Source organism: Setaria viridis, chromosome 2 (genome assembly GCF_005286985.2).
Source record: "Setaria viridis chromosome 2, Setaria_viridis_v4.0, whole genome shotgun sequence".
NCBI lineage: Eukaryota > Viridiplantae > Streptophyta > Magnoliopsida > Poales > Poaceae > Setaria > Setaria viridis.
Window position 1 is genome coordinate 11,166,137 of NC_048264.2, and position 107,095 is coordinate 11,273,231.

Genomic DNA, 107,095 nt, shown 5'->3' on the forward strand with positions numbered 1-107,095 from the left:
TGCACCAAACTCAGGCACTATTTGCTATCGGCAGAGTGTGTAGTCGTATGCAAAGACGACGTGGTAAAATACATGCTGTCATTGCCGATTTTGAAAGGACGAATCGGAAAATGGATCTTGGCTTTATCGGAATTCGATCTTCGATATGAATCGGCAAAGGCCGTCAAGGGTTAGGTCATGGCCGATTTCGTTGCCCAGCACTGCGGACCAGAGGCTACCTTCGTGGAACTAGTGCCGTGGACCTTATACTTTGATGGTTCGTCATGTGGGGCCGGATCAGGAATCGGCATCGTCCTCATATCGCCTCGGGGGGCAAGCTATAATTTTTCTCTGCCGATAGAAGCATCCGCCACTAACAATCAAGCAGAGTACCGAGCTGTGTTGAAGGGGTTACAATTATTGAGGGAAGTCAAGGCTGATGCTGTCGAGATTTTTGGGGATTCCATGCTTATCGTGGACCAATTAACGGGAAGGTCCGAATGCAAGGATGATGTGTTAAGGGTTTATTACGAGGATTGCCTGCAGCTTCTGAAAGAATTCAAGTCCGCGATTATTGAGCACATCCCTAGGAATCACAACGAGGATGCCAACAAGCTCGCCCAACATGCATTCGGATATCGGCCGATTCAAGGCGCTATGGCTCTAGAACTCGCGGCCGATGACTGGCGAAAAGAGATCACCGATTACCTGAAAGATCCATCTAAAAAAGTGGATCGGCGGATACGATTTCAGGCTACAAAATATGTGTTACTAGAAGACGACTTGTTCTACCGAACGATTGATGGCGTCCTACTCAAGTGTCTAGGAACAGAAGAGGCGAAGACTCTGATGGGAGAAATCCACGAAGGAGTGTGTGGAGCCCACCAATCGGCACATAAGATGAAATTGATGATTAGGAATAATGGGTACTACTGGCCGACAATCCTCGAAGACTGCTTCAAATATTATAAAGGATGCCAGGATTGTCAGAAATACGGGAATGTTCAACGTGCGCCCGCATCGGCCATGAATCCTATTATCAAACTGTGGCCGTTTAGAGGTTGGGGAATAGACCTCATCGGGCAAGTTTATCCTCCATCAAGCAAAGGACAAAAATTCATTCTAGTAACCACAAATTATTTCACCAAATGGGTGGAAGTGATTCTGCTAAAGGCTGTAAAATCGGCCGCCATGGTTGATTTCGTGAGGGACCATATCGTCTACCGATTCGGCATTCCCCAGACTATCACGACCGATCAAGGAACCATGTTTACATCAGGAGAATTCGAAGAGTTCACGGCCGATATGGGAATCAAACTGCTAAACTCCTCTCCGTACTATGCCCAAGCTAATGGTCAGGCCGAATCTTCCAACAAAGGGATAATTAAGTTAATCAAAAGGAAGATAGAAGAACAGCCTAAAAAATGGCATTTGTGTCTGATCGAAGCTCTATGGGCATACAGGATGGCTTGCCACGGGGCCACCAAGATGTCTCCTTATCAGTTAGTGTACGGTCACAAGGCAGTATTGCCGTGGGAATTGAGGACAGGATCGAGACGCACGTCACTCCAAAATCAGCTGACGGCCGATGATTACTCCTCGCTCATGAAAAGGGAACTTGATGACTTGGCAGGCCAACGATTGAGAGCTTTGATCAGTATTAAGGAGAACAAGAAGAAAGTGGCCAGATGGTATGACAAGAAGGTCAAGGTCAAGCAGTTCTCTCCGGGGGACCTGGTATGGAAGTTAGTGCTGCCGATTGGATCAAAGGATCCTAAATTCGGTAAGTGGTCTCCCACGTGGGAAGGGCCGTATAAAATCGGCCAGTGTGCTCCGGGAAACACTTACCACCTGGAAACGATCGAAGAAGAAGAATTTACTAGGGCTTTGAATGGTAGATACTTAAAAAGGTATTACCCTAGTATATGGGTCGGAGCGTAAAGATCGATCGCAGAATATAATAAACAAACATACAGCCGATACAAGAGAACATCGCCTAAAGGGAAAATATAATCATCCAAATCGGCCGATTTATCTTTCGGTACGGACGATGGGTTACACGGTCGACGCAGAACAAGTCGCCCTTAGAACAAAAATGATTAACCACGCTTCTTCTTAAGTTCTCTCTCAACCCGGCCTAGTTCTATCAGAAGATGGATGTGCCGTTCTTCTATGTCTTTCATCGCGGCTTCCGCTTCAACTTGACGGGGAAGAGGATGACTCCAGTCCACTGCTGGGCGTGATGTCCCCGCCACCGCGTCTTCAAGAGCAACTTGACGAGGAAGCGGGTGGCTCCTGTCAGCTCAAGGTTGCCTGTGGTCGTTACCGTCGAGGAAGTCCCAGATCCGTTGGACATCGGCAGGGACGTGTTCCTTAAGTTCTTCACGGTGAGCCCAAATTAGATCCTTGTCTTCTTGCGACAATGGTTCATCAGAATACACGAGCCCGATGGCTCGTTCGAGTTCGGGACTAAGACGTCGCGGCTGGAAAAGAGACAATATATGACCGCCAAAGATCAATTGTTTCAGAAGAATCGAACTGAGAGGCAGGTCTTTTACCTGGTTAACATAGGAAAAAGAAGAGGACGAAGAAGACATGACCGTAGAACGCACCGACGGAAACAAGTCAGGGAAAGAGAGAACCGAGTTAAACGGGTGCTCTCAAAAGCGGAACCAAGGCCTGTATTTATAAGGGGAGGAAGCGTGGATGTTTGGTAAGACGCGTCCCATCAGAAGTAAAAAGGGCAATAAATAAGAGAGCGCCGCGAAGGACGGTTAAAGGAGGCATTTATGTTCGAACAAAACTACCAGTACTTTTACAGATCGCCCAGAAGAGCGTCGATGGCCGCGATCGCTCGACGCCGGATCTGATCGGTCAAGTCCAGGACCCGTTGGTCGTCCTCTGCCGATCCTGGGACTTCTGACATATGGCGGTGGAGTCTAAGGGCTTCGTGAGCCAGATGCTGCTTCTCCCGCTTCAAATCGGCGATGACTGAAGGGAGTTCCAGAAGCCTCTTCTCTTCGGTGGCTATTTCCTTGGTCACTTGCTCGATCTCCTTGGCGAGTTCTGCTCGTCGGCGTTTGAGGCGGTCTATCGTGCCGACGATTCCAGGGTGGGAGTCCTCCAGAAAATGGATCCGTTGATGCACCTCTTGAGCCTGACGCTTGTACGAATCTTCTTCTTCACGAGTTTTTGTCAGTTTGGCGCGATCGGCCATGTGACGCAGAGCCCTGAAGACCGGAATCTGCATTGACTCAATGTAAGCGGCCGGCGCCAAAGCTTCTTCTGCTTCCTCTGGGACTCGCCCGCTAACGTCACTAAAGAGCTGCCGAATCGGCGAAGCGTCCCCTACCAATCGGCCGACGTCCTCTTGAAGAAGGGATCGTATGCTTTCAAGCTTGGCATGGATGTCGTCAGGGACGGAGCTCAAGGCGACTTGACGGGAAGCAACTTCCTCGTCATCGGAAAGTGCGACCGCGAATGAGAAGAGGCTGTTATTAGGGGTCTCCTGTTCCTGTAAAGTAGCAAATGAAAAGAGAACAAGTCAGCCGATGGTAGTAACAAATCGGCCAATCAAGGGTGGAAGATCTCTTACCTCTGTAAAACGGATTTCTTCCATCTGCGTTTGTGAGACCGCCACCCTCGACTCTGGATCTGGCACCAGTGGCTCGTCAGGAGAAGAAGACTCAACGATAATCAGCGTTCTGCTCGGGCTAGCTTCTTGAAGGGTGGCCAATGGTTGATCAGGCAATGCTCTTAGCGTACCGGTAACCTGTGTCAAAGTTAGTAAGAGCGTTACCAAATACTAGAAGGTCGGGTTGAAGAATCGTATACCTCAGTAGCAGGGGGCGCTGGCATCTCAGTAGCTGCTGGGATTACTGCCGATTGCTGAGGGTTCACAAGGGTAGTCTGTGCAGCCTAATATAAGAGGAGTCGGTATGGAAATAGCAATCGGGAAGAATGGACAGTGAGTTTACCTGCATAGCCTCCACCAATAATGATGCGGCGGCTGCTCCGGCTTCTGTGGCAATTTGAATGTCTACCTCTTCAGCAGTCGGAAGGGTCGGCACGGTCGAAGTTTCGGCCAATGTAATCATGGGTGGATCGGCCGATTCTGTACGAGCACGCACTCTGCGACTGGTTTTCTTGACAATTTTCTTCTGTGCCTGTTTCGCTCGACCGGCGATGACGTCCACAGAAGGGGCATGATAGCCGATGAGGGGGAATGTGGTGTATGGATAACGGTCCTCTATTGGCCGACCACTCCGGCTGCGTTTTGGGGGAGCGTGGCTTTCAGACTGGATCAACAGCAAGAGTCAGTATATATGTGTAAAAATAAGGGAAAATGAAAATCGGCTGAGCAAAAGAAGAATACCTCGGCATTCGGATCGATGTTGGCTGGATCCAGGAGATTGCAGTATACTGATGCAGAGGCGCAGAAGAGGTATTGTTTCCATTCGGCCCACCATAGCTTAAATTGCTGAACAGCGAAAGGGGCTACTATCCAACCATTCAGATCTATGGTACTAGAGTTTGGAATCCGATCTGGCAGCCGATTATAGTCAAGACCCTTGGTGAGTTCATCTCTGAACTTTGCTCGGCCGGCGAAGTATGCATAAATCGGCAATTGACCCATGCCGAATTGCCGTGCTGCGACGGAAGGGTTGTAGAACTCATAATTAGGGGCATCTTTCCCTGAGAAAAAGTTTGCCGGTAAGATCCCCGGTTTGATCAATTCATCTGTAAGGTCTTCATCGAATTGGCCGGTGGTTGATTCAAAACAAGAAGGGACCTCAAAGATCGGGTCATCCCTCTGATAAGGGAACCAACTAGTTGCGTCTTCGCTGAAGCCGTTATAAAAGCACCTGAAGTATTCGGCCACCTTGGTAACAGAATATGGGCAACCGGAAAAGGCCGATGCCGCTTCGCCGAAGGACGTACATCGGCGTCGGACGGTGGGATTTTCTGCCGATTCGATGTTGGGGAATGTCATGTGCTCCACTCGCTGCTGAGAAATCTTGCTCATATACAGATTAAGCCACAAGTTGATAAACCACCAAGGTCCACCAGGGTTTCCAATCGGCTCCCCTTGGGATAGTTTAACGCCGATTTGGTGCAGCATGTGATAGGCTGCTCCCAGTAGGTGTTTTCCAAGAGGAACGGAGGCCCCTGTCGATAACGCCTCGGCCAGAGCCTGTGTGTTGGTGGATGGACCGGCTGCTCTCCCACAGAAAAAATGTTTCTCTAGCCACATCATCAGGAAGGCCGTGTGCTCTCTGTTCTCGACTGATCCGGCCCTTTTGTTGCATCTGATGAATCCCTTCCATCCGCCAATTCCCCTTGTGTCCAGCCGATGGGATGTCGTGGCCAAAAGGTGAAAAGGGGTGTCTGGAGAAGAAATGTCAAGGCCGGTCAACAGGACCACATCGGCCAAAGTGGGAGTCATAGGTCCGTGTCCGAAGAGGAATGCATTGAGAGCATCGGACCAGAAGTAAGAGGCTGCTATCACTAATGGCTCGTTCCTTTCCATTTGGGACAAAGATAGATCGATGCACTGACCGATTTTGCGCTCATCCCATTGGACCCTCTTAGAAGCGGCTATCCGCTGGTACCATTCCCTCCAGCCGGGGGTTTCATTCGGCCATGACCTGAAGGTACCCGACCAATGATCTAGGTCCATAGTTGATTGTTTAAAAGGGATCCTATGGGTTTCCAAATTGATTAAGTCGGTTGGATCTGGGTTTCCCATGGGACCAAGGCAGATAAGGTCGGGAGTTTCTGTAAGGCGAATGGTAATCTGATGCCTAACCGCCTAAAAAAGGAAAAAGGGGGTGCAGAAGTAAGAATAGATCTAAAGTAAATGCATTACTGTTAAGGAAAGTTTCGGTAATGACCTTCGGGATGAAGCTCATCGTAGTCGGCGGGATCGCCGGTGGAGCTGCAGATGATGAAGCCGCCAATGGTATTTCGGTTGAAGCCCCAACTCCTGCTGATGGAGTTCCTTCTCCCGTCAATGGAGTCACTGCCGTTGCTGCTGGAACCTCCGCCGGTAGGGCCATCTCCGGAGCTTCGGGCGTTGGTGAAGTGCCTGAAGGTGCCGCCATTGGAGAAGTAGGGGGAAATGTGGATGGAAAGAGACGCCGGGGAAAAAGCTGGAAGCTAAGGAAGGCGCCGGAGGAAGAAGAAGGCCCGTGCGCTAAAGAAGGAAGACGTGAGCTCGTAAGGGGAGTACGGGACGTGCTGATATTTAAAGGTGGTCTGAGAAGGGGTAAAAGCGGCATTTTTACCGCGCCGGCGTTTCGATTTTTTCGAGAGGAGAGGTTGTCGTGGGCGCCCGTTTCGAAAAGATTGCAACCATCAGGTTGGAGACCGCGAAACGGAAGGATATTTTCAATGCGTTTGTTTCGGAAGGGAAGTTGAAAAGAATTTCGAAGTAAAGACTATGTTTTACTCCGAAACTGGGGGGCATGTGTTGACGCCAGATTTTGACACATGTAAAATCAGCGTTAGGGAAGGAAGAAATCAGAAGATGCGGCGAGACACAGGGGTGATGGTTGGAAATCGGCCGAATTGGTGCTACAGTCGAGGATCGGCCGATTGACCTTTGGAGTTCCGCCTCGCCCGACCCCTGAGTCCTGGAATCGGATGTGCCCGACCCTCCGAGGGAAGATCTCCACCTCGCGCGACCCCGAGTCCTGGGATCGGATGCGCCCGACCCTCCGAGGGAGGATCTCCGCCTCGCCCGACCCCGAGTCCTGGGATCGGATGCGCCCGACCCTCCGAGGGAGGATCTCCGCCTCGCCCGACCCCGAGTCCTGGGATCGGATGCGCCCGACCCTCCGAGGGAGGATCTCCGCCTCACCCGACCCCGAGTCCTGGGATCGGATGCGCCCGACCCTCCGAGGGAGGATCTCCGCCTCGCCCGACCTTAGGTCCCAGGGTCGGAGTAGTCAGAGCCCCCGACATGTGGGCCCTAATCGGCTCTCCCTTGCCGATGGAGTGGGTAGAAATCGGCCGATTAGGAGGCTGGAGCGATTTGGCCGGTATGGGCTTAAAGAGGATTATGAAGATGAAGAGGGAATCAGCCCATAAAGAGCGCGATAATCGACCTAGTACGAGTCGTACTTGTAAATATTCGTTTTTCGTTTAAAATTAGAGATAGAGTTCTAGTCGGATAGGAAGTCGTTTGTAACAGGCTATAAATAGCCACCCTTGTAGATCTGTAATCATCATCAACTCAATACAACAAACTACTATTTTCTCGTACTTACTTTCAAGCAGGCGACTTCGCCAATACTTTTCTTCTTTCTCACGAGTTCGTACGGGTTGGCGGGGCTGCATCAACTTGACCTCCGGCCGATCTTGTAAGTTCCGTTTATCGAATAGTGTCCAAGCTTTAACTTCGGGCGCATCACTGTCGTTTTGTTTAGATTTATTCATCAGTTATCGATATTCACTAGAATTCTAGGTTTTACCTGTTGTTCTAGTTTTATCACCAGTTATCCAGCTAGGAATCGGAACTTTCGGCTTTCTTGTGCTTTATTGTTAAATCTATTTGTTTTATGCATAGCCGATTTAGATCTATTCCTAGTGTTGTTACTGTAGCGTTGTTCAGATTATTCCAGCAGTCTTGTTTATTAACGCTGCCCGGTAATCGGCCGCATTATAGCCGATTTCTTTATTACAGCAAATCGGCCGATTCGCTGATAAGCTATCTCGAGATCGGAACTTTAGCCGATCGCAAACTCTGGGATCTGACATGTTTCTTTCCTTGCCAATCAACAGGTCAGATTGGCTGGCACGTCGCGCGAACCGCACCAGGGCGATCACCCGAACAGGAGTTAAGCAGATTCTCCCGGGTCGTGTGTCCGACGCTGGGATTTCGATCAGCCGATTTCTAGCGCCAACAAAAGGTAATCATGAAAAAATTCTAATACATTTTTCTAATGTCAAGCATTATGTTATAACTCAACTAACAAAATATGAAATTAAAACTTAACTTTTACGCGAAGAAACAGAAAAAGATAAATCTAATTAGGGGTAGATTGAATCAAATGAAATAGTTTAGGAAGTAAAGTGAGCCTAAATTTTATTCAGGAAGTTAAGCGGACAAAGTAAATAGGTGAGGGGAGTAAAATGGATTTTTTCCTATTTTTAGATGCAAAATCTTACAAATCTGGTCGCAAATAAATTCAGACATTAAGATTACTAGCATAGAACGTACTTCTTTTTTCTCAAAACAAGTATATTTTTGCTATGAACCCGAACAAGTCCTTGTCCAGGTGCATAGTCAAGGAATGTATTTATTTTAGAACGGAGGGGGTAAGCAAAATAGCGAAGAAGTGATGTTTTAGATCTATTTTTAATGTAAATCTAGTCATACTATTTTTAGAAATTCAAACCACATATTCCAAAAAATATCGTTGTTAAAGTAAAAATATATATTTTGATCGCGCGCAACCTAATTATTTGCAATCGAGTGCACACAATGTTCCTTCGTTTTGCCTAACAAATTCCTATTTACAAGTTGGTCCAAGAGGACGAATAACTTGCTGAATTGTAACTTAAGATAGACCTAGATAAACACTTCCTACACAAAGATATAAGAGTAAATTCTATAGCCGGTTCCTAAACTATTAGGTGATTCTCATCCGGATCCTCGTACTATAAAATTGCATTTTAGGTCCCTAAAATATTGAAGTGGGTCATCTAAGTCTAAAGTCAGCCACATCACACCCATAAGCTGACATAGCATGTTGACTTCACATCCTCTCCTCCCCTCTCTCTTGCCGGTTGTGGCGCATGGTCCCATCCGACCGCACGAGCTTACCTAGCGGAGCTCGAGCGTGCCCTACTCAAGCTCGTCCCCTCCATGTGGCCGCGTCGAAGGCTTCCTCGCTCGAGCACGTCGAAGGCAATCGCTCCTAGTGGCGGCTACTCACATGCTTGGGCGATGACGGTGCTGGCCTTGGGGAAGGTGGGGTGCAGCTCGGTTGCAGCTTTCTGCGGATGGGGGCGGCGGCTGGCAGTTAGTTCGGTTGGCGGATGGCGAGGTAGAGATGTAGGCCGATAGCGCCACGGAGGGAGGATGGAGGGGGGATAGAGAGATCTGCGGAACGGAAGGAGAGGGAGAGGGAGGGGGAGGGACTGACATGTGGTTCTTACATACCAGGATCCACGTCATTGCGCAGTCAGCATGCCATTCAACTTATGGGGTGTGGTGTGGCTGGTTTTGGACCTAGATGACCCACTTTAATAGTTTAGGGATCTAAAATGCAATTTCATAGTATGGGGAATCGCTCAATAGTCTAAGGATCGTCCATGAAATTTACTCTAGATATAATATAGCAAATATAATGTAAAACTATTGCTAAGGATGTCTTGACTTGTATGAAATATCATATGTGGAACGATATTGTAAATAGTTCATAGGTCATAGCCAGTAGCTTTATTCCTACTTTATTATATTATTAGAGCTTTTAATTTGGTTTTTATCGATTGTTGAATGTTGATAGTCTCTAGCCATCTTAGCGAGCAATGTAATATCATCTGCCTTGCAATATATTAGTTTACCTCTAGGATTTATTGTAGTGTATACTCGAGGAGCAACCCTACCTCTACGCTGTCTGTGCTTGCGCGCATCAAATATATACCTGAACGAAACATAATCCTTACTAATTTCAATAATTTTTTTGTTAATTTTTTTAGAAAGATTGTTTCAACAAAATGTTCCATCTCAAATTAGAAATAAGCTTTTAAAACATTGTGGGGACTATCCATCCGCACAACGGGTAAAAAGTACTCCTACTACACATTCCATTCCTAAAAAATAATTATATGATAAAGTTGGCAAGTGTAACCACTATACATTAGTGTTAGCTGATTGAGGAAACTGAAATATTAAACTTCAAAACGCCTCATTAGACGATACGCATCCGGAAAGGGTCCAGCTTCCAGCTCTACATCACATCTGGAGTTTAAAATAATATAGAAATCCTTATCTATAAGATAGAAATAAAATTCTTAGCGCAGCATCTCTGCCAAACTAGTGCGATACTGCTGTTCCAATATGCCTTTTGTCATTTTGCATTCCGAAAATTTATGAAACCTGTCTGAATTGCTAGGCCACCCTCTCATTTTGCTACAACCTCTCTTGATTTTATGGAACGTTATATTTAAATGGCATACATGTATACAAAGTTATGATCACAAGCAGGTTGGGTGGCATGTATTACCCTTTTGATATGCACACTGAGTACTGACAGTGAATTTCATTATGTAGCAAATCACCCTCAAATCAAGAAACCAAAATAGCAACCTCATCAGAACTTCGGTGGGAATCCAAGGAGTAGCAATAAAAAATAAACTAAAAGCAAAACATGAATTGTGCACCTAGTTTCAAATGCTTCCAGTTGCAAGAGTACAGCTAATTGGTTTGAAACCTTTGGACAAATGTCTCTGGAATAGTTTACCGAGGTCCAACTAGCTAGAAACTGGCTGTTTCAGCTTTAATTAAACCACACAACTACTCAACTCCTCAAGCTCATGCTGGAGAGCGTGCCAAGAATATTACAAGGACAAAGTTCTTCAGCCTCGTGCTAACTGAGGGACTGACAAGGACCGACTTACAACTTCACATAACATTACATGGATGATAATGAGCGCCCTTGTGATGATTGCTTATGAGCAAAGAATTAACTCCCCTTTTGTAGCGCTTCTTACCTCTGCATTCGTCATGCCAATTCTGATTTCCATTTGCCCCAGCTCAGTGATAGTTACATCAATGCCATTGCTTGTCACGTCTCTTTTTCCGACAATTGTGTCACTACCTTCCGCAATGCTTTCAGAGGAGCTCGGCTGCTCTGCCCCTTTCTTGGAGGGAGGACAATTGCTACTGTTGTCTTCAGCAACACATTCTCTCAAAGATTTCCATTCTAGCCTTCTTAAGAAACATTCTTCGATATCATCCAGTGATGTGCCTTCATTGTCGTTGCCATATCCAATGTAAGGCAAATGGCAATCAATTGATGTGTGCCTCCTGGACACACCAATTAACTGTTCATTGTCTACTCTTAATGCGCTTGCTTTGTCAACATCTTTTGGGCTTCCATTATCTTCGCAGTTACAGTTCTCACTGCCACTGTCATTTTCATCATCTTGTTGGTCATGACCCTCCTCATCGAGTTCTTCAGATAAAGATGATGAAGATGAAAATGAAGAATAGGCTCCTGCATCATCATCATCATCACGTTCTCGAAGTGTTTTGAGGATCAAGGTCTTGAGCAAGTTCATGACTTGAACAGCATGCATCAGAGCAGTCAGAGGATCAGACATCTGATTGGAGGAAAAATTCAGTTTTCTTGTTAGCACTTGTGTCAACAAACAAGGTTGATGCATTGGAGGACTATCACGAGAAATACCTGTGTCATGTTGGGTGCAAAAACCATGGCAACATTTCTTGCATTCATCTTATTGGACTCCTCTTCTTCAACAACATCAGCCATGAGCTCTACGACCCAATGAAGAAGTGCAGCTTGGGTCGGTGGAAGAAGCTCCACGAGCTCAATGCATTGTTCCTCTGTGTTGCAGTGAAGGACTTGCTCAGGTGAGAGGCTGTCAAGCACCCCCTCAGGAAGTTCTCTGAACCAGGCCTGTTTCACATGCCCAGTACATAATGTAAAAGATCAGACCACAGGAGATCAATGCCATTGCTCCATTCACGGTTTCAGCATTACTCTAGTGGCAAATTTCCTCAAAGAAACATATATATTCTAACAACATTATAAAGTGTACTAAAATTATTCCCATACAGAAGGCATGTATTGTTGATTAGCGTTTTTTCAAGAAAAAAGGGCATGTGCAATGGAAAAGGGGAAAAAGTATGCAAATAAGATGACTTGTAGACCAGAAATCTGGATATATACGGGGTTGAATTAAACTAACAAGGGCATCATCAGATTTTTCTTTTCTGATAACAAGCACACATCATATCTGGAGAGCCCAACTTCATCTTCAGAATCAGAAAAGGTTAAATTGAGAGTTAAAGACTCTCAGTTCACACATATGTCGATAATATTAGATAAATGGCATTCATTCTGTACTAGTCCATGTGCCTAAAATGTATGCAGTTTCGACTTTCGAATGAGCGTGCAGTCTACAATGCAAGATATCTTCTGTCAAAACATGTTGGTTAAAGCTCTGAAAGTTTAGGCTAAAAGTTTTTTCAAGGAAAAAAGCACAAGAACTGTCAACACCTTACCCCAGCATTTGGAACCTTTGAGCACAGATTCTAAAATGCCACACATTTGTGTGTTGAATAGCATTACAGTAAACAAATATTAGTTCTACTACCAATCTTAGGTGCTTGAATTGAGAAACATCTAACAAATTTGGTTTGGCTCCTTCCAATAAAATACCAACAAGACTGAACAGGTATGGCTTATATCACGTCAATGACCCAATAGCCCTCGTTTCTATAAAAAAGGTAAGCTGCCTTCTTGAACTGGAAAATGAAATGATCATTCTGTGAGATTAATACTGCTTACTCTAAGGCCAGTAGGCCACTAAGATGCAGAATGTTGTTCCATGTCTCAACACTAACACAAAATCAGGTTCACATTCCAACTTGACAGGACATTATCAAACAGCTTTAGTTTCAGTGTTCCTCTTTGAGATAAGTTTGAGAATATTAAGGCAAAAGTGCTTGCCAATTGCAAGAGCAAATCTCTCCTAATAACCATCGTTTGTTTGATTTATTTGACAATTCAAACAAATATTGGATGTTGGATGCCAGCGCATCAGTTTTCAACTGTTTAATTGCTCAGACACACCAACTTGACATAGCCGCTTACCTTGATCAAACTAGCCAGACAATGCACGTCGATGTCGTCAGGCACGATGCCGCTGTTGAGCTGCTCCCTGACATGCTCCTCCTGGCTGTTCTCCGGGGTGATCCGGAAGATCCCCTCTGACTGAAATTGCAAAAATAGTTGAGAAAAAAATATTCAGTTCTACTGCGTCCGGACACCTTTTGCAGCTCCCAAACCACAATTGAAAAGGCTGAACCGCTGAACAACCGAAATACTCCTACCTTGAGTCCATCCTGCGCGTACAGCCGCTCTTGCATGAGCAGGAGGATCTTGGGCACCGAGTTCCCCTTGTCGTCATAGCCGCACTGCATCGACTCCGGCGACACCCCGAACACGCTCGCGCTGCACGAATTCAAAAAGGGAAACGTTGGCAATCGAGGCAGCTTGAGATCGAACATGCGTGCCTCAGCTGGACGCACGAGGCATGAACAGAGCTGGGTTCCCAGACCCCCAACTGACCTGGCGCTGGGGACCTGGCCGGGGATCTCGAGCTCGAACTCGACGGGGAGGCCGAGGAAGCCATGGAGGCGGTCGAAAGTGACGTGCGCGACGTGGCGGACGTCGGTGGGCCAGCCGATCTCCATCCCCCAGGCGGCCCCCGCGGGGTCGTCGGCGTCCGCCATCTGGCACGGCAGCACCACCGACTTGCGGAGCGCGGCCAGCACCAGCGCCAGCACCTGCCCCTGCCCCTGCGCCTGCTGCCCCTCCTCCGCCTTCCCCTCGCCTCCTCCACCACCGCAGCCGTTGGAGCCGGGCACCATCACCACCTCAACCATGGCCACTCGCTGCGGCCGTGGCTCCTCACGGGCGCTCGATTGGGCTGAGATGAGCTGAGCAGAGGTGAGTGATGCAGGGTGAGTGAGGGCAGCCTCGATTTGGGGAAAGAGGTGGCCTTTTAAATGTAGTCAGGCGAGATGACGATGCTTTTGGCTTTGTGTCGTTGCGGTTGCGATCCGCGAATTTGAATCAGGGGGAAAGCTCGTGGGGCCCAGGGCCCAGACGAGAGGAGGGCTCCAAGCCTCCAACGGCCGTGAAATTCAAATGTCCGGTCGGCTAGTTTTGCATCTGGGTACCTTGGTTTTAACCATATCACGAGATAACTGCCTGTAGGGAACTTGTTGAAACAATTATTGGAAAAAATACTTCCAAAGATAAGAGATATTGGTTATAGGGGGTCTTTGGCAGCACTTCACTCCAGGAAAAATTGCTCAACTCCACCAACTCTAAAAAATTCGCAGCCAAACGCGTCTAGCTCCAGCAACTCCGGCTCCAGGAAAAAGGTGGAGCAGGGGTCAGATCCACGTTTTTGGTGGAGTACCTCAAGGTGTGCTCCAAAAATTCCCTTTTTAGACCTTCTCATGGAGTTGGGGGTTCTTTACCCACCGTTTCCACTGGTTACACAACTTACCTCTTTGTTTCTATTTTGCTGAGCCTCACAAGGACCTATCTTCTTCCTCGCGCCGCCCCCGTCCGCCATGACCGCATCACCGCACCACCCCTACCCCCTGCGGGGCTGCGTCGCCCCAATCCCCTGCAGCGCCATGGCCGGCCCGCGCTGCCCCCGCCCACCATGGCCGCACCGCCACGCCACCCCTGCCCCCTACGGAGCTACGCAGCCCCAGCTAGCTGCGACACCGCCACCCCTGCCCGTCGGGCCATAGCCTTCGGGGCGATTGGAGTCCGGCCCCAGATCGGCGGAGACCGAGCGCCTCCTGGGCTCCTGGTCGACGGCCTCCTCCCCGACGATCGCTCCGGCCCGGCCAACGAGCTGGTCGCGATCGACGACTCCAACGTCGCCTCGAACTGCTCGTTGATGGTGAGGGAGAGCGACACGTAGCTCCCGAGGTCGCTCATCGTGGCATCGGCGCTGTACTCCTGCTCCTTGGCCTTCTTCACTCCTCGCTCCTCCGTGGCGGGGGTGACATTGGCGACGGGCTTGGGCTTGGCCCTCGGCTTAGTGCTCAGCGTCTCAGAGAGTACCTCCTTGACAGTCTCCTTCTCCGGCGACATCGCCGTCGCGGTCCTCGGGCTTGCACTATTGCCTGTTGCCTGCGGGGCGATTGGAAAGAAGAAGGGACTGACATGTAGGTCCCACTCACGAGAAAGGAGAGAGGAGAGAAATGAAAGGAGACTGACACACTGGTCCCATTTTCAAGGGTATAATAGACTTTTCACAACAAGACATCCTATTTTTGAAGCTGGATCCGTGCTTCTTGCCAAACATGTGGATAACTCCAATATTTTTTTGGAGTTGGTGGAGTGGAGCTGAGGTAAAGTGGAGTTGGTGGAGTGGAGCTAAAAAATTTAAAGTGGAGTGCTACCAAACACCTCCATAATATCTTCTTAACGAACATAAAGGGGGTTGGGGGTTTGTTCGATTTTCCTCACGTCTAAAAGCGCACTTCTTTGACAAATCTTCTAGAAATTATATAATTAAATGCAAAAATTTAGCTTTTATCCAATTAGATGAAGAATGTGGATAAAATTAAAATACAAACACAACATATAGCCCCTACTTGATCGTGCTAAGCCAATAAACCTTGCTATAAGTAGATATAGCCTACTGGTAGCTGCAGGCTGCAGCTGCATCCAGTACAGTCAAGAAAGCCAGAAAGCCCTAACAAATGGATTTCTGTACACAACACATGCTAGGGTATATTCAATTTGTATTTTGCACCATGATTAACTAAGTTTTTTTTCCTATCCATGTCTTCGTTTACGTTTGTACCTTTTCTTTGTAGGTTTCACATTAGCCTATGTCGTAAATCCATCGAATAAAGTTCAGGAGCAAATTGGGTCCAATTTGGAACGAGAAAAGAGACACGTATAACAATTTTTAGTTTAAATTAAGTTTTTAAACTAAAACACATCCGGGCACCATGCTTCGTTTGTACAATTCGATAAACTTGCCTGCCATTCTTATTCACCTTACTCAGGACTCAAAGGCCTGTTCGCTTCAGCTTATAAGCTGGCTGAAAAGCTGAAACGGCTGATTTGTTGTGAGAGAAAAACACTGTTTGGTGGCTGATAAGCCGGCTGAATAAGCTAAAGCGAACAGGCCAAAACTTTGCAAACCGTTGGATTTATTTAGCAAAGCCCTGACTTGTCCTTGACCTGTGCGATTCCGGACGTCACACTCACATCCATGTTCATAGACATGGACCTGTCAAGGGGAGGCAGGTGAGCCATACGGTTCGTCGTTGAATTAGGCTCTATTTAGATTGACTAAAAGTGAGGGACTAAAGCTTACTTCTAAGTGTGATAATAAACTAAATATGAAGTAATGAGGAACAAATTGTATCTTTTTTTTAACCGAAGCTAGCAGGTTAACTGCCGGTCATTGTATTGGTAGAGAAGGTAAAAACACGAAATAAAAAAGACAAATCTTAGGACTAAACTTTAGTTGTGTATCCAAACGGAGCTTTAGCCGCTATTTCCACAACATGTATTCCTCCTCCTTTTCCATTTCAAAGAAGTGCAACATGTCTTTAACACTCTTCATTTTTTACGGAGGATGCTTGGAGCCAACCAAGAGATGTGGAAATAGAGAATTTAGGTTGAACCTAAGAGTAGCCACAAAGTTGCAGAAAAACGATGCTTGGTTAAGGAAAGAACATCGAAGCATTGGTTTGCACATTGCAAGGGCGGATCAAGGAAACATTACAGCCACATGTGCAGACACTTTGCATTTGCTAGACCAAAATTTTATTAAAAAAATGCTCCCTGGCTCACAAGGCAAAGATAGACACGAAGCATAAAAAAGAAACGCATGCTTTGCTTTGGTAGACCTAAGGCATGTTTGTAGGGAAAAGTGAAGAAATGCGATGCCACCAGGAGGAAGGATCACGCAATCCGATGGAACAACCAACCGGATGTGCCGTTATCTTGCGCAAATGAAGAAAAAAATGCGCACGGGATATGCGCGGGCCCTACGTCCAGTTTTAGGCTCCTCTGCTTTTGGTAGAGGTGGAATGCAGGATCACGCAGCCGCCGTGAGCTTTTTTTATAGTGTTCACCAACCAACGAGCTACGGTGGGGCCGCCGCACGCGAGTTGCGCCCACTGCCAGGTGGGCCTTCGTCGGCAGTGTGCCGGCCTGTCACGTGGGGACCAGAAAGAGGCTGGGCCCCGCCTCTTCCCGTGCCCCGACCGCATTCGCGTGGCGTGCAGGCGCAGGCCGCCCTGCCGGTTTGGGCGCGCGGCGCGGCTGGGCCTGGGCGGCTGGGCCTGGCTGCTCCGAGCTGCGGCGGTTTCGAATTCCTCAGGAGGGAAGCTGGGAAGCTTCCGCTTTCAAGTTTCAAGTTCCTGTTCCGGTCCGGTGATTGGTCCACTGGATACGGTGAGGCTGTATTGGCGCGTGCGCGGCCACTTGAGGGCGTGATCGGTAGGCGGGATGGTAGCGTTCGGAGGACCATCCGGCATTATCCTGTGCACTTGGACGTGATTGGTTGCTCTCCCCGCTCATATGGCTGCACCCTCTCGTTCACTCCACCCCTCCCATCCCGCATCCCTCCGTTCGTCTAAAAACGACCTTCCCTCGCGAGCCGGGATGGCACGGTGTAGGTGAGCGCGCAGGGCCCATGTGACATATACCCAAAACTCTTATCCATACATGCAACCAAACACGATTCCGTCTCATACTGGATCAACAACAAAGACAACCAAACACAGCTCGGTGCACGATTTCAGCCTGCCTCCCGTGAGCCTGGACCGATCCTCCATACCGGCTCCCCATGCCTGGAGCAACCAATCACGCCCTGAGCTTCGAGCCTTTGACAGCGCTCAGCCCGCATGGCTCCTTGAGCAGGCTGGCTCCTTGTTTGCTTTGGGCATGGTTGGAGCTGCCTGGCTCATGCAGTGCTCCCAGGCGTCCGATTTTGATCGCCTGGCTGAGATCATTGCCTGGCCGGCAAGCTGTCTGCTAGGTCTCGATCCAAACAAGCTCTACATATATCCCATCTGCAGGCCGTATCGATTACGTTTTGTTCTGTTCAAATTTACCTGATGATGGTAAAGTTAGCGATGCTTGTATGTTCGTGGTGCTGGAAAATAGACTGATACAGCCAAATTATTGTGGTAGGCGATGAGAATGATTAAGAATGCAATTAAGCCGGTCAGTAGGTTATATATGCACGCGGGCCATCAATATAGTGTGTACAATTTCGGACAAGTTATATATGTACAACTTTTGCCGATAGTCTTTTGTTTTCTACTCGATCCTTCATTGGCTAATTAACTTGTGTGCTATCATTATTACACTTTGGGCTGCAGTCCAATATATACTCCTATATTAGTCATTAAGCTGCTTTTGTTTGCATAATCAAGTACTATATTACTTTATGGGAGGAGTTTGAGTGTGAATTCAGGGTCAACACCACCCAGGAAGCAGTAGTCCTCACCTAGAGGGTCCAGGGGTGAAGCTGGGAGGCATATGTGGGGCAACCTTTCCTATGGTGCCAACAATTTGGCACTTTCTAACCTGTTCAACGAGCAAGGGGAGATCCTGGAAGCAAGATTCATCTATATGGCAAAGGAGAGTGGGAGGTCAAGGGGGTTAGGTTTTTGCCACATATTCCTCCGATGAAGTAGTTGAGGACGCGATATCAAACCTTGATGGCGTTGTGAGTTCTCAATTCATTTGTTCTAGCTGTTTTCTCACACTTGTCTCTTTTAGGACTGATTTCTCACATTGCCAGAAATCCATCTATCTAATCGTATGCAGTTTTTTTTGTGAGGTGTAAAGTTCATGCTAGTTATGCCCTGTTTGGTAGGACTTATTTCGGTTTCGGCTCCACTAGTTTTGTACAAATCGAGGAACTATAGCATGAAGCTGTCTTGTAAGCTGGGATTAAAATGAACTAGAAGATAGTGAAACCATTTTGGGAGAAGTCCTCCCAGATGACCCCTTAGTTCAACACAGGATTTTTCTTTTTATGAAGCCATACCATCTTCACGAAATAACTGAAAGGCTGCACGCTATGCCACGGGCAGTTTGTCACGTTTGTGTTGGTGAGCGCACTCTAACCTCTAAACTCTAGAGCCCGATTCCTTTCACTTGTCTCCTTAGAATTTGGAATCGATTTTGCCCAACCTATGATCCGTCTGGTCCCACACCTTTGGATTTTCAAGGACAAAAGTAAGGAACAATATGAAGTTGTTAAATGAAAATTTCTCATTTTGATGTTTTACGAATCATCTTATGATGGAAAAAAATATTGCAAGATAGTCATTTCTCTACTTATCTTATCGTAGTCTGTGTGCAATGTGCCCCTTCAGTGCTTTGGCAATATGAACTGTCATGTGTTCGATTTCGATGACAAAATGGAGATATGCTCGTAGCTGAAGTAAAAAAAAGTTGGAAACTAGATTTAACTTGTTCATATTGTACCGTGAAGTTTTTGAAAGGAGAAAAAATTAAGGCACCAAGTACGAGGGCAGGAGATTGCCACAACGGCAGCAATTACTTTTTTTTTACCATGATCTCCATTTTACCTTTGCTTTGCACTGAAGAAAAAGTGTACTTCAAAATATTTAGCATGTTGGATACCTTTTATTTCTATCCTCTATACACTGTATATTTTTGTTAAAATATGTGGCTTAGATAACCGTTAGTGTTAGAAACATAGGCAGGATGGAAGGCTTGGGACTCATCTCTCCTCCCCTCCCCCCCCCCGGACCCCACACCCAAACCCACACCCATCTTCTTCTCCCTGCTCCTTCCCTCTTCTTTCAATGGAGTTCCAAGGGTATGGAGCCATGAGCCCCCAGCCCTCATGATGGATCCATCCTTGTTAGTTTGCATGTTATTTTTGTTCCAATCACAATTTTTAGACATACTCTACCACCAATATATAGTTGTCTTGAATGGCATGGAATATATAATGGCTAAACAACTCTTTGATTTTGATTCCGTATTAATGGGGTTTAATTCAAGGCACAATATGTCTTAGTAGGTACATCTTGTGCAAGTTCGACTAGTTTTTGCTTGGCACAAATTTAGCCTTATAAGCCAACATCACAGTAGAAAATTGCAGACATTGAATATTTTTGCACCATTGTTGGAGGATCTGCAGTGTGGTCGAGATTAGGAACACCATTTCACCGACACATTCATATGATACTTCAATTTGTTTTCTACCACAATACAGAACATCAATGGCAAAAACAATTTGCAACCCATCTATGAATAAAACACAATAGATATGTGATGCTTCAATAGGTTTGCATGCCATCATGCTAGAGGATTTGACCAATGGCTATATGTGATTATGTGACTTTTGAGATGAATATGGTAGTTTGGGGTGGTGGGGTGGGGGCTGGGGGCATATGCTCCGCCATGCTTCATTTGTTGATCATAACTCTTACTTATATATATTATTGCTAATGAGTTTTCTACAAATAAAAATTTCATGCACCAATTGCGTGTTAGCTAGCCAACGGCTGATAGGGCATATCGATGAGCAAAGCAAACCGATGATGCGGAAATCATCTAAACTTCTTATCTGCTCTCCACTAGTCGATAATTGCATGTCAGCCATAGAAAGGCTAGCTCCTCCGTCAAGCTGCTAGAATCGAATAGCCAACTGCGTTTACAATTTTTCATTAAAATAAAATTATTTTCAAACGAAATTAGTTTTATAATCACATTGTATGAAAAAAATGACATTTGCATTGGCAACGCAAATCAAAGAAATAAATTGTGATATATGATTTGGTAATCTAAATCAAGGCTGCAATGAGATTGGCATTTGTTTTAGATAATGCAGATTGACATAAGGTTCACTCAAAAAAAGATTTAGGAATCACATAAAAAGAAATGATACATGAAGTCATTATATTGTTTCTTAAATTACTCATTATATTGCTGAATACATCGCCACGTGAGTAAATAACATCGTAGCTTTTGTATCTCTTGAAACAATCTAAATCCTGACGCGCATAACAAATTCATGTATAACTTGAGAAATGCCGTCTTTATTTTCGTTGCCATTGCACTTCAATACGTGTGTATTCCCACCTCGTATATGCATTTTCCCCGTATATTATCAGCGAACCACGCACCGTCTACTGAAACACGCTACCTCAAGCGTGGCCAATTGTGGCGCATGGGTCACGAACCAAAGATAGCCATAGTCCTTGCTGGCTGCAATTGCAATCAGATTTGGTCTGCCCAGAGATGGCAATGCCCTTACAACATCCTTTAAATCTCACTGTTACAACTGATGCTTGCAGTAAACAAATGCTGCAGGCATTGGGTTTCTGGCAAAAAAAAAGGAAAGGCGTGTGGCCCCACATGTCATCCACACGTGACGGAATTTCGGATCCGCTGTGGAAAGGGTAGAGAGGCTTCTACCAAACGAAATCCGCTGTGGACCAGACAGCACGAGAACGGCGTGGAGCCGTGGCCAACTCAGCATGCAAACTTGTCTCTACAAACTACCAGACTTCTCCGGATAGGTTTCCCTCCAAAAGCCGCACAGCACCGGCCTCCATCGGCAGAGCAGAGCAAGCACGCAAGAGAAGAACCAGGAGCATCGCCATCGAGGTGTCTCGTATGAGGAACTGGGTGTGGGCGGCGCTGGGCGCCGCCGAGCTGCTCGTCAGCGCGGTCGTCCACCTGGGCTACGCCTTCTACATCTTCGGCACCGCCGTCGCCGCCGACGTCACGGCCTCCCTCGTAAAGGGCCTGGTTGCCGGTGGCAGCGGCGGCGGCGTGGCCAAGGACGCTGCCGTGGACGGCGAGGCCGAGGCCGCGGCCGTGCTCGACGGCGCCGTGCCGCCGATCGTCCTGGTGCACGGCATCTTCGGCTTCGGCAAAGGCGTGCGTCCTTCTCTGCTGCTCGGATGCTCTGCTCTCCACTTCTCCTCTCGGCTCTCGCTCAACACTCTTGCCGTTAATTGCAGAGGCTGGGAGGGCTGTCGTACTTCGCCGGCGCTGAGGAGAAGGACGACCGGGTGCTGGTGCCGGACCTGGGCTCGCTGACCAGCGTCCACGACAGGGCCCGGGAGCTCTTCTACTACCTCAAAGGCGGCCAGGTCGACTACGGCGAGGAGCACAGCAAGGAATACGGCCATGCCCGGTTCGGCCGGACCTACGAGCGCGGCCACTACCCGGTCTGGGACGAGGACCACCCGGTGCACTTCGTCGGCCACTCCGCCGGCGCGCAGGTGATCCGCCTTCTCCAGCAGATGCTCCACGACGGGGCGTTCGAGGGTTACGGCGGCGCCACCTCGGAGCGCTGGGTGCTCAGCGTCACCTCCCTCTCCGGCGCGCTCAACGGCAGCACGCGGGCCTACATCGACGGCATGCGGCCCGAGGACGGCGGCCGGACCATGCGCCCCGCCTGCCTCCTCCAGATCTGCCGCGTCGGCAGCGTCCTCTACCACTGGCTCGACCTCCCCTGGCTCAAGCGCTACTACGACTTCGGCTTCGACCACTTCGGCATGTCGCGCCGCCTCGTCGGCGCCGCCGGCCTCGCCGACGTCCTCCTCCGGAACAAGCGGGGGCCGTTCGCGACGGGGGACTGGATCCTGCCGGACCTGACGATCCAGGGCGCGGCGAGGATCAACGCCGGGGTCCGCACGTTCCCGTGCACCTTCTACTTCAGCTACGCCAGCCGGCGCACCGCCCGGACACGCAGCGGCGCCGCCGTCCCCTCCAGGCCGCTGCGGATCCACCCGCTGCTCTTCCTCCGCGCCCTGCAGATGTGCCGCTGGCGCTACCCCGCCGCGCCGCCGCCTTACGAGGGGTACCGGGACGAGGACTGGGAGGACAACGACGGCGCGCTCAACACCTTCTCCATGACGCACCCGCGGATCCCCGTCGAGCACCCGAGCGTCCCCGTGGAGGAGGAGGGCGACGGCGGCGCCGACCGATGCCGCGCGCTGCGGCCGGGCGTCTGGTACTACAGGATCGTGGAAGCGGACCACATGGACTTCGTCATCAACCGCCGCCGGGGCGGCGTGCAGTTCGACCTCGTCTACGACAGCATCTTCCACAACTGCCGGAGGCATGTCGTCCGGAACGCACCGCCGCCGACGCAGACGCTTCCCGATCAGAGCTGACTGCATTGTACCTGTACGGACAAAGATCTCGTCGCAACAGATTGATGGAATGAAATCCGTCCATTCTTTCAGTGACTATTGTTCTTTCAGTCAAAATTGGTCTTCGTATGAAGCCAGGTCGATCTCTGAACGATTGGTAGAGGCCAGGTCATTGTAATCATATCTGCTGAACTCGGCTTGGTGGAGTTGGTGGAGACGATTCGGTTCCAGAATGTTTCAGTACAACGCTTTCAGGCAACACAGCAGTTTGGAATAAGCGGTAAACCCCAACATCATCATCAGAGTCTCTGTTGGCACAACACATCCCTCCGTCGCTATGTTCAGTAGCACAAATACCACCAGCGGTCGAGCACCAAGAGCATTTCTTAACTGACAAAGGCCGCAGGCGTCGCCGCCCATGAGCTCGGTCCCGTCGCTCTCCGGTGTGGTCGCCGTCGGCGTGCTGCTGCGATACAGAGAAGCCATGAACGGGGCCGCGGGCACCGTCGCCCGTCGGCAGCCGCGGCGCCATGGCCACGAAGATGGCGAATGCCGTGCCATCCAGTACCTGCACTCACATACGCCCACCGCACAGGTATGTTAACCAAACTGTGAACGCACACGTTCACGATTGGCTGCCACCATTACATATAACTAGCGCGTACCTTCCTCTCCTTGCCGATGTTGAGCAGGATGAGTTGGACGAGCCCCTTGGGCCTTGGCACTCGCGCCTGCCCTGGCCATGCCGGTCCAGACTACGGCCACCGCGAACGTGCCACCGAACTTCCCGGGGAGGCCGCCGCGCCCACGGACGGTGTCGACGTTGTCGTGCAGCCCTGGGTAAGTAGAGTAGAGCGCGCGGAGCCATCCGTCGTCTCACCTTCTTCCACACGCGAGCCCAAGGCGGGGGCGCGCCACCGCGGCACCTGCCGGATCGTCGCCATCATGCTTCTCCTGTTCTCCAGGCCAGCTCGGCTCAGCTATAAAAGAAATCCTTCGTCAAATTAGATTTTAATGACAAAAATTTAGTGATATTATACATACAAACACATATACATATATATATTTAAATATATATATTTAAAGGCATTGCACATACAAACATATATATATTTAAAGGCATTGCACATACAGCTAAACATGCCTAAACGTGCCTTCATCGTGCCCTGACGAGCCAGCCGTTAATTGTGCCACGCCGAGCCAGCCCACGGGCTGACACAGCAGCCCAGGCCCGGCACTAAGGACGGGTCGAGCCAGCACGAGCACGGCTAAGATCGTGCTGGGCCGAACTGGTACCCAGCCAAATTTTCGAGCCGTGGGCCGGCCCATGAACCTCGTGTCTTATGAGCAACTATACCGCTGCCATGGCCACGGTGCACGCCGCCATGTGGCAGCTGGCAGCTGCCCATGGGCGCAAAGCACGACGGCCACGTTGTTCACTGTGACACGTCAAGCCCCAGAACACACCTGTCGGTATGAGCCGGCACGCTACCGGAACTGGACATGCCACTGCGCAACCTTCTGCTGCACAAGACGAATCTGTCCATGAAGGATTCGAGGTTCTTAGCTGAAATGATCCGAATCCCCATTTGTGAGAATTTAAGTCTACGCATCTCCATGATAATCCTAGGAAGGCTATCACGTGCGAATTCCTATCTCAGATAGTACAAATCCATACCAACATAGAAAAATAGAGTAGCAACAAAGTAATAATATCATAAATATCGAGTACAACACTTCGGCACATGCCGGTACAAGTCCATCAGGACTGAATCATGAAAGGTAAAACATCTACCAGCGGAAACATGTAGCGTGACGAACACCATCTCCAAAGGCGACTTGAGCGAGGGACCATCCCTAGTCTTCCCATTCGTTTTTGTCGAAGTCATAGTCGGGCTTCGACCCTGAAAAGCCACCATCTACCCAAGAAGCGGGTAGGCCATGTCAACTCCCAAAAGCAGCAAGCCAAGGAAAACGAGGGAATAATACTATATGCATGAGTAAACCTATATATGACTATAGAGATTTACACAGTAACAACAGCAATCAAGGATGCATCAAAGCAATACCATCTCCGAGGTCAATACCTCACATCAAGGAAGTTGTCACAAATAACCAGATCTTTCACCCAAGAATCCAACATCCAAACACATTAGGCGATGTGAGATCTCCCTCTCCTCACATCTCAATAACAAACGCTGGTCTATCTCAAAAAGGAAAGGTAGAAGTATAATATAAGTCTAGTCAGAAGTAGTTGTAGTCAACAATACTGTCCATAACCAATGGACACGAACTATAGTTTTAGGTTTATACACTTTGTAGAGGTTGTACAACTGTACTCAAACGGATGGAGCTTGAACGGTAGCGATCCGTCCAAAACCCACCTAATGGCCGGGGCCCTACTAAGTGGATAGTACTCTCCTGTTTCCTCGAGTCTGGAACCGTCCTCAACTGCAGGGCACGCCATCACCAGCTCGAAGCTGTGAAACCCACCCACGCTGGAGTGCAGTCTGGTCAGAACAGGTCAATGCCTCGAACCCCTTACATTGATCCTCCAATCCGCCTATAGGTTGAGCACTATCCATCACTAGTCTCGGATGAAATTCTGCCTATAACAAGGTGAACGGTATGTACGAGAATAGATACTGTGATTGGTGGTAAACTGACTCAGTCCGTAGGGGCCGAGAGCGAGCACTCAACTCCACAAGTATGTGCCAAAGCACCTGCAATGTACAAGTACGCCACCTACTCCTCAGTGTCAAACAAAGTACCCGCCACAGGTACAGGGGGTGGAGAGAGTCCAGAATGCTCTCCCCTAGCAAGGCACTCCTCAGTACCAACCGCGGCTTGCTCCCACCAAAACACGTTAAGGAATCACACTCACCCAAAACACATGCGAGAGTGTACAAGGAATTCCATCACCAAAACCATGGCATATGACCATCCATAACTCAAAAGCATATATATGGATATAACTAGCTAGGGGTCTCTAGTTAGCCCACAAGTAGGTAACAAGGAAGACAGGATAATCAATTATCAAGGCATCGCTAGAAACATAGGCTATGCAATCAATCATCATCCAAGGATCATAAATAAAATGCTAGCAACTAAGCATGCATAGGATCTATATGATTGGGAGTGATATGACACCTTGTCCGTTGTCGTTGAGGTCATCTTCGGTGTAGTCGGAGTCTTGAGAGTCTTCCGGGTCGTAGCTCGGGTCTGAACAGGACAAGATACGAAGCAATATAAATTTATTGGCAATACATCTAAGCAAAAACCTCCAAGAAAGCCAAATTTATAAGATTGAAATAATATCAAACTAGCTACAAATAGCATGAGCCCAATTTTACAAATTTAATGCAACTGATTTCATATTTTTCTGAGTTCAAATGAATTAGTTATGAATTTTTAAAGATTAAATGATTTATTTAATTATTTAATTAATTTCGGAAATTCATTAATTAGGGTAACACGTGTCAGCTTCTGGTTGCGCCATGTGGCAGCATGGGAGGGTGCCACGTGTCGGTTGATGTCATCGTGACGTTAGCGTTGACCCGGTCAGCATTGACCAGTCAGCTGTCAATTGGGGCACCGGTGGGACCCACTAGTAGCAGGCCCCATTAGTCAGTTAGTGGGCCCCACCCTTTGACACGTCAGTGCCATGTGGCAGCCACGTGGCCAACCCATTCTACATGGCACTGCCACGTGGTGCACACATCGTGGCGACGCGCGGAGCGACACGGTGCGACACGGAGCGACGTTGGAGGGTTAGACGGCAGTGACCTCGCCGACGATGTCGCGAACTGCGTGCATCACGGCACGATGCGGGCTAGCGCGTGGCGGTCAGCGGTGTGGCACGCCATGGCGCAGCATGACGCGCTAGCAGGGCGGCAGGGCTGTGCCTTTGGCCGCGGCTTGGCTGGGTTGCGGTGCGGGCTGCGCGGCGAGGCATGGGCACGGAGCAGGCAGACGCGGGCGGCGAGGCGTGCGCGTGGTGCGGTGCGGTGGCATGGCGCGGTGGGGCTGTGGCCCAGCCAAAGGAACAGCGAAGCCTTTGGCCGCGGTGAGGCTGGGTCCCGTGCAGGTTGCGCGGCGAGGCACGGTGACGCGTGCGCGGTCACGGGGAAGTCCTGGCCGTGGCACGGCCGGCCGACGCTTGCGACGTCCTGGCATCCTAGGGCCGCGATGAGGGCACGGCTGTGCGGGATGGCGACGGTGGCTCTTGCCTAGCAAGCGGCACGATGGCCGAACAGCGTGCGACACGAGGGCAGCAGCTCGACGGCCAGTCAGAGGTGCCAAGGAAAGAATGAGGGACGGGCGGAGGTGAAGACGTCGCCAGCTTAGTGGAGGCTCGCGGTACGGCCAAGGCCGAGCCAAAGGGTGTGCGAGCGGTTCGATGGAACAGGGCCCCCAAATTGGAGGGGCCCACCAACCAGCGCAGGTTCTATAGGGATTACTTGCTGGACGTGGACGGAGAGATCCCGATGCAATAATAGCTGCTACCATTGCTGTCCGTTTTTCTAGCGAACGATCTAGATTCACTGCACGAGATCTCGATCCGTCTCTATTCAACTAGCGCAGGATCTATTATTCTATAGGGACTAGTCGACTATGGTATAGGCCCTGCCGCCCTAGTTCTAGGCATCGCAGCCGCGCACTGCCAGACTGCCAGGTCGCATGAGGCTAGGAGTCCATCCATTGCGTGTCGCTCGTCGCCCGTCGGCCGCGTTGGCCCTGGTGTCTGTGCAGTCACGTCGCTGGTGGTGCAGCGCGTGTCGGCTCCGGTCTGTCAATTATGATCGATCGCTCCAGGTATACTAATCCGGTCTAGTTAATTTTTAATATTTTAATCAATGTTGATGGGTGATGACTAATATAATATTGATCCATCTAGGTGTTCAGTTATCTTTGTTCTGGTCCTGGATTATCTAGTGTTCCAATACAAGATTGTAGTCATGTTTTCTGCAACCTAGTCTAGAAAGTATGAATCTGGTTACCAAAAGCGTAAGAAAAAAAACAAAGAATAGAGGATTTAACTCAATCTCAAAAGGGTGTTATGGATAAATTTGTTAGAAAAGAGTCACAAGTATCTTATTTTATTTTATAGTGATATATATATCTTTGATATATCTTATTGTGATATATTTATCATATATCACAATACGGTTTTTGATATATCTTATTATGATATATATTATATATCTTATCTATAGTCCTATTTTTTAGGGAGGTAGGCCTCATTTTAGAGTTTGGTACATGGCCTCGATTTTTGCCGGCTCGGCCCTGGGTACGACGTTGGTGGCAGCTCCTCCTAGGCATAGCTTCCCTCCGGTGGTGGCGACGGCATCGGGCGGCTCCAGCTTCTCCTCTCCCCGGCGTAGCGGCCCCTCCGTCACGACGGCGGCTCTGGTGTCTTTCCCACTTCCCTTCTCATCCTTCTTTCCTTCTCTTTCTTCCTTCCCCTCCCCTCTCTTCCTCTCAGATTGGTGGCGGCAGTGAAGGGGAAAACCCCAGAGCCCGGATGGTTGGGCGGAGTGGCTGCCGGCCGGGGGTATCTATAGCCCTCAGCCAAGGCTAGGGTTGTGGGCGCTGGGCACGAGCGTGCGCAGCCGTCCATCCTCGGCGGGCACGCCCGAGGGTGGCATGGCGGCCATCCGATGGCCCTAGGCTAGGGTTTGGAGGTGGGGGCCAGCGGTCTACAGGGGCACGACGGGGATTTCCCAAGCGTGGGAGCTTCTAGAGAGGGTCATGGGCATGCGCGGGCAGCTAGGGTTGCGGGGAGGCGTGCACGGTACGCTCCTCACGTTGTTGTGAAGCGGGGGAGGCGCACGGCGAGGTGCCAGCATAGCAGCAACGGTACGGGCAGAGCAGAGGGCCGGCACAAGCTTGGGGATAAAGCTGACACGCAGGCCCCACGTGTCAGCGACAGGAAGAGAAAGGTGGGAGCAGTGGCAATCTGACGGGCCAGCTGTGCTGGCTAGGCCGGTTCAGTGGGCTGGCCAGCTGGGCCGTTGGCGGGAGAGGAAGAGTTAGGTTAGCGGGCCATGCCGGTTGATTGCGGGCTGGCCTGGTGTGTGGTTAGATGGGTTAGATAGGTTAGTTTAGGGTTGGTTTTTATATTTAGTTTGAATTTTGAATTAGATTAGAAATTCAAACACACTCATATTTGAAAGCCAAATAAAATCTAAAAAAGTCAAAACAAACTAGCACACAAGTATAAAATTGATTTGAGATTTATTTATTATGGAATTTCTTGGAAAGAGGAGAATTTGACTTCCATTTTTAAATAAGCACACAATTCAAACAAAAAGTTTTTTATTTTTTTAAATTTCACTCAATTTAATATTTCTAATTTTTAGGAATATTACATCAGCGCTGGAGCTGCCAAAGACGATTGACGCGCTGGACCGCCGTTACGGAGGATGCATGCTGTGTGCGTTAGTTGAGATTTCTTTCCACGTTGTCAGGCACGTACCTATGTTTCTGAGGTGCTGGTGTGAACTGGGGTGGACCTAGGAATTGGCTAGGACAGGGGCTAATCCCAGCTTACTAGAAGCTCATGTTTTTTTTCCCTTTGATACTTATCTAAATTTTACTTAGATTAGATAGATATTTAGGAGAATTTCTGGGCAGCCCGGTCGTAGATCCGCTACTGGGTGTGAGTCACAAAATAGGAGTCTTATATCCAGAAAAATGTAAATAAGCATGATCACGATCCAATTATTTACAAAATACCTCTGATTTGGATAAAAAATTAGTACTATACCCCCTAGTTCGCCTCTCCCTCTTTGTCGTCGGGTCCTCCAGCCACCTCCACCTTCCAATCCGGGCCGGAAGCGCAAAATCCCCTAGCCACTCGTGGCCCCGCTCAGGTTCTCAGTCGTCTGCAGACTCTAGGGAAAGAGGACGAGCTCAGGGAGTACCGAGCATCGGCTAGGCCATGGGTAAGGTGAAGAGCTCTGTTAGCTTAGCCGCGAGCTGGAATATGGTGGCTGATGAGGAGGAAGAAAGAGGCTAGTGAGATGCTTCCATGAGAGAAATTAACCCACAGTCGCAGCCGCTCGAGATGCCGGATAGCTTGGCGGATGGGTTTTTGGTTCGCATAATCGCATCTTTGCAGGTTGTGGGCTTTGGAGGTAGTGTTTGCCTTCTATCAAATGATAAGCACGATCGGTATAAAACACAAGCAAGATGATGGGAATTCTACGCATGAACGTTACGTGGACTGAAGTATGATTCATTAGTGCAGCATAATGATCGTCTAAGTGTACATTAAAAAAGCTGAATTATGCCGACAACGATCTTCATTATCACATTGAGTTGGAAAAGCGTGTCCATGAGATATATATAGATGAAATTCCTCTCTTTACTTGTTTTCATCATTTCTTTGCCACGTTATAGTAAATATTGACATTGCACTATAATTAACCAAAAAAAAGAAATCCAGAACAAGAATTCCACTGAAAGTACCCTTTACACCTTCCCGTGTCCGGCACACCATGCTGCTGGACAACGCCGTCGCCTTGGAGGCAAAAATTAAAAATAGAATGCCTTCGTTATAGAAGAAGATAACTGTTTGAAAATAAAAGTTAAAATGGGGCCATGCATGTTTTAAGTCGAAGTTTTCGCACCGTTAATCTTGCCGTCTCCTTTGACGGCTACCGACCGTGGGCAGGAAACGCCGTCACGCTGTGCGGCCTCCGGCTTTTTCCGGAGGAGAGATTGCGCGGTGGGGACGGACTCCACCACGACCACGAGACCCCGACGCAACCGCCCCTCTCCGCGGGCCCCCACACCCTGCGGTGCCGTAGCCTCACGGGGCTCCCCCTCCCCCCCCCGCCCCCACCCACCCACCGTGTATAAGGAGGAGCCCTACCCCCTCGCTTCCTCATCCAATCCAATCCCCAATCACCTCGGCGAATTTCTCCGAGCGATCGAAGAGAAGCCAAGGAGCCCTCTCCCCGTCCTCTCAAGGTATGCGGATTCTCGATCCTCCTCCTGTGATCTGTCGCGTATGACTTCCCTGTTCGTGTTCGTCGTGGACCTGTCGCTTAGGGTTAGGTGGTGAGGCGATCCCTTTTCCTGCTTATGCAATAGTCGATTCGCGGGTAGATTTGTAGATCTGCTGGCTGTGATGTTGTTATTTGGTGTAGCGGTTCCTGCGCGCCTAGTTCATGCCGTATATGGTGTGGTTGTTTGGTTTGCTGCGCTGGTTGAGCTGCTGTTACCCCTCGATTGGCGATTATACTTTGGTTAGATTGTTGGTTCGATTCATCTAGGTGGTGCTGTTCAGAGGGATACTGCTCAATTGATGTTTATCCTTAAAATTTTTTTATCTTGATTCCACGCTTGGCATGGCTGAATCACCGAATTGGTGTGGGGTCGATTAGTTCGTTGTTGATCTGTGTCATGGGTTTGCGTAGATACAGCTGCATTGCTTGATCTCCTAGTACATTAAAGGGGCTGTGGTACTGCTAGCCTGTTTTATATTCATCAATTTTTCATATCATGTATATGTTCCTCAAGATTGTTATATTCATCTAGGCTATATCATGTCTTGTCAAATTTTCATTTCGGTGGTAATGTTAGATCTGTTGGTAATTGATGACACTATTTACATCAAGTAGTTTGTCTAATTTGTTCAACATTGAGTGCCAAACTGCTTATATTAAACTTCATGAGATGTTTGGGGTTTCCTGTTCAGAATGGATATTCTGTGTTGTTCGTAGTACTGTTTACGGTGGCTTATTCTGTTTTTTGTTCCTTAATGTTCGCAGATGCAGATCTTTGTTAAGACCCTCACCGGCAAGACCATCACCCTCGAGGTTGAGTCCTCGGACACCATTGACAACGTCAAGGCTAAGATCCAGGACAAGGAAGGCATTCCCCCGGACCAGCAGAGGCTCATCTTTGCTGGAAAGCAGCTCGAGGATGGCCGCACTCTCGCGGACTACAACATCCAGAAGGAGTCCACCCTCCACCTGGTGCTCAGGCTCAGGGGAGGCATGCAGATCTTCGTCAAGACCCTTACTGGCAAGACCATCACGCTTGAGGTCGAGTCTTCTGATACCATCGACAACGTGAAGGCTAAGATCCAGGACAAGGAGGGCATCCCCCCGGACCAGCAGCGCCTGATCTTCGCTGGCAAGCAGCTGGAGGATGGCCGCACCCTTGCTGACTACAACATCCAGAAGGAGTCGACCCTCCACCTTGTGCTCAGGCTCAGGGGTGGAATGCAGATCTTCGTCAAGACCCTCACCGGCAAGACCATCACTCTTGAGGTCGAGTCCTCGGACACGATCGACAACGTGAAGGCCAAGATCCAGGACAAGGAGGGCATTCCCCCGGACCAGCAGCGCCTGATCTTCGCTGGCAAGCAGCTGGAGGATGGCCGCACCCTTGCTGACTACAACATCCAGAAGGAGTCGACCCTCCACCTTGTGCTCAGGCTCAGGGGTGGAATGCAGATCTTCGTCAAGACCCTCACCGGCAAGACCATCACTCTTGAGGTCGAGTCCTCAGACACGATCGACAACGTGAAGGCCAAGATCCAGGACAAGGAGGGCATTCCCCCGGACCAGCAGCGCCTGATCTTCGCTGGCAAGCAGCTGGAGGATGGCCGCACCCTTGCTGATTACAACATCCAAAAGGAGTCCACTCTTCACCTGGTGCTCCGTCTGCGGGGTGGCATGCAGATTTTTGTGAAGACTCTCACTGGCAAGACTATCACCCTTGAGGTGGAGTCCTCAGACACAATCGACAATGTGAAGGCGAAGATCCAGGACAAGGAGGGCATCCCCCCAGACCAGCAGCGTCTCATCTTTGCTGGCAAGCAGCTGGAGGATGGCCGCACCCTGGCGGACTACAACATCCAGAAGGAGTCCACCCTCCACCTGGTGCTCCGCCTCCGGGGTGGCCAGTAAGTTCTGAGGGCCATGGAGCTGCTGTCGTCCCTGGGTTCACAAGTCTGGCTTTTTCTCTGATGGAGATTGTCTGCGTGTCCTGTGGTCTGTGTCCTGTTCGAGTCACGGGTGTCTTTTGCCTGTCCGAGTCGTATGTCGTCTGGCAGTGTTTCTGAACGTTTGCTGCTGTGCAGCAGCTTGGTTGAACCGTGATGAATAAATAAGTGAACCCTGAACCTTGTGTGGCAATCTGGTTGTTCATGTTCTGGATATATCTTTATGTGAATGTTTGTGTAGTGGAAATCTGGGCATGGCGTGTTGCTTTGGGAATTCTGCTTTTGTTGTGATGATGCTTGCTTGATACTTGATGATAGTAGGTTTTGCAATTCTGCTGCCTCCTGACGCACAGTATTTTAGTACTAGGTTATTATGCTGGGTGCTCCGGTTTTAAATTGATAAATTTTAGATCAGCGCGATAGTAGATTTTCCAGATGCCTTCTATTTTGCTGTTGAATCATCTGTTATTTTGCTGGCTGAATCATCTGTTATCAAGAGTTTGGCAAAAACAGCCATATACGGAGTACGAGGGCCAAACTAGAAAGATGAGAGGTGAGCCTGGTCAACGGGAAAATATAGAAGCAATCATATCCATTCACGACGCTGGTATCATGTTGAACGTTATTCTTTATGTTACATACGAGGAGAATTACTAAACCCGGCGGAAGGTACCATGCATAATCTGATAATACGACCTCACGTTAAAAACTATCAGGAGCTGAGCTGTCTGAACAAAGTAAGTGCATCCTATGGCAGTTTTCTCAGGTGACATGTGCAAACAGTTTTGGTTCAGATCTGCGCAGCAAAGGACCGGTCGTGGTATGGAACCGGAAACTCGATACATGATGCCAATACTCATATTGATAAATGATCTGAGGACTGCCGATAATAGCTATCACAAAATGTTTTCACGGCTGCACTGCCTGGTGCAGCCGAGACGTGCAACTAACAGAATCATATAGATCGACAACCCCGATAACTGCTTGCATCTCATCTCCAGCACTTATTTCAAAGGAAAAAAAGGGGGAGGGGCTCCCCCTTTTCATGCTACAACAAATTTTGTGTTGTGCCTAAGGTACTTGGTCCAACTGACTAGGCTTAGTGAAATCCCTTGAAGTCTAGTTGGCCTTTGCCTCGATGACCCTCTTCGCAAAAGATGGCAAACAAAATGATGCCGTGTGGATCTGAAAAACGGAGAAACAGCTCTGTGAGTTCTCATGCAAAAGCAATCAGGAACTGGGAAGTCGGCAACAATACACACCTCAGAGTTGTAGAACTTCAGGGGTCCTTTTGATTTTGTAGAATACTCATCCTCTTCAATGTTGAAGACGGGGTGCTGGAAATCAACAGTGGGCCCCTCGGTTGAGCAAAGCATGAACCCAATCACTCCACTGTAGAGGAAGCATATCAGGCACGATAGGTAAGTGGGGAAACTGGTTCAGTCACATAGACAGGATCAGCTGAGCGTACCTAGGATATGTAGGTACTGTTGTCCAAGCATAGTTAACCGAGCCTTTGAAAACTTGGCGACAATTAGCAACGATGTCTTCAATGATGTGCATATGCAGCCATATGCTCTCTGCCTGGGTGCATACAACTCCGCCCGGGCGTAAAGCTCTGGCCACGGACTGGAAGAAAGGCTTCTCAAAAAGCTCTTGGGCCGGACCTAGTTATGCAGGAATGCAGATGAAACATCAACAACAGCACAGGAAGTACAAAACGCACATAATTCACAACAGTTACCTATCGGATCAGAGGAATCCACAATCACTGCATCATAAGTACCCTCTGGTACATTTTTCAAAAAGGCAACCCCTGCATCAACAAATCAACAGAGAATTTAAATGCACAGAATTGTTAATCAAATAGACAACAGAAATATATGTCAAATCAAATCAAATGAGTAAATTGAATATTAGATTTAAAAAAAACAATGGGGAAAAAGGACATGGCTGAGCATCAAGAAATATGTTGATGCTGGAATCATCAAAAGGTGCTAGGTGCTCATCAGGGTTACTTCAAAATGCAGTGTGTTCTCATACAGAAAGAATAAGTAGCTGATAAGTTTCACAATGATGCGATTTAACAAATATTAGAATAATATATCATTCAGAAAGTCCAGCATGAATTGAATAGGATGAGACAAAAAATAAACTGAAGATATTCACAGACGTAGAAGTGTTGAAACCAAAAGTTGCACATCCTATTGATTGTGATAAAATTGAAGCTATATTTTCCAGAGAGAAAGGCTTCAGTCACTGCCACAAAAGTACAAGACAAAGTAAAACACTCTCCATATGCAAGAATAAAGCATGCTACTAACCATCTCCAATGTTTAATGACACACGAGGGTCCTCAAATCCAACAGCCAGATGAGGGAAAAATTGCTTGGACACCTGCATGGTTGAGCAGACAAAATTAACAATTACCATAGGAGACAACAGATATAGGCAATTTACTAAACCTAGAGAGGACATCTCAAGTGCATGCACAATAACATAGTTCATCAAACCAACAAAATACTATTAAAGCGACTATTACACAGGACAGTATTTTTTTTAAATGATGGTAGAATACAAAAGTTAATTATAAAAGCATTTCATGTTGAGAACTCTCAGCATGCTTTCCATTGGTTTTATGGAAATGAATGGGAAAAAGAAAGATCAATATTAAGGTTCTGTGACACCAAGCAACAGCCAAGGATATCATACTGCATTGGTACACTGTCAGTAACCGACATGGCAAACAGAGGCGAAGCAAAAGAAATTTAGTAAACCAAAAGAATCACCAGAACAGCAACCCTACATACACCTAGGAGTGCAGCAGGAAAGCTTGTACCAAGCAAGACAAAGCCACAAAGCAAGATAAAGTTTCAATTAGCAATAGCATTACCTCGCTTAACTTTTACTATAATTTAGATGCCAGCAAAGGATAGCACAAATACAGTATGAAAGTATGGAAATGTAAGACAAATGGAATGATAGGATCAGCTCATGCAACTGTTGAGAACTTGAGTGATATCTGTCAAATCCATCATAGGCCTAAATTTGAAGGGAAAACATGTAATAGTAGTTAATACTTAAAACCTATTTATCAATAACCCCTTTGACTAATTAAGAATACTGCAAGCTGGAAAGAACTTTATACATGCACACCAATCTACATACAAATCCAAAAGAAAGCAGGTGCTATTTGATGTGTCAAACATCTAAAATCCTTATGCCAGAACTGTTGAAATTGAATATATATAGAGAACAATGAGAGCAATGGCCACTGAGTGTTAGTGAGGAGAGAGGGGTATCTTACATCTACCACCATCTTGTCAATTTCACAAATGTCAATTTGTTCCACAGAGGAATGTCGTGAAACTTCACGCAGAACACCACCGTCGCCTCCTCCAATAACCAACACCTATAAAGCATGAAAGAAATAGAGATTAACTCCAAAAAAAAATTTAAAAAAACTTGATACATGCATCGTTTGAAAAGTATAAATGCCTAAGTTCACTGGTAGCTCTAATTATCAATTGCTATGTGAAAAGTGAAGTGCCAACTGCCTGCAAACAAATCTAAAAATCCATGCAAACTGCGAGGATATGATTATGTACAATTTTGAACTATTCAAATATTCCTACAGACCAGATAATTCTACTAAGTGGATTTTAGGGTAATATATCTGGCTTAATAAGCATGCAAACAGCAAAAGGGGGCATGTCATTTACCTTCTTGGGATCTTTGATGGAGCAAAGGGAAAGGTGGGTAATCATCTCTTGGTATGCACACTCATCCCTCTCAGTAACCTGAATCACTCCATCCAGCACGAGCACCTTGCCATATGTAGATGACTACAATACAATACAATACAATACAAAACAGAGAATCAGATTTATCTCCCACTGAACAATGAAAGATGACGAAGCCCCCGCAAAAAGGCTGCAGGTGGCTTGGTTGCAAGCAAAAAATAGTAATTACCTGGAAAACCATGACATTTTGGTAGTCTGACTTCCCTTGGAACAGCACCTTCTCCACCTTCAAAGAGTGCGCCTCACCTACCATGGACACAAGAGAATCCATGAGAAAAAGCAGCTAAAACACGCGGGTGACATGAGTTGCGTCGAGACAAGAAAATTGTATCGATATTATTATCTCAGCAGGAAACAAGGCTCAGAGTATAAAATTAGTTTTCTCTGCTAAAGCAAAACCAGATTGCTAAACAAATTCAGCGCCACCCTGCGCCCGTCCCATGACCCTAAGAAGACCAAAACTGCAAAACACTACTCGCAATGACGGATAACGCATCCACATCAACCCGCGGAAGAGCAGACCCAAACCGAACCAGCAGAGCAGAAGAGCAGCACGACACGGCAACAAGCAGCAGAGGCAGAGCCACGAGCACGGGCAACACGAGGGGAGAGTCGATGGCGTACCAGGCCACATGGGGCTAATCTCGGAGAACCATCCTGGGATGACGGCGGAGATTCCCGCCTGGTCGCCGGCCCCAGCACCCGCCACCTCGGCCCCCGCCCCCGCCGCCACGGCGTCCTCCGCGCTCTCCCGCGCCCTCTTGGCCGCCGCCTCGGCCTCCATCCCGAAAACCCGAAGAGGAACGGAGGAGCGGAGGAGAGAGAGCCGGCGAGCTCGGCTCGGCTGGCGGCGGCTGGGGAGGGGGGGACTGGTGGAGGAGCGCTCGCAGTCGCAGCCGCCGGCCTTGAGATTAGGGCTCCTTTCCCGGATGGGTGGCTTTTCGGAGGGTTTTGGGGCTCCCCGCCGCGCCGTATAAATAAGGGACCAGGCGAGCGGCGCGGCTCGGCAGGCACCCATCCCATCGCCGATAGATTCCGGGGCTCCGCTGCCACCACGCGCGGCGCCCGGATGTACCCACACGTCGCTGACAGGTGGGGCAGCACACTTGCGGGTCCCGGAGGTCAGTGAAGGCGCTCGTGTGGACGGCGGAGACCTCTGCGTTTATTCCGTGATGCCGCTTTGCGGGACTCCTTTATTCCATGATGCCCGGTTGATTGGCGTGCCGTGGCCCTGCCTGCCTGTCGTATTGGGTAGCAGAGCACGCAGCAGAGAGATCAGATGGTGATGCGGTGCCTTGATGCTCTCGGCTAATCTAAAAAATTCTAATCCCGGCAGTGTGTCATTTTTTATCTTTGATTAAAAAGGAAATCTGGCATTGATCTGAGAAAGGAAAGGAGAGGAAAAGGACTGGCCTTGCAAATTTGCAATTCCAATTTGGCTGCTGCCGAGCTCTGCTCTGCAGTGTTTATCTGAGAGTGCCTTTGACACCTGCTGTTGTGGTGCCACCGCAGCTTTGACTGCTGAGCGATGATGCGGGCGGCGGCTCCGTCATCTGGTCCGAGGATGACGGGCGCGCCTCCGTTTCTTGCAGACTTTCTCTGCTGCTAGATAAGCTCGTGCGCGTCTCTGTAAAGCTCGTTTCTCCTCCAACAACAACTCCGTCCCGCGGCGGCTTCCGTCGGGCGAGGACGGCGACCCCTGCGGTGGCGTGGCCCTGCGCGGTGCGGAGGTCGACAACGTCGTCTCCAGTCAGAGCTAGTGCCTGTGTGGGGCGGCCGAAGCGAAAGCGGGTCAGCATAGGGTAGATCAGGAGAATATGAACGACCGGATAACGATGCAAACCGGTGCCTGTGTGCTTTGCTATGCCAGTGCCACCGCATGTTTTCGTCACGCTGTTATCAAAAGTACTGTGTCAACTTTTTAATAGGGTGAAATTGTCATGCATAGTTTTTCATTGTACAATTTTATAAATAATCTGCATTATTTAATTTTTACATTGTGTTATGATCAAATGTATCATGCCATGAAACCATAACATGTTTAGTGCAAAGTTTCATTGAATTTTATGGGACTTGGTAATTGTATCGGTTGGATTTCATGGTGATGAACTTCCTTCTCCTCTCACCTTATAATTAGCCTGCCAAGTTAGTAGTGTCGGTGGCTTTAATGGGAAGTCCTTTAATTATTGTAGGGCTGATCTGTCTCCTCGATCCACTAAAACTTATCTTGCCGCTTGAGTAGTTTGAAAAAGGGTAGGCCCCGTTCCCAAGCCTTGAGATGAATCTGTTGAGGGCCGCCATGCATCCAGTCAGCTTCTGGACGTCCTTGATGCCTGATGGGGTATGCATGTCGGTGATGGTGGAGATCTTTTCGGAGTTACCTTCAATGCCTCGCTGACTAATGAATCCGAGTAGTTTCCTGGAGGGCACGCCGAAGACACACTTTGTCGGGTTGAGCTTCCACCGGAATTCTCGCAAGCTTGCAAAAGTTTTCTTCTAGATTCGCATCAGGTCGTCGGGATTTCTGATCTTTACGACCACGTCGCCCACGTATGCCTGCATGTTGTGGTGTAGCTATTTCTTGAAGCACTCATGGATTGCCCGTTGATAAGTAGCGACTGCATTTTTCAACCCGAAAGATATTGTCGTGTAGCAGAAAGCTCTGTATGGGATGATGAATGTGGTCTTGATTTGATCTTCCTCCTTGAGAGCTATCTGGTGATACCCCGAGTAATAATCGAGGAAACAGAGGAGGGCACATCCAGCTATGGAGTCGATGACTTGATCGATCCTAGGAAGCTCGAAGGGATCCTTTGGACAGTGCTTGTTGAGGTTTGTGTAGTCGACACATATCCTCCACTCATTGTTATTTTTCTTTTGCGCCAGGACGGGATTGGCGAGCCACTCTATATGATAGACTTTTTTATGAAGCCCGCTACGAGTAGTTTGGCCAGCTCTTTCTTAATGACTCCCCTTCTGTCCTAGGCGAATCGTTGTAGGCATTGCCTTTTTGTGTAGCTTTTGGATTCACGTTGAGTGAGTGCTCGATCAACTCTCTAGGCACCCCGGCATGTCCGCTGGTTTCCACGTGAAGATGTCTCGGTTGGCTCAAAGGAAGCTGACGAGCGCGCTTTCCTATTTAGGATCCAGCCCTGTGCCAATTAGGACCGTTTTGAAGTTATCACCAGTCTCAAGGTCAATGGCTTTAATTTCTACTTCACTTGCCAGCTTGACCTTGGTTGCCCCTGACTTCTTTTCTAGGATCTCAAGCTCTGATGAGGACAGTTTCTTGGATGCGGTGAAGAGTTGCATCATTGAGTTTGATACTTGGGCAGCTCCATGGCTTCTGTGTCGCAGTCATACGACCTCTTCAAGTCTCCGCGCAGGGAGAGTACTCCCTTGGGTCCCGGTATCTTGAGTACTAAGTACACGTAGTGCGGGATGACCATTAATTTGGCCAATGCTGGTCTTCCGAGTATAGCGTGGTACGATGTTTCGAAATCCGCTACCTCAAACCGGATGTATTCTATCTGGTAGTGTTCTTTGGTCCCAACGGTAACTAACAAAACCACCTATCCGAGGGGTATGGCCGCGTTGTCTGGGACAATCCCATAGAACGAAGAGTTTGTTGGGGTGAGCATATCGGTGATGTTGAGATCCATCTTCTTCAGTGTCTTGGCAAATAGGACGTTGAGACCGCTACCGCCGTCGATGTGTACTTTAGTAAGTCTGAAACCAGCAACAACCAGGTTCAGGATGAGGGGATAACATTCTGGGTCTGAGAAACCAGTCCATTGGTCCTTCCTGGAGAAGGTAATTGGCACCTCGAACCATTTGAGGAACGTTGGCATTGCAGGTTCAATGGACATTATCTCTCGAAGAGTGAGCTTCTGGGACCGCTTAGTAGTAGTACCTGGGGTTCCACCAAAGATGACGTTGACGGTGTTGGATGGGTTCTGAAACTTGCCATTGTCACCATCATCTTCGTCTTCTTTGGCCTTACCCTTGTCATTGTCACCATTGTCTTCATCTTCCTTGGCCTTGCCCTTGTCCTTGCTGTCAAATGGCTCTGGCAAGTACTTCATGACTCTTCGTAGATTGAAACAATCTATCGCAGATTGCTTGTGGTATGGGTGCCATGGGCACTATTCTTCAGAAGCTCGGTGAATGAGGGTATGTCTTGATTCTTGCCGACACCTGGCTTTCGCTTGCGGTTGTGACCTCCTAAGTAATTATTTCGGTTGTCATTGTTAGGGTGATCATTGCGGTTCTTGTCGTTGCATTGGCCATTGTTCTGATTGTTGTTATTTGGCCCTTGTTGCGATTGGACTCGAACCTTTTGATCTCCCTATCTTCTCATCTGCCCATGCCTGTAGCATGATCTTGAGAGATTTGACATGAGCGGGACGTCTTCTGCTAAAGTCCTAGAACATTCGACGGTCGTGGAGGCCGTTCTGAAAGTAGTCTATAACGTCGCGCTCCGTGACATCCACGATTGTGGCCTTCTTGTCGAAGAAGCAACGTAAGTAGCTCTGCAGGATCTTGCCTTCTTGCTGTTTAACTTGAGACAAGTCAATCCTGTTGCCAGGACGCTGCATTGCCCCTGCGTAGTTATTGGTGAACGCTACCTTGAGGTCCTTCCATGAGTCAATGGAGTTCTTATCCAATTATTCGAGCCATGTGAGTGGTGTCGCTGCCATGCAGATGGGGAAGTAGATGACTTTGGTGTTGTCGGTTGCCCTAGTTGCTTGTACTGACAGCAAGTAGCACCGGAACCATTGGACCGGGTCCTGCTTGCCATCGTACTCGGTGATACCCGAGGGTTTGAACTTTTCGGGTAGGATTGTCCGTCTCACATGTCTTGAGAAGGCAGGGAACCCGTATGTATCATCTCCTGGGTGTTTGACTTGTTGCTCGCGCTCGCGGCGTCGTCCGTCGATGATGGTACGGGCGTCGCGATTGGCGTTGATCTTGTTGCGGAGGTCTTCTACTAGGTATTCTGACTCTTGGTTAGCCCCACGGTGGCCACGACCCCCCGAGGGTCCTGTCCGACTACCTTCAGCTCCAGCTTGACTTGGTCTGACGCCTCTGAGTTGACTTGGTCTGGACGGGGGGCCTCTGTGGTTGCTGCCATGTTGACTTCGCTGGGATGGGGAGCGTTGGACTGATTGTATCGGATTCTGCTGATCAAGCTGTTCGTACGCGAGTTTCGTCAGTTGAGCCAACTGTCTAGTGTACTTGTTCTGAGGCATCGTGCCGGTCATGAGATCAATAGACGCAACGGTAGCTAGGAGAGTACAATGGTGACGCGTTTGAACTGCTTCAAAGGTGTTATCCAGGTTCTGGATTGGCAGGTTCGCTGCAAGGCGGTGAAGGTGCTTTGCTCTTGCGGAGTTTCTTGCTCGTCGTTGAGTTCTTTGAGCTTCGGTCTCTTCTCCGACAACATCGGTGGTGAGTTCATCCTGCAAGACGTCATCCGGATGGCACTCATGTCGCGGGTTTCTGTCTTGTTGCTGTTCTTTTTCGTTCTCTTATCCAGTAACAACGACGAAGAGTTCTCGCTCTGGAGAGTGGCTTCCCGAGCTTGAAGTGATGACCTCCATGGTGCCGCCTTCCTTGTAGATGGGCAACAGAGGAGCTCTCTCCTAGTATGGGAGAGTGTCGAGGTAGGCGATGAGGCGTGAATCGTCGTTTTTGGCAAGAGCGGGTGGCTTCATGTTGGGCCAGTAGACAAATTTGCCTTGAGGAGTTGTTGTGATTACCAGACCCTGCTGTGGACCTGATAAAGGAGTCTTCTCGTCCGATCTGAGTAGTAGTCGAGGTCCTCGATCGTATCCGTATTGGATTGTGATCTGGACAGGGCAGCCTGATAAATAGTGGTCGCGTTGCGGAGTCCGAACGGGAATCGACTCGGGTGGTAGTCTGACTCGCACGATGGCTTATGTGCCGGCTTGTGAAAGTCAATCCGACCGGTGGAAGAAATCGAGTTGAACTCGGACTCGTCCCCCCAGCTTTTGACTAGGTCAGAAATTAAAAATTCACCGAAACTCTCGACGAGGTTTTCCAGAGCTTGGCGTTGGAGCTTCATGGTTTGTTGTTTCTTCTCCGGGGCCGAAGCGATGTGGCGGTGAAAATTTCCAGCACCATTTGTGATGTAAACCTAGGAGCCGAAGACGAACGTCGCACGTGCTTCGAACGTGACAATTAGCTTGTTGATGACTTGTGCCATCGAGCTCGCCAGTGGATTCTTGGCGAGGGCCCCCCTCCTGGCGCGCCAGTTATCGGTGTTTAAACTCGGCAACCTACCGAGGGGGTGCCTGAGGTAGTGTTTTGGTTAGTGGGGCTCGTTTAGATCAAGAACTCGAAAGTAAACACAGACACACGATTTAGAAAAGTTCGGGCTGCTAGATTGCGTAATACCCTATGTCCTGTGTATTGGTTGGATTGAATTGCTTTGGACGGGGTCCCTGCCTCACCTTATATATCTGGGGGCAGGATTACAGGTCGGTTGGTTATAACAATACTAGTCGGATACGACTAGAGGAGTTCTACTCTTATTACAACGAGTACTTTCGTAATCCTCGACTAGTTCCTGTCTTTTCATGGAGACTACGCCATCTTGTGGCATGATCTCCATGTCAGATGGGTCTTGGTGTCTAGCTCCATATTTAGAACTATCCAAATCTTCTGGTCGGCCCATAGATGTATGTACGACAAGCACTTTTGCTGATGTGGCGTAGAATTTATTGCCCATGAAATCCCCATAACACTCCAATTAAGACTGACCTTAGTCTATTCTGTCTATAAGTCATTCTAGATTCTTAAATTTTACTATGCATCTAGATATACACTATGTTTGGATATATAACCAAAGTTATGGATATAAAAATACTAAAACGATCTATAATTTGGGATATAGAGAATAATTACGTGTGTGTAAGCTCAATGACTCTATTTTTGTCAACTAAACTAACAATATTTTACGTTGGGAGCGAACGGGTCTCTAGTTGAATTTGTTAGATGGCCTCATTAGCAACTCCTGGTTCGACCCGTGAGAGTGAATTTTAGGCTGAGGTTAAAAAAAAATCCTTTGTCTGCCACCATAACTAAAGCACCGATCAAGGTCCGGCTCAGGTCGTAGCTATGCTTGGTTTGGACCTAGGTTGTTGCAGTAGTCGCCAGCCCACTAGTAGTCTCACCAGGTCCTTGTGTAAAGGTTGGCAGATGTTTGGAGGTTTTCTCACCATGAGAACATCTTCTGTTAGAAAAACTTGGGAGCTGTCTTACCCAGCAGGTCGAGTTTTAATATTTTACTTTAGGATGTATTCAATTCATTGCGACAAAGCTTGATATAAAATGACTAGATCAATGGAACTAACAATATCGGTGGTTAGTTTTGTAGCTTCGTTACTAAAACTTTGTGCAATAATTTTTTTGTCTATAGTTCTTTTCTTTTATCACGCGTCCTATGCTCTTATATTACTATCACTTGAAAAGCCATGTATCTTTTAGTTGGCCTACACGGCGGCTACACCAATGCCTCCGATCATGGCTTTGATTCTGGTAGGGGATTTTCTTGATGTAGGTTGATATAGCTAGGGATGGAACCACAAGGCAGGGAAGGCGCTGGGCCATTGGCACCAATACTGGTTTAGGCGTGACAAACAACCCTGTTACAGGTTAGCATGATACGTGTATGTGGGGGGCAGATGTAGTGGCTAGGATGCGTCGTTCAAGAGCTAAGGCATGATATTGTACGAGGCAAGAACTGTGTGTGCCATTGGCACCAATAGTATGTGTTTATTGTGGCCTTTTTAATGATGAAACAATGTAATTAAAGGGCAACACCATTGATAATACTCCCTCTTTAGGGGTGCACGTAAATGAAATATGAAGGCATACTCAAAAGAGAGGATGGGAAAATACATGAAATAAATATGAGGTGGTGTTTGGTGTTGTGAAACATTTTTATTAGTGATTAATTAAGGTTAGATCTTTCATGAAAGGGATGTGGAGGGGTCAACTCCCAAGGGACATGGTGTTATTTGGGCATGTTCTCTCCCCTTATATAAATATGTAACCAGACCCCTCATTCAATCAATGAAGAGAATTCTCAGATTCATTCCTTCAATCTTTCTTTCTACTTTCAACACGTTATCAATCACGCATGCTCTACCCTGAGAGCAACAGAGAATGCCGACCTCCATCGCGAAAGCAGTCGGCAAGAAACTAAGTTCATAAAAAAAAGACGGAGACAACAGGCCTCCATCTTAATCTGTCTCATCATTTCTCTTAGGGTGTGTTTGGTTGGGCTGTAGCTTTTGGAAAAGCTGCTATGAGCTGTGGGCTGTGGAAAAGCAGTTGTAAGAAAGTAGCTGTGGGAAAAGCAGAAGACCGTTTGGTTAGAGGAGCTGTGAAACTGTAGGCTGTGTAAGAAATACCTGTAATGCTCCTAAAGGTCTGTGAGTGTTTATATGCAAATTGCTCGTAACAAAATAAATTTTATATCTTTTTCATCCATTAAAGTGATTGGTCCACATAAATAAAATTATATCCATCAAAAGTTCTATACAAGGATGACATCCTTCAACATGGATGAGCAGGGAGTGGCAGCCGGCTGGCCAGCGGCCGGCAACTGGGGGCGACGGGCGGCGGGGTGCGGCAGCCGGGGCGCCGGGTCGGCGGCCGTCCTGGGGGCGGGGTGTGGCGGGCGGCCGGGGCGCCGGGCCCGCGACCGTCCGGGGGGCGGGGTGTGGCGGGCGGCCGGGGCGCCGGGTCGGCGGCCGTCCGGGGGGCGGGGTGTGGCGGGCAGCCGGGGGCATTGGGCCAGCGGCCGTCCGGGGGACGGGGTGTGGTGGGCGGCTGGGGGCGCCGGGAGGCGGGCCGGCGACCGAGGGTGGCGGACGGCGGGCCGGCGGATGGCGGCCGGCGGGCCGGCGGATGGTGGACGGTTGGCCAGCAGCCAGCGACCTGGGGCGACGGGCGGCGGCGGTCGGGGTCGTTGGGCGGCGGCCGTCCGGGGGCGGGGGGTGTGGCGGGCGGCCGGGTCGGTGGGAAGCGGACCGGCGACCAGGGGTGGCGGATGGCGGGCCAGCGGATGACGTCCGGCGGTGACGGGCGACGGGGTGTGGCGACAGGTCGGCGACGGGGAGGAGCGGACGGACGCGTCGGGAGAAATAGATGGGGGCAAAAAACGAATCGTTACCTTCATAATCAGTGGCAGGTGGGTAATTTTTTACCCTAAAAGCAGTTGAAAGCAGGGAGGAAGTTGCTTTTGATTTTGTACTAGAGAAAAAGTAGCTTTTGGGCAAAAGCACGTAGAGCTTTTATGCCCTTTGGTTGACTTTTGACTTTTGCAAAAGCAAAAGCAGGTTGGAAAACCCAACCAAAGGCACCTTTAATTTTTTTCTTACTCTTGCATCTCTAATCGAGTGCATGCAGGAAAATTAAGAACTCAGGCCCCCTGGTCTCAAAGCCAGACCCACTGGATCCAATCAGGGGAAGGCCATTCCTCCTCCACGGAGGCACACCACTCGCACTTATGAATAAAAGCAAAATTACTTGCTTGTCCCAGAGAAGAACGGAAAGGAGATCAATGGCGACGCTACAAAGTGTTTTTCTACGTCTTCTTTCCCCAAAGAATTGTTGCTGGCTGAATCACAATCGTAATCATGGATACTGAGTCAGCATACAGGTAAAAAAGGATCCATACCTTGTAGATACCTTGTTTAAGTACACAATGCAAGATAGACGGCAGATGCATTCGCTTCCATGCAAAGCACCGCACTCCACGAGTGCGTCAACAATGACAGACGCAAGCCACACATAAGCTCTTGGCATCGCCGCACGACTCATCGTCGTCTACGCGTCTGCGCGTTTCTTTCACCGTCGCTCACCCAGCGCCTATGCGCGCACGCTGCCTCCCAACATTGGACCACGGCTAGAGGCTCGGCTCTGCGACACCGGCACCATCCATGTCTTGTGCCGGCAGCCACTAGTAGCACCAGCGCCTCCTCCGAGGACATAAGGACCGCGACGCCGCCGTACGTCGGTATTGTGGTCACCGGCATCAGCCTCTTATACGGCCAACTTGAGGCCGAGTTATACTAGGCAGGTATGGGTAGTGCTGCACAACAGACCGCAGCGGGGTTGCACCCCATTTCGACCCCAGCCCTAGTTGCCTCCAGTTACGATCAGGCTTCTACCTATTTACATGTTCTAAAATGTGTATTATTTTGAATATTACTATTCAGTCTCTAGATTGTTTCGATTAACTGTATATATACCATCAGGTACGTATTAAAACCAATGTAATAAGGATGCTAAACTTACTACAGTAATTGAGCATTATCATGATCTGCAGATCTTTGGATCTTTCATTGGTTTTAGAACAATCTTTGCATATACAGTTTATTTTGATTGCATAATTAAATATTTGATCAATATTCTACATCATGTAGAAGATGATGCAAAATTAGAATTAAGGTATAAATATATGATTTTGGAACAACACAAGGTGATGCGACCTAGTCACTGGGTGCGATAAGTTCTTATCTAAGAATTTATTTGTCCAAACACCGTGCTTTTAGGCAGCAAATTTGCTCATCACTAAGAGGTCTACATCTCATGATAATTACCTTGCACGTCTATATCCAAAATTTCATACAATAGAAAATTTGTATTCAATATGACTATCAAGTCATCCATTCCCATAGGAATACATATAATACATTTACAGCAGTTGCACTGACTATTGACATATACCTTAATTTTTCTTACAAGAATCATATTGTCTTCATTATTTTTGCATAATCATCACACCAACATGGTGATTACTCCCAAAATGACCTCCTAATTTTACTAGTGTAATACATATGAGTGGAGTCTAAGGCATTTATTGCAATCATGCAAACTATACCTATAGCAATGAGTTTCTCGTCCACTGCTTCAAATTTTACACCATTCCAGTGATTACCTTTTGATGTGTTAACTCACTAGTACGTGATGATCAAGTCACACTCGATAATAGTAGCGATTTCATTGCCTATCAAACATGAGGTCCACACTACTTGTAATTCAAGTAGCATTTTTGAATCTACAAGATTTTGCATAGAGTAATTCAAGACTCATCTTGAATTCAAAGTTTAAGGATCAACTTTTGCTTAAATAAATAGCAGAAAAGTGCAAAATATTCAAGTGACTATCTTCTATCATATATACATATACTATATTTTGGCAATGATCATCACATCATCTATTCTCACAAGAATGGAGTCCAAAACATGTGCAGCGACTTCTGTCGCCTGTCAATTATAGAATAGTCCACTTATAATCAAGTATTAACTTTATTCAAAAATTTTGCACAACATTATATTTCATGCTATATAATTTACTCCTCGAGTAAATTCATTAAAACACATGATCTATTCATGTAGGACATGACTAATGTTTCCAACATGGAATTTTCTAAATTCGCACTGGATGGGATTTACTCTCCAATATGGGCACTTGATATCAACGATATCATCAGGAGACTTACCTAGGTGGTAGATTTGTAGGCGAGGGAGATCGTAAGACCAAGAACTCAAATGATAACACAGGGACGCAAGGTTTAGACAGGTTCGAGCCTCCAAAGAGTAATACCCTACATCCTGTGTTCTGGTAGATTGTATTGCTGATCGCAGGTGTGAAGAGTTGATGTTCAGTTGGGTTGAGGTGCGTTCCCCTCAGGGGTGCCCCTGACCACCTTATATAGGCCGACGACCTAGGGTTACAAGTCGGATAGGATCTAATCCTAGTCAGTTGTTACAAGAAAATCAATCTGAGTCAGTTCACAATAAGTATCCCGTGGTATCCGGGCAGAATCGGTTCGCCCAGCCTCTAAGCTTGTGCTTCATGGAACTTCACGCCTTGGCCCAGACGGCATGGTCGGGCGGGTCCATCTGTCAGGGGCGACCTATATCCTGGTCGGTGGGGACCCGTATCCCTCAAGCCCCTGAGCAATGTAGAGTCGAACAGGAACTTAACGGATGTGTAGCGAGGCCTTCAATGTATCCGGCTGATGGTACAGTTCTATCATGATGATAGAGAGGCTGCGCAGTGCTCAAAAAGAAGAAAGAATTGAAGCTTCCACAGGTGCATGACCAAATGCACATGGCTATGCGATTGTCGAGTTCCGGGATGTTTTGTATCCTGTAGATCGAAGGGAAGCACATGGAGGGCATCGCAAGACACACTCCATATGGAGTAGCCTCCGAGCATTGAAGGGATTAAAGTAATTGGTCCAATTGTCAAAAATCTGATGTATTGTTTCTATCATAAAAGGGATCCAAATATAGCGCCCAGCCCCCGAGCGCGAGGACTGGCGGAGCCGCGAGGCACGCTGACCTGAAGTAGGTGCTTAACCCCCGAACGCGAGGACTGGCGGAGCCGCGGAGGCAGCTTGGGAGCCGGACCAGCTGCAGAAGCACACCAAGTCACCTCCCACACCCAATCCCCAAACCTGGGAGGTCGGTCGGGTGGCAGGAGGCATGCCGAGTCATGTATGGTGCCTAGCCCCCGAGCCTAGAAGCCGGACAAGCTACAGAAGCACGCCAAGTCACCTTCCACACCCAACCCTCGAGCCTGAGAGGTCGGCCGGGTGGCCGGAGGCAGCCGAGTAGTTTCTAAGCTATAAAAGGACAATATAATGATTATGTAACATAATGTAGTACATTTAATAATTGAATAACTCAGAATTTTATTTAGCATTGAACTAAATCCTTGTGCGTCCATCTCTTTGTAGGTCATGTAAATTCCCCAAGTAGTTAGACCATTACGTTTAAATACCTGACCCTATCGGGTTGTTGTTGAGAGCGGGCTCAAGCATGCTTAGCAGGAAGCGACACATGAGGGCCAACCTTCACGGATTAAGGCATGTGCTACCCGAGTACTTTAGCAACCGTTAAGAGAGACGGATGAGCCACAAAGCAATCGGAACTATGCGGAAAAGTGAAACTGGGCACTTGTAGGGCGCAGCCCCCGACTGCCTGTTTATTGGATGGACCAAGCTGTATAAGCAGTCGGGGCGCGACCAAGGTGGTCGGTAAAAGTCACAGAGACATGGAGAAAAAGTCGAGACGTATGGAGATATAAGGATATGCGAAAGCCATAAAATATTTAATTGAATGACTTAACTTGATTCGTGGCCGAGTCGGGGAGTCAGCATCGTGCTCAGGTGAGCAGCCGTCGGTGAACATTTGTTGCCTGAGTCGGAGAGTCAGCATCCATCGCTACATCGTAGAATGGTGTTCATGGTAAGGGGTGAGTGACAATTTAAATTTTGCAAGGCTTACGGGGAGACTCTCTAACCTATCGTTATATTGTACTCTTTTACCTATGAGTTTTTCCTCACAAAGGTTTCTCATCAAAGGTTTGAATGAGGTAATATCAATAAAAAATATATCTCATATCACCTATTTTTCCCACTAGGATTTTTAAAGGTGGTATTCAAGACATATTACATGTCATATCTTCTGTTTTCTCTACAAGAGTTTTTAATGAGGTATAAAAGACATACAATTCCTTCTCATATTTTCCCACCCAATGAAGGTTATTCGAATATGATCCTCTAATCGTAATATTATTGATCTCCAAACTTACATATGAGTTTTTCTTTTCAAGGTTTTTCTTATATGAGTTTACAATGAGATAATAATCTAAATATGCCATATCATTTTCTCCTTATATTTTTCCACTATGTTTTTAAGGAGTTTTAATGGCATATGGACATACAAGTTGGTTTCTCCTCAATATTTTTCCCATAGGGATTTTGGAGGAGTTTTTCCCATATGATAATTAAAGATGATTGAGCAAGGATTACATGAAGCTTACAAGTAGCTAATTGATCAAGGGGGAGTGTCATGAAACATTTTTATTAGTGATCAATTAGGATTAGAGACAACTGTACATGACCTTTCATGAAAGGGTGTGGACTTTTCATGAAGAGGCCAACTCCAAGGACATGGTGCCATTTAGGCATGTTCTCTCCCTTGTATAAATATATAGGCCTGTTTGGCATGGCTCCACTCCAGAACTCCAGTAACTCCACCAAAAAATCTAGCCAAACACCTCAACTCCAAAACTCCATGGAGCTGTAGTGCAAATGGAGGTGGAGTTTTGGAGCACCTCTTTTGCTGCTCCAAAACTCTCTATTTCGAACCTCCTCGTGGAGTTGGTGGGTAATTACCCACCAATGCCACTGGTTACACAAAAAAATATTTCATTCTATTTCCCCACCCCTGTCGCCTACCGCCTCCCCGCCGTCTGTTGCCGCCCCACCTGCCGCCTCCCCGCCGCCCGTCGCCGGCCCCGTGGCCACCTCCCCGCCGCCCATCGCCGCCCCGCCCCCGTCGCCGCCGTCGCCGAGCTCCGCCTGCCGCCTTCCCGCCGCCCATCGCCGCCCCGCCCCCGTCGCTGCCCCGGCCCCATGGCCACCCAGCCCGCCGCCAGCCGGCCCCGTCGCCGCCCCGCCCGTCGCCGCCTTGCCCCCATCGTCGCCCCGCCCTCGTCACCGCCGTCGCCGGCCCCGTGGCCGCCTCCCCGCCGCCCGTCGCCGCCCCGCCCCGCTGCCGGTCGCCGCCGTCACCGAACCCCGCCTGCCGCCTCCTCGCCGCCGAATCGGGCGGAATCCAAGGGGAAGGGGGAGTAATGGGGTCGTCAGGGGCCGGGAGCAGCGGCGGCGACCACGAGTGCTCTTTCAAGATCCTCCTCATCGGGGACTCGGGCATCGGCAAGAGCAGCCTCCTCATCAGCTTCGTCGCCGCCTCCCAGCTCGACGACGACATCGCCCCGACAATCGTAGCAGTGGTACGGCACTAGGATTTCCGGGCGGACGAAGCTAGCTACCTGCGGAGGCAGGAATCAAGGCGGCGTTCGTGCGTGATGCGTCAGTCTCTCTCTCACCGAGCAGAACGTGGCAGGAGAAGAAGATGGGATAGAGAGGATGACAAGAGGGGCCTAAATTGGGGGCAACAATGGCAATCCATACTGAAATCGATCTTTTTTTGGAGTTGAGAGCACCCATCTAGCCAAACACCCCATTTTTGTTCTGGAGTTCTAGAGTGGAGCTGGCTCCACCTGGAGTTCTGGAGTGGAGCAACTCTACTCGGAGTTGGAGCCATGCCAAACAGGACCATAACTAGAAGAAAATCTCCAGATTCATTCTTTCGGTCTCTGCTCCTACCTTCAGCATTTGGCCTACCTTCAGCATTTGGAATGCACGATTTTGTAACGCGGGAATTGCAAAGCACACGGTTGATAAAAAGCACTCAACAGATAATGATTGATTAGTTATCACACACGTGATTGCCGTTGTTTTTACTCTTACCCTGGCGTGTGCGACGTGCTACCCATGAGCTCATCGGCCAACCTTATCCACCCATGCGCATAGGGGCACCATGCATGGTTCTTGGCCTCTCAGTCTCTCATTGTCACTGGTCACCACGTTCTCCCATCGATTCAACTCTACTCATCACCAGGTTCTTCTCTCTTATTCGCATGCGGTTCGTACGGCGGCGACGACGAGCGCCACAACACGGGGCAGACCCAAAGGCATACGCCGCACGCTGGCGAGAGCATACTAGTGCAATTGGTAATGGCTAATCATTTTTCTTCCCAACGAAATCAATGGCCGGCTGCCTCAGGCTTCCGCAAAGGAGAAGAAAATCGAAGCTTAGAGTAGATTTTTCCTTTCCCTTGGAATCGTGAAGAGGCTACAATATTCTAAAGTAAAGGGACGCATGTTTTCCTGCACTCTAAACACGTTACTAACATTCCTTTCCTATGTTTTGGTCTGCTTTTGATTTTTTCCCCCTACGAAATTCCTATCATTCAAACGGGACCTAAGTAGTGTATGATATGCGTTAACAGCGCTTAGTTTGCTCTGATGTTGGAATTGGCATTTTGTCACATGTTATTAAAAGACCAATGGTCCACAATTATTTCGGAGTATTTTATGAAAACCTACTAAAGAAGTCGTGTTGAGCATTCACCGGCTCTCATACTAACACCGCGGACACATCGATTGGTGGAAAATCTAAGATCAAGACTGTCGATGAGAGTCAATCCAACTTGCAAGGAAACAAAAGAGAGATCCAAATTGATGCACGCAAAAAATGCAAATAATTCTGCTTTTTCTAGAGAGGGGCAGCTGGACAAGCTGAACATCTCTCTCTCAGTAACTCGCACTAAGTGGTAACTGTACTAAAAAAAAACCCACATCGTCCAACTGAGCTTTTTTGGCGTTTGTGGAAGAGAAGGTGACACGTGACAGCCCATATCTTTTTCTTCTCAGCCTCCAGTTGGGCTTAAATTGGACTAGGCCGTCAGCCCATTAGGAGCCTAGTTGGGTGAGACAGGACAGATATCAAATTCTAAAAAAGGTGTCAAATGTATTTTTGTTTTTTTCTTCTTCAAAGTTAGATAGGATTGGAACGAAATCAATCAATAGTTGTTGAACTTGTGTTCCACTTCATGTTCTGATCCTCTTCGTGACTCGTGAGGAAATATATTGGAAATTGGGGTTTCATAATGGAACTACCAACTTAGAAAATTGGATACAAAGACGATTTGCGCAAGTTTTCACGCATCCACTTCGTGTCCATTGCATTGGGCCCTCAAAATGGCGAATGATGTAGCAAATTGACTAATGTGTACAAAAGAATAGTTAAATAATCTACAAGAAATTTATTTATAGACAAAAATCGTAATAAGAACCATTAGCAAATTCAAGGTGAGATGTTTCGAAGAAAATAATCTCATCTTTTGAAAGCACGATTCTAAAAAGACCCTCCCCCTCCCCCAAATGTAAGAGATTCCTAGTTTGTGCTATAAATCTACATAGAAGAGTGTTAACTTCTACCATATCAGAGAAGTAATCTATGGAAATATATCATAATGAAACTACCGACACTCATGATATTGTAAAAATTATTGTTCTTTATTTCTATAGATCTAGTTAAGTTTAGAATAGTTTGATACAGGCTAAATTCGTAATCCCTTATATTCATTGATAGAAGGGAGTATATCATAATTGTATAGTGCTCTTTCTTTTCTTTTCTTTTCGACAGGAACCATTCCAACACTTGAGAAAAAGGCCTAAGTCCATCCCATATCACTGTCAGACCTGACCTTACATTTATATTATTGCAAGGAAAAGTGTGATTTGTAAAGTTGCTTTTAACATTTTCCATCAAGTGAATAATTTTAGAATGAGAATGAGACTGAGGAAGTACTTGGGGGATGAAAATGAGATCGAGGAATCGAATACTAGTCGAATATAGGAGCATTGTACCAATCTACTACTCTACTCGGATGGATCGGACGTGGTTGTACTCAAGTTGATGGTATGTGTTTTTTTATTATTCTTTTTTTTTGAGCAGAATACAATTATTCTTTATGTTAGGCGACACGCTATTGCCACAGTTAGGCATAGTCACATAGAGTATATGATAGCTTGGTTAAAGTCAAAATTTGCTCATCCAATCTCCTACGGGGGTCCTTGCAAGCTTAGGAACATCCACGTCGAAGAAGAAAAAAATTTAATAATCCACCACGTCAGAACAGGGATACAATTATTTCTTTAATCTTAGATTTGGTGCTTTCAAACAAAAAGCAAAAGAAAGATCCAGCTCACGTGGCCCCTTCGGATCCCTCCACCCGCGGACACGCCGCGCCCGTGCCACTCGCTCGCTGCCGACGCGCTGCTTTGTCCTAATCAACCCATCATCCCCAGTCCGGCAAGTTGACCCCCCTCCCTTTCAGCCCGCCTAGTCTTCGACTGGCCTGCCGGCCTGCCGTGCCCCGCCGAACAGCTCAGCTCATCTCCCTGGCTCCCTCCGCCCCGCTCGTTAATCACCACACTAACCACGCAATTAATCCCCTCCCAAAAACTCCCCCCCATTCCCCGGCCACAAACCGCGAGCGCAAGCGCAGACGCAGACCCCCATTCTCTTCTCCGCGATTCGCCTCCCCAGATCTCGGAGCCGCTTGCGGCGTATGAGCAGCTAGCTAGCTAGGGGGATCCGAGGCGTGCTGGGCGGAGTGCGAGGTCGGCCGGCGGCGGGGGGACCGGGGGACGGGACGGCGGGGAGCCAGGATGGGGCTGATCTCCGGGATGGTGATGGGGATGATTGTCGGCGTCGCCATCATGGCCGGCTGGAGCCGCGTCATGCTCCGGCGCAGCAGGAAGCGCATCGCCAAGGTGGGTTCGCGTGAGGAGACGGGAATGCCCCCGTCTCTTTTCTCGCTCGCTACGCTGGAGTTGGATTTCACTAGGAGTAGCTGTGCGTGAGGGCTTGGTTTCTGCGGGTTCTGAGCCTTGCTACCCGGGTTTCTGACAGGCTGCGGATATCAAGGTGCTCGGGTCTCTCGGCAGGGACGACCTCAAGAAGCTGTGCGGCGACAACTTCCCCGAGTGGATATCCTTCCCGCAGTTCGAGCAGGTTAGAGGCACTTCCGCTACCAAAATGTCCGTACCCCTTTAGCTGGGCCGTTCTGGGAGTCTCGCCGTTCTGGTGCGGCCACTCCTGAATTCACAAGGCTTAAATTGTTGTATATTCTTCTTATTTTTCTGGGGAGGAAGTAAGTTACCTGTAGTCGGTAGAACGAACGGCTTAACAAAAGTTTGTTGGTTTCCCCTGTTTCGAGAGTACATGTGGGTGTCGGCAGAAGCTAACTGTAGGTGGACCTATGCATGTCTGGCTCAGTTCTGTTGGCTAACAAAACAAAATGCTAAACATATACTATGATATATTGACCGTGTGGATGATGAGATGGCTGGGCTATTTGTTTGTATTTGATCCAAACACAGGTGATATTGGTTTAGGGAGGGATTGTTGGGCGTGTAATTGATGTTTAGGGTCGCAATATATTGGAGCAGCCAGCCAGCCAGCCAGCCTGTAGGGCAGGTTTGAGCGCCTCGATGCTACGGGAGGCTGCTGTCAGTATGATGCATGGCCAATGTAGGTTCAGGTACTGGTGCTGTGATTCTGTAATGAGGAAGGGCCTACTCTTAGCATCACCAATCATGAAACAGAGAACCAAAGTACCCTGGGTTGAATCTAATTGCATAAGACTTAACACTAATTTCCATCCACCAAGGCATATGGAAAATATAACAAAGTGAATAGTTGATATGAAACTTGTGCACCATCCATAGTGATACAAAGTATTAGGGAAAAAATATGGTATGGTCATTGAAAAATATGGTCTGCCACATCTTCAATGAACTTTATATATATCTGCAGAAAATAATAGCACCATATGCACTTTATATATCCCTAAACCGTTAGCACCTAATATTGTTGAACATTTGACAGAAGCTCCTTGCATACGTGTACTTTGCTGATAGAATCTCTTTGCATATGTACTTGGTTTTTGTCCTGTTTGTACTTGACCATCAACTTCTGTAAGCCATAATTCGTTACTGATATCGTAAGCACTGAAACATGAGTGTGAAACTGCTAAATTAGGTAGGCATGCATTGACAAAATATTCTGTATCTACAATAGATTGGAAAGATCCTGACTTTTGAACATTATCTTACTAGTTCATTTCTTTGCGAGAGGCTGTTCATGGTCATCTGTACCTCTTGATCTGTAGAATTAATATTTAACTGTTTGCTACAGGTGAAATGGCTGAACAAGCATCTAAGCAAACTTTGGCCTTTTATTGCAGAAGTAAGTTTGAAGTTTTTTGGGTCTTAATCTTAGTTATAGTTCTGCAAAGTACTTTGCTTATTGTAAATCCTTTCTAGTAATGATAATCCATATGCTATTCCACTACAATGAATTTCATGCCTTGTATGATCTTATGATCTTTCAGCTTCTGTTGATTTGCTAATTGGTGTGTCTCATTTTATTCCTTTAATATTATTTTTATTTTGTTGATGATGTTATTGTGCTACCTACCTGACCTCTTGAATCTTGTCACTGTATTGAGCACAAATGAATTTTCTGAGTGTGAAAAATAACTAGGTTTTGGCATTTGGAATCTCCATTTTGTTGCCACATCGTATATTAGTGTAACCCGTTAAATTGTACTTGACTATAAGCATAAAGACAATTGAATGCAATTGAATGATCATGCACATGACATTTTCTATGCTTTTAACTGCACTTTGTGTAAGGCCACTAGAATACCTACAACACATAGTGTTCTAGATTCACTGAAAAACGAGAATACGACTTATTACATTTTATAGACATGTTAAGCTGTCCTGTGTTTATAAAGGTTCGAAATTGTACCTTATGAGTACAGTTTCAATCAGGGATGGATAGAGTAAACTGTTTGCATATCCATATTATTAGCTAAGACATGCCTAGCTGTCTGTTTTGCTACAATCTCATGCCCTTAGCCATATTGTTTAAGAATGCTAATGTTCATAAGCCCTATGTGCTGGACTTACTTGTTATTTGGTTTTAGGCTGCAACAGCAGTGGTTAAGGAGTCCGTTGAGCCATTGCTAGATGATTACCGGCCTCCAGGAATAAAATCTCTGAAGTTCAGCAAATTTTCTCTTGGAACCGTGTCACCAAAAATAGAAGGTTTCCTGTTTATATGTTTCATATTCAATTTTATTAATATCATGCTTTTCTTCCTTGGTGCATACTATTTCTTACAATTGAAAATTTCCCAAAATATTTTTCCAACACGCAAAAGGAAAAATAGTTCATTTCAGTCCTACTGTGAAGGCAACTCTCAATTTTGTGAGGATAATAGAAGCAACATATGCTTAAATAATTTGGTGGTTAGAATGTATATGTTAAAATAAGGGCTTATCAGTGAATGCTGAATATTGCACACAACATTGACATTGTGCCTGTAAATATTGGGAAATCAAGGTATGGTTTTTTGTCATAATTGACAATACTTCCTATGGAAGATCGATCGGCTGAAATAGCTCAAACTCAATAAAAAAAGCATTTCCTATAGCTAAACAGTGTCAAATACATGTCGAATAGCTGGGTTACCAGCATATAGTTGATGTAGTCCTCATTCCTATAGTCAACTGTGTGGGATAGAATAGAACTTCCATGCTTAAATGTGTTTCTGATTTGATATTTTTAATGCCAAGAAAACCTAAGTTGTGTTTATCATGTATATCATCTTGAATCTTACTGTGGGATTTCATAAGAATGACTTAAAAGTATGATGTGTTTTGTTTGTTTGTCTTGATCTGTGAAGGTATTCGTATTCAAAATCTTCAGCCAGGACAAATCATAATGGATATAGATTTCCGGTGGGGTGGTAATCCAAGCATAATCCTAGCTGTTGATGCTGCAGTTGCATCACTACCTATTCAGGTTTCTTTTTGATCTTTGCTACATGATGATTTTTGGAGACAAACTTTTCTTGATTAGAATCCTGATTTTTTTTTACCCAACCAACATGCAGCTCAAGGATCTTCAGGTCTACACTGTCATACGTGTTGTATTTCAACTGTCAGAAGACATTCCTTGCATATCTGCTGTTGTTGTGGCTCTCCTTGCTGATGCAAGTATCTACTAACCATTATCGGTTACTATCTCCTTTCTTTTTTATCTGATGGTTTCTATTTTCAGTACACTTCCCACATTTCCTTGTTAATTTATTTCTTTCTCCACCTATTGAACACCTTACCTCAACAGTTAAGCTTTTGAGTGGACTGGTTGGTTCATGAAACTCAATATGCTTTGAGAGTGCAAGGTCCTAAATATGAGACTTAACAAACAAAAATTGACAATACCCCCTGAATTTGTTTCACTATTGAACAAGAAATCTTAACGGATTCTTGCTTCAGAATGGAAGGTGGTCGAACTGGTTGTATTTGTCTATGTCAGTTGTTTTGAGTGCCTTTCATGTGTTAATGCTATACTCCTATATGTTGTCCTTCTGTCAGACTTCCAATGTTCGCATGTGGAGGTACAAACTGTGCAGTGTCACCTCAAATTGCCTTATCACCATCATCATTTAGAACTTTTGGAAATTAACATGGTTTTCATACTGCAACCTTTTAAACAATTGATTCCTTTCTTTGAAATGTTTTGAGATTTACTATGTCATTTGGTGATGTTCGATAATATATTCTTTTTAAAAATATTCTCTAAGTTATATTTCTGTGGTCTCAAGCAATTTTGACTATCAAGATAGCATTTCCCATGTATTTCCTTTAACTGGGTTCTTTGTACTTCAGCCAGAGCCAAAAATTCAGTACACCCTGAAGGCCATTGGAGGAAGCCTAACCGCAGTTCCTGGACTTTCTGACATGATTGATGTATGATGACTAGACAATAATTTGAACATTCTAGTCCTACCAACAACTATGAATAAACGTAACCATGATTCCTCTGCCTTTGATTAGGATACAGTCAACTCAATTGTTTCTGATATGCTTCAGTGGCCACACAGGCTAGTTGTTCCACTTGGTGTTAATGTTGATACAAGGTGAGTTTCTTCAATGTTAATTTTCGTCATCTTTTTTTTTATCATCTTAGAACACACTGCAATTAAAAACCAAAGATGAGGTCAACAAAGATTCAGCTCGGTTTTGCTGACTGCTATTTAGGGAAATTCCATCATTGAAAATATGAATACGGTACTGCACAATGATTTTAATTGGGAAAATGGAAATTTGAAAGGGCAGTGCTATACATCCGACCGTGTCGTCTGATTAATGCATGATACTGCTGATTGAGCCAGTCGTTGTCATTGTTTTTGTACAATGTCGGGCCATGAAAAGAGCAGGAAAACTGTAGTCGTACGGCAGTCTGAACTAGACCCTTAACACTGCAATGGCAGCTAGATACAAATTATTTTAGTAACCAGTCATATGTGTATTTTGATTTATGAACCATTTTAAGTATCTCTTGCTAGCTTTAAGGAAGGGATAATGATAATTATTGTTCCTTTATGCCTAGCTGAAAAAATGTTTTCATATATTTAGATATCAGATCCCCTTTGGCATTGGTTGATTTATACTACTTTTTCTTTCTCTACAGCGATCTGGAGCTTAAACCTCAGGGAAGACTTTCTGTTACTGTGGTAAAAGCAACTTCTTTGAAAAACAAGGAGTTGATTGGTAAATCAGATCCTTACGTGAGACTGTATGTGCGACCGATGTTTAAGGTCAAAACACAAACCAGAGATGATGACCTGAATCCAGTATGGAATGAAACATTTGAGCTTATTGTCGAAGACAAAGAAACCCAATCTGTCATTTTTGAGGTAATTCTATATTTTGTTTGGTCCTGTTCTTCTGAAAATTGTCCCTTGCATCAAGGAAAAATGACACCTCCCTTGACAAAAAGGGAAAATACACCATTAAACTAAAACAGCACGCAAGAATAAGATTGATACATCTGAGTTTGAAATGAAACTTTTTTCAAACCGCTAGACTTACCAAGGTTCCCTGAGATTAGATTAGGCCAAGAAAAAGCTTCCTTCCCTTTACCTCAGGCTCAGGCTATTCTGCGAAATATTCCAATTGGTCAGGATTACTGGGCCAGGATTGGATGTCAGCTAACTCGGGCGAATGGTTGGTAGTCTGGGCTAAAGCTGAGCTATGTGTAGTTCTGTTTCTGATGGACCTATAACTGCAGCCCATCCCTGCATGGTCTTACAGAAAAGAAACTTTGATGTTGTCTCCTGGATGGAAATCACCCTACTATGTATCTCACATGTGTGGATATATTCCAATGTATGAGGTTCAGGTTATTGACCAACAAGTTATTGGTTTAATTATGTCATTATGCTCAACGTTGAGGATCTGTAGTGAAAAATTAGCAGATTATACATAGTTGCATTGCACGACAAATTCATAGAATGTATTGTTACTAATAATTCCATCCTAAAGTAAACACCAACAGCTGTCTATCAAGTAGCTGTGCAGTTCTGAATATTGTTACTTTTAATTCCATTCTAAAGTAAACCCCAGCAGCTGTCTATCAAGTAGCTGTGCAGTTCTAAATTTATTGGGTCGAAAAATGAACCAGGTATATTAGGTTGAGTTCTGAATCCCCAAACATTCTATAACCAGCTAGAAACTGGCCCCAGTTCACTCATTGTTTTAAAAGTTAAAACAAAATTTGTCCACCTTTTGTTCCTCTTGTTTCTGTATTAGACAGATGTATGTTCAGAGCACTCATCTGTCTTGGATTCTGTTAAACTACACAGATGAGTGAGAAATGGGTTTTCTCTTGAACTTATGCAAACTGTGGAGCTTTAGTTCCATTTTACGTAGTAACTAATGTAAGCTTAAAATTAACCTTGGTTAATTCTTGACACACTCAGTGGCATTGTTTAGACTATTGTGTTGTTGTTAGCATGTTCAAATGTATGACATTTTCTTGTGTCATTTATGTTGTAAACAGGCAGAAAACACTTAGAAGTAAGGATTGAATAATAAAAAACACCGATGAACAGTATGTGATAAGATTATCTATCTCATCTTTTATCCTGGTGATGAACATTGCATTTTGGCCTCTAGAGTGTGGATCATTTGATCAAGTCTTGTCTCTTGTGGATGGCTGAGAAACTTTGCATGGAGCAAACAATCTTCATTTCTAAACTAAATATACATTGAGACTTTCTAGAAATGTCTTAATCACTGGACAAAACAAAATTCAGACAACATCTTTGAAGTGCTTCACGTTCAGCCTGGCTTGATAATTATGCTTTTCATATTGTCAACACTCGTAATTCTATCTTCTGAATTTTGTTCTCATTGTTGTGTGGAGTTAAATACGTTTGTGGTGGATTTCACAGGTTTATGATGAAGACAAACTTCAACAAGACAAGAGACTGGGTGTGGCTAAACTAGCAGTGAATGATCTTGAACCTGAGGTCGCCCGTGAAATCTCTCTGAAGCTGCTGCATTCAGTAGATCCACTTAAAAATAGGGATACCAAGGACAGAGGCACATTGTATGTTAAGGTCAGTGTGGGTTTTAATATATTCTTTTACATCTTCGACCCTAATGTAGCCTATTTCATTCAAGCTAGAGATCCTAGAGGATTTGTGAACAAGAAATACATCTTTGCTACATAGATATCTCCTTCAATGTCTAATCATCAATATTGCCAATCAAGCTCGGTATTTCTTAGTCTATTAGTAGATCCTGTCACATACATGGATATGGTTTGGAAAAAATCATCCTTCACATAAAGCCAAGCCTCCCAGGGACACCAGATTGTGAGCAAACCATCCAGATGTGCGCCAGCAACCCATGTCTCACATACTGCTTCGTCTTTCGCCTAGATCTCCTGCTAAATACCCTGAGCCTGAGCCTGAGCCTGAGCCTGACCTTTCCATTCCCCAGCCTCAACTCCTGACTGGCAGGCAGAGGCCACTGCGAGAGTCCTGCTACCCCTCCTATCTGCATTCTGCCACCACCTCTGTGCTCCTCCCTGTAACAATGAAAATGGTGACAGGTGGCTCGCCTTGATGGCTGAACTGCACCAGCTTCAGCCAACAGCAACAGGCAACAAGAATTATCAGATGGCTAGACCACTGCATATATATAGCAAGATTATAAGATTGAAAGCCATATTTCAACCTGTACATTTTTGGGATTCATCTAGCCATGTGATAATTTTTCACACAAAACTAATACAGAAGATGAATTGAAAATAAATTGCACATGAATCCTGAAGTATTAGCCAATACCCACTATAAGTTGTCTCTCAATTTGTCTGGAGAAGTTTTATCTATTACCTAGGCTTGGTGAGGAACAGAATTCCAAATTCTGAATCTCTGTATTAGTAGGCGGACTCTAGATGATTGAATCTGCAAAGTGGCAACATTGATAGTCGGCTGGAAATATTCATGATTAATATGATGGTGCTGATATATTGTTACAACCTGTCAGGTCATGTATCATTCGTTTACAAAGGAAGAGCAGCTGGAAGCCCTAGAGGCAGAAAAACAAGCCATAGAGGAGAGGAAGCGACTTAAGGAGGCTGGGATAATTGGTAGCACAATGGATGCAGTTGGTGGCGCTGCATCACTAGTTGGTTCCGGTGTTGGACTTGTGGGCACTGGCATTGTTGGTGGTGTTAGCCTCGTTGGTTCAGGACTTGGTGCTGGTGCTGGGCTTGTTGGCTCTGGTATTGGTGCAGTCGGCAGTGGCCTTGGCAAAGCTGGGAAATTCATGGGCAGGACTGTGGCGGGGCCTTTCAGCATGTCCCGCAAGAACGCCAGCAGCTCTACTGCTCCCCAGCCCGAACAACCTTCCGCATAGTCTGAATGTCTGATGTACAGTGAAAGGCAATTCTCATTTGTGACAGGGTTACCGTTCTACTTTCTGTAAGGCTGCTGCTATCTAGGATTACAGAGTTTTACGTTTGCATTTAAGCGTACCGCCCTCCACGGCATTGGTTATATGAAATATCTGCTGGTTTATTTTGTAAATCGCGCTGGAACTTTTATAGTGAAGGATACTGTAAATTAGATTGAGCTTCGACATTTACGTAACAGTGCAGTCGTATTGAAGTTCAAGGTGACGTGCCACTCTGATATTAGTCTATTTATGTTAATTGTTACTATGCTGTTAGTTTTCTTTGGTCTATTCATATTCGGGGGTGAGTAGAAAATGGATGGGTCAAACTGGAACCGTTTCATTTTTTTTGGAATATATTCTTATTAAAATGAGAGATTTATTTTGGAAATTTCAGAAGTCAATTCCAACACATTGGCTATATTTGAAGGGGGACCATACATTTGAGTTTCTTTCTGAAGCTACTGTGAATTCTAACTTGGCTACTAGCACATGGAACAACATTTCACATTTCCTTTTGTAAAAAACATGAGGCATGTTTTGGTCCTTACCTGCTCTTGGGGTTTGTGCGCACTGTCAAGCAGGAGAACCAAACATGCTGTTACTTAATAAACACAAATATTTATGTAGGACGTACGTAGAAATACATACGATACGTACTTTTTTAGGCCTACGCTAAATACCTGGTAAAAAGTGAATGTACAGGGTGTTTCCCTTGTCATCGTAACAGGCGGTCATCCTTCGGCTGGTTCAGTGGTTGAAAACCCGGTGAAATGCTCGTTTTATCGTAGAGCTACCCTCAAACTGTCTTAATCCTGTTGTAGAGCTACCGTCAAACAGTGTTTTTTTTAAAAAATATGCGTCCATTTACAATTTTCTAAATTAAACCATTTTATTTGGGTTTGACCATAACAGAAAATAATCGTACATGTCTGCGTAAGATTGAATATTGATGTTGCTAACTTTGGCCTAGGGAAGCTAGCACAGTGGCTGGTAGCAAAGAAACGAGGGAAGCCAGCACAGTAGCAAAGAATGTGGCAGGACGTAACATAGCAAACAATGCGATGTAGCGAACCGCAACCACAAAACAAGACACCGTTCAGGCGCATGATGCAGCGATAGGCCAACCTAAAAACCACAAGAGCATAATAGGCATAGACATTCTACATGCAGCAGCTGAAAACAGGACTAGGTAGTCAGTCACGAATGCATGACCCAGAACAGAAATCCACACTCAGAATACAACAGTGAAATATACTGCTAAAATGTCCATGCCAGTTGTTCAGAATCAACCAATACACATATCAAAGTGCACTTGGGACTGCTCAGAGAGACTAGAGACCATCCTTTGCTAAGGCCAATGGGCAAAGATAACATTCTCACTTGCCTATCAAAATCCAAAAACGGCGAATGGAGTTAAAGACTTAAAGCACAACATTCAGAGGAAGCAACCGACCTCATATTCTGCAGGCCCCTTCGACAAACCCAACAATCAGATCTTAGTTTTGCTATACCCCCACAAAACAAAACCTATTCCAAACAAGGAGACTAGAATCACCCTATTTGTCAGGTATATCTGCATGCACCACAAACTCTGCTCAGCTTTCTAAATACATCAAGACCAAAGTTATATTTAAACCATACTGTCCAGAGACGTTAGGTGATAACATAAGATAAACCTGATAACATAAGATAAGCATGTCTTTAGGTTAGGTTTATCTTATGTTATCACCTAACGTCTACAAGCTGTCCAGAGACGTTAAAAACTTCTGCAGATTGGCACATACAGAATAGAATGATATGTTCAGAAGGTCTCAAACTAAGGACAAGCTTAGCCCAAAAGGTCTCAAACTTCAAAACTATATACAGAGAACATGACCCAATACCAACAAAAAAACTAAACAAGTTTATCGTAGCCAGTAACATAATCACACAAATTTAAGAAACTATCCAATACCGACATCTCACAACACACAAGAATCTCATAAACTAAAAAAGAAGGATGTACCATACCAATTTCACTATCAAAGAAAAAATAGAACTACAAACCTTCAACCAGATTAAGCAAACAACTCAATTTCTCTTGCGTTGCCCTGCAGGACATAACAATGGAGAAACCAAACAATCTGAAGATTAAATAGTTTTGCTACATCTAGCTATCCATTCAACGAAATCAGGAATCAAAGCATGAATAATACAACTAAAACAGTCTCTTCATTAAGCACATACTGTTTGCACCATGAACTAATTTCAAGTTTCCAAGTATTGCACCATGACCTTGGATCCATTTTTTTCATACTGTTGAAAAATCTGCTTTGCCAGTCAAATCTTTATACAAGCTTTGTAACAGATTTCTACACTGAACTCTTGTAAAACATTTCCCTGAAAAAGCCACTTCCTTATCTATTGATGCTAACGGTGATAACAGAAGGCTTCTCAACCATTTCTGACACATAACCTTAGCAGCCATGTTCCCGTTCCCGGAACGTGGAACAACACTTATGAAAGGTTTTTATACTAAATTGTTCCCATTCCCGGAATGTTCCCGTCCCGGAACGACGTTTCCGGAACAAGGAACGTGGCCACGTTCCACGTTCCCGGCTGCTAAGCACATAACTACATCACTAAGAAATGGTCCTAGGCTCAAGGATAGCCTCTTTATTCTAATATACAAGGAACCAAAGCAACCAGATAGCATAAAGAAAGTTAAGTTAAACCCACACACCCTTTATGAAAAAAATACTACATGCCAACTAGCACCTTGACAAGGACAGTAAAGCATAGATTAAATGCAAAGTTCTATAAACATTTCACGTTGAGCAAGATGGCCAGAAATGACAAAATTAGCTTTTGCACAACTTAAAGATACGTCAGCAACGTCGCACAAAAAAAAAAACTCACAATTAGCTCCTTGTCCGAAAGTGCTAGTTAATGTCTTTCACTAGAGAAAACCTCCACATAATGTCATTAACATTGCTTCCACACAGACATTTAATGCAGTAAATTTCATGCCATCTAAATTAGAGACTGTTATTGTACACTACAACTTGCAAAGTTAAGGATACAAACCGACTTCTATTGAGTCGATATCCGAACCTGAAGATAGGCATGGCAGTTAAGTCAATGAAACTGAATATGGCTACAAACTACTCCTAAGTTTCTGCAGATTGGCACATAGACATACGGGCAATAAATCAGGCCTAACTGCAGCCCTACAACCTACAAAGCGACAAACATAGCATGCCTTTTGCTTTACCTGATTACTACAAACTTATTTGTGCCATGCTTGGCCCAAAAGGTCTTCAAGTCAATTGGATTAGCAAGGTTGTAACCTTCACCAACTAGCTTCTCAAGCACCTTTTTGAATGCACCTTGGCTCATCTTCCTTCCAGCAATACGTGCGCCCCGCCGCTTTGCGTTCATTGGCAGTGGATATGTTGAAATAGAAGTTGTGCAGCATGCAGACTGCCAGCCACCTGCACCCCACCGGTAGCATTGCTGGGGAGTTCCAGTGCATGAGCACACCGGTGTTGGTATATTTGAAAGGTCCAACTCAATACCATTGATCACCATCCCCACAGTCTTCCTAGGTCCCCTTCCTCGGGGCGCATGACCATTGACAGCCCCATCCTCCCGTGGAACAGCAGGCTTCTTAGGCTTTTTAGGCTTCGGTGACTTAGGCTGCCGGCCCTGCTGCCTCTTCTTCACAGGTGGCTCAGTCCTAACCACAGAATGGTCCTCAACCGGTGGAGTGGGCACGTGGTCCTCCTTACATGGAGGAGGCTCCTGCGGCTGCGACGGAAGCTGTGGTTGCATCATCTGGAGAGTGTGTGGTGCATCTGGCATCATCCCGTAGCCAGTAGGGTGGTGATGTACTGCATGTCCACCGTGTCCAGGATGGCCACCATGACCAGGATGCCCAACATGTCCAGCTGGCCCGACAGGGCGAGCATGAAGGACCTTCTGCTCGCGTGGATGTTGGTGGTGCGAGGGGTGCAACCAAGCTTCATTGCGCGAGAAGTCCATGTGAATAGAATGCGGCTCGGTGGGCATGCCGCCAGAGGCTCCACCTCCGCCACCGGAGTCGCGGGAATGGTGCGAGTGGAGCTGGTGCGGGGCATTGTGGTGCCCATGGTGCTGCAAGAAGGCACCGGTGGGGAGCAGCGATTTTGTGTCACGGTCAGCCGGCACAGACGACATGAGCTGCAGGCCAAGGTTGCCTTTCATCGTGTCGTAGAAGCCCCAGTTCCGAATGCTGAGGTTGCCGTCGTCGTCCATCTCCGAATGCGGAACAAGCAAGCGCAAATCCGTAACCGGGGAGAAAGGAAACCGAATCCTGTCGCGGTTCTGGTCAGCCCATCCCCGCAACTGCCGTCCTCCAATCGCCAATCCCTACGCACACATTCTGTCAATCAGATAAGAGCATCAAGGTTCCACCGGAAGCAGGACCTAATAAAAATTCAAAATGGCATGGCATTCTAATTCTAACCAACCAAACCCTAGGTACCAAATCGAAGCTAGTGGGCACCATACGCAGATAGCTGCAATTCGGTCAGATCCGGATACAAATTGCTGGCAGCTCGGTTTCGCGCGGCAGGACGCGAAGGGGAAGGGAAGGCGGGGGCGTACCTGGTGGACGCTCGTCGCCGGCGAAGGGCGCCGCCGCTCCCCCGGTCGCCGCCGCCAACGGGAGAGACAGAGCCGGGGCTGGGGCAGGGGCACGGGACGGGAGGCGAACGGATCCCTGTGGCGAGCGTTACCGAAACTACGTCGGCGGCGACCGGGCAGCGCCCGCCGGATCGAGAATGCTCTCGTGTGTATAGGGCTCGCTCTCGTACCTGCCCTGATTCACGGCCCAGTGCGCACCTCTGGTGCCCACAAGACCGGCCCAACAGAGTCCCCTCTTTCGCCTTCAGGCCCGGCCCAACAAAGACAGTGGTGCTCTGCTCTGTCCAAAGGTTCCTTATCCTTCTTCCTCGGCCGGCAACGCACGCGCCTGTCTTCCCCGTCACCGGCGGGCACAGAATCACCTCCTCCTCCTTCATCGTATCCATGGTGCCAGATCTCAGTCTCTCCGTGGAGCCGCTGGCTCACCGTCACTACCACCCCGCAGGACGAGGCAAGTGCTCTTTTATACCCTGTCACTGCTGCACGCTCTGCTGAATGCTGATCCAGTGACTGCGGATTTCCGAGCATCTTGTTCAGGGTCACTGGGGTTTCGGGGAGTTCAGAGCCGAACAGTGCCACGGAGGACGACAAGGATTACGATGCTCAGCCGGCAGAATCTGGGAGCTGATGGTGCCGCCGGCACGCCCCTGTACCTTGGGATCGACTTCGGAACTTCAGGAGCGAGATACGCCCTGATCGACAGGCAAGGGGCCATCCATTCGGAAGGGAAACGAGCTTATGCACCTGTAAGATTTCGCCGATTTCTTTTGGCTGATCGATTGGATTGGGTAGAATTGTGTGCCGATTTTGGCTTTTGGGCGTCTCATCGTGCAACCTTTGATTGGAGTTGCTAGGCAGGTCGGCGACGCCGCGGGCTGGGCGAGCTCCTGGCGAGCGGCGCTTTTCCAGCTCCTCGACGACATCCCGCCGGCTCACCGGCCGTTCATCTCCTCCATCTCCATTGACGGGACCTCGGCGACCACGCTCATCGTCGACAGGTTACGATCGATCTCCTCACTTCTTGCTTGTCGATCGTGCACCCAACGATCCGACGCCGTCAATTAATGTTCTTTCATCTGCGTCAATTAATGTTCTTTCATCTGCGAGCTTGCAGCGAGACAGGGGAGCTCCTCGCCGGCCCGTTCCTCTACAACGAGAGCTTCCCGGACGCGCTGCCCGCCGTGGAGTCGATTGCGCCGGCGAACCACACCGTGTGCTCCGCATCCTCCACCCTCTGCAAGCTCGTGTCGTGGTGGAACACGACTGGCGCTGCCGGCGGCGCCGGCTCGGCCGCCGTGCTGATGCACCAGTCCGACTGGCTCCTGTGGCTCCTGCACGGCCGGTACGGCGTCTCCGACTACAACAACGCGCTCAAGGTCGGCTACGACCCGGAGGCCGACGCCTACCCGAGCTGGCTCATGTCGCAGCCGTACGCGCCCATGCTACCCTCTGTCAGGGCACCTGGAGCTCCCATCGCTGTTGTCAAAGATGACGTGTGCTCACAGTACGGTAAAACACCAGCTCCATCGTCAACAATGTCTCATCTTCTTTTTACACAAACATTCATGCTACATTGTTATCGTTTCATCTTGATCATTTCTAGCTGAAAATTTGAAGGTTTATCACTTTATTTGGTCGTCAGGGCTCTCCAAGGAATGCGTTGTCTGCACGGGGACGACGGACAGCATCGCTGCGTTCCTTGCAGCTGGCACCACCGAGCCGGGGAGGGCGGTGACGTCGCTGGGCTCGACGATGGCGATCAAGCTGGTGAGCGAGGCCCGCGTGGACGACGCGAGGTTCGGCGTGTACAGCCACCGCCTGGACGACACGTGGCTCGTCGGCGGGGCGTCCAACACCGGGGGAGCCGTTCTCCGGCAGCTCTTCACCGACGGCGAGCTGGTGGCGCTGAGCCGGCGCATCGACCCGGCCGTCGCGTCGCCGCTCGAGTACTACCCGCTGCCGAGGAAAGGCGAGAGGTTCCCGGTCTCCGATCCCGACATGGCGCCGAGGTTGACGACGAGAACGATCCGAAACCCAATTTTCACCGATGCTTTGCATGATGGATCTCTTCATCTGCAGATTTTGACCAAGAACACGTTGCGATTTCACCGTTGGCCTTTTCATTTTTTTGCCTCTGAAGGTTGCAGCCACGGCCCGAGAGCGACGCGGAGTACCTGCACGGCATCCTGGAGTCGATCGCGCGAATCGAGGTTTGAAATGAAATCAAGCTCCGTTTCTTTCAAATTTTGCGGATTGGAATGTTTCTGAATCCGTGTTACCAACGACCAATGCAACTAGGCCAAAGGGTACAACCTGCTGAGGGAGCTCGGCGCGACGGCCGTGGAGGAAGTGTTCACGGCGGGGGGAGGGGCGCAGAACGACAGGTGGACGGCGATCCGGGAGAGGGTGCTGGGCGTGCCGGTCCGGAAGGCGGAGCAGACGGAGGCGGCGTATGGAGCTGCGTTGCTGGCACTCAAGGGCGCAGATCGCCGCGTAGGAGTGCCTAGCTAGCACACGTGCTAACGGAACCTGGGCAAGTGTGTCACACTAAAATCTGGACAATCTATGATGAGCTCTGTGGGTGGCATATGCTAGCTTGAATGTTCTTCTCGACAATGGCGGAGCACGCTCAAAATTTTAGTGCTGATGAGCTCTGTGGGTGGCATAGCTCTGTTGGGGGCGCTCTTCCTGTGCCGACAGATACACACTCTTGGCGCGGGAAGGATAAGAGTAGATATGATCTTCTTTTATGGAATAAGTCTAATCTTAGCCATCCAACTTTTTTATTTTGTCAAAATCAAGCTGCAAATCAAAGTTGTCTTTGACCCGAAGTCTCCATCAATGCTAAAAGAAATCCATAAGTAACAATGCTGCAACTAATTGGCCAAATACGACCCTGAATAAATTCATAGTTTTCCATATGGCTCATGGCCCTTGATGCAATACCATCCATGTCACTTCCCTTGCTATAGTAGTTGTCATCTATAAGAAATCACCACCTCTTTCTTATGGCATTGAGCACTTTCAACATCGTTATAGCACTGCGTGGAGAAAGTTTACTAACGTATTGTGACAACCTACCCTCCCAATTGTCTACATTGGCTAGGCAATCATAGAAAAGGGCCAATATCTTTTCTTGCACACGATTGATACCAGTTATGATATCAAGGCGTTGCTTCATGAAGGAGTTGTAAAGGGAGGTGTTCCCTTCTTTCTCCAAGCCAGGGATAGCGGTAAAATCCTTGTAGACCCGGCGTGCACTCCGTTGAGATGGGTGGTCTTGAGGATGGACGATTACAGGGACCTTGATGTCGTAGAAGGCACTTAGATCAGCCACCTTCTTCAGTAGGTCACGATTGTGCCTCTCCATTGCTTGGCGGTGCTCGTTCCGTCTAATGACCCATGCAATTTTGAGCTTTATGGGCGTCATTTCTATGGTGCAAACTAGTTTGTGGGACACTGGGACTCTGGCTAATTGTTGTGATATTTATGGGCAATGCAACTTGGTGATTGGATATGCATAATTCATTATTCATTTCTAAATTTATTATGTGAACATAGGTGATATTTAAACGAAGCTTATCTTAAAAAAGTAACGGCGATGTGTGCCAAAATAGATGTGCTAATTCTTGATGCAATTCTATCCTTCTTCACCAGAGACTCTCGTGCTTTTGAAGCAAGTCATTGTTGTTACAGAAGAATCAATTTTTGTCGGACAACATACATTGTTTTTTTGGTTGCACTAAAATTGTTACAGATATGGAATTTTTTGAGTTTTTGCAACTATAAAATTGTCACTGCAGGGCCGCAAGAAGCTGCCGAGGCCGCAGACCTGCGCATCCGCCGGAGATCATCTAGCCCACAGCCTGTTCGACAAAATGCCCCACCCAGAGAGCAGGGGAGAGAGAGAGGAAGACGAAGGGGATGGGAGAGGAGGTGTCCAGTCAGCGTGCCACGCTAAACGTCCAGATGGAGGGATATGGATCTAGATGACACAACCTTACAAATTTATTATCTAAAAATACACTTTTGGAGTTTGTAAACCTAAATGACACCCATTACTAAAATAAATAAACTTGTATGGAACTAGATCATGTCAAAACCAGATACTCAAGTTTATGAAACTGGGTACTACGATTTTGCCATGAAGCAAATAGACAAATTGATCTATGCCTTCATTAAGTTTTAACTCAAACTAAGTGACGTGGAGTGTGTCCAGAGAAGTCCTTCAATAGATTCACGAACACTGGTAGAAAAATGAGCATTAATCAACCTCATTTTTTATATCTCGGTTTTCCCAATTAGAATTGAATTAATTAATCGGGACTAAAGGTCCCCATATTTAGTCCCAGGTCTTTCACCACACACACGTCGTAAGTCACAAGTCACGTGATTTTTCACGCGAAATATGTGCGTGCGCGTTGCTTGGGATTCGAACCCACAACCTCAAGCCTCGCGTGTAGCTTCCTTACCATTTCACCTACACAGCACATCTAACTGAGTAGGGAAGCAACCCTTTTGTAGTAACTCGTGAGGGACCCTTTAGTCCCAGTTTGTAACACCAACTAGGACTAAAGGTGGTATTACCAACCGGACTAGGACTAAAGTCCTCGGAGGCTTTAGTCCGGGTTTGTAACACTAACCGGGACTAAAGGACTAAGATCACCTTTAGTTCTAGTTGGTGTTACCAACCGGGACTAAAGGTGTCTCCACGGACTACAAAATTTAGACCCGGGACTAAAGCCTCTTTAGTCCTGGGTCCAAAAACAACCGAGATTTTTGTTGAGGATGGAAGGTCGTTTTTCTACTAGTGAAAGCATCTGCGCTAAAACACATGCACAACCCAGTAGATTGAATGGAAGCTCAAGAACTAAGCTAGAACCCAACAACAAGTAGACCAATGTGAAGACACGAGAATTTGTTTCCCAAGGTTCAACCTTTTCAAGGTTGTGCCTATGTCTCTGTTCAGAAAGCTCTAAGGAGCAAGATCTCCTTCAAGCACTTTCCTCTCTTTATTATTTTTATTTCTACCCTTGTGATGGTGAAATAAAAGTATTCACAACTTTATTGCCACTCACCACGAGCTTGGGAGCTCGCAGCCATCTTGAAGGCTTCAACTCCAAGAGTAACAAATGCTTTACAAATTGCATGACAAAATCCTAAAGTGCTCAACGATGGGAGTGATCCCTTGTGATCGCAAACTTCAAATCTCTTAGCCCAACTTTAAAGATTTCTCACAAATCACACAATCCTCACAAAGTGGGGTTGGGGAGTGCTTAGTTGTCTTTTGCTTTAGTTTAGGTCATGGCGAGCACTAGCTAAAGCTCAAGTTTGGGGAGAAATATGGGTATTTAAATCATCCAACAAAAAAAAAGTTTTTATGCTTTTAATTAGTCAAAACTAGATAATTATCTTTGAAAAGTAGACAACTCGGTTTCCTTGAACTATATATTACAACTCTTTGACATTCAAACCTCTTAGTATCTTATCAAACGAATTCGTGAAACCAACCTGAGACACCCTTGTCGGAGCACCTACCGGTGCATCAGGAAAAAAACAGACAATTGATTTACCTAGGCAGCTAGTTCACTTGGTATTTGTGAGGATTTAGTGTCTCTCGATTGAAAATTTGTAAGATCTCCGACGATGCATCACTGATATATCTATACTCAAGATAGTGTAAAAGTATAAATCAACCTCTTGATGTTGAAAGTCTTCACCTCGCTAGTTTCTCATGTTTCACTTCACGAGGGTTGACATCATGTCATTTTTTTGAAGTACATCTTTAATGAGCTAGTGACTTTGGATTCTTAAAAACATATAATTAAGATCCATCTTCATATCCATGATCCACTTAAATCTTCATATAGGCAATAATGATTGATGCTTCCCAATATGAGAGTCCTCATAGCTTGGAATAGTTTAGTATTTTCATCCCCAAATTTAATGCATCTTGTAGTATTTCTCTATTTACAATAAATCCTTTTAGCCTCCAAAAGATTTGCTAGATGATTTTTAACCGAGATCCTGAATTTACACTCTGATCTATTTAAAGGTCTATGATCCTCTAGTCTATCAAGAAGGGCTAGCACAAGGTTGCAGTTGTGTACCAGCTTGTTTAATTTTGACAATTCCATACTCCTTTTTGTGAGGCTAGTCCTGACCTGCTTGAATAATACAGATAGGTGTTCCAATGCAGCTCCACCACTGAAAGGAAATCATCCACTAGTAAAAAAAATAACCTTCCATCCTCAACAAAAATCTCGGTTGTCTTTAGACCCGGGACTAAAGAGGCTTTAGTCCCGGTTGGACTAAAGGTGATCCTCAACAAAAAGCTCGTCTGTGCAGACACCTTTAGTCCCTGTTGGTGTTACAAACCCGGACTAAAGTCTCGGACTAAAGGGTCCCCAATGAGTTACTACAAAAGGATGCATCCCCTACTCAGCCAGTGCGCTGTGTAGGTGAGATGGTAAGGAAGCTATGAGTGAGGCTTGAGGTCGTGGGTTCAAATCCCACGCACTGTGCACACACATATTTTGCGTGAAAAATCGCGTGACTTGTGACATGCGCGTGTGTGGGAGCCTCCCGGGAATTTCTAATATTTTTTGGTGCAAAACCCTTTAGTCCCGGTTGGTATTACCAACAAGGACTAAAGATGTGCCTTTAGTCCCGGGTGGAAGACCCGGGACTAAAAATCGAGATCTATGAGGTTTCCCAACTGGGACTAATGCTCGTTTCTCTACCAGTGATTTGCTCAGAAATTTTCAAATATGAAAATGTTCATCTTTGGAATAGTTTTACCAATTTTGATCACAAACAGTGGCGGAGCTGACAGATTCTCACACCTAGGGTCACTTCTAAGCTCTTTAACCATTCAAATCAAGCTAAATAGTGACAATTAAACAGTAACAAAATATAAAATGCATGATTTTGAGTATATTCTTATTCTATGCCTAGTTGTACAACAAATTTGATGATAACTTTGAAACGGTAAAAAAAGAAGTACATACTACATAGCTAGTGCTGATTTGATTGGAGTGGGAAGAACACCAGCAAACCCATAAAGTAGCAAAGGAATGATTTTTCACTATATGCTTCTAGTCGATAACATCTTCTCAGCTTCTTCCCTCGACGGAATCTGATCACAGGAAGAAAACTTCCTTGTTTCTCTTTCCTGCCCAGGAAAGGGGAAATAAGAATTGGAGAAATGTGGAGAAAGAGGAAAATTAACAACAATGAACAGCAGAACGATTTTGACCTTTTGTTCCAAGGTCGATGGCGTCTTTTCAAGCCATCGGACAGCCCACGGCTGTGCGCCCACGCGGCCACGCCTCCAACCTTCGGGAGCCGCCACTGCCCATCGGTATGCCCTCCAGGTTCCAGGCGTCACCCCCGGCCTCTGCCTCGTGGGGATTTGTCAATTTGAGGTTGCGTGTTGCCACCCACCATGCACGCTGCCAACATCGCCACCCATTAGCGACTGCCAGCAACAGAGTCATGGAGGGACAAGACAGCAAGGGAGTTGGAGATGAGGCAGTCGGGACGCCCGGATGGGCTGCTCGAGCAGACGTGACATGCAACCAAGAAGATAAATGAATGATGATGCGAGGCGGGGGCTGACGCGCGAGATTGGCCAAGCGAGCTGGGCCTTTTCTACTGGGCCAACGACGACTAGGGCTGACTCTTCATAAGTAGGAAGGTTGTGGGCCATGAAAATTCAAGGGTATAAGGAGGATTTGGGCCATGCCTAAGGCCATGGCCCTAGTGGCCCTAGGCCCAAATCCACCCCTGATCACAAAGGGTGAATGGTTAGAGATGGTTGTACCCAAAGTTTGTACTATGGTATCTGTAAAATACAGAGTCTAATAGGATGAAGTGAAGACCTAGTCAAGCTTTTCTAGAAAGGGATCAAGGTTCATGTTGCTCGGTCCAAATGTTGAATGAGATCATTGAATACCATCATACCATTGATATTCCCCTAGCCGGTTGTTAGGAGATCTAATCAGATTGAAATCTCCAACTAATATCCAATCATCAAAGTTAAAGGTGTCCAAGTGATATAACCCGTAAATGCAGCTGCTTTATCTATTGAGTTAGATGGACCATAGATGTTGGAGACAAACTTCATTATAATCGAATAGGGATTTATCATAATAGTGATGGCAAAAAACAAACTTGAATTCCAAATGACAATGAGGCCACCCTAGGCTCCAACAAAAAGGGAAAATTCAAATTTGTTAGGATGATGAGGACAAAGCTTTCTAATAAGTAAGCAATATCAAAGATACAGATTATGGATGAGGCACTCTCTAAGATTTTGTCAAGTAGAGCATCACATTTAGATTGGAAATTTATACCTCGCACATTCCAGACCATGATGTTGATTGCTCTAGGCCTCTCCAATGGGAGGTCCTAAGCTGGATCCATATGTTTCTTTCTCTTATAGGACCAGCTCCTATATATTGTGGGGTTGATTCCATATGCAACCAGCTCCCATGCATGGAACCAGGTCCTATGTAATATAATATAGGGAGAGTGGGAGAGAGAAGAGAGGGAAGGAGGGGCATGGGTCCCATTTATAGATTCAAGCCCCAAGCCCCAGTTCTACACATTGGAGCTAATACAACATGTGACATCAAATCATTGTGGGACGCATCTAAGGAACTAGGGGCAGTTCTATACATTGGAGATGCCGAATGAAAAGAGAAATAGCTCCACCAAAAAGAGTCAAGTGGTAAAACAACAAGAGGAGCAATGATAGAAAGCGAGAGCATATAGATAAGGATAAAGCAACCACTTAGTATAACATGTCCAAATAGCCACAATGAGCAGTTCTAGCAAGCCACTGTTTAAGTGCACCAGCACATGATAAAAAATAACCAAAAGATGAAGAGCATCAAGACTAGCCATGTTACATGACATCAATGTTGCCATCATCGGATTCATCTGGAGGAAGCATGTTGCCATGATTTGGATAATGTCAACTAAAAGGTGTTGAGATAGAGCAACACTACCATCAACAGCAGAGCCAGAGTAGATATTAGAATAGTCAACAACTGCGTAGGCTCCTTCCTTGTTGTGGAAGCTATCTAGGTCCGGGTTGAGGCGCTTGGTACGCTTGAGGAACTTGCCATATAGGGGCTCCTTCATCTTGCGAGCATATCTCTTGCATGGAGTAGATAGCAATGGCCCCAAAATATCCTTCAGATCAGCATCCTCATTGTCATCATCAATATGAGGCACCAAAAGGAGTCTACCAGGAGGCAGAGCTTGTCCAAACATATCACGAAAGATTTAGGCCAAGAATAACATGATATCGGGATCAACAATGTAAGAAGGAATGAACATGTCCAGGCCTAAATCCATCTTAGATAGGAAAAGAAAATGCGGGACATGACATGAAGGGATTTAAGAAGAGAGTTTTAGAGAGACGAGCACCTCATTGTCCGAAATAGTTACCTTCTCAAAGTAAAGTGGAATCTATTTCTCTCTTTGTCCCTCTCTACTATGGGTCCATAGGTAATAGATCGAGCATCCTCAGCTCTCCTTCTAAACCACATGAAAAACCATGCAGCAACAGCAGCAACAAGAGCAGCCGCAGCCCGACACCTATCTTGCAGGTCCATGTCTAAGAATACAATGCAGTGTTCATTAGAGCTCAGTAGAAGAACTTGGGGTCATGTTGTTAAGCAAGCAAACATTCAGAAGGACATGTTATCCTAGATGTGGCTGCCACACCCGAAGGGGCTCCTCCGACGGCAAGGATTCATTATCGACCTAGGCACTTTGCTCAGCTCAGTACTGCGGGCGTGATTGGTTGCAAAGGAGTACGCCATGGTTCAAGGACACAAAAAATCAGATCGACAAGTATACGTGACAACCATAGATCCGCATAAGAAACAACATAGGGTTCATCAAAACCATAAATGCAGATGCAGAACAACCATAGATCCGCATCAGAAATAACTTAGGATTCATCAACACCAAGCAAGATACAAAAAAAATCAGATCGACCTCTGTATGTGACAAACATAGATCTGCATCACAAACTACCTAGGGTTCATCACAACCATAAATCTAGATACAAAACAACAAAAGGAGCGCACAGATCTGAGAGAAGAAGAACCTAGGGTTCATCGACACCAAGTAAAATAAGACGAATCAACAGATCAGCGCGGGAGAGGGGACTAAGCAGCGTAAGAGAAGGGGGAAATGTACCGTCGCAGCACCGGCGGGGGCATAGGGCGCCGCCGGAGTACCTCGATCCACCGGTGCACCGAGGTCGAACAGGAGGAGGGAGAGGAGAAGGCGCACCAGGGAGGAAGAGAGCGAAGATAGTGGTGGGAGGATGAGAGGTCACCGTAAGCCTCCCACGCCTTTAGCCCCGGGACGGCACCATCTCCCGCGCTCCACCGAAAAATTCTTGCCAGCATCGCTCCATCCCGGCTCGCGAGCGAAGGAGCCCTCTGGGCGGATGGGCCGATGCGGGATGGAATAGGAGAAAGGAACAGGGGTGCGGCGTTTCATTTCGGAAAGGCCAACCGAACACGCGAGAGTGCACGCGAAGGTTCGGGACGGTGCAGCGGATGGTGCCCTCCCAGCTACCAATCACGCCCATGGAGGAGCGCACGATGCGTCCGTACGCACGAACACTAGCATTACCGAATCTATAATTAATTTGCATGCTGCCGATTATAAAATAAAGGAGCATGTTGCCGTGAGTAGCTTAGCAACAATGTGTAAAACCCCATATCTATGTATATAAATCATTCCAATGCAACCATGCCTATCAATTATGATTTTTACCAACATAACAAGTTCTTTTTGATAGACCTATATAGCATCAACCTCAATCGAACTAGTACGGCTTATGAAATTTCTCCAGATATATGCTTTTTCAGATCATCACCTAATAGTCCCTACATGTGCACGGCCCCTAGTTTAAATAGGTATCTATTTGTCCTCGTAGCCCCGGTCATGTCACCTAGCGCCATCATGATGAGGCACAAGGGTGAGGCATGCCCACCGGGAAAGCAGGTTTTGTCTCGACCTGCTTGTTGAATTTGCGTGGGCAGATCTATTCGTAGCTCTATTTGAAACATCTTGCATAAAATGAAAGACTCTACAAATACAACTATAGTACTATTAATCAAACTTGACCGTCATTAAGGTGAGAGAGAAAAAAATTGCAAAAATATAGTATTATGGGATTTGATGATCATTGAAAAGCCCTTTCAGCTGTTAGGTGAGTCTTATAGGCTATATAAACCATTGACCGTTCCGAGAACGATAAGCTAAGGATAGGTTAATTTCGTCTGTAGCCGTAGTCGCTTTTGAACAGTACATTTGTTTCTGTCTCTTAAATTCATGTCATTGCCCGGCGCTATTATCAGATATTTAGCCGATAAATAAGAAGCTGATTTGCAATTTTTGATTTCAGCACGTATGCCCAAGATTTTCCGTTAAAAATAATATCATTTTAAAAAAATCCCCGGCTAACGCGGTTGCTCATCGGAGTCATCGCTCATCAGCAGCTCAGCACCGCAACAGCAGGAACCTAGCCCAACTGGTGACAGGTGGGGCCTACCTAATTTAGCGTCAAAATCAAAATCACTTCCAGTCTTCCACCTGAGAGTCGGACTCGGACTCGGACTCGGAGCCAGCCAGGCATGAGGATATGGTGGCGCCGCCCGTACGCCTCCGCCGCCTTCCTCCGCCGCCACCGCATCTATGCAATACAAATCCAAATCCTCGGATCCAATCTCAAATCATCCGCGAAACAATTCTCTCGGCAACCTAGATCGCCCGCATCGCGTTCAATTCCTCCCAGCAACCACCGCAAAGGAGAGCCTTGCTCCCAAGAACCACAGCAGATCCGGCGAACGAGATGCTCTGCCTCCCCTCCTCCTCCGCATTCCGGCCGGCCGATCCGGCGGCGCGTGGCGCCATGGCTTCGCAGCAGCAGCGCCAGAGCTTTCCTCACGCCTCCACTGCAGCTCGAGGCATGCTCAGCTTCTCCTCCGCCGCACCGTCCGGGCCGGCAGATCCTGCGGCGCAGCAGCAGGACTTCCGCATGCGGGAGTTCGACTACTTCGTCGTCGTCGACTTCGAGGCTACCTGTGAGAAGGATTCGCGCATCTACCCGCAGGAAATCATCGAATTTCCTGCGGTCCTCGTCGACGCCGCCACCGGCGGCCTGGTCTCCTCGTTCCGCACCTATGTGAAGCCGCGGCACCACCCGGTCCTCACCGCTTTCTGCTCCGAGCTGACGGGGATTCAGCAAGAGCAGGTCGACGGCGGCGTGGATCTTGCAACGGCGCTGGCCTTGCACGACAAGTGGCTGGCGGCGGCGGGCGTCGCCAAGAACCGTCTCGCCATCGTCACCTGGGGTGATTGGGACTGCCGGACGATGCTGAAGTTCGAATGCAATTTCAAGAACATCTCCAAGCCATCGTATTTCAACCAGTGGGTTAACCTCCGGATCCCCTTCGAGACCGCGTTTGGCGCTGGGCGGCGCAACCTGCAAGAAGCTGTCCGGGAGGCGGGTCTGCAGTGGGATGGCCGCCTCCACTGCGGGCTCGACGACGCCCGCAACACAGCGCGTCTCCTTGTCGAGCTGATGCGGCGGGGAGTCCGTATCTCCATAACCGGCTCTCTGGTGCCACCGCCTCTGCCAGAGCCAGAGCCGGAGCCGGAACTCCAACATCAGGCACAGCTTTCACCGGCGAATCGCAACTTAAGCTGGTGTGATGATGGTGCTGCTACTACTGACTGCTTCTACTGCTACTGTGGTGTTCCTACCAGAGGCGGTGTGGTGACCACACCAGGACCAATGCACGGACGATTCTTCTTCGCTTGTGGGAACTGGACGCCGACATGTCGTTTCTTCCTCTGGGCGGCCTGATTGCCGGCCATCTGGACTCCATCGCATCATCGACGTTAAGGTTAGTTAGTTACTACTCACTTATACACACACATGGAGTGCATAGTTAGTGCTCAGGTAGGTACCGCACTTGCTCAGGAGTTTATGCTCTGTGAATCTGTGTGAACCAGTTAGAATTTTTTACGGTCGGTAGCAGTGTCTCTGGGGTCTTGGAGGGCAAATCCTGTTGAGGATAGGTGCTTGCAATGAAGCTTGGGCTAGTGTGCAACTCCTGGATGAAACGAACAGTTTTCATACATAATTTCTAAAAAGTTTGATTTTCCTCTTTACTGATCATTGAAAAATTGATCTCCCAATTCTACCAATTTCCTGCAAGTGAGATGATTTGAAAGTCAGGATGAAGCGTAAAATGCAGCCATTGTTAATAAGTTAATAAATTGACATGGTGATGAAACTTGACCCTTTCTGTTTCATTTTACTGAATAACCATACAATGGAACTTGACCCTTTCTGTTTCATTTTACTCTCTAAAATAGCTTCTTGTCAGATAGGAGTATGTGACTTGTACAGTTGCCACCACACTTTTCTTCAGTACCAGATTTAAGCTATCTTATTAATCCTTTATGATAATCTCCTGAATCTTCTGAACTAGTTTGTAACTCGTGGATGAAACTAACAGTTTTTCTTACATAATAAATCATTTGAGCTAACTTCTAAAAGTTTGATTTTTCTCTTTATCGATCATTGAAAAATTGATCTCCTGTTTCCACCACTTGCCTGAAATTTAGATGATTTGAAAGTCAGATAGGATGGAGCGTAAAATGCACCCATTGTCAATAAGTTAATAAATTCACATGGTATGGAAAATGCAACAATTGCTAAAAGAGTTGTTCTTATACCACTTGGAACATAGCAGATAAGAAGAACTAAAAAAGAACCGAATTCTGAGCCTTTGATTGTTGTGAGTTAACCTTAGGATCATTTTTTTTTGTTTGTCTATTTGTGGGTGGGGTGGGGGGTAGACCGGTGGAGTCTGCTGAATACCTACCGTGTAAAATACTTCTGGTTCACCTAGATTGACTGAGCACCTGCATGTGGTTTTGCGGTATCCTGAGTTTTTTTTTGAAAACTCCTGTGTGTGTGGTGAGGTGTCTAGGATATGACTACATCATCTTCAATGTAATCTAGTTCGTATCTGGTCTTCAATGTAATCTAGTTTTTATCTTGGCTTCAATGTAATTGAGTTCTTACCAAATGTAATCGAGTTGTTAATATAATCAAGTTCTTCCCTTTTCTTCAATGTAATGGAGTTCTTCTGCGTAATAAACTTTATATGGAAGTGAATGGAGATTGTTTTTCCCGAGTGTCTGCAAATATTGTTCTGTCCAAGCCATTTTACCTGGTGGCAGTTTAAATAGCTTTGGTAACTTGCAAATTGCGTGGCAAACCTATTCTTTGTTTTCTGCTTTGATGCGCTCACATCCGATTCCAAGCTTCGCACACCGGGAACAGGTCTTTCGATTGGCAAAGGATTAACCATTAGCATTTATGTGTCTGTAAAAATTCAGTTCAATTCATCTGGTTATGCAAATTCTGAATCATGAGGTTGAAAATTTATGGAGGCATACATCAGAAACAGCTCTTGCCGCATCGTGAACAGTTAAGATAGCCAGACCTGGAAGGTTTTTGTTGCTGCTGAACAAAACGGCAGCTGAGAGCGAGAACATGTTTGGTTCCTGCAGCAAGGCTGACGTCACCTTGCCAAAACAAGATTTATGGAGCAAGCAGGACATTCGGATTGGGAACAGATCCTCTGGTATGTCAGAGGGACGTTGAAGCCGCAGGTCCCTCATTGCCCATCCAAATTGCAGGCAGCGACGCCGCAGAAAACAGGGTGGAGCTGTAGGCCCAGGAGCATGGAGGAAAAATGGCGTGAGGCCAATGGAAAAGGGCGCAGAGGAGTTGATTGCTGGAAGGGACGACCTTCTCTGCTCTTCTATCTTGTATGTAAGTCTTCTGCTCTACCTTCTCCTGCTGTCTTCAGCATGAATGGCTCACTGGTATTGATATAACTTCCATCATCAGATTGCTTTGAACTTGATCGAGCTTCCCCTTTCCTCATGAAAGAAGCAGCCAGTTGAAATTGTATTATGTAGTATTGGGATGGAAGACGAGGCAAAACTGAGCACCATGATTCCAATACGTAAGTAATACAACCCCACTCTGTTATTTATTATGTGACATCAAATGGATATTAGTTGTTTCAATCTCATGTACTGCTATTCCTTGCTTGTGCTCTGCAATTGCACAAGTCTCCTGCTCATGTTATTTTTCTATTGCAGAGCTACGCTACGGCTCCTATCAGCTGTCCAAGCAATGGTGAGTATGTAAGCCCTTTAGTACTACTACACCATCCACTTTGTATTGCAAGTTCGACATGTCTGTAATTACAACTATGTGGTATTCAGAATGGCACATTGCAGCAGTGCGAAGTGGCCTCTTGTAGGCCAGTCTTGCATAGGTGCTAGTATTAGTTTGCATTAGTTCAGTTTTTTTGGATCTTATGTAAGGTAGTCATTTGCAGTAGTTATTTGATATTGGTGCTGAGATCTTGAGTTTCATAGAAATATTTATTTGAGAAAGGTTTCATCATCAGTCCCAAATGATGTAAACATTAAATTCAGAGCCGCTGAGGTTTACCCTGATTGGTATATTCATTGTGTTGCAACTGGATTTGGATTGCTCAATACTGCATATAGAATAACATGGTTATTAGAGGGTTACATGGTTGTTGCTGAAACTGTGGCAGCAAAAGAATACCTTTTTTCTATTTGTCAACAAGTCAAATATGGACAACACATACTGATTAAATTGGAATAATAAAGGTTGAAAAAAATTGCTTCCTCCTCTCTGTTGATTTAACACACTGTACTGTTGTTTTTCAGTCCTTATGTTAACAAAAACTCGACCACAAGAGGAGACTCCCCCCGAGCTTTGTTCTAAGAAGTTGCCGTGCTTCGAATCCGGGTCGGGACAGGAGTTTCATCGACTCCTGGAGTTCAACGCTCTAACTGGTCCACCGCGAGAAGCTTGGCAGTATGCCAGTATGTCCTTATGTCAACACAAGTAGGATTAGCTAGCTGGCTGCAATTGACTAATTAGCCCAGCTGATTTATCAAATTAATTGAAAAACGATAATTTCCTCGTGCATGTTAGGTTTAAAATATCATTTTCCTGCTGCAACAATGAGTGATAGTCTCAGAAAGCTCGATGTAAGATTACCTGCACAAAAATACAGACATCAATTTATTTTTTTTATCATTGATGGTCTAATACTGCATGTTTGCTTTGATTACCACGTCAACTGGTTGTGGCAAGTTGCCTGTTCGTTGCTGCATTGATGCAGGATGGCCGCCCGGTGGCGTGACCTCTTCATGTCCAGGTCTGCGCGTGTCAATGGAAAAAAAGGTAAGAAATCCCAACCGGTGCCTGCTTCCTTCTAAATTATCCCAATTATTTTTGTTCCTTTCAAGCATTGAAGTGTTCAAGTGAAATTGCAAGTTAGAGGAAAATTTAAGCTTAGTGGGACTTAGTTGTGATATTTCTTTAGCATGTGTGATAATATGTGATTGAAATTTGAATCAGCTATGATTGACAAGTAATTGATGGAAGAATTTATAAGAGGACGTTGCAGATAGTGACAACAATGATTTCATGTCTAGAGGAAATGAAGAATGCCATTCTATATTTTTCCTTTGGGGAAATTTAGTACTGTGGTATTGTATTTCATATACTACCTCGTTCTTAAATATATGACACCATTGACTTTGTTTCATTCGTTTGACTATTCATCTTTTCTCCAAATATTTTTACAAATAGATAAATCTACATGTTAAATCTAAAGTACTTTAGACAATAGACATAATGGTACTCATTTTACTTTATTTAACTAATTCATTAAATAGATGTTGGTCAAAGTTGGAGCAAAAAGTGAACAACATCATATATTTAAGAACGGAGTGAGTATAAAATTAATTAATAAATAAAGTGTTACAGTAGCGTAGTGGAGCACAAAACCACAAAAAGGCCAAGTGAAGGAGAGAAGAGAGAGGTCAGAGAAACAACTTTACAGAAGGCTATTCGGCCAGATGGATACATTTATGACTAAAAGGACTAAATCTGTGCAGGTGAATCTTTACAGTATCCAGAAAGCAAATTTTCCAAGATCTGAATGGAGACTAAGGTCTTTTGAAGATTTGTTCATTTCTCTGTTTCCAAATTTCGTGCTGAGATAGTGAAGATTTTCATGAAAAATTGGTGCTGACATTCATCTTAGCTTTCTTAATTGTAGCAAAGAATCTGGTAGTGATCCCATGATATACCAACGAAGTTCCAACATCTACTGCTGAAACCAACATCTACTGCTGAAAGGACATTCAAAGAACAGGTGATATGTGGTTTCCTCTAGATTTAGGTTGCATAGCATGCAGTGACAATTTTCCCCATCAATCTTGTAGTTTCTTCTTCTTAGTAGTTTCTGGAACTCAGCCTATCTTTGAAGATTAGCCACATGAAGATTTTTAGCTTTTTGGTCATTTTAGCTTTCAAGATCCAATCGAAAGGAGTTGGAGGTGTAATAGATCTGAATGATAGCAGATAATACTTTCTTGAAGAGTAATTTCTATTCCCCAAACAGTATTGCCAACTGTCTGTTTCATTGCTTTGCTGCTGTATTTGTTCAACTTTGCTTTGCAAAATTTGCAGTTCCTCCGATGCCTGCTGGGATAGTGTTTATATGAAAGTGTATCTGTGGAGTGCTATCTGCCAGAAACGGAGCACATTTTTTTTTTGTAAAGGAGAATAATCTAGGTAGTTGATCCCTAAGATAAGATCCACTCCAAACATCATTCCACATCAGTATTGCCAGTTGGATGCTTTATTTCCCTATGGAGATCATCTTTTATCTATGATCTTTGCTAACAATATTATAGTAGCTCATTAGTTTGGTAAAAATTGCCTGGTGCATTGTTATTTAGACAAGATTGCTTTAAGACGGTATTTTGTTGTGTTTGCGATAAAATACCATACCCTTCCTGGCTAACTGGAACCTCTTAATTTCTTTTCATGAAATCAAGGAGCATATAGTCACTAACAATTAAGCGACATATATGAATATACGATGTTTAGTCCGAATTATGAATAAATGAAATTTCTGGAGCAGAACATAGGCCATTGCCGATGTCCAGTGGCGGATCCACGACCCGGGCTGCCTAGGCTGCAGCCTGGATCAAAGGCTTGAAAAATAATGGAGATACAAGACAAATTATACAAATGATAGATGTGCAAAACACTTGATCTTGTATTAAGCTTGGATCATGCCACACCCTGAAATTTTCGAATTTCATGATGTGATTAAAAGAAATAATTAAACAACGATTTTCTATAATTTAAAATTTTTGCCAACATTTATTTTCTTTACAGAAAATTTAGTATAGGAAAAGTAATTGCTTGTTTTTCGGAATTAAATAATGTTGTTCTCTGTCTGTGCATTCATGCTGATGCATCTTGGTGTTCCATGAGTGAAAAAGTTTTAAAAATGCGTTTAGACGTTGTCCAAGTTCTTTTGAGAATTTTCCAGTTTTTCTGGAATTTATTCTCCTTTTCCTTGAGCTTAATCCAATTTTTTGGATGGTTCTAGAATCCTTTTCACGAGCTCAAATATTTTATTTGGGTTCCTCGTGTCCCAATCTATCTATGGTATTTTTCCTAGAATTTTTGGGATTTCCAGAACATTTTTCATGGTTTAAATGATTTATCTAGAATTTTCTGGATTTATCTTTACATACGAAATGATTTCTGAAAATAATCTTTCTATCCTTTTCCTTTGGGCTGAGCCTTGGGCCCGACCCACACCAGCCCAGCAAGCCATCATCCTTTTTCTTCTGCCGACCCAGCCCAACTCCCTCCCTTTCTCTCACTGACTGGTGGGCCCCACCTGTCGGGCTTCTCTTCAACCTTCGACTGGCGCCGCCGCTTGAGCTCCAGCGCCCAAGCACCACTCGATCTTCCGTCGCCCTGGCTTCCCGGCGCCCCTCGGCTCCCCACGACCCTACGCCTCCCACACGCAAGCCGCTACCCCTCGTTTCTCCTTCCTACGGTCGGAAACTGCCGCTCCACTAACCCGCCGCCATGAATGGCACCGCCGCCACCGCGATTCAAGTCCAGGCGCCTTAACTCCCTTCCTCCACCCCTATAAAGCGCCCGCACCTCCTAGGGCCTCCCGCTGCCGCTTCTCCTTTGCACCGCTGCGCTAACGCCCCTGCATCGCTCCGCAGCGTCGCCGCCCACATCTCCGACCACCACCGGCCAAATCCCGCGCCACCACTCCAGCCGTCGTCGCCTTGCTCCTTCGCCAAGCGCCGCCGCACCAAGCCTCCGGCTGTCGCTTACCGCGAACCTCGCAGCTGCGCCCCTCGATCGCCGGCCGTTGACTGCCGGAAGGAGCCCCCCATGGTGTGTGGTGGTCAGGCTTGAACTAAGGATGGCAATGGGTAAATCCCCATCGGGTATAGCCATCCCAGACCCATCCCCGCTATAAAAATTTGAGACCGTTAGAATCCCCGTACCCAGTATGGGTGGGGACCCATACCCGACCGGGTAAATCATACCCGGTGGGTCACCCGTACCCGCCAATAGTTTATTCACGACGTCGACGAGCTCGGGATCCAGCGGCTTCAGGCAGTCACCGTCCTCCAAGACCTCCATGATGTCCCTTGACGTCGGAGTGAACGAGCTGGTTAGTGCGAGGGAGAAGGACTGGAGGAGGCAAGGAGCGCCTGGCGCCTACAAAGCATATGAAGGGGAGAAGGAGAATGGAGAAGCAAGAATCACCGTCCGTTGATGCTTCCTTACTCCGTTGGCAACATGGCGTCGGATGTGGTGGCTTCCTGGCGCTTGGATTTGGATGGAGTGCCGACAACAAGTCAGCGATGCAAAAGCAAAACGAGGTCATGAGGGGGGCACAACCGCATAGGCAGCAAGGCGCTGTTCGCTTGTTTTTTTTGCGGCGGCGTGGCGAGTAGGAGTAGCGACTAGCAAAGCGAGCGTCGTGCGCTTTTTTTTTCGACGGCCGGCAGGGGACCAATGGTGCGCTGGTGGCTGGGTGGGATAGGGTTGGGAGGGGTGGGGAATGGGGATAAGATTATATACCTAGGGTTAGCTTATAGGCTAGTGGGCTTCTCTACTTTTTGGCCAGGTATTTTTCACACATGGGTTAACGGGTACGGGGACTGCTGGAACATACCCATACCCGCGTACCCGATGGGTGAAGGGTTTGGTCCATTTAGGGTGTGTTTGGTTCTGGGGTCGAAGTGGGTTGGGTTGGAGCCGACCCACTTTGCCCCATATTTGGTTGGAGAAGAGGTGGGTTGGAGCCGACCCGGATGGGGAATATTCCCAGTTGATCCGGGTTCATCCCATCCCTAAAAATCGATGGAATCATCCCAACCCACTTCTTCTCCGTTTCTTCTCCCTTCGCCCGCCGCTGCTGTCCGCTCGACCCCGCCGCTGCCTGCCCACCATCGGCCTGCCCTCCGCCCGCCCCATGCCCTCCCGCAGCTGCCTCCCCCGCAGCTCCAACTCCGGCAGCGCAGCTCCCCCGCGGCTCCAATGGGGCGACGATGCAGGGATCTGGGGAGGCAGGGGTGGCGGCGCCGGTCGCCCTCCCCACGTCCGCCGCTGCTGCCCGCCCGACCCTGCCACCGCCCTCCGCCGGCCAGCCATCTGCCGCCGCGTGCCCGCCCGCTCCCGCTAGCCCGGCGCCCTCCCGCCGCCGCCTGCCCGCCCCCTCCCGCCGGCCCACCGGCCCAGCGCCCTCCCGCCGCCGCCTGCCCGCCCCCTCCCGTCGGCCCGGCGCCCTCCCGCCGCTGCCTGCCCGCCCCCTCCTGCCGGCCCAACACCCTCCCGCCGCCGCCTGCCCGGCAGCGCAGCTCCGCCTCACGGCGCCCCATGGCCCCGCACTCGCTGCAGAGACCGAGCGGCCGGGAGGCGACGGCGGGGGCCGGCGCGGGAGTGCTAGCCGACGGTGGGGGTCGGCGCGGAGGCGGCCGGGGAGGAGCCGCCGGCGGGGGCCGGCGCGCTAGCGGCCGGGGAGTAGCGGGGGCGGCGCCAGGAGTGCTTGCGGGGAGGAGAGAAGGAAGAAGAGTGAAGGGAGGAAAAAAAGAAATAGAAAGAAGAGGGTGACATGTCGGGCCCACAATTAACGGTGTTACAAGGACATCCATCCCAACTCTCATAACTTCTCCAACCAAACAAAAAACTGGGTCCAACTCATCCCTCTTCAACCCTCTCATCCAAACAAGAGATGGGTCGACTCCAACCTAGAAAAGTGGGTTGGCTTCAACCCAACCCACATGGTCCCAAAACCAAACGCACCCTTACGTACCCGTGGGTATTGTGTTTAGTCTATATTCAGACTGTAATGGAGTAAATACCCGTCGGGTATCGGGTCCCCATTGCCATCTTTAGCTTGAACTGTCGGTTGGAGGATTGTAGGAGAAGATAAGGTGTCTTTGCAATAAAGCCCCTGCAGAACTTGTAAATCTCTACCTCTTTCTTTGTGTCTTGCACCTTTCATAGAAAAGCCCTCGAAATCTTCAGTTTCTTGGAATCTAATCCAAGCCTTGACTTTTTGCAGATCTAACCCTAGGTTTTCAGCTTTTCGCAGGTCCTGTTCTCTGAGTCTTGGTAATCTTCTGTGCTAACCCCTGAGATCTACGGTTAATCTTGTTTAGGTTCTTAGAACCTTACTTAGTCCCTAGATTCCACGTTTTAGCTCCGTTTTAATCTGTTTAAGATGCATTGCGTTCATAACATCTTAAAGTACACGTTAGTAGTGATATCATCCTACATTTCATGTCTTTAAAAATAAATTTAGTATTAATTTGATTAATGCCTAATGAACATGCGTTTCTCTAAATAAAAGTTACCAAGGGTCATACACCGTTTTTCATAATAAAGATCAATAATCCAATTAGGTTATACACCGGTTTTTCATAAACCAAAGATAAGTTGATTAATGCTTATTTAAATAATTCTTCCAATTAAAAGCCATGTAGAGTTAAATTGATTAATGCTTATTTGATTAATATTTATTCAATTTGCTTTCTAAATAAAAGCTACATAGGTTATATCTCGATTTTTTCATAATTAAAAGTTAATTTGGCTAATATAAATATAAATACATGTTTTAATATAATTTTCTTAGTTAAACTCGAAATATAAATTATGCGCTGAGATGCTTTTACATATTTCTTATAAGATTTTCCATTAAAAATAATATCATTTTAAAAAAATCCCCAGCCAACGCGGTTGCTCATCGGAGTCATCGCTCATCAGCAGCTCAGCACCGCAACAGCAGGAACCTAGCCCTTGTTCTCTTACCTCCAAACTCCCAACTTTAACACTATGCAAAAAGAAGATTCCCTATCACATCAAACTTGCGGTACATGCATGGAGTACTAAATGTAGACGAAATCAAAAACTATTTGCACAGTTTTGTTGTACTTTGCAAGACGAATCTTTTGAGCTTAATTAGTCAATATTTGGACAATAATTCACAAATACAAACGAAACGCTACAGTGTTGCTACAGTAATTTGGCACCTCCCAAATTCGCGAAGTAAACAAGGGCCTAGCCCAACTGGTGACAGGTGGGGCCTACCTAATTTAGCGTCAAAATCAAAATCACTTCCAGTCTTCCACCTGAGAGTCGGACTCGGACTCGGACTCGGAGCCAGCCAGGCATGAGGATATGGTGGCGCCGCCCGTACGCCTCCGCCGCCTTCCTCCGCCGCCACCGCATCTATGCAATACAAATCCAAATCCTCGGATCCAATCTCAAATCATCCGCGAAACAATTCTCTCGGCAACCTAGATCGCCCGCATCGCGTTCAATTCCTCCCAGCAACCACCGCAAAGGAGAGCCTTGCTCCCAAGAACCACAGCAGATCCGGCGAACGAGATGCTCTGCCTCCCCTCCTCCTCCGCATTCCGGCCGGCCGATCCGGCGGCGCGTGGCGCCATGGCTTCGCAGCAGCAGCGCCAGAGCTTTCCTCACGCCTCCACTGCAGCTCGAGGCATGCTCAGCTTCTCCTCCGCCGCACCGTCCGGGCCGGCAGATCCTGCGGCGCAGCAGCAGGACTTCCGCATGCGGGAGTTCGACTACTTCGTCGTCGTCGACTTCGAGGCTACCTGTGAGAAGGATTCGCGCATCTACCCGCAGGAAATCATCGAATTTCCTGCGGTCCTCGTCGACGCCGCCACCGGCGGCCTGGTCTCCTCGTTCCGCACCTATGTGAAGCCGCGGCACCACCCGGTCCTCACCGCTTTCTGCTCCGAGCTGACGGGGATTCAGCAAGAGCAGGTCGACGGCGGCGTGGATCTTGCAACGGCGCTGGCCTTGCACGACAAGTGGCTGGCGGCGGCGGGCGTCGCCAAGAACCGTCTCGCCATCGTCACCTGGGGTGATTGGGACTGCCGGACGATGCTGAAGTTCGAATGCAATTTCAAGAACATCTCCAAGCCATCGTATTTCAACCAGTGGGTTAACCTCCGGATCCCCTTCGAGACCGCGTTTGGCGCTGGGCGGCGCAACCTGCAAGAAGCTGTCCGGGAGGCGGGTCTGCAGTGGGATGGCCGCCTCCAATGCGGGCTCGACGACGCCCGCAACACAGCGCGTCTCCTTGTCGAGCTGATGCGGCGGGGAGTCCGTATCTCCATAACCGGCTCTCTGGTGCCACCGCCTCTGCCAGAGCCAGAGCCGGAGCCGGAGCCGGAGCCGGAACTCCAACCTCAGGCACAGCTCTCACCGGTGAATCGCAACTTAAGCTGGTGTGATGATGGCGCTGCTACTACTGACTGCTTCTACTGCTACTGCAGCGTTCCTATCAGAGGCGGCGTGGTGACGATGCCGGGACCAATGCAAGGGCGATTCTTTTTCACTTGTGGGAACTGGATGCCGACATGTCGTTTCTTCCACTGGGCAGCCTGATTGCCGGCCGTCTGGACTCCGCATCATCAATGACTAAGGTTAGATAAGTACAACTCACTTCTACACACACATGGAGAGCATGCTTAGTTAGTGCTCAGGTAGGTGCCGCACTTGCTCAGGAGTTTGTGCTCTGTGAATCTGTGTGAACCAGTTAGAATTTTAGATGGTTGGTAGCAGGGTCTGCCTCTCTGGGGTCTTGGATGGTGAATCCTGATGAGGAATAGGTGCCTGCAATGAAGCTTGGCATTACCTTTTCCTAAACATAAAACTAGCTTATTGTAAATAAAGAGTTAACAAAAAATTGTTGCTCTCAAATATTAGTTGTTCGGGGGAGTAATAACAAGGGTAAGACATGTTAAGCTAGTTGGCTATCCATTTCCAGTTTTTAGCATACAGGTCCATATATTTGAATAATCATGTATACGAAACATGATCCTTTCTGTTCATTTTTCTCTCTAAAATAGCTTCAGGTTGCACTTGTTATTCTCCATCCACATTCTTCATGTCAGATAGGATTATAAATGCAGCCATTGTCAATAAGTTTATAAATTCACATGGTATGGAAAATGTAACAATTGCTAAAAGAGTTGTTTGTTTACCAATTGGAACGTAGCAGATAAAGAGGAACTAGAAAAGAACCGAATTCTGAGCCCTTGATCGTTGTGAGTTAACCTGAGGATCATTATTTTTTTGTTTGTCTCTGTGTGGGTGGGGTGGGGGCTGGAACGGTGGAGGCAGTCTGCTGAGTACCTACCGTGTAAAATACTTCTGGTTCACCTAGATTGACCGAGCACCAGCATGTGGTTTTGTGGTATCCTATGTTAGATCTGAATAGAAGCACTCCTGTGTGTGTTTTGAGGTGTCTAGGATATGACTACACGTTTTCAATGTAATCTAGTTCTTACCTGGTCTTCAATGTAGTTTTTATCTAGCCTTCAATGTAATTGAGTTCTTACCAAATGTAATTGACTTGTTACTCAATATAATCAAGTTCTTACCTGTTCTTCAATGTAATGGAGTTCTTCTGCGTAATAAACTTTATATGGAAGTGAATGGAGATTGTTTTCCCCAGTGTTTTGCAAATATTGTTCTGTCCTGCCATTTTACCTTGTGACAGTTTAAAAAGCTTTGGTAACTTGCAAATTGAATGGTGAACCTATTCTTACGTTTTCTGCATTGATGCGCTCACATCCGATTCCAAGCCTCGCACACTGGGAACAGGTATTTCAATTTGGCAAGGATTAATGATTGGCATGCATGGGTTTGTAAATATTCAGCTTAGTTCCCTCTGGTTATGTGAATTTTGAATCACGGGGTTGATAGTTATGGAGGCCATACGTCAAAAATAGCTCTTGCCGCATTGTGAACAGTTAAGGTTGGCAGGACCTGGAAGGTTTTTCCTCATGCTGGACACAACTGCAGCTGAGAGTTAGAGCATGTTTGGTTTCTGCGTGGGGCCGACGGAAAAGGGCGCGAGAACTACAGAAATGGCATGAGGCTGGCCGAAAAGCGCACAAAGACAAGAGAAACGGCGCAACGGAGATGATCGCTGGAAGGGACGACCTGTTCTGCTCTTTGATCTTGTATGTAAGTCTTATAATCTACCTTCTCCTGCTGTCTTCAGCACTAATGGTTTACTAGTAGCAGATTGCTTTGAACTTGATCAAGCTTCCTTTCCTCATGAAATAACCAGCCAGTTTAAATTGTATTATGTAGTACCAAGATGGAAGAAGAGGCTAACACAGAGTGCCATGATTCCAATATGTGAGTAATACAACCCGACTTGTTATTTCTTACGTGACACCAAATGGATATTAGTTGTCCCAATCCCGAGTACTGCTATTCCTTGCTTGTTCTCTGCAATTGCACAAGTCCCCTGCTCATGTTATTTTTCTGTTGCAGAGCTATACTGCCTGGATTGGTAGCTCATGTTGGCATGAAATTTAGAAATTCCGATGAGGCTTGGGCATTTTGGCTTAGCCATGGCGGGCAGAAAGGATTTGAGGACAGAAAAAGGTATTCAAACAGTGAGATGAGGACTACAAGAAGTCATGGGTGTGAGAACCTTCTTATTTGTATGTTGGAATTGCTTACAGTACTACTCTAGTGGTTTGTTGAGCTTAAAAAACAGCAATGTTTTGAATTACTCGTAGAAAAAAGCACATAGTTGGATCAGTATATTTCTATTGATTTATCAGTAATCAATATATATTAGCTCGACTACTTAGTATCAAAGTCTATGGGCATATATTTGATTCGAATTACACATTTAACCATTACACATAAGTGACTATCCACATTCTGATCACCTAAACTATAACTACCTCATGTTAGATGGATTATGGTTTCTTATATTTGCTTTCACCTGCAGGGACGCTACCAGTACTTAGGAAAGGAAATTCCAGAGCAAGTGCTAAGGCTCCTATCAGCTGCCCAAGCAATGGTGAGTATGTAAGCCCTTTACTACTACTACACCATCCACTTTATATTGCAAGTTCACCATGTCTGTAATTACTAATTACAACTATCTGGTATTCAGAATGGCACATTGCAGCAGTGAGAAGTGGCCTTTTGTTGAGTCTTGCATAGGTAGTAGAGTTAATTTGCATTAGTTTAGTTTGTTGGATCTTATGGTAAGGTAGACATTTGCATTAGTTATTTGAGATAGGTGCTGAGATTTTGAGTTTCATAGAACTGGTTATTTGAGGAAGGTTTCATCAGTCCCAAATAATATAAGCATCAAATTCAGAGCCGCTTTGAGGTTTAGCATGATCGGTATATTCAATGGTTCGCAACTGGAAGTATTTTGCTACCTGTTGGATTGCTCAATACTTCATGTATATCATGGTTATTAGAGGGTTGCATGGTTGTTGCTCAAACTGAGACAGCAAAAGAATATCTTTTTTCCATCTGTCAACAAGTTAAGTACGGACGACATATACTGATTAAATTGGAATATAGTAAAGGTTGAAGAAATTGCTACCTCCTTCCTTTTGATTTAACACACTGTACCGTTTTTTTTCAGTCCTTATGTTAACACAAGTTGGATTAACTAGCTGGCTGCAATGGGCTAATTTACCCAGCTGATCTATCCAATTAACTGAAAAACTGATAACTTCCTCTTGCATGTCGAGTTTAAAGTATTATTTTCCTGCTGCAATGATGAGTGATAGTCTTTGCATTCCAGTTCTTAGAAAGTTTGATGTAAGATTGCATGCAGAAAAGACACACACTTCATTTTTTTTATCATTGATGGTCTAACACTGCATGCTTGCTTTGATTACTACGTCGACTGGTAGTGGCCAGTTGCCTGTTCGTTGCAGCATTGCTGCAGGATGGACGCCAGTGGCGTGGCCTGTTCACGTCCAGGTTTGCTCGCGTCCATGGGAAAAAGGTAGGAAACCCCAACTGATGTCTGCTTCCTTCTACTTATATTAATTATTTTTGTTCCTTCCAAGCATTGAAGTGTTCAAGTGAAATTGCAAGTTAGATGAAAATTTAAGCTTAGTGGGACTTAGTTGTGATGTTTCTTTAACATCTGTGATAATATGTAATTGAAATTTGAATCATCTATGATTGACAAGTAATTGATGGAACAATTTATAAGAGGGCGCTGCTGATAGTGACAACAATGAATTCATGTCTAGAGGAAATGAAGAATGACATTATTTTTTTTTTTGAGGGAAATGCAGTAGGGGAATCCCCTACTGTGGTATTTTATTTCATATAAAATAAATAAATAAAAAGAGGTACAGTAGCATCCTGGAGTGCTAAATCACAAAAAGGCCAATTGAAGGAGATAAGAGAGAGGTCAGAGAAAAAACTTTGCAGAAGGCTATTCAGCCAGATGGATACATTGTGACTAAAAGAAAAGGACTAAATCCGTGCAAGTGAATCTTTACAGTATCCACAAAGCAAATTTTCCAATATCTGAATGAACCCTAAGTTCCTCTGAAGGTTTGTGCATTTCTCTGTTTCCAAATTTCCCATGCTGAGATAATGAAGATCTCCATGAAAAATTGGTGCTGACATTTCATCTTAGCTTTTTTTTTAAATGTAGCAAAGAATCTGATAGAGTGATCCGATGATGTACCAACAAAGTTCCAGCATCTACTGCTGAAAGGACATTCAAAGAACAGGTGATATGTGGTTTCCTCTAGATTTAGGTTGCATAGTACACAGTTATAATTGTCCCCATCAATCTTGTAGTTTCTTCTTCTGTGTAAGTTTCTGGAATTCAGTCTATCTTTGAAGATTAGCCACATGAAGATTTTTAGCTTTTTGGTCACTTTAGCTTTCCAGGTTCAATTGAAAGGAGTTGGAGGTGTAATAGATCTGAATGATAGCAGATAATACATTCTTGAAGAGTAATTTCCATTCTCGCAACAGTATTGCCAACTGTCTGTTTCATTGCTTGACTGCTGTATTTGTTCAACTTTGCTTTGCAAAATTTGCAGTTCCTCCAATGCCTGCTGGGATAGTGGTATATGAAAGTGTGTCTGTGGAGTGCTATCTGCCAGAAACTGAGCGAGAGATACATTTCATTTTTTTTGCAAAGGAGAATAATCTTGGTAGTTGGTCCCTAAGATAAGATCCATTCCAGGCATCATTCCACATCAATTTGCAGTTGTATCAATTTGGAGTGCTATCTGTTTCATTGCTTTGCTGCTTTATTTGTTCAACTTTGCTTTGCAAAATTTGCAGTTCCTCCAATGCCTGCTGGGATAGTGGTATATGAAAGTGTGTCTGGAGTGCTATCTGCCAGAAACTGAGCGAGAGATACATTTCATTTTTTTTTGCAAAGGAGAATAATCTTGGTAGTTGGTCCCTAAGATAAAATCCATTCCAGGCATCATTCCACATCAATGTTGCCAGTTGGACGCTTTGATTTCCCTATTGCGACCATCTTTTATCTATGATCTTTACTAGCAATATTATTAGTGGGCTTATTAGTTTGGTAAAAATGGCCAGGTGAATTGTTATTTAGACAATGTTGCGTTAAGACTATATATTGTTATGTTTGCGATAAAGTACCATACCCTTCCTGGCTAATTTGGAACCTCTTTATTTCTTTTCACGAAATCAAGGAGCATTAGTCACTAACGATTAACCTACATATATTAATATGAGATGTTTGGTCATAATTGCGAGTGGGTTCTCTGCATGGAGAATCTGTAGTAAATGAAATTTCTGGAGCAGGCATAGGTCACTGCTGATATCCATGTGTTTTCTCTCTCTCAATATTCATGTATACCTTGGTTGCAGTGTCTGGAGGCTTTTTAACTTGGCTTAGGAGATGAGGGAAAATAAATTTCTGTTTATTTATTTAGGACTGACATGGTAATGGTCTTTTTTGTATATGCACAACAAATTCCATACTATCTCAGTTTTTTTTCCAAGGCTCTTTTCATAAGCCTAATTTTGAAGTACTCATATGGTGGTCATTGATGTTTTTTCTTTTCTGTTTAGAGCTTTTTTACAATGCTTTTAAACTACCAATGGTACTTGCAGGTACTTTCCTTTCTTATCCTTCTTATCAAAAAAGAATGAAATAATGAAATAGATTTACATATAATTAAAAGGTTTACATATAATTAAAAGGGTATCATAGTAATTTCTTACTATTTTTGATACTTGTTCCACCAAACTGGTACTTCTTGGTACTTCTCTTTAGATACTTCATGGTACTTCCTTTGTTTCCACTGTTCGATTTCGCCGGATGGACGGCTCTCATTTTTTTCAAGCATTCTAAAATTTCTATTCTGTTTATCATATCAACTGATATGGGTTCCACACGCATGTTGGTTTTATAATGACAGCAAGGAGAGCAGAAGGAGATGTTTGAGCAATAGGAAAATGATAAGGAAGATCTTGAGGTACTATTATCTTGGGACAACTTGTTATAGATTTCTTGGGAAAAAAAATCTTGGGCTGACAATTGCTTACATTAGGGAATACTGGTTTCGGATTGATTTTGTGCAAAAGGTTCTTGGTCTGTGATGTTTATTAGTCTTCAATATCCAGATGGTTTTAGCATTGTTTATATGAGTTCCAGAATTATCATCTTCAGTTCATTGTGACTGGGTTCGGTTGCCATTGCACCGATATCTTGACCACCAATATTTAGCTTCCAGTGATGCACTGATGTGCCACCTGAATGTCTGTACGAATGTCTTCGCTACCTGAAAAATAGCTGTGATGATTTAACAATGCATTCTCTCTTGTAGCAAATTTAAGATGTGCAGTGCAGTCAGATTTAAGATTATACTTGCTGATTCTTTTTTTTCTTCGGTGCTAACCAATGTTCTACATCAGCCTGTAGAGATGTGGGAAATAATCGCCACTGCTCGGTTTGTGATGCCAGAGGGGTGTGAGGCTTCCAGTAGGCCGCGTACTGTTCTTTTTCAAGAATGCATAATCACAAAAATTACATTGGGGCACATGTTCCAAAAGAATATGTAGCCAACATCAGAAGATCTGATGTACCGTATAGGAATTAAAAAAAAAGAAAATACAACTCAAATTCTCTTATCTCCATACACGCAAATGAATCGACTTCTCAATTGATGAAATCGAAACCAAACATGAGTCAATTCAACGACGAAGAAGAGTGGCAACTTCATTTGCTAATTGATGCTCTGACCACAAACTCAAGACCATAGCAAAACCATCCACACTTCATTAGGGATAAAGTAAGATACTAGTAGCTCTTGAAGAATCAAGTTAGGCAACCACAATACCCGCATGAAGTACACCACCACTCAAAATCTCCGATATGACGCCTCCATCAAGGACACAATGATAGTCGTCGCTGCCGCTGCTCGCTGCCGCTGCTCGCTAGGATAAAGTTTTCACCTGGAGAATTGATGATGGGTGGGCTAGAGACAAACCGACGGTGCCCTCAGGAGGGAAAATGTAACAATGTAACAACCATAGTTGTTAAAAGCCTAAGAATAGTCATTAAGGTGTTAATGGTGAAATTTGGATTAAAAGGAGGTATATGGGCCAAAGTCAAATTTGACAAAAATTCAAATTCGAGATTCAAATTTGGAAAAAAAATTGATAAAAATATGAAATCAAGCCTTGAAGGTATTTAGACTTCAAAGGAATCAAGTTTGAAGTAAAATTCAAGTCATAGACACCTCAAATGCATAGTTAAAGATGGATTGACTTGAGTTACTATTCACTGTCTGAAAATGCTAAAAACAGCAATCCTTCAACTTTGAAATTAATTTTTGAAGGATTTTTCATATAACCTTTGAAAGGTTTTGGACCCCAAGTGGACTTTGATGTCCAGTGAATATATGAGCATGTTGTTGGACAAGGAAAGGAAAGAATTCAAATTTTTCTAGAAGCCCAAAGTTTGAAAAGTGGACTGTTTAAAAATAACTATAGAAACTGAATGGCAATAGCCATTTCAGTTCTTAAGACAGTGAAAAGTGGCAACTTTGGCTCAAGATTTTGGAAGATTCTATATGTAAAAGCTGGACCATGGCAGGCAAAACGGAATCCCTAACATGTGGTTTACAATTGGCGGACAAGGAGAAGTGGGTTTGCATATTTGAATTTGAATTGAAAGTTTGGACAGTGGTTGTTTAAAAGTGCTCTTACGAAACTGAACGAGGCTTTCTTTTGAACACTGACAGCCCGAACCCTAGATGATTTTCCGGGCTCAAATTCGTGAGATAGAGTGATCCAGAGCCAAAACTATGAATCTATAGAATGAAGTATTGAGGATCCTCTACAACTTTGCTTAAAGGAAATCATGGAGCTTGAATTGGAAATCGGGCGCAAGATTGAGTGGACTTTTGGGCGGAATTGGGGAGAAAAGGTGGAAGAGCAGAGTGGTGCTACTGCCACGCAGCTGCTTGCCGCCGATGGCAAGAGCGGTGCCGCCGTGCCACGCATTAGCGTAGGCGTGTGACGCGAGCCAAGCAAGCAGGCAGGACGTGTCCGTTGCAAGGGTGGTGAAAATTTCATATATTTACTGCTCCCGCTGGCCAGAGCTATCCATTTCACCGCACGCTCTATTTTTCACTACGCTCGGTCGCCGGTGAGCTCTGCCACCGTTCCACCACTGCTAGCCGTTCCCCTCCGCCAGAAACACCGCCTTAGTTCCTGAATCCATCCCACCAGTCGTCGTCTAGCCCCATCCACCACAGCTTCTTTTCGCCGTCATCTTCTCCAGTGCTGGCCGCCGCTTTGTTTTGGTAAGGTCGCCGCCGTGGAGGGCTATGTTGCCGGAGCTCTGGTCGTTGTCTAAGGGTATGGGTGTGTCACGCAGGAGCTCTAGATGGTGTAGGGCTAGCTTGTTGGCCTGGAGCACGGCTGGGTTGGCCGGAGCTCCTGCGCCACCATGCGCATGCCTCGGCCATGGCCGTCTTCATGGAGCACCTTGCTCTGGTAACGGTGGGCTTTGGTTTGGGAGCGCGCCGCGTAGCTTAGGTCCTAGCAAAGCTTTCAGAGCCGCTTGTGGTCGTCAGTTCGCTGCCGTCGAGCTTCGTGCCGTCAGTAGGCCTAGCTCCGTTCACGCCGCCGCTGTCTTTCACCGTTCACTGTTGCCGTCCATCCAACCACCACTAGAGTACCATCAGTGGGTGTGCTAGGTTAACATGAGTTGAGTCGTGGTGTTCCCGTCGCTGGGGGCCTCGCCGGCGATGAGTCGTCACGGTTACTCGCCGGCAGACCCACAGTCAGGGCCGGGGAAGCGGTCTGTTGACCAGGCCCACGCGCTAGTGAGAGGGGTTAGGGCGGGGGTGAGTGAGAAAGGTTCCAGAAGGGGGTTTTCGGGGGAGAAATTGGTTTATAGTTTTAGAAAATAGATTTAAATTCTATTTTCATATGTAATACTTTATAATTTGTAGAATTGTCCAAATTTAGTGAAATCAATTTTATTAGGTGTATTTTATTTTCCTTTATGCATTAAAAAATTCTTAAACCCTAGGAAAGGAAATTAAAAATTTGGTATTTATTTAGTGCCTTTAATTAAGGTATTTAAATAAATACTTAATATTTATAAAATGTATAAAATTTTGAATAATGTTTTATTATTCACAAATGCTTATTAATTCATAGAAATTAATTTTTAAGGTTAGAAATTATTTATAATGCTTTTCTAAATAAAATAAAAGGCTTAAGTGAGGTTAGTTAAGAAATTAAATTGTGGGTTAATCTTTTATGGGTAGATTAGTGTTGGCTTGCAACTTTATCACAAAGATAAGTTGTATAGTATTTATTTCTAAAAGTTTGCATATCTAACTTTGGCATGCATCATATCGTAGAACTGGAAGCCTCAGAAGTGGATTTCTTGGAATTCTCAGAAGAACCTCAGGAATTTGAGGAGGTTGTTGAATTGGTCCCTTGTGTTGAAGGATCTTTAGAAGAAACTAACTTTTTTGTGAATCAAGGCAAACCCCGGTGCGTCTACACCTATCTAATTTCAGAGTCCAATAATTATTATTCATGAGTCCAATAATTGGTTATTTCCTAATTTATGCATTAAATCTAGGAGTTGATTGCAACCTACTCTTGTGCATGATCCCACCTTGTTTGTAGGACATCTTTGCCACCTATTCAAATAATTAGTAACCATCCTATGCTTAATAATGGTTAGATTTCCTTTAAAGTAAGTTTTGTTACTCAACCACTTAAGGTTAAAATTGTCATACATGTTGATCAAGGAAAATGGCTTTGAATTTTGAAGATGTGGACAGAAGCTAGAGATGGTAGTTTTGTTCACTGAATGTAATTTGTTAAGGCCCGTTCCTTGTTTTAACTGATGATCAAGTGATATTACCTGGTTGCTTACTGTCCCTGGGGACCAGCAAAGCTCGGTAAGTTAGTTGGCTCTCTGATTGGAATATTCTTACTCATGCTTGGCATGCGGAAGAAAGGCTGAGGCGTAGCCTGAAACTCACATGGAGATCAGGCCAGACGTGGGGTCCCATGTGAGGGTGCGTCCCTGGGTTCGGGTAATTATATTTCCGGTCATTGGGTACGGCTAATCAAAAGGTTGTTATGCGCAAAACCGATCAGTTGTGCATGGTTGGTGATTAGGTATCTCCTGCAGGATATAAATCAGTCCGGATCGCTGCAATTCTTGGTTATGAATGCACCTGATCATCGCTTAAGCATCATAGAGTAATCGAGTTGAATATAATATTTTTCTTGAATAAATATTGTTGTATGATGTTTAGTTTCCTTGGTTGATCAAAAATGTTTTACTCACCTAGACTGGTTACGTAAAAACTAATCTGGAATAAAATGATAAAACTAAGGTTCCACAAGTAGTAAGCTTTCTGCAAAAATGTGAGCCAGCCAGTACACTAAAAAGCTATCATATTCCTTGAAACGTTATTTTAAATCTACCTATACTGGTTAGACGGGTCAGTCTTGCTGAGTACCCTCGTACTCAGGGGATCCTTTTTCGTTGTTTTTAGAAGCGCAGCAGGGGTCAACCGAAGAGGAAGGCCCGAAGAACTAGGGTATTTTACGGGTCTCGTAATACCCTCTAGAGAAACCTAGTTGTATAATTACTTTACCCTCAGAATTGTTTTATGTTCGACACTCTTAGAATGGTCTAACTTGCACTATTAAGTTTTTTTCCATCTATGGTTGTAATAATTCGCACTATGTAAAAATGTAATATTTGTTGATGCTTTCCCTTCGTGGAAGCGATCCTGATATATGGCTACGATTCAAGTCATGAATGATTCGAGGCGTCCTAGGGACACTTGACGGACTACCGGACTTAGACTGTTTTAAGTGTGTTTCGTATAATTACTGTTGTGCGCAGGTTCCATTCTCAGGACTATGTTTTGGCTCAGGGGGAGTATCAATGGAGTTAGGAGTCCAAGCAGCTTCAGTGGGGACATGTTCATCTTGTCCATGCCTAAGTATCCAATTGTGCATAATACAACAGGCAAGAACCAAATTCACTTGGGTTTTGTAAGGATGGAAAGGCTTGTTGTCAAGGATTTTGAATCTATTCTTTAGAGCACCAAAGACCCTCTCTACTGTCACTCTAAGAGAAGAATGCCTCAGGTTAAACAACTCTCTTTGGTTTTGCGGCCTATTAGAACCAAACTCCCTCAAGTGGTACCTTGTACCACGAATGGCGGCAGGAACCCATGCCTTGCTGCATATCCAGCATCCACAAGATAGAATTTTCCTAGACAATGTAACAAATCATGGTTTATCAGTTTAGTGAGTGCAATTTGTTGGCATGTGTATATGTGAGGTATGGTACCTTGTGGGACTGTAAGGCTATCATCCCTTTCAAGAGCATCTGACAAAATTAGAGCATCATGTGCAGATCCCTCCCAACCAGCAAGCACATATGTGAACCTGAGATCAAAGTGGATGTACACTTGTGAAACTAGGCACTAGGTGGCTCGGTTGAAGCCCTGGGGTATCAAGAAGAAGTGCGAAAACATAGAGGGATTGAATTGGATGAGTTTTAGACGCTTAATGTGCACAGTTTTTTTTGTCACTGATTCATTTAGTGACCTCAGGGGTGTATCACCGAATGAATCAGTGACTACAGTTTGTGTGTTGCATGCAGCAAAGTCTCAACGATTGGTCCAATGTCTACAGTGACTACCACTGGATCCTCCTATGCGCATTTTGGGTATTCGCTATCTGTGAGTTACTGTAATCACTAAGTGATTCGGTGGTTGCATGTGAACCACACCGAATGAGTCGGTGATGTTGGCTCAGCTCGTAACCGGCTCAAAATTGGCTCTAGATGTTTTGATTTATATTTGAGGGGTTCATTGATTGATACGGTGGTAACAGTGTGGACTCACCAAATGAGTCAGTGGTCAGTCAGTGACCGATTCAAAGTTGTACTTGCGGGCTTCACCGATTGATTCGGTGCATGCTGTATAAGTCAATGGTGGCAATTTCAGCGCAGGTCAATTTGGAGGTCAAGGGCAAGTTGAGCAGAAGTGATTAGAGAGTTTCTTAATTAAAGATTAAGGATATCATTAGTACTTGGAAGTAGACAAGTGTGCATCCATACACTTGTTTGGCTTGAGTAGGTCAAGTGAGGGTCATTGCTTGTTAATCTTGGTTATCGGCATCACCTAGACGGCTTGATGATGGTTTTCTTGGTGAGCTCTCAAGGAAGAGACTTGTGAGAAGCTCCAAGAAGTGTTGTGCTTGGTTTGGAATCCACCAATTTGGAGTGGAGAATTGATTGCCACTAGTGAGCACTTGGTCCTTGCACAGATCAAGGGGGAGCTATACCCTTGTGCGGGTGCTCCAATAAGAACTAGGGGAGAGTGCCGACTCTTTGATACCTCGGGAAAAAATCGGTGTTCTAACCCTCTCTTTACTTTCTGCACTTAAATTCCGCATTTACTTTTCACATTTCAATTCCTAAAACTGCCATGCTAGTGTAGGGTTGGAACTATGTTGCAAACCTTTGTGCAAGTAGAATAGACACACTTATTAAGATTGTAGACACATGGGGTGATTAGGGTTGTTCCTAAGTTTTAATTTCCGAAAAAAAATGTAGAGGCCTAATTCACTCCCTCTTAGGTATCTTGATCCTTTGAGCATCAACCACTATAGAATTGTGTTGTGGTCAGAAGCTACAAAGTTTAAGGCTGCACCTGACAACGCATCCTCATTCTAGGCTCCATTGACCATACCAGCCACATCTCCTGCCAAATCCTTGAGCAACTGATGAAGGCCCAGCTGCCTGAATCAGTCCTATCCATCTTGATGCATCCATCGGCAAGGAAAAACAGGGGACCCTCGGAAGGCAGTGGATCTCCATCTCCCAGCATAGTGACTCCCTTCTTCTTCGGAGCAAAAATTGGGCAAGTCCAAGAATGAATGCGAGGTGGCACACCAACAGATACAATCACATCATGCGGTATCTTAGCATTATCATTGAGGTTAACTTTCACCACAATCCTACCCATGCGATTAGCATTTTCCCCTTCATCATGCTTAATGAACCTGTTAGGCAAGTTAAGGTGCTCAATACACAAAGGAGAAGTGTGGATCATACGTTCCTTTAGAGGTATTCTATTTTCAAACCTCCAATAATGAATATTATCAACATAGAAAATGCTACATGTGCAACCCATATTCCAACCCACATCTATACAATGATTTTCGGTTCATGTCCTATAGAGTTTCTGGTTAGGGGTGAAATCCTTATGAGCTGCACCTGCAGCCGGAAAATCAACTCCCACGAGAATAAAAAAATGTCACCACTGACTAAAAAATAACCGTGTTAGACGTAAACGTTTCCAAAATGAAACATTTCCATGCAAACCTCAACCTATTATTGCAATTTTTTTAGAGAACTGCTCTGGTTCTCCGGATTGAATTTGTTTGATGTTTCTTATGAAGATGGTTGATGTTAACACTGGCCTGGTGGTGCCGTGATCCAGGATGCCTATTGCCTGCTCGGCCAGGAGGTGTGTCTGCGCATCTGCTGACCATTCTGCAGCCAGCGGACATTGTTGCCATTGCTTTTGCAGTTCTGTGCCACCGCCAAGGGATACGAGAAGGTTACTGCCCGTCGGTCACTCAGTCTAGATCCAATCATGGGCATGGTGTTCTTTTGTGCACAGGCCGGACAAGGTAGTGCGAGCGGGGCTGGACCTCAGCATGAAATTAAACTAATTAACAAACTGGTTTAACTAATCACATAAGATTCGTGCAACTCTTTCAAAAAGGAGTACTGGAGAAATTCTCTTTTTTTTAGGGATCGGCCATCAAAAGAGACATACACACATCTTATAGCATGGTCGTATGCTCTAATGGTGGTATTAGACCTGAGCATTTCTCGGGTTGGACCAGACTGGAAAAAGCCCGGTTCATTTCGGGCCAGGCTAAAAATTCTCAGGTATAATTGGCATGCTATTTTGACTTAAGCAGGTCGAGGCGTTGCCTCATGAGTTGTAAACGGAAGCGTTCCCTTCTCAACACCAGGAATAAGTAACTGTGAAATCCTTATGTTGGCAGGGACGGAGGGACATCGAACTCATATTAGCCACTGTCTTTGGATGTCATGCCAGTGCCTCTCCACTGCCGCAGTTAATTAGTATGTACTCCGTGCTTTAATTAACTAATTTCGCTATGCCCAAACGGAGCCTAACGTGACATTAGAGATGAAGGTGTTTTGGATATCTACTACTTCCTCCGACCGTTTAGCTTTGTCCCAAGTTTAACTTTCTTAATATTGATTAAGATTATAAAAAACGAACCATCTATATAATCAAATTGGAGCGTGTTAACGCGCCACTAGTCGCGCATAGGGTGAGCGCGCAACTCCTTTGTCCGTCCAATCGTGTCCGTGAGAAACAGCACAATAATCACATGTTTTTTTTGCCATGCAGGACAGAACAGTAAAGTGGAATCGTGGAGACTACTATCATGTCTTATTTTGTTTCATTTTTTTTGAATGATGGTAACTCCCTCGTTAAAAGTCCTTTTTTTAATCCGTTCCACAATTATGTTTCTTACGATGTGGTGACCTATATTCTATAGGTTTTGAAGTAAATTTCTTTAAACTTGCAACTTATATATAGCGGTACTATCAACTTATGTAGAGATTGTATTTACTCATGTAGAGTTTGTGTATCAGCTTACATAAAAAAATAGTACTAATCAATTTATATATAGTACATGTACTAGCCTACGTATTAACTTACGTAGACACTATATATCAATTTATATCACCATAGTTATACCACTTATGTGCGGTTGTACCATCAACTTAAATAAAGATAATGTATGACCAGTTCAATAAAGACAATTGACAATCTACACCGTAAATGTAAACCCTAAAATCTTAAACCAAAAATTAAAATCCTAAAAACTTAGATTCAAAATCAAAACCCTAGAAAATAAATGTCATGTAATAAGTTATGTTGTATGTCATACTCACACAAAAATTTATTGCAAAAAGACAATATGGCAACTTACGTGGATATCCCATTAATAAATTTAGACATAAGTTGATAGGGTAGTTATATATAACTTGATGATACTTATAAAATACTATTTATTGTATTTATTCTCAAAATACATACAACATGAATATTATTAATTGTATTTATTAAAGTATATAACAGTGGAAACAGAGTAAAAAACAAACTACAGATGAAAAAGAGTTAATCAGGAAGGCATGGAAGATGTGGGCCAACGGAGGAAGCGAGATGTAGTCAAAGTACAAACAGCCCAACAAAACGTGCGTGCTCACGCAAAAGCCAATCAAACCTCTTCGTTTTGCACACAGCCCAAAGCAAGCACATGCTCGATCCCAACTACGTGGCGGAACAGCCCACGTTTGAGTGCTCGCGGGCTGCACACTCCAACACAAGCAAAAGCCAACCAGACCCTTCATTTTGCACGCGACCTAAAGCAAGTACACGCTCGATCCCAACTAGCTAGCGGAACAACCCACGCTTGAGCGCTTGCGGGCCGTGCGGGGTCGCGCACTCCAGCGCAAGCACGACTCCGCGCGCGGTAGCTTTTTTCCAATCAAATTAGTTTTGACTTAAAATAAAACTAAAGATAAAAAA

The 107,095-nt window shown here is 46.0% G+C and overlaps 10 protein-coding genes across 15 annotated transcripts; 7 read left to right on the plus strand and 3 right to left on the minus strand.

Moving 5' to 3' along the window:
• Positions 1-10,341: 10,341 nt before the first annotated feature.
• Positions 10,342-13,772, minus strand: LOC117846357 (rho GTPase-activating protein 2). Its single transcript, XM_034727499.2, has 5 exons — positions 13,308-13,772; positions 13,070-13,190; positions 12,831-12,950; positions 11,400-11,630; positions 10,342-11,313 (listed from the first exon to the last, which is right to left on the minus strand). Exons 1-5 carry the CDS (start codon positions 13,622-13,624, stop codon positions 10,660-10,662), a joined length of 1,443 nt encoding a protein of 480 aa, XP_034583390.1. The 5' UTR covers positions 13,625-13,772; the 3' UTR covers positions 10,342-10,659.
• Positions 13,773-21,301: 7,529 nt separating this feature from the next.
• Positions 21,302-23,182, plus strand: LOC117843389 (uncharacterized). The gene is made up of 2 exons (XM_034723971.2): positions 21,302-21,668; positions 21,752-23,182. Exons 1-2 carry the CDS (start codon positions 21,402-21,404, stop codon positions 22,910-22,912), a joined length of 1,428 nt encoding a protein of 475 aa, XP_034579862.1. The 5' UTR covers positions 21,302-21,401; the 3' UTR covers positions 22,913-23,182.
• A 7,528-nt stretch (positions 23,183-30,710) lies between these two features.
• On the plus strand, positions 30,711-33,045 carry LOC117843114 (polyubiquitin). Its single transcript, XM_034723678.2, has 2 exons — positions 30,711-30,868; positions 31,672-33,045. Exon 2 carries the CDS (start codon positions 31,672-31,674, stop codon positions 32,815-32,817), a length of 1,146 nt encoding a protein of 381 aa, XP_034579569.1. The 5' UTR covers positions 30,711-30,868; the 3' UTR covers positions 32,818-33,045.
• Positions 33,046-33,696: 651 nt separating this feature from the next.
• On the minus strand, positions 33,697-37,605 carry LOC117843115 (spermidine synthase 1). Its single transcript, XM_034723679.2, has 9 exons — positions 37,280-37,605; positions 36,825-36,901; positions 36,575-36,697; positions 36,160-36,264; positions 35,177-35,249; positions 34,597-34,668; positions 34,324-34,519; positions 34,115-34,244; positions 33,697-34,037 (listed from the first exon to the last, which is right to left on the minus strand). The coding sequence occupies exons 1-9, from the start codon at positions 37,437-37,439 to the stop codon at positions 33,972-33,974; spliced, it is 1,002 nt and encodes a 333-aa protein (XP_034579570.1). The 5' UTR covers positions 37,440-37,605; the 3' UTR covers positions 33,697-33,971.
• Positions 37,606-54,449: 16,844 nt separating this feature from the next.
• LOC117842271 (calcium-dependent lipid-binding protein) lies at positions 54,450-63,168 on the plus strand. The gene is made up of 11 exons (XM_072292104.1): positions 54,450-54,896; positions 55,036-55,137; positions 56,323-56,373; positions 57,119-57,239; positions 57,880-57,998; positions 58,090-58,192; positions 58,872-58,948; positions 59,036-59,118; positions 59,673-59,898; positions 61,438-61,605; positions 62,540-63,168. Exons 1-11 carry the CDS (start codon positions 54,792-54,794, stop codon positions 62,909-62,911), a joined length of 1,527 nt encoding a protein of 508 aa, XP_072148205.1. The 5' UTR covers positions 54,450-54,791; the 3' UTR covers positions 62,912-63,168.
• Positions 63,169-65,937: 2,769 nt separating this feature from the next.
• On the minus strand, positions 65,938-67,743 carry LOC117842274 (protein Barley B recombinant). Of its 2 annotated transcripts, none has more exons than XM_034722663.2 (2): positions 67,577-67,743; positions 65,938-67,339 (listed from the first exon to the last, which is right to left on the minus strand). In XM_034722663.2, exon 2 carries the CDS (start codon positions 67,223-67,225, stop codon positions 66,200-66,202), a length of 1,026 nt encoding a protein of 341 aa, XP_034578554.1. In that variant the 5' UTR covers positions 67,226-67,339; positions 67,577-67,743; the 3' UTR covers positions 65,938-66,199. The 2 variants fall into 2 exon arrangements, with proteins under 2 accessions (XP_034578554.1, XP_034578555.1); XM_034722664.2 differs by having other exon boundaries at positions 65,938-67,352.
• A 164-nt stretch (positions 67,744-67,907) lies between these two features.
• Positions 67,908-70,393, plus strand: LOC117842272 (D-ribulose kinase). 2 transcript variants are annotated; one of them, XM_034722661.2, is made up of 7 exons: positions 67,908-68,066; positions 68,153-68,361; positions 68,474-68,613; positions 68,730-69,124; positions 69,258-69,624; positions 69,756-69,825; positions 69,914-70,393. In XM_034722661.2, exons 1-7 carry the CDS (start codon positions 68,000-68,002, stop codon positions 70,124-70,126), a joined length of 1,461 nt encoding a protein of 486 aa, XP_034578552.1. In that variant the 5' UTR covers positions 67,908-67,999; the 3' UTR covers positions 70,127-70,393. The 2 variants fall into 2 exon arrangements, with proteins under 2 accessions (XP_034578552.1, XP_034578553.1); XM_034722662.2 differs by lacking the exon at positions 67,908-68,066 and having other exon boundaries at positions 68,218-68,361; positions 68,470-68,613.
• Positions 70,394-79,226: 8,833 nt separating this feature from the next.
• On the plus strand, positions 79,227-81,855 carry LOC117844994 (uncharacterized). Its single transcript, XM_034725866.2, has one exon. It carries the CDS (start codon positions 79,503-79,505, stop codon positions 80,517-80,519), a length of 1,017 nt encoding a protein of 338 aa, XP_034581757.1. The 5' UTR covers positions 79,227-79,502; the 3' UTR covers positions 80,520-81,855.
• Positions 81,856-90,241: 8,386 nt separating this feature from the next.
• Positions 90,242-92,556, plus strand: LOC140220043 (uncharacterized). Its single transcript, XM_072292105.1, has 2 exons — positions 90,242-91,352; positions 91,436-92,556. The coding sequence occupies exons 1-2, from the start codon at positions 90,519-90,521 to the stop codon at positions 91,592-91,594; spliced, it is 993 nt and encodes a 330-aa protein (XP_072148206.1). The 5' UTR covers positions 90,242-90,518; the 3' UTR covers positions 91,595-92,556.
• Positions 92,557-92,690: 134 nt separating this feature from the next.
• LOC117843934 (uncharacterized) lies at positions 92,691-97,825 on the plus strand. 4 transcript variants are annotated; one of them, XR_011897582.1, is made up of 7 exons: positions 92,691-93,130; positions 93,264-93,311; positions 93,450-93,604; positions 93,919-93,990; positions 94,847-94,941; positions 95,608-95,686; positions 96,005-97,825. XR_011897582.1 is itself a non-coding variant. In XM_072292107.1 (6 exons), exons 1-6 carry the CDS (start codon positions 93,090-93,092, stop codon positions 95,617-95,619), a joined length of 423 nt encoding a protein of 140 aa, XP_072148208.1. In that variant the 5' UTR covers positions 92,691-93,089; the 3' UTR covers positions 95,620-97,825. The 4 variants fall into 4 exon arrangements, 3 of the variants coding, with proteins under 3 accessions (XP_072148208.1, XP_072148209.1, XP_072148207.1); XM_072292107.1 differs by having other exon boundaries at positions 95,608-97,825; XM_072292108.1 differs by having other exon boundaries at positions 92,691-93,134; positions 94,847-97,825.
• Positions 97,826-107,095: the final 9,270 nt, after the last annotated feature.

Coding starts and splice junctions, on each gene's coding strand:
- LOC117846357 (XM_034727499.2), bottom strand. CDS start 13,624: ATGGTTGAGGTGGTGATGGTGCCCGGCTCCAACGGCTGCGGTGGTGGA. Junction 13,191..13,307: donor GGCCAGGTCCCCAGCGCCAG/GTCAGTTGGGGG, acceptor GAATTCGTGCAG/CGCGAGCGTGTTCGGGGTGT. Junction 11,314..11,399: donor TTGCACCCAACATGACACAG/GTATTTCTCGTG, acceptor TCCTCCAATCAG/ATGTCTGATCCTCTGACTGC.
- LOC117843389 (XM_034723971.2), top strand. CDS start 21,402: ATGAGGAACTGGGTGTGGGCGGCGCTGGGCGCCGCCGAGCTGCTCGTC. Junction 21,669..21,751: donor TCTTCGGCTTCGGCAAAGGC/GTGCGTCCTTCT, acceptor CGTTAATTGCAG/AGGCTGGGAGGGCTGTCGTA.
- LOC117843114 (XM_034723678.2), top strand. CDS start 31,672: ATGCAGATCTTTGTTAAGACCCTCACCGGCAAGACCATCACCCTCGAG.
- LOC117843115 (XM_034723679.2), bottom strand. CDS start 37,439: ATGGAGGCCGAGGCGGCGGCCAAGAGGGCGCGGGAGAGCGCGGAGGAC. Junction 36,265..36,574: donor CCATCAAAGATCCCAAGAAG/GTAAATGACATG, acceptor CATGCTTTATAG/GTGTTGGTTATTGGAGGAGG. Junction 34,038..34,114: donor TGAAGTTCTACAACTCTGAG/GTGTGTATTGTT, acceptor TCCGTTTTTCAG/ATCCACACGGCATCATTTTG.
- LOC117842271 (XM_072292104.1), top strand. CDS start 54,792: ATGGGGCTGATCTCCGGGATGGTGATGGGGATGATTGTCGGCGTCGCC. Junction 57,240..57,879: donor CGTGTCACCAAAAATAGAAG/GTTTCCTGTTTA, acceptor TGATCTGTGAAG/GTATTCGTATTCAAAATCTT. Junction 61,606..62,539: donor GAGGCACATTGTATGTTAAG/GTCAGTGTGGGT, acceptor ACAACCTGTCAG/GTCATGTATCATTCGTTTAC.
- LOC117842274 (XM_034722663.2), bottom strand. CDS start 67,225: ATGGACGACGACGGCAACCTCAGCATTCGGAACTGGGGCTTCTACGAC.
- LOC117842272 (XM_034722661.2), top strand. CDS start 68,000: ATGGTGCCAGATCTCAGTCTCTCCGTGGAGCCGCTGGCTCACCGTCAC. Junction 69,125..69,257: donor TGACGTGTGCTCACAGTACG/GTAAAACACCAG, acceptor TTTGGTCGTCAG/GGCTCTCCAAGGAATGCGTT. Junction 69,826..69,913: donor AGTCGATCGCGCGAATCGAG/GTTTGAAATGAA, acceptor CAATGCAACTAG/GCCAAAGGGTACAACCTGCT.
- LOC117844994 (XM_034725866.2), top strand. CDS start 79,503: ATGCTCTGCCTCCCCTCCTCCTCCGCATTCCGGCCGGCCGATCCGGCG.
- LOC140220043 (XM_072292105.1), top strand. CDS start 90,519: ATGCTCTGCCTCCCCTCCTCCTCCGCATTCCGGCCGGCCGATCCGGCG. Junction 91,353..91,435: donor AGCCGGAACTCCAACCTCAG/GCACAGCTCTCA, acceptor CTGCTACTGCAG/CGTTCCTATCAGAGGCGGCG.
- LOC117843934 (XM_072292106.1), top strand. CDS start 93,090: ATGATCGCTGGAAGGGACGACCTGTTCTGCTCTTTGATCTT. Junction 93,131..93,263: donor CTGTTCTGCTCTTTGATCTT/GTATGTAAGTCT, acceptor TGTATTATGTAG/TACCAAGATGGAAGAAGAGG. Junction 93,991..94,846: donor TATCAGCTGCCCAAGCAATG/GTGAGTATGTAA, acceptor GTCGACTGGTAG/TGGCCAGTTGCCTGTTCGTT.